The sequence below is a fragment of the Wyeomyia smithii genome, chromosome 3 (assembly GCF_029784165.1).
Source record: "Wyeomyia smithii strain HCP4-BCI-WySm-NY-G18 chromosome 3, ASM2978416v1, whole genome shotgun sequence".
NCBI classification, from domain to species: domain Eukaryota; kingdom Metazoa; phylum Arthropoda; class Insecta; order Diptera; family Culicidae; genus Wyeomyia; species Wyeomyia smithii.
Window position 1 is genome coordinate 182,060,291 of NC_073696.1, and position 133,424 is coordinate 182,193,714.

The window sequence follows — 133,424 nt, forward strand, 5'->3', positions numbered from 1 at the left end:
CTGGTTGCTGCAGTTGCAAATTTCATTCAATTATCACATAAATGCTTCATGGTCCAGATAGCGCGCGATATCCGCTCTGACAAAGATTTTTTTCGCACGTTGTGGAATGGGATAACTGAAAAAATAGGTATGACTAAAGTCGCATGGAAGCAGATCGTGCGTGTTTGATACTGCCGACGGTAGACATGAGTATGAAGGTGGAAATTTTGCTGTGATGTCGAACTATAACCGTTTTGTTTTAAGACGCAATAGCGTAAGTGCTGCATTTCTGTTATCTGCTGCCATCCAACACTAGAACAAGTATAAATTACAACCGGTCACCAACACATTCTTGAGGCAATGTTGAATTTTTCTTGTCTTGCGAATGCTGAAATTTGCGGTTTTCCGTCTATTACACATGACGAAAAATCTTAACTACCTCAATCACATAATTGTGGAGCACCAACAGATGCTATTATATTTGACAACAGTAACAAACTGGCAAGTTTGTTCAATTATCATCATCTCGGATAACCATTCGCCGATGATTTTAGTTCTCCCGTTTTTTTCAGTAGAATTGCCTGCCATTTCCAATAATTCTGCAGCTACCAAAACTCCAAAACAGCCGCCAGATAGTCAGGTGCTTAAGTATCAACGCGCCCAGCGCGATCAGCCTGAAATTGAAAACCGACTTTTCTTTCTTCTTCACGATCAGCAACCAACATCCGTGTGGTATCGGCACAATCATGGAATGAATTTTACATAAAACACAAAGCGCGCATTCTTAGTCAACTAGGTATACTCTGTCGACCCTGTTAGGGAAAGAAGCATTGTGCGACCAATCAGAGGTCGACATTTGTGTTTCGACAAGGCTTGACAATTTTCAATAGTACAATCGTTCGAACAATCAGTTTACAACTTTCCGCATTTGGACGGGTGCTTGGTTGATTTTCCAATCGATTACTGCAAAAATGACGTAAATCGGACTGAGCTTAAAACGATTGAAAATGGACAATTTTTGTGACGCTTTCGATGTTTTTGGTTTTTGAAATTGGATCCCTGTAATGAAATTGGTCCTCTGTGTATGTTGCCGTAAGACGTAACTCTACGTCAAAAATCCGGATATCCGGATATCCGACTATTCGATTATCCGTATCCGGATATCCGGACATCCGAATAGTATTCGTTTACACATCCGTGATTCGAGCTTCGGATAACCGGATCACAAATATATCCGGTTGAAAGTCCCAGCACTAATAAACATATACGCTTCCCAGCCATGACCGAGGTACGATGCTGCTCTAACAATCCAGTCGTTGCATGTTCGAACCTAGCGCTCAGCCCAACATTTACCCGAATGATTAAAGTAATGTGCGGTTTAAACTGTGGGCGAAAATTTTGTGTTCTAAATGACTCTGCTTTTAGTATGAAGCGCGCTCATCGAATTTGTACAAATGGAGTCGCATGGTTATCGAGCTCGCTACGATCGAACATACGACGAACATGTCTTAGCAATTGCTGAAATTTCTATCGCGACTACTTGCGCAGATATTACCTACCTATAGTTTTTAAAAGTTACGAAAATTAATACAAACAGTTAAAAACAAGTGGATAGTATTCGAAGCCGGGGATTGCTGTTTTCGGAATTGCCAAAATAGTACCATTCGTTTCGAAACTATGCTGTTTTCATGTCTCTGGTGGTTTTATTATTCGTTATTACAACTATACATGCATAATATTGAGCGTAATATTCTTTTGTTCATGTTTACTTTACTTTCGAAGGCGGCTTTGTCGGACCGGAGAGAATGTGTTTAATGTCGCAAACTAATCGGCAGCTAACTGCAAACGATCTTCGACGTTACTTGAATACGTATCAAAAATATCGGTGTTTTAACACTGTTTTGTGGATGAATTGAAGCTGGATTCGCTACCTTTCTGTACTGGCATTTGCTCTTCAATTTGTTACCACTAGTTTGTTCTTTCGTTCTTCTAGAGTAAATTGTGAACACGAATACTTTTTTGTTGTTGTTTTTTTCGTAATATTTTGCGAGCCGGTTTTTGTCGTCTTGTTTTCCTTCTTGTAGAGATTAAATATTGTAATGCGTTACGTCTATTGAATTATGTAAAGGGTTTTCTGAGTTCTGACTGTTTTTTTTCTAAGTTTTCTTTTAACATTTAGAAATTGCTTTTATTGTGTTCAGTTTTTTTTATCGATATAATTGTAAAAATATTGGACAGATAAATAAAATTTATACATATAAAACAATCCTTCTATGTACTTTTTACATGGAATAAGCTAGATATAAAATAAACTTTTTATACTCTGTTTCAAAAACGAAAATAACAACGTCGCTTATCGTATAGTTATCAATTGGAATTTATTTTTATGCTTCTAGAAGTATTTTGATTTTCATTAATCATGTTTTGTCGTACCAGCTGTATATATATATATATATATATATAATGGAATACAAAGGGACGTTCTCCTTTCATATATTGTGTTAGGGTTCTACTTACATAAATTACGATAATTACCTTTATGCTCACTAAATAGTATCAGACTTAACCGATAGTTTCTGTTTTTTCTTTTCTTTACAAAACAACAAAAGTTACAAATATATAGGTAGAAAACGCATCACTGACTTAAATTAGTTATGCAGCCAGCTACTTGGCACCCATTGTGGTTCTCGTTCTAGCGAATTGATCTCGGCTAGCAGCTGATGGTACGCCCGTTCCGTGTCATTGTTGATGATGATCATGTCGAACAGATGACCCCATCGGGCTTCCATGTCGCGAGCCGTAGCGATGATTTCCTTTAGCTCTTCTTCCTGCAAGAAAAACGAAAAATCGGTTACAAAAGCACTTTCAATATTGTTCAGCTTAAGCGGAAGTCGATGATTTACCTTGTAGGGTTCCCCAGTCCGTATTCGCTTTTGACGAAGCTTTTCCAAGCTGGGTGGTGCCACGAGCACCGTGTATGGCTTCAGATCCGAGGACCGAAGAAGCTTCAGGCTCTGCGGATGAAGGTTCAGCACACATATTTTACCGCTGGCCACCACCGCTCGGATCGCTTCCAATGATGTTCCTGTTTTGAAAAATAAAAAAAGGGTTTTTAATTTCGTCAAGCTTTTATTGGTAATTTTTGAGAAAATTTGGTTGAATTTTTAAAATTTGCAATGGCATGATACAGTTACGCTAGCAACACTTACCGTAATATGCCTTCTCGTATTCGCCGTGCTCAACGAACTTTCTTGCTAGTATATCCGATTCGAACTGCTGTCGCGAAATAAAGTGATAGTCTTGTCCAGGAATTTCCCCTTCCCGTTGGGGCCGAGATGTATCTGTGAATGTAGCAAAAAAATTGAAAATGTTCATAACTTTACCTTTCTGGCTTCGAAACTATCAAAAAAACTTACGAGGTATGGCAGCAGCGAACCGTTCCGAATCGGCCATCAGTCGTTGCCGAAGCTCATGACGTCCAATGTTGGGTGGGCCGATCAGAACGATTGGTCGTTTATGGGACGCTCTTGGATAGTAAAGTGCAACTTCCTCGTAGGTGAGAATTTCTTCTGGGTCTGGATCTTCGGCGGTTGCCGTAGCGTACAGTGGGTAACCATGTTCGCTACTTGCTTTCTTCTTTTTCTTTCGTCCCTTACGAGCACAAAGCAATGTAGAACCACCCGCTTTTCCGTTGGCATCCTTTCTGGTTCTTAAGCCTACTTCACCTGCTATAGCCAGCTTCATCGATTCGCGCTGATGCTGGAACGGTTGGCTAGGTATTAGTCCAGCGAGGGTTTGGTCTTCCTCACCTTCCCGATAGGCTTGCCACCAGTTGGAATCGTCGCGGGATATCACGTGCAATACGTCTCCTTTCTGGAAACTGATACCAAGCTCGCGACATGGAATGTACAGATCATCTTCTGGATCGTAATCGAAATGAGCCCGTACATGCAGAACCGGTGGATCTCGCATCCCTGGAACCATCGGCGACGCACCAGCAGGCACCACTAGGAACGTGAGGGTTCCAGTCATCGCACCGAGAAGAGCGCAGACATCATTCACCGACTTTCCACGCATTTCGATTCCATTCACCTCAAGAATCTCGTCATTCTGGTGCAACAGTCCAGATTTTTCGGCAGCGCCGCCTCGCACCACACGACCGATTATAACCGCTTCACCTTCATTGCGTATAGTAGCACCGAGGGGCTCCGACGATTTTTCGATCTGAATTATCCTGATGTGATCCTGACTACCATCGCGAAGCACTCCAAGTGGAACACTCATGGGTTCACGCTGTGGATTAAAAAATGTTGTTGAAAGGTTCATGAACAACACACCTCCGTCTTACCTTGGCTATGTTGTTGTTATTGTTATTTACTAAGCTAGTATTATTTGGAATTGATGGCAAAACTGACGTAGGTTTGACCGGTGTGGCGCTGGTCATCGCATTATTGTTCATTGGCAATGGCACCGCAGGATTCACGCTAGCAGCACTGACACCGTAGGCAGGTGTACGATCGGTAGTGGACGCAACACGATCGTGTGCTAGCAGCAGTCCTTCCATTTCGTATGTTGACAGCAGATCACATAGTTCTATTGCAGCCGGTGAACTGGACTGGGCTAATGATTCAACGCACTGTAAGGGATCAAAACATTCAATGGCAATTGTCGCTTCACTGCTGGAATTTAGGGAACTTACGTCCTTGGCGAGTGCCTGAGCATTTGAGCAAATGGGGTTCTGTACTTTAGGCCGTCGTCGTTCGAGTACGGCCGTCCGAGCGGCGAGAGCACGTGCGATTCCAGGACCAAGCAGCAGGGTTTGTGCCGCCGTTACTCTGCCAGCGAGTGCGGCTAACCCGTGCTTGTTGAGGTGACCCTGCAATCGGTGCAACGCTGATACTAGTTCTCCGTAGCCTAGAAATAGGAAGATCGGTTAGATCAAAGTTATGACTGCGGTCAGTGAGGATGATCACTTACCGATAATCTTTTCCGCTTCTTCGTCGTCCGCGTAGGCCTCGTTATCAACACCGATGGCGGGTTTGTCAACGACTGGGTTGTCTTGTAATGCCCGCAGCCGCTGCGAGCCTCGCAGACTGTTTCGTAGGAAATCATTCTGTGCTGCTATTCGCTCTTCCTCTTCTCGTCGTCTGCGCAATTGTTCCTGAAAATTTATAAGAATGGGAAAAGTTAAAATTCTGTTTAAAAGCGAGATTGGTTTTGCACAAAGGTTGATGGTTGAAGGGTCGGTGCAAACTCGCCTGTTTTTGCCTGTAGAAAGAGTTGGACTGTATGAGACTGTTGCCTCCGTTATCAGTGGCAATTTTCCCGTTGCCACCGTAGTCGGCCACAATCATGTTACACTTGGCTTAGGCTGTAAATTTTTCGTTTTATTTTAAGCACAGTAAACCAACCAGATTCTGATCCATCCACCTAAACAGGGAGTCAAAAAACGAATGTGTTGAAAGTAGCATGGAGCTTTAGCTTCCACAATGTCGATTGATTTTTAACAGTCGCTGGAGGCTATATTAGCGTTCGACAAGGTCGTACTTGAAACAGACGCGTGCTGCGCACACTTGCAACGTAATTATAAAACCAGAATCGACAGCAGTGCTTCGTCGTGTATTTACACAATTGATAAAACCGCCATTAATAATCGAGAGGGTGACAGTCAGAGGAGAACAGATGCGGTAAATTATGGTTTGTGATGATAAAAGACGCAGCAGAAATGAAATTGTGGAATCCATGAGTTGTTATTTGAATTCATTATGAGCTAGTGAGATGAATTATTCCCGTGAATCTTATACCACTTTGTTTACAATTAATGTAGTTTTTGCTTCGGCACACAAAGAACTTTTCTGAAGACCTAGAAGATTGCAATGAATGTCACCTAAACTTAAAAAAAATTTTAGGTATGTTTTGGCAAATAAAATGAATATTTATTTATAATTCCAATAGTCGGAGAAGATCCATGTACCTCGGAGCTCAAAATACCAATATAAATCTCAAAAGACACAAAAAATTTGTATAGAGATTAGCAAATAATGTCAGCCATTCCAGGAAATTAGCTTTTAAAACGCTATTTGGTACGTCCATATAATGTTCCAAATACAAAAGGAAAGCTTGTTTGAGAAAAACAACGGCCACCGACGATTGCATTATCACGCATGTTGACGATAACAATTCATTTATCACTTCCGCTGAAATACGTGATAGGATCCTCTTGCGAATACCGACGACAGAATGTATCAACTATTCACAGACGTATTTTTTAAGAACACTTGCCACTGACAAGGTCCTTTGATTAACATTCCGCTAAAATTTATTTTTTTATTTTTGCAATTATATAACTTTGTAAGCTGAAGCTGTTTGGGCACTGAACTAACATAATGTTTACCGGTGATAACATCGTTTCAAAAGTGTATAAGAATTGTAAAAATTACCAAGCCTGATTCAAGTTGTTTAATAGGCTACTCGAATAATCTTTGTGCTACGTTTTCCACACATTGTTTGTGAAAAACTAGGTCAGTCTTCTTACAGAAGATTTCACCGAACAAAATTTACCGTGACTCGAATCTGAAAAACCTAGGTCAACACTTGTCAGAAAAGCACAATAATTGATAAGGATTCGAATTTCTGCGTGTAGGTGCTATACTACAATTGATATCTACTAAGCCGGTATCCGAACATTCAACGACTGGCTCGTAAAATCAGCATCGTACTTCGAGGTCAACTGGAAAGTTATCCTCGATCAGACCAACTTCAATGGAAGCTCGGTTTACAACGTACCAAACTGAAACCAATCAACCCTCATACGACACCATCCACCGACAAGAGCTCTTGAAGCTCATAAAACTATGGATGACAAAGGCTTTCCGATGAATCTAACTGTTAACAAAATTCAATGTTGTCTTTTATCGGATCTATCCGAATGCGGGCAGCGGATGTCGCAGACGGTTTATCACTTTTAACTGCCTTTCAACCGCGTGCTAGAAGAAGGTGTTATGGCGCGTGTGGCTTTTGACACGTTACTATTTTGAACAAATTCAGTCGATTAAATTGCTTTGCTGATGATGTGGACAATGGCGGGAAAGCCCTCGAGGTGCCGATAGATCATCACATGAGAGCAAATCACGCAGTTGAGAAGATCGGATTAAAAATAAATATGCCCAAAGTGTGAAATAGAAAACGATGACCTGGTTTGGACTATTCGATTCGTTGGTTCGGTTTGTCACATATCATGTACATTCCAAATTTAAACTGAATTTACTCTTGAAACAATTGAAACACGCTTTAGCACAAATATGCTCCACAATTTTAGCTCTAATAAGGAAATTCTATAAAATCATGAGCTCAAAGCATTGCAAACTTGACCTCCTAATCTTATTGATTTCAACAGCCGTTTTCAACTAAGGTTCTAGAGTTGGGCGACAGGCCTATTAAATGGTATCCCACATCAAATTGCATCACGGGTTTAACGCTGTACAAAATCGACCATTGGGTATGTTGTTTTTAAAATCTGTGTAAAAGTAATTCGAAGTGCATTGTTTACACTGTAGTTTTTTCGCTATCAGTTTTTCGGAAAAAGGAACAAAAACCGTTATCCGAAAAGCACCGTGGCGGAATAATTTTGCATCGACGCTCTTATCGGGACATCGAAAAACATTTCGGTATCGTGCAGTCAATGGTGAGTCGTGTGAATAAACGTTACCACGAAACTCTCCGCATAGAAGGGAAGGAGAAATCGCGTTCTGTTAGTGATGAGGATCACAAGTGTGTTGTGAAAGCGTTTACGCGGAATTCCAATGTTTCGGTCATGGATGTGGCCAGAGAGCCTAGAACCGGGAGGGACTTTGTACGTATGCACATAGTGCAAAGTCATAAGCCCGGAAACTGTACACCCGAAAGTCATAAGTCCGGAAACTGTACACCCGGATGCTGAAGAAACCTCATTGTCTCATCATTAATGATGAGACTTCTAGCAGCTTTCGAGGCTACTGTTCTCTACTGCCCAGCATAAGTTCGATGTTGCAGAGAAGGTAAGGAAGCAGAAACTTTTCAAAGTTTGCCAAAAAATACCTGATTTGGCGAGCGACCTGCTCATGTGCAAAAAGAGTGCGCCGGTCATGATTACCGGGACTGTAGACGGGGAGGTCTACCTCAAGGAGTGTTTACAGAAGCGTCTGCTCTCACTGTTGAAGCAACACGAGGGACCTACGATCTTCTATCGCCTGTTTACAATACAGTGAGTCTGTTACTTTAGAACAAATTTCCAAATTTGTTTGCCTTGTTTGTTTACCGTTAACTATAAAAGAATGGATTCTTGCCATAAATGCTGTCAGTTTTTTTTTGAGTCTGATAGTATAATAAAACGATCTATCTACATTTTGCTAGTTGAGTCCCGATCGCGAATCACTCTGAAGGTAATAAACCAAAACATTTTTCATGGATCATGTATTTGTTTTGACAGCAATAATTTACAGCCAGTGCTGCAAAATTCAGAATCCGCGAAACGAAATAATACAACAGCATTTTCATTCTTTCAAATTGAAACTGATATTGAGTATCAACCGTAACAATTGTCAGTGAAAATCATTCCAGTGATAAAAATAAGATGGCCTAATTAAAGTCGATATTATTTGATCTGAGCAAATCCATTGCATGAAATCGATTAAGTACAGGGTGTCACCGTGAAAGTGATACGCACATTTGAGTGCCTCTTTTCGCATCGGGAGGCCTACCCTGTTAATCAGCTGTGTTTGCTGTGTTCATTTGTAAACGACAAAGAAGTGCTTCACTTTTGTCAGAGGAAATATGCGATGCATTTAAGTAGAGAACCAATATAGATTTTGTATCTTGCTGGAATGGGCTAAATTCAGATCAGAAGAAAGCTGTCGCATCTAAATTTTAGCAAACTATACAGGGCCATCGAACGATTTGAGAAAACTTGCACTGTTGTCCCCAACTGGGTGAAAACAGAGTGTAGCGGTGATCAAAGCGGTTAAAGAACGTATCCGGTGAAATCCAGCCTAGACCGCAAGAAAAATGGCTCGTGAAATGAATATGAGTCATAGCACTTAACATAAAATGATCAAAAATGACCTTATATACGGAGCTTTCTAGAAACAAAAGACTCATGGATTATCTCGCAGAAATATTGCCGACAGGGTTGCCAGATCTCGATTGCTACTGAAGACGCCGGCGGCATACAATAAAGTTTTTCAGATGAAAAATTATATACGTTGGAGGCTGTTTTGAACCAGCAGAATGATCGTGTATATGGAGCATGTCTTCGTGATATTCTAGCCAATAAAAGAGGAGTGGAACGATTTCAAAATGCTTCTGCTGTGATGGTTTTGGGAGCAATATCCAACACAGAAAAGTTGCCACTGCTATTAATCGACAGGGATGTAAAAATAATATCTGTTACACGTCATCAACGGACATTTGCTGTCTCGTGCCAAGGAATTATTTGGAGAAGGAAGTTTCTGCTTTCAACTTGATTCAGATCCAGCCCATAAGGCATTGATCCTTCTGAAGTGGTGCAACGCACATTTACCGTGTTTTATCACTACTTCTGAATGGCTCGCATCCCCTCCCGATTTGAATCCATTGAACTTCAACATCTGAGGGTACATGCTAGGGATGCTGGGTGAAGTAAAACACATGACTTTGGACACTTTGGAAAACCGTTTGGTAAAAATCTGGGATCAAATACCGATCGAAGTCGTGCCGCACGGCTCGTGATAATTTTGAGAAGCGTTTGCGGGTCGTAATCAAATGTAAAGGCGAAAGATTTGAATTGTACTGATTCAACTGTTACTTCACTACTTTACCAAGATAGTAAAAAAGAATCAGAGAAATTTCATGGCATAAAAAAAGTGTATCACTTTCACGGTGACACCCTGTAGATAAACATCTACAACCTCAACCGCACACACATCGTTAAAGTAATACAGAGTGTGGGTAAACACAGTAATGCTGCCAGTCACCATCATCACTGTCAACGGGTTGGAGGTGAGAGTATTTACCGTTTTTAGATTCGTCGCGCTGAATTTGATATTTACAGTTTTCTGATTCAACTGAAAGTCTATCGCTGACAGTGAAAATTTGTAACTTTGCTTACAGCAGAGGCGCCAACTTTATACACAGCTGAGAAATTCAGCGAAATGTTCTGAAAGTTTTCGGTAGAATTTTCAAGAACTTCGGCAAAAAAAATGTCAATACTTGCTGGTTTACGGTATATCGATATATTTACCGAATGTTTGTCGAAATATATTGCTGACTTTTGTTTAAAACTTCAGCGGGCTCGATCAGCTGTTGGGAAGTTTGCCGAGATAAATTAAGTGTGTAGAATTATTGGACTGCAAGATGTCTTAGAAAATATCTGTTCTCTTAATTGCTGTAGAACTTCTAGAAACGTATCGCTAGAATTTTTTTCGTGAAACGTCTTATACTTGATGTAAAGTGCTTGTAAAGGCAGTTTTGATAGTAATCAGCCTACACTCCATTTTTGCAAAACGGCGTGAGGATTGCGAAATTGAAATAAAGCTCTCCCAAATGGTCTCGAGGTACGATGCTGGCATAACAAACCAGTCTCTGTATGTTCGAATCCCGGCTCGGAAGAGACTGCTAGTGTCAGTAGGATCGTGTACCTCAAGGCAGTAATTTGGGAACACTGTTGTTTATTTTATTTTTCAATGACACTGCCGCTGCACTTGATGTTGGCCGTCGGCTGTTTTATGCTGACGATCTTAAAATATTTTTGACGATTCGTTTCATCGAGGATTGTCGACGTCAGCAGGATATGTCTATAGGCCTACATTATTCAGCTACCAAATAAAGTCCCTCTACAATTATGGGTCAGTCAACGAGTTGTCTGAATGTTCAAAAATAGATATAAAATCGGAAAAGTTATCAACTACGAATGTTTTACTATCTACCTCTGTGTTCTGATGTGTACTTTCGATCAACAATTAGTTTCACTGCAGCTGATGCGTGTAAATCGGATGGAAAGAAAAATATCACTTACATAGCAAAAGACACAATTATGGGTCACTTTTGGCATTCAAAATCATTTAGTCTATAAAATCGTCAAAAAAGATAACGCAAGTTATTTTATTGTTGTGAAAACTTGATAATAAGATATTTTATTAAGTCGTGATGCATTATCATGCAAAAGTAATAGAAATAGCCAAAATATGGCCTGACCCACAATTGTGCACCGCAAAATGTAACATTACTACAATTATGGGTCACTTCACTTATTGCACCGAGCAGAATTATAGTTTTTAGTGACATTTTCAACTTTGAATCATTTCAATCATATAAATAAGGTTACAAGTGAGTTAAAAAAAATACCACTGCCAATGAAAATTGTTCAGTTTGTAGAGGATAGACGCATTTGCGTAAAAATGACCCATAATTGTAGCTGACCCATAATTGTGGAGGCACTGTGCATGGTCAAACACTGAATAGATTTGAATACATGAAGGATCTTGGTGTGATTATCGATCATAAACTGACTTCATCGCGCGATAGCTATTTCAAAAGCTACCCGGTAGCTAGGATTCATATCGAAATTCGGACGCGACTTTAAAGACCCGTGCTGCCTAAAATCACTGTATTGTTTTCTTGTCCGCCCTGTCCTCGAACACGCAAACGCAAGATACAACAGGTGTTCTTTGTGCCAAAGTTGTTAAATGGTAATGTAGATTCTCCAAAACTCCTGTCGTTGTTGAATTTGCGTGCACCACATAGGGGAACTGCTCCATTATTCATCTCATTAAGCCGATATTCACGAAGAAAACAACAAATTTTCATGAAATCATTGAACAAACAAACAAAATACGCTTACGTGCTCTCATAGAATCGTTCAGTATTGTGTATTTAGTAAACTTAGCTAGATTTATCCTGAATTTTGTAAAACAAACCATTTTGCACAACGCTTCCATATCCATCTCAAAACTTAAATCACTGCTCAATTATTCATCTCACGACGCCCCCATATTCATCACACTGCAGTGCATTGTTAATCATGAATGAATCACATTATCATGAATGAACGTAGCCGCAGCCCGTCGTAGTAGGTTACCTAGATATCCGCTGTAGTTGTTTACGTGCAAATATGGTGACCTAGGTAACCACTACAGTGCTGTAGATTTATGTCAATTATGTCGGAATAATTCAACATTTGTAGTATGATTTGTTCGTATTAACAGAAACCAATTTGGCAACTTTTGATTTTCTTCAAGGCTGTGAAAACAGATGAAAATAAATACAGTTGAAATTTAGGAATTGTAGAAATCCATCTAATATATTTCTGCTAATTCAAGCGGTTTTTTGAAAATTTTTATGTGAACATTTCAAAGATTAAAGTATTCTCAGTGTAGTGAGTGATTTTGTTGAGTGATTAAAATAAAAAATGGTCCGCTAGTGATGAGAAAAACTTTGGTTGGCTGCTGAACGAGTCCCGTTGTAGCCGTACAGAACAATGCGCGGATTTTGTTTTCTGAGGTAGGTGATTGAATCAAATGAGTTTTCGAGTGCAGATGCCCGACTATAACATCAAATTTAGTGCTTTTAAGTGAGTTTTGAATATCAAACTTTACGAGGAATCTAAAGTGAAATAAGAAGAATCCATTTCATGGATTAGCAGATTGATTTAAGAAGAAAATATGCATTTTTTCCTAATTTCAATTGTGTTTTCATGTTTTATGAGATGAATATATGGGCTGAAATGAATAATGGAGCAGTTTCCCTACTGGATCCATATAGATTATCACTAGATCACAAATCAATCGATTTTTAAAATTCCCTATCTTCGTGAAATCATTTCATCGTTTAAAATGGTCGTAAAATAATTCCACGCGAAACGTCGCTTCTTCCGTTTTCACTTCACTCATATGACACTCATAATAACCCAGATTCCACGGAAGATGTCACTTTGCGACTTTTTTATCACTTAGATGAGTCCCGTAATAGGCCTTTATTCACTTCACTCTGATTTCACCGTGAAGTTATTCCCGTAATAAGCACCACTGTGTTTATTGAATATTTGATTCCATTATCACTGTTTGAAAACAAGGCATGATAGCAATCACAAGGTCGAATTGTGTTCGAAAAATCATATTTTTTTTTAAACTTTCTTCAAAATTTAATAAATCTGAATGAAACTTTCTGAAAACCATCAGAAGAAAATGCTTGAGATTGTTGGTAAATGTTTGAAGCAACTTTTCGTTAAATAGTGGAGCAATCTCGCATATGAAAAATTATTCCGATCATGGAACATTTTAGAACCGGTCTGATCGTGATAAAACGCGTCAATTTTATTTTAAAATGACTTTTTACCTACGTAAAATTCTTTGCAGCATAGTCTACTTTGTGAAAACTCATGCCAAATCCCCCGAAAAAATTATCAAGTCTATACAAATGACGACTAGTGTCCACTGATGTTGAGTTCGTTTCTGCGATGTATCTAGAACAAAATTACACTTTTTCTGTTTCATACGAAATAGTCTGGTTTACAGAAACAATGATTTTAGCGATGTCGTTTTATCTGATCATAGAATTTGATCGGAACAAAAAAATGTATCATAATCGGAACAGGCACTTTATTTCAGATCCATTTGAATTCATGTACAGTCGCCGTTCGATAACTGCAAGACTTTTAACTGCAACAACTATGCAGTTATCGGACCGCAATCCGTCAAATCTGATGTCAAAGTCATATTTGACATTGAAGTGACAGATCTCGCGGGGGGATTCTAAATGCATTCGAAAATGAAAATTGTTGAGCCTCTAGAAACATTTCAAAAGGATTACGGATTCTTTTCGAGGTGTAGCTACACTTTTTCTGGACTACACTTTGCGGCTTCAAATAAAACATTTTCAGTGTAGTTGCATTGGTATGCGTAATAATGAGATAGCTGTGAACTTATTTTGGTTTGGTCATATCGCCATCGTCATTTTGTATCGTTTCCATTTCATATGTCCATCTCGCAAATATGCTGAAAAAAAAAATTCCTGACACTTTGCCACGTGGAACGAGAACCAAAACAAACTAGTTTTGACACATACGTGTGAATGTGTTGGTAACTTCCTACAGTACACTCTGCTTCTTTCGGGTGTAGTCCGGGACAGAAAAAGGGTAGTCAGAGACAGAAAAAGTGTAGTCCGGAAAATGAAATAAAACATTTACGGTGTCAGTGTAGCTACACCGAGAAAACAAAAACGACATAAGGCGACATCCATAAATTCCGTAACGTAAAAAACCCGATTTTCGGACCCCCACCCCCCCATATGTAACGAAACGTAACGTCAACACCTACCCCCCCATAAAAATTACGTAACGCTGCAGAAGAATTTCCTTGATAAAAATGGACGTTTTTGGAGAATCTCTCCAGAAATTTTTCGTTACGTAACGTTTAACTCACCTCCCCCCCTCTCCTGTGTAACAAATCATAACGCTCAAGGATACCCCCCTCCCCCCTATGAGCGTTACGTAATTTATGGATGCCGCCTAAGTGACAGCAAGAAACTTTTTCGTGTTTGTTTTTGCATCCTTCCTCGCGAGGTGAATGGAAATCTTATGTCGTTTTCGTTTTCGCGGTGTACTACACTCAAATGACACTCAAATGACACTTTTGACACCGAAAATGTTTTATTCGGTTTTTCGTGTTACCCTTTTTCTGTCTCTCCCTACACTTTTTCTGTCACTGATGACACCCGAAAAAAGCAGAATGTGTGCTGTAGGAAGTTACCAACACATTCACACGTATGTGTCAAAACTGGTTTGTTTTGGTTTTCGTTCCACGTGGTAAAGTGTCAGGTAAATTTTTTCTCAGCACATTTGCGAGATGGACATATGAAATGGAAACGAGACAAAATGACGAATGCGATTATGACAAAAACAAAACGAATTGACAGCTATCCCATTATTACGCATACCAATGCAATGACACTGAAAATGTTTTATTTGAAGCTGCAAAGTATAGCACGGAAAAAGTGTAGTACACCGCGAAAACGAAAACGACATTAATTTTGTGTGTTTCAAACTGTGTAGGCTGCTTCTGGAATGGCTGAATATAGAAGGCAAGTAATGTAGCGTTGTCATATTTATAATTTATATCCATTGAAATCATGCATTTTTTAGGATATGATAATTGTTGTGCAGAGATTGTTTGCAAACAAATTCAATCCCTGCCAATTTTATTATTCAATATGGCTGATTTTGTTTTTTGACACATCGTTGCACCATAAAATGACACGTTGCACAGTAGAGAATGTAGTTCATCAAAAATAAAGAATAAATTTATTTTAGCACAGGGATGTGACGGAGACAATGGTTCGTCTCTGACAAAGTGTTTGCATAATTTTTCCATGGTTTTTCTTTAATTTCTATCGTATGTGGTTAAGTATTTTTAGTTGCAAAAATGTCTGAAACGCCATAGTTATTATTATACTGCCTCCTGCATGTCTTGCACATTTTCCATAATGCATAATTGACTCAAATGCATTTTAACAAGGAAACTACCAAAATATTCTATATATTTGTTCAATAATTGTATTGTTTAAATAAGAGAAAAATGAATGAATGATCACCTAAAGAACAATCAGCAATTCGGGTTATATTTTGGGGTTGAACTCGAAGTTCACTAATAGAAAAATGAAAACTTAACTAACAGTTCTGCTGACCAATTTATAGAGTTAAGCAGCTATTAGACGAAGCAAATATTTGCTATTTTTGGTACGATTTTTATTTGCACAAAATAAAATCTGTATTGAAAAATAGCAAATATTTGCTTCGTCTAATACCTGCTTTAGATCAAACCTTATTTCTTTAAACAAATGATATACATTTTTTTAACTTTTGACACGCAGCATTAAACTGTTACAAGCGTGATGGAAACATTACAAACTCAAGAATAATGTTCGACATCGGACCGGGTACGGTCCGGTCCGGTCCGAAGTCCGATCGGACCGGAACCTTCAAAGTCCGATTTTTTTCCGGACCGGACCGGAACGAAGCCATCCGGACTTCGGAACGGACCGGGTAATGCTTTCCGGACCCCGGACATTTTCGGTGAAAAAAAAATTATTCAATTTAGGTCATAGAACGCAGCAAGTTTTTCATCCTTTTTGATTTTCTTCACTGCTTTTATTAAAAATCAACCCAAATGGCCTTGCTCGCCTTTTCAACCTGTAATATATGCTTTAATTGATCACATGGTTCTTATAAAATTAGAAAGTCATTGATTGTTATATTAATTTTGCTATTTCAATTTTGCTCCTGCTAACACTTCGAAACTAGTGAACAACTGATAGACTCGCACAACTTGTTCTGAGTTTGTGCTTGATTCAAGGTGGTCAGCGAACCGGGAAATCCTTGAAAACCGGGAAAAGGCCGGGAATTCGGAACTGAACCGGGAAAACCGGGAAATTCATCATGTCCATTTTTAACATTATTTTTCATTCACACATGCTTGGGATCTGTTGTATTAGTTCAACGAACTATACATTTTCTGCCATCTCACAAACACTGGAAGGCTCATGGAACCATTTAGTTGGTTGGGGTAAGGTGCTGGAGTACGTTAGAATCTCGGCTAAGAGAGACGACCGTTAGAGTCAATAGGATCCTAGCGCTAGCCCCGCAATTGTTCTGTACACGAACAGTTGGCTGCGATTGTTTTTCTCTAATTTGTCTCCCTTTTCATTCGCACTGATTAGGGCTTCAACAGTAAGTGGCGATCAAACATCAAAACAACCACCACTTTACAGGATCAACGTCTAATGTTATTTATGGCTGAGTTTGTTTCAAAGTTATGTACCGAATTCTTCACAATTGATGTAAAAATATTCTTTAAAAAGAAACAAGATTTGAATCTTGGGTTACAAATCGCCAACAAAAACCTACAAAGCCCAGGGTAGGTAGAAACTTCAAATTACTTAAAAAATATTTTGAAGGCCAGAGAAGTCAAGAATGATTCCAATAAAAATTTATATGTTAACTTGAAATAGGCGAAAACTAAACTATGATAAAAAAATATTTTAAACCTGAAACAAGTAATGCCTCCACCAACCACGCTGGATCTGGGTTCGAATCCCAACACCAATGGTTGTGTGGTGACGTTATCAACTCACAATCAACCAAAACTGATCTAGATTCAATCTTCCGCAGATTTTCTGAGGCGAAAAATCTCTGGGTTCTTCTATCGCATGGTAAAGTGCAGCCGTTGGCACCGGTCCGTTAATCAACGGATCGTTAGTTAAGATTTTAGTTGAAGTCGCCTCCCCGGGTGTCGGTGATTGATATAATAGTGGCAGAAATAGACCATCAGAAAATTAGCAAAAATAAAAAAAATCGTAACCTAACCCATTCCCGGCGTATGATGCCATATGGCATTACCTGACATTCAAACTTTGATTTGAGTTCAACAATTATACTTGAAAATTTACACGAGGAAATTATTCAGCATCGTTAGAGAATAGATTGATGCTTAATATGCAATACAGTTTATATTAATTATGCATATAGTTGATTAGTAATAAGAGTTTAAGGTTCATAGTTTGAGGTAAAAACTGATTTTTCTCCACCGGTAATCGGTTAAGCTTAAATCCTCTTGAGAAAATGTCTTGAGGCCAGGAATTTCGGAAATTGATTTTAAAGAATTTGCGTTTCAAAATCCAGATGCAACGAAAATAATTTAAAATTCAGTTCAAAATTTATTAAATAGTATTCTAGAGGCTTAAAATGCAGAGCCTGTTTTTGTTTTTTCTCAAATTGCTTGCATACTCCTCTAAAATCAGAAAGACATATTTTTCAAATAAAAAAGGCAAAACAATAAGGGCCATTGCGGAAATTATTCGCCTAAAAACCTGGAAAAATACCACGTAAGGATAACAATGGTATCAAATTATAAAGGACTTCATTGTCAAGACAATAACTGAGCCTCAAGAGATCCTTAAGAAAACGGAAAAAATATTTTGAACGACAGAAATACACACAGTTGTTTATAACTCAGCTCACAATTGCCATGAAACGTTTACAGAGACTAGAAAAAGATAAAAGATATGTTCAAATGTTTCTAAAGTTCTCGATAAAAGTCAGTAATCAGATTTTAATTTAAAGCCAGAAATGCACCATAAATATGAAAAGAATTCGATGATATTATAAAAGTAATAAATTCAATTTTTTTAAATAGATATTTGTTGAAAATTCTGAAATCTAGAACGCGGAATCAGAAAACACAAACCAATCTTCTTATTTAGCTCAAAAAGGCAAAAAATATTTCTAAGTAGCAATAAAATTAAATTGATTTAAACTTAGAACTTCGAATAGATTTTTGTTGAAAATTTTGAAATTTAGAACGCGGATTCAGAAAAAACAAAACAATCTTCTTATTTAGCTCAAAAAGGCAAAAATTGTTTCTAAGTAGCAATAAAAGCCTGAAAAAAAATAATAATATCAATTTGAAATCAATTTCAAAACTGAAGTGTGTGAACACTAGGAAATGGGTAATAATTAGGTTAAAAATGCAAAAAAATATTCTTTATATTGATACTTATTCTTTAACAAATTTAAAATTGCCAGAAACGGCTATCATTGCAGATTCAGGCAAGGTGAAAAACTATCTCGATTCGGGGTCAAAAAAATATGTAGTTATTTGAAAAACTCTGAAAAATAAATCAACTGAAAATGACTATGAACAAGTTATCAGGAAACAAGAGAAAAATAATAAAAAAAATTAAAGTCAATTCAATAAAAAAATTTAAAGTCAATTCAATTTAAAATTAGGTTTTAAAAGAGAAAATGAACTCAGAATTGGGAATTTAGCTAAAAAAATGCTGAATTTTAGTCTGACGAGAAATCAGAAGAAGAAACTCTAGAAAAGATTCCAAATTGAATTTAAAAAAAAATCCACAATCATATTTGAAATTCAATTTAGAATTAGTGGAAAATGAATTTTCATATTTTATTTTTAAATAAGCACTTTGAATAAGGCCAACATCCGTAACAAAGCTTAAAAACAATCAATGAAATTTCACAAGGCTTGAAATGATAGAAAATGATTTCAAAGATTTGTCGATTCCGAAGCTCAACAGCAACCAAAACAACTTTGAATTAAATTCCAAATTTGTAAAAATATATACTTAAGGTTTGAAAAAGCAGAAACCAGTTCTACAAAACGCAGAAAATCTCAACCAGAGAGTGCAGAAAGTTACAAATATTGCTTTAGTTAAACAGTTTAATTAAACCAGCAATTATTTACGTAAGTCTAAAATGATAGAAAATTGTTCCAAAAAACGGTTCAAAATAAATTAAAAATTTATGTGAAAATATTCTGAAACATGAAGCACAAATCGATTGTAAATTATATCCTGATTTTAGCTGCGTGAAATAATGAAAATCTCAGTGGAAAGTGAGTTACAATATACATAATTTCAGTTTCATTTATGATGTTATTTATTTTCTTTTCATCATTTAGGACAATTCTTAAAAGATCTCCGAACCTGTCGTTAATGGCAAGAGACTTCCTGTGTGTTTCTGCGTCGAGTGTTCCACTCGAAAACAAATTTTCTTCGGAGCGGGTCCTCGTCACATCACGCAGAAACAGACTAAGTAGGAAAAGAATCCGGCAGCTACTTTTACTAAAATATTGGCTTAAATAAATGTTCAAAAACTAGGGAAATAGTAGAACCAGCCTTTTTTGTTACTACACTCCAAATTTTTCAATTAAAAAAAATATAATAAAAAAATAAAAGAAAAACAAATTGCAAAAATTAGTTTGTATTGCATTGATTTAGTCAAACTTTTTTCAACATGCATAAAAGTCTATATCAAATTTTTTTCACTAAAATGACGCTCTCGAAAAAACTGGCAACTTTTGTTCCCGGACTTCGGACCGGACTTCGGACCGGACTCCGGACCGGAACCGGAACGAAGCCAATCGGACCGGACCCAAATCGGACCGGAACGAGCTAGTTCCGATTTTTTACCGGACCGGACCGGACCGGAACGCGGACCCAACGTTTTCGTTCCGATGTCGAACACTACTCAAGAAAGAGTTCTGTTCTATCCCGATCTTTCGTGTGCTAGAGGACGACTTTGTTTGCACACGTAAAACAATTTGTGTTAGTTTTCCAAGGCTATTAATAATTGTTCTCACGCAAAAAAGCACGTATAAATAGTTCTGAGTACTTAGTATACCCGAATGGAATAATTGAAGAATCGATTTTTGCTTATAGTTCAACGCACTGTGTGTCGCTTTGTTAGTGCTAAGGGTGTCAAGCAAATGTTCACGTGAAAAGGGATAAAAAATCGAAGGTTATATTAATGTTCTAAGTAATTTTAAATATTTTTTCCAGCTTAATATCTTATATCTGATAAACTAAAGTTAGAAACGGTGTTAAAATGTTTCATTTTCCAGTATCAACTAAGTTGCAGCGCGTAGCAGTGTCAGAAGTAATGATAGAATGTTAGTGAATTCTGATAGTAGGTTTGATAAATGATCAAATGCAGGATATTTTTATTAAGATTTTATTTCGATTAGTACTCGAAAAATTTTAGGTGACAAATATCTCCTAGTATTGTTGTCTCTGATTTTGAACTACATTACTACATTTATCAGCCAATGTCTTCACTATTGATATGCATATCGTTTAAGTTTAATTTAACGGACGACGGGGTCCAGTATTACTAGCAAAAAACATGTTGAAAGCATGTTTAATTGACAAAATACTATTGTCTCGTGACATTTTGGTAAAAAATAAATCAGTGGTACACGATACTGCATTTTCTAAATATTTAATAAAAGTAAATAAAAAAAAATAATCTGTCCGACTCAAGTTGAACAGCCTTTTTTCAGAGTTCCCCAAAACACTGAACACACAGGCAAAATTCAAAAACCCGCTTGAACTGTGTGCCAAAATCGCCAGAAACACGATCGAACTGCCTTGTGGTCACGACGGTCGTTCGTGATTATTTGAATACATTAAAACCTGCTGCAAAAAGTCCCCTCAGATGACAAGCCGCGTAGTGGCGGCAGCAGGGTATTTTGATGAGGCGTGAATGTCGAACTACCCAGGTGACGTCAGTTATTAGCTTTTGTATAAAAGTCCCAATGCCGAATCTGGTTGGTAAATAGTTCCGCTGTTCTCGAAGCCATCAATGATCCATAAATACACAAGTCACATTGCAGTTTATGACTGCACGTAATTCAATTATTGTGCGATATTACGAACAGCAATGAAGCGTCGATACGTTTCTATCACTAGGCTGCACAAATGTAGCACACAAACGCCAGACAAAAGCACAACACTGATTCAAATCTTTTGCAGATTTCACAGCACTTCGCACGGCTTATCGATAATTTAAGCATTCATTTTCTCATCATTAATTTAATTACATTGGCCATGTATTCTAAACTCCGTGTAAAGTAGGTTTCACATTCCAGCTGTAGTGGGAGGATGAATTGATTTTGCGGTTCTTAACACAACCTGTAATTAAATTATGCTATTTTTCTTCTTCTGATAAGGAGTACGTGAACCGAACTAACACTGGTCACACATTACAAGCTGTTTTTACGAGTGTTACTTTATTGGCTCGACTCCCGACTTCGGAGGTCTATGCTGCACAGTCCGGAAGGAATCGAAAGCAAACAGAGCCCAGCAGTAATGGTCAGCACACTTTCTTCTTTTGCTGCTCGTGGCTCACACTGAAGTCACCAAACACACGCGTCCGAAACCGCGCTGTTGTATTGTGCTAGCGCAGATGAAAGGCGAAGAAAAGTTGCCAGACGACAATCGCGACGAGAACTGAAAACTGGACTTACTACTGCCGTTGGAATTGGCCAGCCAAACAAGATAGTGGCAGCGGCATCGAGTTTGGGACTGGTCTATGGAATGGAATGGAATGGATGCGGCTAGCTGTACAGCGCTTATGGGCGTAGGAAAACGAAATAAAAATGTAAATAAGTGAGTTCTCTAACGAAATATTTCAGCGCCTGCCTCGCAGGTCCCGCGGTTCGGCATGCGGCTAACTGAATAATTCTCCCCCATGCCACCAAACAGCACAATGTTAGTTCGGTCGGTCGGTCGGTCGGTCAGCTCTGGTCGGGTGGTGAGGTGCAGACGCAGGCAGGTAGGCCGACGGTTGATGGTTTGACGGGTAGTACCTACAACGAGCAAGCGCGGCAGAGCGGGGTGGAAACCAACACCTGATCATATTTGGTATAGGTGATAAAGAATGAAAAATGTGGCTGTCGGAGTGACGGGCGGGTAAGCTGCAAAGCGCCTCACCCGGGGCTCTACTTTACTCATAGACTTGCATTGTATGCGCGGTTAACTCAGCGAATCGTTTGATTGTGTTACAAACACATCTACACACTTATAATTCTGATAGCTTCGATACTGATGGATGGTGCGTAGAAGGTGGATTACTCATCATCGGGGATTAGATCTGTCAAAAAACGTTTTCTTGCCACTTTCCACCATTTCTAAAATTACGCAAATAATTTTATTATATGATAATAACTATCATAAGAAAATTACAATGGTGGATTACTCAATCTTTCTGGCACAGCGATGAATGATAAATTATGTATCAAAATAAGCTGCGACCGGTGTGGTAAAAAGTGCACTAGTATTAGTTTTCTACTTGACTTCCGTGCACAGGTGAGTTTGTTTTGTTTATCAATATCTGCCGAGAGAGAATTTACATTCTATGGGTACGGTTTTCAAATTGAGAGTGCGTTTAGTAGAGTATGTTAAATTCGAGATCAACTCTTATACGCCCAGCTTGTGTGTAGCTGGGTTCTCAAGCAGATGTGTAATATAAATCTTGGTAGAAAATTGAAAAATAGTTTCAGAGAAAAAAAATATTCTCGCACAAATTGCGGCAAGGTTGTTATTATATTAAAACCAGCGTTGTTTCAGTATATTTTTTACTTACATAGACAATTTTTTTTTAATAAATTGTAATAAGTTGATTTCGGCGCGTTTTAAATTGATGTGAAAGAATCATGTAAAATATAATACAGCCCAAAAAAATGTGAATGGTTATCAATAAACTGTAAAAAACTGAGACTGTTCAGGAAACGCACCGTAAATGTAACTAAGAACTCAAATTACGAAAAAATGTTAAGTGAGTAAGAAAAATGTTGTTAATCGATGCAAGGAACTTCATTCACTAGAGGTCAGTTTAGAAAAAGATCAGATGAACCACTACCTTTAGTGTAAGAGTAAATTAACCTATAATGGACCCCTTTCCCACAGTGGACAACTCGTTAGATTACCCTATTTTTTGTGAAAATTCGAGGAATTTTCAATGCTAGACGATATTCCTATGGACGAGCTTGTAGATCCACAAGATCTTAACTAGTAAATAGTTTTGGATAAAATAAATAATTTTTTCATAGCACTTTATATTCTACATGTTATAAATATGTACTGTAGAGCTATACAAACACCACAATTGCAACGTCAAGAAAGAAAAAAAATCAGTGAAACATGAAATTATAGCTGCAGATCTACATATTACCCCGATTTGTTCTCTTCCATATATTAAGCAGTTTTTATACTGTAAATCGTTCAATCATAAAAATCGTCCACGATTGGCGATTAAATAAATAGATTAACATAGCAAAAACTATGACCATGATCAGATACGTTAGCCAAGCGAATAAAGCCAATTTATCATTTACTTACTTATACTCTGAATAGACTAAGAAATTTATGCAAATGAGCAATAGACTAAGGTCAATTTGCATTATGGCGGAGAACAACTTGGATTTGGACATGGATCATATACATTTCATTACTTGAATGGAGTGATTTAATTTAGCTAATCTATTTGACTCGGAAGCGAAAGTGATGTAAAAGCTCAGCCATTAAGTAAGTATTCTAAAGGCAGTACTCATCGTCTGAGACATATTTTAGTGACGAGAAACATGGTAAAACTATTGCATAAAACAATGCCGCCAAATGTACGACCCTTAGAGTCATATCTACGCAATGAATTTTAAACTGAAACAGTTGAATTATTTATAAGGTTTAATAATAGTTTTAGTGGTATCATCAACAGCCATTTAGGAGTTACCTGCTGTTTGCAAGAGCAGTTCGGGGGATTGTTTTGTTTTGTTTAAATTTGGGTGCTTTAACAGTCCAGTCAAAATGGGTGCAACATACATCATGCAACAAAGACTTAATCTACGGGGCAGGGATGTAATGAAGTGTGGAGGTAATAGTTGTAATTGTCTTTTTTGTGTTTTGCAACCTTTACCTAAGATGGCAAACAAAACATCCAACAAAAAAAAAAAATACCTTCCTGAACCAACTTTAGCACGTCAGATGACGGCACAAGTTTTAAAACAGAATCAATTGAACCCTTCGCCGTATGATGGTGCTTTGGATGAGTAACAAAATGGGGATAATCCTTCCCGGAATCTCCCACAATCCACACTGTTCATTCAGCACACTGCACTAGTACATGCCAGACAATAAAGCACATTAAGTTCTACTGACCTGAAACTTTTTGATGCTATCCAGCTGATCCGGAGTCGGTTCCACGACCTGACCGATGTGCTGATGATGTTGCTGCGGAGTCGTCGGCACTGCTTTGCGGTCCGGTACTTGCGGTGCGGGAACCGGGGCGCGGTTCGTCAGGCGACCATCCTTCTCTATCCGGAGGTGATCGCGCGGGGGTGGAATGGGCTTCACGGAACCATTAAGCTGTAATTACACATGCAAAAAGGAGGCACGGTACAGGTTGGGAAATAGGCGCTGCAGCATATTGCTTGACGAATCGACAGGTAAAGGATTGATTCATTCAGTATCTATTGAAGGCTACAGAGAGAATAGGACACTAAAAGGATTATCCAGCTGGCACAACTAGATGCGGATACTATGTCTGCGGGAAACTATTGTCTAGTAAGCTAGAGGCCTACTTGAGGACAACCAAGAGATCACCGGGATATTATCCTGCTTGGTGCACATGGGAAGAGAAAGATTGTTTATTGTTTCACACCTAAACAGCAGATCAAACTATCCGTCAAATTTTACTTCTGCTAAGTTTGGAGATTATCACACTTATCTAAGCTGATGTACCATACGTGAGATGATACTTACTGACGGTACATTTTTGCAAATATCTTCATTCTCCCCGAAAAAAGTCTTTACACATCAAAAAAATGTGAAAACATTCTTATGGAAAAAATACCAGTAAACTGAGCTAAAAAGTTATTCTCATAAAGTCATGTCTTTACATCTAAATAATTTGTTAAATCAGGGTCGCATTAAAACACGAATTGTACAAAATTTGGTTGTGGTAATGGGTACGTTCGAAATATTTCTTTTCAATGTAAGTACTTCTTATTTATATAATTTAGAATATTACATAATTCTTCTAGGTGTAGACAATACACTAGAAATAGTGTGACTCTCATATATAAATTTCAATCAGTGTCACAGGAACAGCAAATCAGTATTACGTAATGTGTTGAAGAAATAAATTGCTTTCTAGGTATTCTATTTATTTTTCAAATGTCAGGTGCAAAAAATGAAAACTCGCCACTTTTCGTCGGTAGTACCTGCATTTACAGTTAGCAAAACAATGTCACATCAGGAACGTAAGCTAAGGCATTGTTGACAAATGTAAACCAGCACACTTGTCAATTTTTTCTTTGGTATTTCTTGTTTTGCTGCGTGAAAATGTCGAAATTGCGTCAATTGCGGTAACTTGGCTCTTCGTTTTCATTCGAAAAAATCTGTAGCCGATGATGATTATTAAAATCTCTGGTGAAGACTACATGAGTAAAAAAAGCTTGTGAATGGTTTCAGCGCAACAAAAATGGCGAATTCGATGTAGAAAACATGGACGAGGAATTGCAGGTAAAACCTTCACAAGAGTTCTTAAAAGAGAAACGGTCACAATATAAGAAAAGACACAACAAAGTGATTCTTTTGCAAGACAACGCTTGGCCAGATTTCCTCCTGACATCGCTTCTTCCGATTACCATCTTTTCTAATTAATAATGTATCGTCTGGCTGACTAGAACTTCTGCTCTTTGGAAGTGACCAAAAATTGGGTGGATTTATGGCTATTGTCAAGAAACGAGAAATTTTATGCTGTCAGAAGAATAGGGAAACGTTGTGTCTGGTGATGGATAATGTATTCACGAATAAAAACGTTACTATGCTTGAAATACTGAAATTTCTGAATTTGATACAAGCCTGATAGAAGAAAGTTGTAACCTTGCGGCCTTTTGATGCATTTCTGCATTTACTAGGTGCAACAAAATTTCCTGGAATGGTTAGAAGTTATAATTTTTCATTTCTTCCAGTTTTGTCGCTTCCATTGACCAATGTAATTGATTATGAAGATTTTATTACATAACACTTCCTAAAGTTAAGGCCAGAGAGTATATGTATGATTAGCTACGCAACTATCTCGTGCATCAACAACTGACAGCGAAATCTTAAACTAAGTTCGAGCTTTGAGAAAACACAATACTCGGTGAAAAAACCTTTTAGATGTTTCACAAAGAGCGCTTACTCAGGAACATCGTTGATTTTGTTGAAATTACAACTAAATCTAGAAAAACATTTCAAAAGGTCCTATCTGCTTTTACCGATTTTTTGATCGATCACTTTCATTCAATTACCACATCTTAATAAACACCATTTCCGGCACGTTATTTGCACAAGTTGATAGCGGAGGGATCACTCTAGCCTTCTGAACGAAAACCACATTTGGGAGAGTTACTAAAGCTGAGCCATTACCAAAATGAAATTACGCTTCGGAAAAACGATGAAAGCAGATAGGACCTTTTGAAATGTTTGTCGAGAAATACTAATAGATTGAACGTATACGTGATAGTTAAAATTGCTATGAAACTACATAGTCAAATGTTCGATTCTTTTCGTATTTCTAGACTTTATTATTTTCCAGTTGTCATGACATCGAAATCGAAATTGCATGATAGTTTCCGTTATCGTTGCGTACAAGTTGGCGAGAAAATAACTGATCGTAGCGGCATAACGTGTGTACCTATTTGTTATTGATAAGCCGTTGTCAACATGAACAGCTTCAAAAAAAGTAATAAGAAATCTCATACCGAATCAACGCACAAATTTTATATTTTATTTCAATTACCTAATTATTATTGTAATTGCTAAAATTCAACTGGTAATAATATTTATAGGAAATTATTAATAAATAAATTTTCATAGAATTCTCACACTTAACTCATTTCTGTAAATACCAGTGCTAGAGAAATTTTTAAAAGTTTTTCTATCAAGATAGAAAGTCTAGCCAATTGAGTTAAGTAGATGTCTCAATTAAAACTTATTTCGAAATGTTAAAATAAAGCAAATTGAAAGGCAACTTTTTAAACTCAAATGTTGAAAATTTCCGGAGTAAATCGATTGATTTGACTTAGGCTCAACATTCTGTCGTGACCTATCATTTCTTAACTCGTCGTCTTATTGTCACTGTTTGTAAAACAGCGATTATATTTAATTTAAAACAAGAAGGTATGAAACCTAATGAGAAATATGTTGCGTAACCGTGATGTTTATTTTCTCTATGTGGGCTCATCACTGTGACCAGAGACATTTGATTTATTGTGATATTGCCCAGGTGTTTTCTGTACTCCGCACTTAATATTATAATTGGCAGTATCACTATCGAAGTAAATGATACGCTTGTTATTCTTATCCGTGCTTGTGTGTAAATATTATTACCCTTTTCATTTCAAGCTTACTGCTCTAGTATACCCTCTGGATATAGTATAGCCTCTGGACATCCTACCAATGTCGCCTAATTCCAACACCCTCGAGTGAGACTACACGTAACGTTCCTCCCTGTTTAGGTGATTTCTAAGATTTCTATATAAATTTTTCTAATAGGAACTTTATTATGTCAAGAGGAAGGAATCTTATCGAAACCTCGTTCCCGGTGCCAATATCGCCAATTACAATTCCCTGGAGAGGATAAATATTCCTGAGATCAGTTTTATTACAAGACGGACTTATTTTGTCAAGAGGAAGGAGTCTTATCGAAACATCGTTCCTCTTACCGCGTCACAATCACAATTCTCTGAAGAGGCACTCAATGCTTCACCTCTGGTCAGTTTTGTTATAAGTAGGACTTATATTTTGTCAAGAGGACGGAATCTTATCGAAACCTCGTTCCTCCAGCCAAGACCGCGCCATAATTACAACTCCCTGACGAGAGCTATTATAAGTTACTCAGACCAGTTTTATTATAAGAGGGACTTATTTTTGTTAGGATTAAAGTCAGCAGGGGTACTATAGAATTCAGCTTGAGGGAAGGGTATATGTAGTGGAGAGCCTGAGAATAAACCCATGTTTAAGTCTTTTAGCAACCAAATGGCCTGATTCTACTAAGATTCGAACCCCCGATCACCCGCTTATCAAAGCGGACTCTGTAACCTTGCAGCTATGAAACTCACCAACTGTAATATTAAACATGTATTACTCGGTCCACATTGATCTTAAATATATGCAGATTAATTAATTTTATGTAACACGAATTCAACATTTTTTAAATTTCCGTGCCTGTAAATAGTCCAAAAGGACGCTTAAGCAAAACCTATTGTCTAAAAGGCGCGCTCGAAAGTTGTACGAGAAGGTTCTGACGAAGTACAAAGGATGCTTGGTTATGGACGTACGTGAAGATGGATTTTGGACAGCTTCCGAAACGAAATTTTATTTCACCACAGCAGAAAGTGATGTCCCCACCAGGTTCATTTATTAAAATATTATTGGTGGTTTCTCTTTTTTTATTTATTTTACTAAATTGAGCCCTAGGCAAAATTTTTTCGAACTTTGCCATATTTTTTTATTACAATATTATATTAATATAAAATTTTTCCTTTAACTTCGACAGCTAGGCCAAAAACATCGTTAGCAAACATTAAAAAACATTCGGCAACTCAAATTAAAAGAAAAGAAATTAAATTGAATTTCAATCGAAAATTGACAAATTTTAACATTACAAATGCTTGTTACGAGGAAGATTATTGGAAGAATTACACATCAGCTTACACACAGGCACTATCATTCACACACGGACACACATATCCACAAATGTTACACATTTACAAACGCACATACACATACATACACACATACAACACATATTCAACAGACAAAAACACATGTTTCTGATAAAGTGGTGTCGAATTGCTAGCAAAAAAGCAATCTGCCGTTTTGGCCAACTGTATGGGTCAAATATTCCCATACGAAAGATCTGCAGAGTAATAAAATTCGTACGTATGGCCAATTCTTACTCACAAATATACATTCTGCGAGTCCAAAATGTTTAAAAATAATACTCCGAGGAAGATTTCTGTACTGTATTCAATATTAGATGTAGCGCTTGAACGCTGCATAATTGACAACATTGTAAATATAAACATATCGTTTTACAATGTAAATAAAGCATAATTTTGAACGTAAGATCCTATACATTGATTTTGCCTTGCGCAATCCAGTACCGGGTGTTGCGTGAATTCTCATGAAATGACAATAGCGGATGTAATGTGGGTGTCAAATTGAGTCAACGTGTAACACGGTCGCGAAATAAAAAACAATAACGATGATTATGAAGATACAGTGGTTGAATTTAACTACACTTATTGGCGAGTCTACTATCGCCAGATTGAACCCTTGATATAAGATGTTAATGGCCGTGATTTTCATTTTAATAGCAGCGTCATTTAACATGAGTGGTGCGTGTAACATGTAGGTGGTAACAACATTGCAAAACGAAAAAAAAACTGTACGATACGACGATCCTGGTGTACACGGAAACTAATCAAAATGTTATCAGCAAAATGTTAACATAATAGAATCAATTTGGTTATATGGAGGAATGTGTGACAGCGGGAAACGACAGAAATACATAAACATGAAAGGAAACAACTAAATAATCATACAAAACTAAAGAAACAATGATACATAATAATGATGCATGGATGATGAAAAACAAAAATACCTCGTTTCGCATTGGTGCTTGTGGTTGCGGTTTTGGTTTATCGATAGATTCGTCGGATGAGGATGATTCTTTCTTTTTGACAACTTCTTTTAAGATCAATGATTTTGGCGGTGGATAGCGGGGCGGTGCTTTAATTACTTCAACAAAACTATCCGGAACGTCTACTGGAAGCTCGCGATGCGGACCGATATCGTACTCGGGTGGGCCCAGGTCACCCGACGAGGAGCTCCTTGTACTGAGTGAACCTCTTGAGTGTTTCAGATAGTTGATCGAGTCGAAGCCGATCGATTCGCTGGCAGAACCGAGCGAGGACGGTCCTTTGCTGGAATTTTTCTTACAAAATTCATTGCTACTATCCAGCGATGACGAATTTTTGTCGCTATAGCCATCAAGAGGTTCCAGCTCCAAGGAGACACCTCCGTTTACATGTTTCGGTACTTGTGGCATTGCATTGGACACATGATTTACCTGTGTTGTGCTGCGCGGTGGTGGGTATCGTGGTGGTGTTTTGTTGCGAGCTATAAATGATTCAGGTACATCAACTGCCATCTCCCGATGTGGTCCTAAAATAGAGGTTGAAAAATTTTAATGAGCACACGACATTTTTTGTTAACGTATTGAATTGCTATTCACCATTATCTTGATTAGCTGAAATCATATTGTACATCTCGAAGTCCTCCTGATAGTCATCAATAGGCAGGCTAGGTTTCAGTGTATCATCCCCACCCAACACAACGATGCTGGAGCCAGACCGTCGGAGGGACCTGCGGGTAAAACAACGGACAAAAGAGCGGTGTTAATTGCTTGCATTCCTGTAACTAACTGCAGCGGAAAACAAACGCCGCAGTATGATTTACATTTTTCATCTAAAGTTTTGTTGTGTATGCAAATACAGATCGCTAGAGCCGACACAGTTGTGCGAGAGCTTGTACGTGTAGTTGCAGCGGGTTGGGTGTCTAGTCGAGCCAGTGTTCGCTGATTTGTACGGTTAGTACATGGCTGATAAGTCTCTGTTTAGCTGAGCCCGACAGAGTAACAAATATCTACGACAGATCTCAATTACACGCGAAACATAAATAATATCAGCCGAGCTGGGCGTTTTATGCTGTCATCGTCACGTCATTCAGTTGTGTTGCATACATTTCGTATGTCTTGTGCTGCGAGTGAGGATAATGAATGGGTTTACAGCAATGTTATGGTCAATATGATTTGGATGAGTTTGAGTTTCAAAGTGTTGACGTAATAATACTAGTATTTTTGAAATTTAATGTTTTGTTAATCCCAAACTGTCCCCTGTTACATATAGAAAACCCAAATGTTGTTTCTATTGTAGGTACTAAATATATTTTCCCGTGGTTTCTAGAGATACCGGCAGGTTCTACGTGTCCCTTATCAAAGATACACAATCTGTGCTGTGTGATACTCGGCATTCGCAAAACAGGTGTTCCGAGGTTTCGCTTTCAATACCGCAAAGGCGACATGTATCACCATCAAGTTTGTCTAGTTTCTTGAGATGATACTTAGGCGGGTGGTGCCCTGTGAGTAGACCTGTGAATGTCTTCTCGCGATTTGGGTCTAAAAATTTATTCGATTTTAATAATCTACTTATGATATCGCGTCGCTCCTTACTATTCTCCGAGTTCAGCGCACTGAGACTCTTCTGGGCCAAAAAAGTTAGTGGATGACCCTTGTCTAGCTGGTAAACCTTTCTTCTCGTTTCATTCGATTTCACAGTGACCCAGTACAAATTAACCTGTTTTTTCTTAACCAGCTGTCGGAGCGATAGGAATGAAAGGATACATTCCCATCCTGGTTTAGATTGGCCACAAACAGGAGAATTCAGGGCTTGAATTGCTGCCTGACTACCACAAAAATGCAAATAGTTGCGTGTCGGTAATTTTTGGTCTAGATAGATTATTCGCGCACTCTATTATCGCTTGTATTTTCGTCTGTAATGCTTCCTAAATTCTAGGCCCACCTTGTTCCCAACTTTCTTGTTCTGTCTATAATATTTTGCAGGAAATTTCGAAGCGTGGTTTCATTTCCACCCAATTTTTTTTTGTCCTTTATAAAAATATTCATTTGGAAATCTTTCAACATTCTTAGATTTTTTTTTCATTCTCGCTTATTTTCTGTCGGTCTAGTTCCGCCACAGACGTCCAGGAGGCGACTCCACCCAGGGCCCTAACATACGACCCGTTGATTAACGGACGGGCGCCAACGGCTTTACTTTCCTATGCGCTGAAAGGCGAGGTCAGAGATTTTTCGCCTCAGAAAATCTCGCGGGGTCGGCTAGGGTTGAATCTAGACCAGTTGGGTTGGTTGTGAGTGGATCACGCCACCCCACGATGACGATTCAGCCTGAGAGCGCTTTTTCCTTTTTTAGTCAAATCACCTGATGGGAGGAAGATGTCCACAAAGCGATGCCTAGGCCAATTTTTTGATTCACTAAGTTTAGCTGAGTGGCTATTTCAGTCTTTGTTATGTAATTGGATGTACATTAGGGTGTCCCAAAAAAATCGATGTTGAAAAAGTCAAGTAGCTCAACCCTAAATTGAAAGATAATGTTATTTATAGCATTTGTGTAGGGCATTTCGACTTTCTAAAAAATTGTTTTCAGGTTGCCCAAACGTGATTTATAAAAAAATGACTTTTTAAAGCTGCAAACCCACTCTTTTGCACTTTTTTCTATTCTGTTCGATTCCTAAATTTTTCCATATATTTTTTTATTTTTGTGGGGTTGTTTTTTACCATTTTGCATGGTTCAGTTCAACATTGCATTCAGTTTTTTGACTCCCAGAGCCCATTAAACATCACAAAAAAAAATTAATTTTTCTAATAATTTTTTGATAAAACTTGAAGTGTTATACATACAAAAAAATTTTGGATCAAGAACTGAAATTTTCATTGCAAAGCGGGATTCACGACGAAAATTACATGAAAGAAAATACTTGATATCGGGATTATCTTGGAGCTGAGATATCGGCATTTTTCTATGTGATGAAAAACTTTGCATTTTAAAAAATATGTTAAATAACTGTTTTATTTTGAAAGATAAACTAGGAGAAAGGCAAAAATAACAATGTTCAGAAAACAAATGCATTTTTGAATGGGTGATAACTTAGTAGAAGGTTTAAAAGTTCGGAAAAATCTGCGAAAAAAGTTAGAACGAAAATTGTGATTTATAGTGCCTTCTAATAGAAAACTCAATGTTGCTCGTAAAATCAGAACCCCCTTCCTTCGAATTATGATCAATTGTAATAAAGGTGTATAAAATTCATTTTTGCGATACGCTTCATTATTCCTCGGGACTTCTTTCGTCACCACCGTCAAGTCGAATGACAATGTTAGTAAATATTGCATGCACTTTGAAAAGAGATCTGCCACCTGTGACATATGAAACCCATGGCTTCTTATCCTTCTCTCTCTCTCTCTCTCTGAGTTTCTATAGTGAATAGATCATTGTGAAAAAAATAACCTTACTTTTTGGGCTGTTCTGGGAGATTTGTTTAGAAGGTGTTAGATTTTATTCCATTCATCGTTTAGTCAGTTTATCCCGTTGGAAGTGAAAACAATTAATTAAAAACCCCAATTTTTTTTTTATATGTACACAAACCATCCTGAACTATCAAATCCATTATCTTCGTTTTTTATGTCGTCATCGTGCAATGATCTATGAAATAGGTACTTTGTGTTTGCAGGTGTAATTATCTCACGTAGAATGTTGTAAATGTATACAATGTTTCCAGATTTTGCGAGGGTATATTATATTAAGTGACAGTTCATAGAATTTTGTTAACAAAATGTTAGATTTTTTTATTTATCGATTAGTCTCCTAGCTGGTCTCGAGGTACGATGCTGACTTAACAAGCCAGTCGTCGTAGGTACGAGTCGCGCCTCGGGAGAGACTGTTAGTGTCAGTGGGATCGTAGCGCTAGCCCCGCAATTATCCTGTACATTTAACAGTTGGCTGCAAAGTCTGTGTTAAATGAACAGAAGGTCGAGTTCCGAATCAGCGGAAGGAGTTGCTGCAGAGTACACTCGGAAAGTTGATAGACGGATCGGTGAACCAACTGAAGTGGACCTGAACGAGCAGTGGAAGCACATCCATGATGCGGTCAGCGAAACAGCGCGAGAAGTGATAGGCATGACAACGGGAACCACGCGTAGTGGGTGGTTCAATGCTGAGTGCTTAGAGCTGACGGAGGAGAAGAACCGAGCCTACGCCAACACGTTAGTAGCAGCTAATCGTGTAACGCGTCAGATGCGGGAGAAATACCGGGAGGCAAGAGCTGCCGAAAAGAGGCTTCATCGCCGTATGAAACGTGAGCACTACGATCGCGTCCTCGCGGAGGCGGAGAATTGCTTCACAAGGCACGACACGAGGAGCTTCTATGGAACGATCAACGGAATCAGGAACCGGACTGTGCCAGTACCTGCCATGTGCAATGACAGGGAGGGGAACCTGATTACCGATAAATCGCAGGTGGCCAGGCGTTGGAAGCAACATTTTGAAGTGGTGTTGAACGGTGAGGAAGGTAGGAGAGTCGTCGAAGGGAACAGGATAGAAATTGGGGAGAACGGACAAGCTGTGGACCCACCAACATTGGACGAGGTGAAGAATGCTTGCAAAGAGCTAAAGAACCACAAAACCGCTGGGAAGGACGGCTAAGTGGCCGAGCTTTTCAAAGTTGGGAGCGAGCGGCTGTGTAGTGCAATTCACCAAATTATCCCAAGGGTATGGTCTGAGGAACAACTACCTACGGACTGGTTGGAAGGACTCATATGCCCTATCTACAAGAAGGGACATAGGCTCGACTGTAGTAATTATAGAGGCATAACCCTCCTCAATTCCGCTTAGAAAATTCTCTCCGTATCCTGTTCCAGCGACTGAGGCCGCTGTAGGAAGCCTTTGTTGGAGAATACCAATGCGGTTTTCGAGTGGGGCGATCTACAACGTACCAGATGTTCACCTTGAGACAGGTTCTCGACAAGTTTCGAGAACACAACTTGCAGACGCATCATCTGTTTATTGACTTTAAGGCTGCGTACGAGACAGTGAAACGCAACGAGCTTTGACGAATAATGCTAGAACATGGTTTCCCAACAAAACTAATTAAACTGTTACGTGAGACGCTTGACGGTTTCACATCATGCGTCAGGACAGCGAGCGAATTTTCGGACGCGTTTGTGACGTTGGATGGTCTGAAGCAAGGTGACGGGCTCTCGAGCTTGCTGTTCAACATATCTTTGGAAGGTGCAATACGAAGGGCAGGTGTGCAGAGGAGCGACACCATAATCACTAAGTCTCACATGCTTCTGGGCTTTGCGGACGACATTGATTTAATTGGTGTTAACCGTAGAGCAGTTGAGGAGGCCTTTACGGCTCTCAAAAGGGAAGCTGCGAAAATTGGACTCACCATAAACACTGCCAAAACGAAGTACATGGTGGCTGGCAGAGAGCGTGGTAGTTCTACGGGTGTTGGTTCTGCGGAGGAGATGGATGGGGATACATTCGTAGTGGTCGACGAATTGGTTTATCTTGGTACTCCCGTGACATGTGACAACGAGGTGAAGAGGCGGATTGCGGCAGCAAATAGGGCTTATTACGGATTGCGTAGCCAGTTTAGGTCCCGTAGCCTACAGATCCGTACGAAATTTGCGCTCTATAGGACTCTGATCCTCCCGGTGGCGCTCTACGGACATGAATCGTGGACGTGGAAGGAGGCCGATCGACGAGCGCTTGGGGTCTTCGAGCGTAGAATCCTGCGATCAATTCTCGGAGGCGAACTAGAGAACGTGTTGTGGTGCAGGCGCATGAATCACGAGCTGTACGAAGTACACAAACACGCTGATATTGTCAAGCTGATGAAACACGGCAGGTTACAGTGGGCTGGCCATGTAGCACGGATGGCGGATGAGCGACCGGCAAAGATAATATCTAGTAGAGAACCGGATAGAGGCCGACGCCTTCGAGGAAAACCGCGCACGCGCTGGGTGTGTGCTGTCGACGAGGATGCCAGAGCAGCGGGTGTAAGGGGAGACTGGAGAGTAGCAGCCCAAGACCGAGTTCTGTGGAGACGTATTCTGGATTCGGCATAGGATCTTAATGATCTGTCGCCATAACAGTAAGTAAGTAAGTAGATATCTTATTTTAAAGAAAATTTACGAGATCATTAGATTTACACAAACTCTTCAATTTTGAGAAAAAAATACATTTTGATAATATTTGCTGGATTTATTTTTCACTATAAATAAAACATTTTTGGCAGCCAACAGTGACTATACCGAACATTTTGAACATAACATTCAAACACATACGAACATACATTAAGACAAATATATGACGCAAAATTTTTTCTTAGATTTGATTGTTCGATTTTCTATTTCAAATGTGACTTTTTTTCACAACTTTCAAACCGTGTTCAATCATTATAGTTCATCAGTTAACCTCCGTTCATCTGATAACAATATTGTTCAAATCGGTTGTGTAGTTTCTGAGATAATGAAGTTTCGTGACTTTTACATTTTGATACATTACAGACGAAGTTAGAGTCCGATTACAAAGAAATTCAAAAGGGTATTATGAGGCAGGTAGACCTTTCATTTGACACTTAATTAGTGTAAATCGGTTCAACTATCTCTGAGAAAAGTGAGTGAGTTTAAGTAGTCTTCGGAAAATGTTTCTTTTCATAGCTGGATTTCACGTTTTCAAACATAACAGGCAAAGTAATAGTCCGATTGCAAAAAAAAAAATAATAGGGTCTTATGGGAACCATGAGTGAGATTAAATAGTCTCCAAAACAGGTTTCTTTCCATAAATTTTGAACCACATGTCAAATCTTTATAAAATTCGAAAGTTAAGGGTTTTTAGGTAGCCCGTTCATTTAAAACCAATTTTGTTAAAATTGGTTGTGTAGTTTCCGAGATAATGATCCTTCGTGACTTTAACATGTTGTTAAATAACATGCAAACTGAAAATCCGATTACAATAAAATTTAATAGGGTTTTATGGGGCAGCTAGACTTTTCATTTGAGAATAATAAATCGCGTGAGATTGATATGTTGCACATACAAACATACACACACATACAGAAAATACTCAGCTCGTTGAGCTGAGTCGAGTGATATATGCCATTCGGCCCTTTGGAGCACTTTGATACCTTCAGTTTTGCCAGTGATTGCTACACCTTTCTAGGAGAAAGTGGTGTATTCAAAAAGTTATTTGAAGAAGTAAACACAGATATTGCCTTAGAGCCGAAACTGAAGAAATGAAAATAATAGCTCTTCGACGATTCCTGTAAATTTTAATTCGCCAGCAGTGATACTTTTCCAGAAACTCAAATGAATTTTCCCGTAAGCCAACGTAGAAACGACGAACCCGGCGAGAAACTACTTTGGAGTCTCTTGACGTATTTCTACATTTACTAGGGGCATCATAATTCACAGGAATGGTTAAAAAGCTGTAATCTTTTAATTTTGTCCAGACTTTTAAATGCTTCGTTTCGCTTTTATCGACCAGTGTAATCAGTCATAGAACTATTGAATGAAAAATGATCATCTTCTTAGTAACTTTTGGGTATTATTTCGCTTGTTCATAAAGATATCTCGGCATGACAACATGACAACAACAGAAGCCGGGGCGAACATAGAGATAGACCAGAACATATTTCTATCATTTCTATTCTGAAACAGTTAGTTAAAATAAAACCAGTACAAAGTCATCGCCGGTTCCAAGAATCAACTTTTCCGAGCCATAGAATTGTTAATACGAAGAGTAACACACAGAGGATCTCGAGAAAACGGTTAATCATGCAGATTTTATAATGAATTTTTCTCGTGCTGAGCTCATAGAGAAAATATTCAGCCGATTATTACTCCAGCAGACACAGACATACTCCCGAATACGATATGCATGGAAACAAAACTAAGAAGCCTCAGGTTGATCGTTGAATGAAACAGTTGTATAATATACTGCATGTATAAATTTCGAGCGACCTGCCAGCCGTTAGAACCCAAGAGGGAGCCATCCTCAGTGCTATTCTTGTTCTTGCACACCGGCAGGCGCAAACCACGAAGAGGCCAATGAAGAAAACCTTATTTTTTCTTCGGCAAAATTTACACCTCGCATACGTTGCCCATCTACACACATACACACACAAACACAAAATAGTGGGTGTTAGGGTGGTACACGAAGTGCTGACAACAAAAACCATTTTTTCTGACGATCAGCTGCGACCTCAACGGACTTTGATTAATGGTCCACTAAACAAAGCATTTACACAATTATACTAGCATCATAGGAAACCAGAAGTCGACCCACCCTACGTCGAAGTACATATACGATACAAAACAAGAACAAACAGAAAGACAGAAGCAACACTCCGGCACTTTGTCGTAGAAACTCAACCGACCGATTGACGGTGGAAGGAAGAAGGCAAATAATACATGGTTGGAATACCAAATCAACCTGTATTCTTACCTGCCTTTGGATTCCCATCTTGAGTTACTTCGTCATTCTCGTGCTTATTACCTTTTGTGTTACCTCCGAGGGTATGCCTGTCTTCCTTATATCACGGAATGCATTTATGGTCAACGCAATACAGTATGGCGGGTGAGTGAAGTTATATGCCACTGCTCGTTGACGTAGACTGTCTCCGAGCTCTGATGCTCTCCGTGCTGTCCGGGAACACGGAACAGACGGCCGAAACCGAGAAGGAAAACGAATATTTCAACGTCTTTTACGCCTGCTGTTCCCAGCTGAGTCGACACCGGGTTCTCTCGGTTTAGATGTGAGGCCTATTCTAAAAGTTTTGTTAGCAAGATTTTTCAGCGACGAACCGTGGCGAGCACTCAGCAGAAATCGAGTGTAAGGCTTCTTTATCTGTAGTAATTAATTTTACCTTGACTGCAAGTTATGAACACGTTGAGGTAAACATTTGTGCTTGGTAAGAGTTAGGATATTCTGATTGTGATATTCTGAATTGTGCTTAGATTTCACCTTTGACAGCCTATTATATCATACAATTATGATGATGGTCTCTCTTAATCGAAAACAGTTACACTGGTAAACCAAAACGACCGAGCAGTAAAAACAACTCCCTACGTGCAATTAACACAATTGCTTTTAAACCCCTAAAAGGAAAACATGACTAAAAATTAAACCCACGTAAAAATCCCATCCGTTACAACCACTTCACACCCATCTCCAACCAACATCATGTTGACATTTTGTGTTCCGTGTCGAGATGAAACCTTTTGGAGCGCAAATGTGGGTGTGACAGTGTCACTCAAATTCCAAAGTTACTTACTTTGGCCTGGTTCGAACAAAGCTAGATAGTCATATCCGGCCGTTCTAAGCCTGTTATGTTTGGATGTACAGCGGAAACCATGCTCACGCACTTGTTTGATTATTTTCCGTTCAACAGAGAGCAAATGAAATGAACGAAAATTAGGCCACTCCCAGCAGAGCGATTGAAAACGATGCTCGTAATTGTGGGTCACCGTGAATGGCGCCGGAGGTTTGTTGATAGTGTACGCTAATGGAATTTTGCTTTGCACGTAAACGAAAACGTTCTGGGTGGAACTCGTTGTACAAAAGTCGTGCGATTTTGACGAACGTCCTTCGTTTGTAACAGTTCTGATGTGTTAGTCTTTTATTATTTTCCCACGGAACTATGTCCTGAAAGACATTCTTTTCTTATTGTCCTCACAGCCGTTGCAACGTATACAGCAGGCGCTGAATATACCGTCTTTGTTCCTTCTGACGATCGCATTTTCCGGTTTTATCCTTCCTCTCAGCAGTGCTTCCTTTCGTCTTCGGATGAATGTTTGTTTATTCTAGTGATTTTCAATTCTTAAATCCTAACAAAATACTGAAACCTTCATTTTTTTCCCTTCGAAATGAAGGATGATATAAAGTTACACAGATATTGAAATCATTGCCTTTGTTCGCCCGGCTTTGAGCTTCAGGCATCATGAAAAGGATAACGAGTACGAGTGAAATGCTTCAGGTATTACCTACCTGTTCTGTTCTGCGTTTTTCGAAAGTTTTTTTGAACGCTTGCTAGGTATCATTCTCATTATGCATGAAGAGAAATGAAAAATTGAATGAATGATGCAATTGTTTGTTCCCAAAGCCATAACTACAAAAAATCTCAGATCAATTTAAACCTGATTCCAACTTTAGTTTTTATTTTCGTGTGATTCTATGTTATCTTGTATCCCATATACATAAATATTATGAAACAGGTTGCGTGTTTTTCAGTACTATAGAAATGGAATTAAATAAGTTGTAAACAATTAAATTTTGACCTAATTATAAAATGACATGTATTGAATTGTAGTTCGGCTATACGCGCACATCGAAAAAAAATTAGTTGTCCATAAATGTCTAGCAAATCACGTAGGAGTTCAGCTAGTTAGCAACGAAGAAACGAGGATGATGTAGTCTAATTTATCTACTAGATAGCTTTTTCGTTGATAATGGCATGCATAATAAACAATTTTCAGTGATACAGGATTTGGCAATCAAGAGAACTCAAATAAATTTTACCAGAAGATACAAACACGCTGTTGTTTTGAGGTTAATTTTATACGGCGGATATATATTGCGAAGATTAAACAAGATTTAACGAACTAGGATTTACCAACCGTCCAAGAATGTGTTTGCATTAGTTTTTTAGGGTGCAATTATAGCTAGACTGATGAAATAATTTCAGATGTTTATTATAAAGCATCAACTTGCATTAACGTAACTCAACCTCGCACACAGCCTTAAGAAAAATTACGAAATGCTGTTACTAGAATCATTGGCGTAATTAAGGAAAAATCCTAGTGGGGCTAATTCGGGGATCCGATTTCGGCGCTGCAGCAGTAGCTGGAGGAAGTCGCCTAAAAAATGACCCGAGTATCTGCTTTACTGTTCTCATTCTTTTTCATTCCTGGGAAATATTTTATATGTGGTGATATGAATCGAAGTACATAGTTGGAATCACTCACCGGAATTGCTATTAGGAGAACTAAATTTCAAACGATTCGGGAAAATGTCCACTTTTGGACTTTGACAGCTGTTTGTTGATGAAATCAAAACGCGCGTCAATGAAGGCAGAAGAAGAGAAAGAGAGGTATGACTAAAAAGAGTAAATACGTATCCAATGACGTCGTTATTCTTATTGAATTGTTGTCTTGTTGAAGTAGATTCACAAATATTTTGGTGTGGTCGATAGAAGAAATTATTATTATTTACAAATTCCCAGTCCTCTAGATCCAACTGTAGAATTTTGAGAAGTGAAATTAGTAATGGTATGATCAAATCTAGAAAGGGCTACAGAAATCCTAGAGGGGGCTATAGTCCCCCCCTAGCCTTCCCGTAGCTACGCCAATGATTAAAATTATGAATTATAGCAACATACGTCGTACTCGCCAGCGCAAGTTCTCTACTTTCTACTAATAGGGGTTCCTAAGGTAAAACGTACTAGTTAACAACATCAGGTGCTAAAACATTATAGAAAATGCATAACACACTTTGTTTTAAGTGAGTGGAATAATTTGGAAAAGTCACCAATCGAGACAAGATACACCCTTCCTGGGATAAAATGCACCGCAACAAAGGGGCAAAAAGCACCAAATGAGGTAAAGTGCACACCATCAAAAAGGCAGAATGCACTACAATATTGGGGTGATACGGCTAATTTTGTCAACTAACACAATGGTCAGTAATGCGGACAAAACAATTTTTCTTTACAATACTTTATTTGTTGTTAAAACCTGCTCTTAAAACATGATTGTGGTAATCATAATCATGTGTGGATAGTGTTCTTTGGAATTCCATACACTCGGGCGGGATGGTTTTTGGAAATGCCGTTTTTGATTGCCTCTAGCACCGATCGTAGCTGTCCAACGGTCCATGACCGCCGGTTGAACTTCCTGGAAATGAGATGAAATGTAAGCAAACAATTTGTTTACAAAAAGTCCTTCCGCCCCGAGCTACAGGAAGCGTTTTGCCTCGAACGTAACTGGTTCTGGTTACATGACGGTAATGCTCGTTGAAACTTACCAATATTTCATCAGAAATATAGTACTTGACGTTTATTCAATGCAAGAACACTGGTGGAAAACAACAATTGAGAAAGCTAAATTACACATAGTTCAGATGAGAAAAAGTTAGACTATAATTGCAACGAATTTTTTTTCTTGCATTTATTTACATTTTTTGACATTGCAGTGCTGCCAAATTGACTGGGTGACTAAAGAAAACATAGATTCAAACAGTAGAATTATTATTATGTTTTTGAAATGTGTTTTACATCCTAAGTCGGAGGAGATGAATCTTGCCTCAACGGTGCTTATTACCCCAGGTACCCCGAATAATGAAAGCATCTTTTCAGATTCTTCCAATTCTTGAGGCAGGGATGGAATTCAAAAATTAGAAGATGACTGCAACAACCATAAAAACTTTCTAGTATGTCGGTTTTCATGTATTCGAATGTTCGTTGCGAAAAACTGTTAGATTACACTGGCGACAAAAGCGAAAAAATATCTTAGAACTCAGCTGGAAAATAAATGAAAGAATATAACTTTTGAACCGTTTCTTTGAATTTTGGTGCCTTTCGCCAGCTCGGAAAAGCGTTAAAAGGCTACACAGTAATTACTAGCCGACAAAACTTGTGTCCTAATAGTCAAACTGAAGACCCGGCGCACTTCCGAGGCGACCAGAGGCATCCGAATTTTGTTGCCCCTTGCAAGCTCGGAACTACGTCAAAAGACCGCAGAGTATTTACTCGCCGGGCTCGTCGCTTCTACGCTTGTGTACGAGAGAACTTCATTTATATTTCCGAAGACTCGACATACTTTTGAAGTGGCTAGTGCACCAAAATTCACAGGAAAGATTAAAAAGGCATAAAATTTCATTTTTTGAGTTTAAGCTCTAGGGCGAATCCTGTGTGGAGTATATGCTGACAGTTTCGATGCCGAACCTGCCTCGGAAGTGCGTTCAGCCGCAAGAGATTTTAATGAAGTTTTCCCCTAAGCAAACGTACAAGCGACGAACTCGGCGAGCAATTACTCTGTGATCTTTTGACGCACTTTTGAGAGCTGGCTAGGGGCACCAAAATTCACAGTACTGGGTAAAAAGCTATAATCAATATTATTTTTCTAGTTTGAGCTATAGGGAAATTTTTCTCATTGCTTTTATCGACCAGTGCACTGTGGTCCAAAAGGGCGAAAAGTGGAACCTAATTCCTCAGCGACTTGCGTGCAAAAGCCGCTAAGGAATTATCTCTAGTTAAATGGTGTCTTTTAAATTATTATTTGTATGATTGACCCGCAATTAATGCTTTCTACGACAAAAATAAAAGAAAACAACTTTTTTGTGTTAAGAGATAGAGGAATTGTGTATTCGGCAAAGTTTTAGAAAACATAAAAATATGAAACTTTGCCAAATAAACAAAATATATATCAGAGTCATAAAGTATTTCATTTGGAAGTTACTTAAAATTGTGTTTTTTTTCGTACTTAACTTTTGTTTTGTTTTCGTTTTCAAAGCATGAAATGCTCTGAAATTTTTTATGAAAGTAACATTTTTTGGGTAAAAAAAAAACTTCTAGGGCATTATATGCTTTAAAAACGAAAACAAGAATAAATCATGAAAATCTTCAAAACCTGTGAACATGGGGCAAGACACTATTGATATATTGCGAAATATTTCCAATATTCAATATCGAAACAAATCAATAACCACGTGACGACACTTTTCGACGATGCTATAACTTCCGCTAAAGTTAACATGACTGAGTCGCTTGGGATACTTAGCAACTCGATTACAAATAAGCTGACCAGTCATATTGATGAAATAACTAATAAAGTCGACGAACAGCTTGAAGCTGTTAATGAAAATTTGATCGATGTGGCCACTTCTAAGACTCAATGTAGTGTTCCTGAAATCTTGGAAGAATTTCGAATAATTAGCAGCAGAATTTCTGAGTACACGCCAAGAATGATGCCCATCGAAAACAGCATTGGCTATCCAAGTGTGGCAGAGGAAATAGCTATGGCCGTCCAGCCTTCAAATGATCTTCCAAACAGTGGATGGCGTTTCCTTGGCTCGAGAAAAGTTTGGAAACAGGACTGGACAGCGTACGATACAAAATTACACCGTATTATGCAGCAGCAAAAACAAGCTGACAAAGCAAGAAAACGGAGGGCCAGAAGACGAAATCATTATAGGCGAAATAATTACAACAGAAACAACAACCGTAGGCATAACCATATCATTCACAACAACAACAACGATAATAACAACAACTTTGTCAATAACAATAGAAATAACTACAACAGCAATTACTACAATAATAATAACATTTCCAACAACAACCGCAACAATAAGAACTACTTCAACAATAACAACAACAATCAGAACCAGAATCGCAACCTCAACTTTAACAGAAATCTCGATAATAACCATCAAAGTACCAATCGAAACAACTACAACTTCAACACCAATAGTAACCGTAGATATACCAACCACAACCGTCACGTCAACAACAGGCAACAGGCCAACAGGCAACAGAATAACGTCACCAACTCCTACAATAATCAACAACACATCAACTCTAATCGTTTCCATGCAAATCAACTTACCACCACCACCTGACAGAGTGCTTCTTGCAGCAGCGAAAGACCAATTCTCCAGACCTCAATCTAACTTCATTCCTACGATTCAATTTCAAAGAGGCGAAACTCTTAACCCATACCCGGCGAACGACGAGTTTTCACTTTCTCAACCCCAGATGATCAGCGATCCTGCACACCTTCCTACTTCACAATGCATTGCGTGCTCATCTAGGCACTCGTGTCTTCAACGCAATTGACTCACTCATCAGAGGACCGTTGCTGGTGATAATTTTGTTCAACCTAGAGATGTAGGAAATGACGCGACCTGCTCTGCTCTAGTAAACACTTCTGTTAATAATGACTCTCATTCTTTAGCTTCTACACTCGAACACCCCACCACTACCGAGATCTCTGTATATTGCCAAAATTTTAACCGCATGCGAGGCGCTCACAAAATTAACGAAATTCAAAAAAATGTACTATCCTGTTCATTTTCTGTTATTTTAGCAACCGAAACCAGCTGGGATGAGGGTGTTCGCAGCGAAGAAGTCTTCGGTTGCCGATATAATGTCTATAGAAATGACCGTAACTATCAATTATCTGAAATGAAATCCGGTGGTGGTGTGTTGATTGCGGTGTCAGTAGACTTTAATTCAGCGCTTATCGACACCATTCAGTTTAAAGAGTTCGAACATGTTTGGGTGAAAGCAGAACTAGCAGGAGAGACACACGTATTTGTCTCTGTCTATTTCCCTCCAAATAATGCGCGGAATGAAATCTTTGAAAAGTTTCTTCATGTTGTTGAAAATATTGCATCTAAGCTGTTACCTGAAGTAAAACTCCACATATACGGTGATTTCAACCAACGCAACATTGATTTTATTCCGGACATCGATAACCATAGCATTTTACTTCCTATTATTGGCGAAAATGAAACGCTGCAACTTCTTTTTGATAAAACCTCTAGTCTTGGTCTTAATCAAATAAATCATGTGAAAAATGGACAAAATTGTTATCTAGATCTGTTAATGTCCAACATTAGTGAAGACTTTTGTGTGACGAATTCATTACAACCATTATGGAAGAACGAAGTTTATCATACAGCAATAGAGTTTTCTTTATTTGTGCATGTGAATAAAAGACCTAACGAATATGAATTCGAAGATGTTTTTGACTTTCAGTCAGCAAACTATGATGAATTAAAACATAAACTAAATAGTATCAACTGGCAAGATGTATTGTTTGAAGACGGAAACGTCGATTCGGATATAGAAAGCACATAAAAAATACAAAACTCATAAAAATCGTGATGCTTCAACAACTTATCTTAACATTTGCGGCGAATTAAACGATGCCATTGGTAACGCGTTTGAAGAGTTCACATTAAAGACTGAGCTTGAAATCAAATCCTGTCCAAAAAATTTTTTCAAATATGTTAAATTAAAGTTAAAATCTGAAAATTTTCCTTCAAAAATGCAACTGCATGACAAAGTTGAAGAGAACCCGGCATACATCTCTGATCTATTTGCTGATTTTTTTCAACAAAATTATACAACTTTCTCCGAATCTGATCGTGACTATACATTTTTCACCAACTTTCCTGAGTTTCCCAACTATTTCAATATTGAACATGTCAGCGCACGCGAAATTGAAGATACTTTAAAAGCTCTGGATGCGTCTAAAGGTCCGGGACCAGACGGAATTCCGCCAGCATTCATGAAACATTTAGCTAGAGAGCTAACTTCCCCACTGTTCTTAATTTTCAATATGTCGCTGGAATCCGATTGCTTCCCGAAATTCTGGAAAAACTCATATCTAGTGCCTGTGTTCGAATCTGGTAAAAAAACCGACATTAGCAACTATCGAGGCATAGCCATTCTTTCCTGTATACCTGAGCTTTTTGAAGCAATAATAAACAAAAAGTTATTCCACCAAATAAAAAATAGAATTACCCCAACGCAACACGGTTTTTTCAAAGGGCGCTCAACAACAACTAACTTACTCGAGTTTATTAACTTCTCTTTGAACGCAATGGATAAAGGTAATTATGTTGAAACCTTATATACTGACTTCAGTAAAGCTTTCGATCGCATTGATATACCCCTGCTTCTCTTCAAGTTACGAAAAATTGGAATTCATCCACAATTACTCAAATGGATTGAATCGTATTTGACAGATCGTCAACAAACAGTCAAATTTAAAGGTAGAATATCGAAACCTATTCAGGTAACCTCAGGAGTTCCTCAAGGCTCTCACTTGGGCCCTCTACTATTTATATTATTTGTAAACGACATTTCCTTTATTCTAAAACATGTAAAAATTCTTATTTATGCCGACGATATTAAACTTTTCATTGAAATTAAAAACGCTGATGATGTAAATATTTTTCGTAACGAGATAAAATATTTTTACATTTGGTGTAAAATAAGCCTTCTTCAGCTAAACGTTAAAAAATGTAGTTCGATGGCTTTTGGCAGAAAAAGAAACATGCCAAGCAATATGATTTCCTTAGGAGATCAGGTAGTAGAGAAAAGTGAACGAGTTAGGGACCTAGGAGTCATACTCGACTCAAAATTAACATTCACTGATCACTACAATACAATTATTAATAAGGCTAGTAACATGCTCAGTTTTATAAAACGTTTCTGCTATAATTTCCAAGATCCATACACAATAAAAACACTTTATAATTCCTATGTCAGGTCACTTTTAGAATACTGTAGCATTGTATGGTCTCCGTTTTCTGCAACACAAGTAAACAGAATAGAATCAGTGCAAAAACAATACCTGTTATATGCACTTCGTAATCTACGATGGACGTCATTTCCCCTACCATCATATGACGAACGCTGCAGACTTATTGACATCCAATCATTAAAAGCCCGTCGTGAATTCGCAATGATGTCATTTGTTAACGATATCGTATCTCAACGTGTCGATTCACCCGAAATATTATCAAAACTCAATCTTTATGTACCTTCTAGAAATTTACGAACTCGGACTTTGTTTTCTTTAAATCATCAACGAAACAATTATGCTTAATACGGGCCAATTAATCAAATGATGTTAGTGTATAACCAACACTGTGAAACAATTGACTTTTCTATGTCGAGAACTAAATTAAAACAATATTTCAACTCAACGCGCAATTTTAGTCGATAGAAAACATTCATTGTAATAATCCGTCAAGTGAAGAAATTATTATTCAATTATGTATAAACTCTTTTTTTTTGCTCCCACTAGTATAAATAGCATATAGCATGTAAGTTAGTTTTAAACATATGTAGTCTACTTTTGTTTGACGAAATGAATAAATAAATAAATAAATAAATAAATAAATAAGTAATATTATCGAAATATTTTTCATGAAAATAAAGGTGTCTAGCCCTTAGCTCGTGAATCAAGAATATGACAAACTTCTGTAACCTATGCTTGCCGTACTCTAATATGGGTGGCTTGGCCCAAATGGAACCTATAACAGTTTGTAGTACATGAGATAAACTTTAGGGAAAAGTTTTGCCTTCACTTACCCTTTTTTCCCTAATCGTTCTTAAAAATATCGAGAAAAAGCTAAAATATGCTATAACTTTGTAAGGAAAAGTTCTGGAGATGTGCGGTCCTGGGTAAAAACGATTGTTTTGTATACCACAACAATACCTCAGTACAATATTGTCTTGTAAAATGCAAGTGATAAAAGACAAAAGTGGTCGACAAAATGAACAAAAAACTGCATTTCAAAAGCTCAAAACGGAAAAAATTAAAGATTGGAGCTATTTCAACCGTTGCTATGTATTTTTGTGCCCCTAGCCATTACCAGAACGCGTCAACTTACGTGAGAGTGTCGCATAGTAATTGCTCGCCGGGTTCGTCGTTATGTTTACGAGAAAACTCATTTAAGTCTGAAAAAAAGTTAGTGGCTCGGGACACCAAAATTCACAGGAATGGTCGAATAGCTATAATCTTTAATTTTTTTCCAGTTTGAGCGTTTGGAGTGCACCTCTGCTGACCAGTGTTATCTATATTTCTGTAATCGATGATAATTTATGTTTTCTAAAATTTTGCTTGGTAAATTATTCCTCTATAAACAGCTTTTTTAAAATTTTTGTCATAGAAAGCTTTAGTGTTGTAGTGTGTAGAAGCCACCACATGGTCGACTACGAAATTTCTTTGCACAAGACTCGGAAATATTTAAAGCGTTACCTATGAAAACACTGTCTTATGTTATCATCACCATAACAAACATGAGGATATGTTTTCAGAGGCTCAAAATCAGCCATTTGTTGCTTCACACTTCCACCTTAATTACTTTTGGACGTTCGAGACTATACGGGTTATTCATACAAGCAGAGCCGGCGGTTGATGTGGGTAGTAGTATGGGTACTTACTGTTAAGCCTGAACGTTTTCTTTGAAAAAATGCACAAAAATTGTCGATTTTTCATCGATTTACCCTTACACGCACAAACGGAACAACCCATGCAGCACAAATCATAGTAACCCATAAGTCAGCCGAACAAATTTATCTCGAACTCTAACCTTGATGGCGAAAACAGTGAAACTACTTTATATACTATTTGCATATGAGTTCCTAGATTCAAACGTTTTTTATGATATTTTGAACTGTCAAATAAGATAACTCAAAATACCGCTTTTGGAATCTGTCTTCTCGTATTCTTATCAAGTGTGAGGTCTTGAACTGTTCGGTAGCTGAAATTTTTAATGGATAATCGAACTTTATTGCAAACCCCTTTCATGGCAGTGTAAAGGGTGTTACGGTCGTAAATTGGTCAAATTTAATTTGCCGTATTATTTTTATCGTGTATCAAAAAAAAGTGAACACCCCTTGGTTTTGACATTTGCTGTTCAGTGATGAAAATGGCGTTGAAGCAAGAGAATCAATGCATCTAAATTTTACTCGTGCATCGCAATAATCCCAATAATTCGCATGCCAAGTTGGCAGAATTGTTGAATGTGGCCAAATCAACCATTACCGACGTGATAAACAACGTAACGTGTTTGGAGAACAGCCAGGAAGACAGGAACAGGGGAAAATCGGAATCCGATGGTCGCAAAAACGACGAAAAGAGTGGCTAGCAGTTTCAAGCGGAATCCAAACCTTTCTCTCCGTGACGTCGCATGCAAGTTGGGAGTGTCAAGAACAACTGTAAATCGAACTAAAAAACGAACTGGACGGTTGAATTACAAAAAGGTGGTGATTCCAAATAATCAAAACAAGCCGGCTACACAACGATCGCGAAATCTGTACGTAAAGTTACTGATAAAGTTTGAGTGAGTGGTACAGGATGATGAAACTTACGCCAAGGCAGACTTTAAACAGTTTCCTGGTCAGGAACATTATACGACAACTGGAAGAGTAGGTTAAGCTGTCAAAGTTTGCAAAGAAAAATCTCGTGTGGCAGGCGATCTGTTCAACATTTCATCGACATCATCGCGAAAGGTTCCGTCAACCAGGAAACTTATGTGCCGGAGTACACGAAAAAAAAACGTCCTCAGGCTTTTTCTCAGGCAACACAGTTGTTGCGTTTTGTTCTGGCCGGATTTGGCATCTTGCCATTACGGAAAAAAGACAATGGAGTGATATGCCGCGAACAACGTTCAGGTTGTACCGAAGGACATGAATCCTCCCAACATATCAGAGCTCAACTCTACAGAATGATACTGGGCTATTATAAAGCGGAACCTCAAGACATGAAAGACAGTTGTCCACGAGATGCAGTTCAAGGCTAACTGGCGTTCTGCGACGATGGCAATTCAATGCTAACTGGCGGCGAAGTGATTGGTCACTTGGCTGTGGAAAGCCTGTACAAAACTTGATGAAAGAAGTCAAGAGAAAGGTCCGGCAATTCGCATTCGCTGAAAAGGAAGCTTGAGTCAATAATTTTTCGTTTATTCTGTACGAATTTAACTGGATGATTTGCTTTTTTTTTTTCAATAGAAAATGACCGATTTGAACACATTTTTGTTCAACAATTTGTCAACCGAGGAAAAACACAATGATTTTGCAAGTTTTAGGTTACATTTATGATAGAAGCGACTCGTGGAATCCCGGATTATTTGCGCGTGCAGCAAAACCCCTTTCTTGTAAATATCGCTTTCCGTTGGAGGCTTCGGTATATTCAAAAACAGTTCAACAGTCTCTTAGAAAGGCGTACCATTTATGAGGGGAGAGCAGGTATTAGCGTTTTGTGACAAAGTATGACAAGGAGGGAGTAGGTGTTGGTTTTTGAAACGATCGAATAATTTTGTGCTGAAGAAGTATATACTTAAACATGGCACAAAGCTTTGCAGCGAGATCTGTCAAAATCTGGTTATCCCTGGCATTCTGTAATATTCTGAAACAACCGTTTGCACTCCCGAACACACATAATAATCCTGTGTTTTTTACAGAGACATGAATGTTTTTATACGTAACAGTTTGTGTTTTTGTATATTTTTGTCCGGGGGGTTGAGATTTTCTAAAAAAATGCCACGAGAGAATGGGAATATGGTTAATAAGTCAGACTCTTCGGTCGATGAAAGGTACTATTTTTTGGAGGAAATATGGGAGATTGTCTTAGTGTGGTCCCTTCTCACTGCTCGATTCCAACCCTAGTCTCATTCCCACATTTAAATCTAGCATACGTGCAGTAAAAATTGTCTCAATCTATTACTAAGCATAGTATATAAGCAACAATTGGATTATATGATCATCCCACATGTACGAATTCGGTCAAGTAGACGTCACCTAAAAACAAGTAAACAGACACAACGTTCATTCACTCCCCCAGCGTACCCTCGCAAGTTTCATAGCGATGTCTTCTTATGGCAACATCAATTACTCAGCAGAGATGTCATAATTTATGTCCAAATCAATAAATAACCAAATAAGGAACACTGTAAATTACCAATTCTTTAAAATCCTCATATTGGATCGCCGATTTCTCGCCTGATCCGATGGCCAGCTTGCAGCGGGGTAATGAGTTTCAACGAGATGAGATTCCCTTTTATGTACCTTTCTGCCTGCGTCCTCGTTGTGGATTTTTTTTGTTCAGCTTGTGCAACTACAGTGTAATGCTCTTATCGGGTTTCTTCTTTTCCACGGTTAGGCACAAATGATATCACATTCTCCACCACCACCAGCGCGCAGCACCAGGCACCACTACCATTTGGTGCACGAAAATTGCAATTTTTCTTCGAGTAACTGCTTCCACACGGTGTCTTCCCCATCGACGGTCACTGCTTCCTTATGCACAGTTTGAAATTTGCATTCACTTATGAGCTATTCTTCGCTTGGGCAGCAGCTTGCAAAGGCATTTATTTACACACGTCGAGTTGTTTAATTTTTCATCATTATCATTAATTGCACCTAACAGTTTCACTTGTGTTCAGAGATTGTTGATTGTCAAACACCTTCGGAATAAAATTCAATAATACTAACACATGGTCTCATTTAAATCTTCCTACTTGTGTCGTCGGCAGCGTTTTGGAACTGAATATATGCACTCAACCGATGACCTGAACGTTCTGATAGCATAGGTGGAAAAAGGAAATTCCATCATTTGCAGATACTAGGTATTATCTGCTTCGTATGTTGAAAAGTAACGTTTGGTACTCGTATCACTTCGCGCTTCTCCCGAGCAGGAAATTGAACAGTGAACGCGGTGGCCGGAGATGATGTGGGCTCACGGTTCACTGGCACGTCGGATGGCAGCGGAAGCACACGTAAACAACTGCCCTATTACACCGGTGCCGATCCCATAATCAGACCGACCGAGCAACCGTTCGACCGGTTGCAAAGCAGCCCATCGATCAAACATAATTCCGGACAGAAGTTCCTGCACCTCTTTACCGGACAACCAAGCGAGTAAATTATGCTATTACGCGCATGTCTTTGCGGAAAAGCGCACCTTGCCGTCCTGCCAGGTGTGTAACCTATAATAGACTAGATGGACAATCAGCAAGCGCTTCGTAGGCCCTACGGTTTCACCGCGATGCTAGTATGTATACATACAACTATAGAACAACTGTACATTGATTGAACGCATGCTACCGGGAGTCAAATCATTTTGAAGATCACGAAGAAGTAAGCCGATAGTTGGTTATGTTTCGCAGCTGTGAGATGATTATCTCGCAGATTAACCATTCACTTGCAGACCAAATTACATTTGAGGGACGAATTAGCTCGTGCTATTGGAACCGGTTCAACTAATTTCGTCTGCCAGCACCGCTGTGCATGAGAAGCACAGTTCCTGCGCTGGCACTGAATACCTTGTAGCATCTCCGGAAGATGTCATCAGCCATTGAAAGCTGTATGTGTTGTTGAAATGTTATCCAGAACCAGTTACGGTTAGGAGGTTGAACACCCGTTGCAATTACCTCCGATGGCTTACTCGAAGGTTATTAAGTTTGAATCTACATTGTACCATATTGCTAATTTATGGTTTAGTATCGTGCATTTGTGATTTGGACCAATGGATTGGTCGGTTGTCTTGATTCAAAAACAGAAATTTGGTGTAATATTCGCTAGGTATGCAGGGTTGGAAAAAGGCATTTTAAGGAATGAGACAAAAAGTTAGTAACCTCGATCTTCGTCTGTTCCAATGCATCGTAAATTCTTCTTGATTTAGGCTTCACACACAAAGCACTGTAAAAAGGGATTTACAGTTTTGTAAAATTTGGCAAATCCTGGGATTTATTTTTTGGAGTATTGTCTGTAAAAAAACAAATTGTTTTATTGCGATTGATGGGTTTTGAAATATTTTGGAGAATTATCAGTTCCCAGCTAGATTTATCCTGATACTAAGACTGCTTGTCTACTGGGAAAATTAAAACCTTGAAACGAATTTACCTATGCATAATTATATTGATAGCAGTTTCCTTGGCTTTGACGAGACAATGTCAAGCTCAAGACTTTTCCCAAAAAACAGTCAGTCCAACAGTCATTCGGTGCTGCAAACATTGTCGATTTCCTGCCCACAAGTGAAAACCAGGTGCGGGTCGAGTCGATGCGTTCAATGATATTCGCATCGAGTTGGAATGCACGAATCGTGCGCACGCAACCTGAGGGGCCCGGGCATGGATTCGGAAAATTGTAAGCGATAACACGCTACCAGCCATTAATTGGAGCTAACTGGCCAGTGTGGGTAAAATCGATTCCGCAAAATGTAGCCCAGTTTTTTGTGTGTTCTGTTTCGCTAATTCCATAATCAATTTTTGTGTACATACATATACTCGAGCAAGCCGCCCGCCATATCATATTACACCATCATCGCGCGCGCAAAGCCATTTGCTGCACTTGGTAGATTCACTGCTTCACGGTTAGCTTAGCGTTTGTCCGCAGCAGTAGAGCGGTCGGCATAATGGTCGCTGTGCAGTTATGCTTTTATGGTGCTACTTTTTTCGCTGCCCACAGCATGACTAAATTTCTCTATGCTGAAACCGCAGTTTTATTTCACGTGGTTGTGATATCCATAGAATGTATACGTTTGAATGCAATCGAATTTTCGCAGTTTAACGTTGTGTAACGCTGCGACTACCACTGTCTAATGCTACACGGTGCATTCTAAATCCTTTTTTTTGCTTGAGACAGCCACAACAAACTCATACGCATATGACACCAGAAAGCCGACTTTTTTGAAAACAAAATACGAGTGAAACACAATACTATTGTTGACAACATCTCCTTTCTCATACATTCAATCGTTCACGTGCACTGAAAGAAAGCCTGCAGTATTTAGCCTGAAGCTGAATACTGCAGGAATTTGTTGAATACTAACAATTTTCATAATTCAAACAAATCAACGTATATGTATGCACTTAGCACTGAAAAAAAAATTGTGAAGTAACCGACAACTCGCAACTAGGTGTTTATGAGTAAATCCGACCGTTCACTTTCATTCTTCTTCCAAGACTGACGGGCTAAGCGGACGGAAAAAATGTACCTGCCTTAGCCACTGACCGTGGCGAGGAAGACGCACAGTGAAGCATAAAAGAAACCTTAAACCATCCGACCGAATAGTACGTTTTTTAGCTGTTTGCGTTTCAAGCCACACTATACCACCACGCCGCCGTCGAGCGGCGTATCTGTGTGTGACTGTTGGTTCAAAGTAATAAGGATACAGTGATGAACATACGACATAATCCCGGGGGAAGCACCTGGGGAAGGGGGTGGTAAGAACTGGCATTCTGTGCGCACCTTGTCCTATTAAGAAAACAGACTTTAGAAAGAATTGAGCAATGAAGGAGGATTCAAAGGTAGAAGAAGCCAAAAGGTACGTTAGTCAGAGCGTAACATTGAACCTAATATGTTGGGGTACACTTGAAATAAAAGTAACGCGCGAACTGGTGATAATTTGAAATGGTTTGCTTTGCTATAGTTACTACTCTGTCTGTTTCTCTGTGATCAGTCAACGATCAAACGTCTGCCTACGAAACTCAGCAGGTTTTTTTCCCCAATTTTGGCTGAGAATCATTTGAGCTCTCTTATATATTGCTTAGGTAATATTTTGGACTGCAAAAACAGAGTAATGCAGATGAATTTCTGCCTTATGCTATCGAGCATGTTCTTCTCGAAAGTTTTGTAATAAATTAGCACTTAGACTGATTTGGTGAGAAAAACTATTATGGGAATTTTTCATGGGGCATGATACTACTACAATTTTGTATCAGTAGGTATTGTTTTCATTTCTCCCTAAGACTGAGCAGGTTTTTCTATAAATTTTGCGTTCTTCCCGAGTATCTTTGGATGAAAAATTGTCGATCCATGGCGAATGGTATACCCATACACACCACACAATCTGGAACAGCTCGGATATAAACAACCGGAATGAGCACCTTCTTGAAACACTTGACTTCTAACACAATAATGTAGATAACTAGCATCTGGTTGGCTTGCGGACTTCTGGGCATCATAACACCCGTACTCCAGCTCAGCTAGACGTTGCAGCAAGTAACCTTCAACACAGGATACTGAAGCTTTCAATGTTGTGTCAATACGGAAATACTTAGCAAATTTTGTCGCGTTTTGACGAAATCGCATCTAACTGGGACAGTTGTTGTCAAGCCCGAAATCCGAAAGAAAAATCCGAGTCAAACTCTGCGAACACATTCGTACCTAGCCAGTGGTAATGCAATTGCATCGAGTGTCGTTCAAAAACCACACCAATGACCTTGAGAAATTGATTAAAGAAAATGGACGCTTCACTGTCACTACCAATGAAACAAAATATTATTGTTCGACCATGACAACTGAACTAAATTTCGACGAGCAACGGATTATCGAATGGCGATGAACGTTTTTGTTCTGCTTGCTCGTCGTTAGTTCGTAGCTGCGAACAATTCAGCACTAGAAACCTCTGGTTTCTAAGCTGTTGGTTCCTCGCTTCACACAACTGTATTCTCGTCAAACAATTTGCTCGAATGCAATGCTAATCAACACTCATTGAATTGGAATCGTTTAATTTACCTGCTTGTGGCTGCCTTAAGAAAATGAACCAGTAGCTTATTAAAGCTAGCTTGTAAAAATGGACATATCAACCAATTCTGTTTTCATCACGTGATAAAAATGATAGTGATAATGATCGTATCATAAAAATCCTCCAGCAATGCAGCTCATTTCAACATTATGTTATGTTATTATGAGATGTGACTTAAAATTTAATTTTTTGTTATGTTATTATGAGATGTGACTTAAAATATTTGGAAAACATAATATAAAAAAAATGATTTTTCCGAAAATAATTGTTATGTCACTAGTGTATGCAAATGCCAAGTTTTTTTTAACAAAATTAGCAACATTCTTTGACGTTTTTCCAATGCTTGAATTCTGAAAAGGAAATGTCAGCTCAGAAACAGATACCCTTTTTTATTTTTTTTAATTAGGACATACGGAGGTATTTTGGTATGGATTAGGTACTTCCGTATGGACAAAATTAAAAAAAAAACAAGGATATCTATCTCTGAGCTGACATTATCTTTTCAGAATCCAAGCATTGGAAAAACGTCAAAGAATGTTGCTTATTTTGTTAAAAAAAAACTTGGCATTTGCATACACTAGTGACATAACAACTATTTTCGGAAAAAAAAACAATTTTTTGAGAAAAAAAAACATGATAAAACGCCGAAAAACAAAAAAAAACTAATTTTTTCACCCACGCCCAAGTCTTTAAGAGACTGCAAGAACCTAGTGAAACCACCTGGGGAAGCTAGTACTAATCTCCGTCTTCCAAGTGAAGACTGTTGTTTTTGCAGCTTTTTGAAGCTTTTCGAGAAATTTTATTTTGAAAAAGTGCATTTTTTTATCTAAAATGTCCTAAACCCTATGAAAAAGTCGAAAATTTTCCCAAGGTATGTTCGGCCGAATGATGTATTTTTCAAATATGCAAAAATGTTTAGAACATAGTTGGCCTCTAAAATCACTTCGGAAATAGTTATTTCAGGATGTCTGTGTATAAAACTACCTGTATGTGGTCGATTTTCAAGAGATAGAACCAAAGTGTCTTCAGCAAAGTTTTTCTACATAAGATTGTCTACAACTTTGCTGAAGACTTCGTTTTGATTTGATAAGTAAATAAAAAAATAAAATTTTTATCTCACTTTTAGGTGAATTAATCGAAAATTCATTTACATCAAAAGATGCCCCTTAACATCTACAAAAACTTTGTCGAATACACTGTAGCATTTAAATGTCATTTTTATAGACAAAAGGCTGACGATCACGTTTTTCGCGTTTTAAACCACTGTGCAGTGGTCTAGGCTCAAAAAATCATAATCGTTTAGATGTGACTGTGAAAAATTTATTTCAGATACTCAATGTCTTCAGCAAAATTGTTTCATAGAACAAGGCCTTACTGTTGGCATTTTTGCTTTTCGATCAATCCACCTAACAGTTAGAAAACATATTTTTTTTCTAATTTTTAATATAACAGTTTGCTTGCTTTTCAGCGAAATTGTGGAAAAATTTAAAAGAAAAGCAATTGCTGAATACTGCGATGTCCTATCTGTACATTCGGCACGACAAAATAGCGTTTTTTGTGGAACACTCCTTAAAATCAGTTGTTTCTTTATAATTTTGTCTGAAATGGTTGAAACAGTTCAAAAAGCTCTAAGATTTTATTCATTCAACTAAGCTTCTCTCACGACTTTGTGAAACTTATTGTTTTGAAAATCACAGAAAAAACAGTTAGAGACGAAAAATTGATTTTAAGGTGGAGTGTTCAACAAATAACTCTGTTTTGTAGTGTCCATCGTTCCACCAATTGTAAATGTCATGAAATATAATGCTTATGAATGTGTAGAAACTATTTTGGCAGTTTTTCATTAAATGTTGGTTGAGAAACGTGCTTTACAATAAGTATTCCGTCATTTTATATCACTTTTTTTGTAATTTACGACCTTCAAAAGGGCATTACACTAAGGTCGCTTTCTACGCGGTTTTTTTAGGCGGGTTTTTTACGCGGCTTTTTCTACGCGGATTCCGGAATTTACGCGTTTTTTTTACGCGGATTCCGGAATTTACGCGTTTTGTTTTACGCGGCACGTATCCCCCGCGTAAAAAGCAACTTTAGTGTACTTAAAAATGTACCGTACAACGATTTTGAAAATTTTGACCAGAGATTCTGTGCGTCATAACGAATCGAATGGTGTACTCAGATCCTTTGGTGCATTTTTTATAATAACGATCTGTGGAAGCACCGTGCAAATGCTTATAGGCCGGTTACCCTCATTCCTACGACAATCTATTGGGAAATTGTCTAGGGGCCGCCCACATTCCACATGGACAGATTGTTATTTTAGACCCCCCGTCCCCCTCCGTGGACAACCGTGGACATTATTAAAACCACTTCCCTCCCCCTTTTACAAAGATAAATGTAAAAGCGTGTGGTTCCGTGGTTTATTTACTATTCATTCTCAAATGGAAACCGATTATCCTTTCAAAAATATAGATGCATGATCTGATGTTTTGCTGAAAATAATCGGAAGCGTTAAAAAACAGAACATTTTTATTCAACTGAAGCTTTCCTAAAAGCTAGAAAAACCAGGAGCAGAATAATCCAAAAATGCGCCCTTAAATAAAAAGCATAAAAGGACAGAGCAAAAATTTATTCCGAATTTAGCTGAAAGTGGCTCTATACATGGATGAAACTGGTTCTAAATTCAGCTACGGCTTAGTTGACAGTATTTCAAAGATTAACAACAAAGTTTATGATAAATGATTACAAATTATTCTAGAAAATCTAAAAGTACCTCTGCTAACGAGAGCAAACAAAACAAACCTGAATTAATCCACCCAGCCCAGCCTTTCTTATTCGAATTTATTGTCTTTTAAAATAGATTTACACGAACTCTTCGATTATTAGACAAAAAAATACACCTTGATGATATCTGCTGGGTTTGTTTTCCACTCTAAATAACAAATTTTTGGTAGCCAACAGCACAACCATACCGAACATTTGAAACATAACATTCACACACAAATGAGCATACATTAACACATACACATGAAAATGATATGACATAAATATGTTTCAAATACATGACGCGATTTTTTTTGTTACTTGTGAGTTTGTTATTTGTAAGATTGAGAGACAGCCCGTAGTTATGTTCAAATAATATAATAATTGTGGTTTTCACAATAACGGTTGTCATAAAAGTTCGATTATAATCAAATGAAAGGGCAGCCAAGCCTTTCATTTGACAGTAAGATTGTTGAAATTAGTTCAGCATTAGTTCTTTGGGAAAACGAGTGAATTTGAATAGTCATCGGAACACGTTTCTTTTCACAACTTTCGAACCACATGTTTAATCATTATGAAGTTTATTAGTTGATTCTTAAATAGCCCTTTAATTTGGAACCTATTTTGAGCAATTGGGTTGCGTAACTTCTGAGAAAATAAAGTTTTGTGGATTTTGACATTTTGATACATTACAGACAAAGTTACAGTCCGATTACAATTGAACTCAATAGGGCATTCTAAGGCAGCTAGACCTTTCATTATCAACTAGTTTTGTGGAAATCGGTTCAGCCATTTCTGAGAAAAGTGAGTGAGTATAGGTGGTCTTCGGAATATGTTTCTTTTCATAGCTGGATTCCGCAGTTTTAAACAAAACAGGCAAAGTAAGAGTCCGATTGCAAGAAAAAAAACAATAGGGTCTTATGAAGCAAAAAGACCTTCCATGAGACACTAATTTTGTGAAAATTGGTCTAGTCATCTCTGAGAAACTTGAATGAGATCAAATAGTCTCCAGAACATGTTTCTTTCCATAACTTTTGAACCACATGTTCAATCATTTTAAAATTTAAAACTTAAAGGTTTTTTAGGCAGCCCGTTCATTTGAAACCATTTTGTTCAAATAGGTTCAGTAGTTTAATTTGCAATCAATTATATGAAAATCTGTGCAGCCATATCTGAGGAAATCGAGTGAGATTGAAAGAGCGTTACACACACACATACCCACAGACACATACACACACACGCACACACACGCATACACACATGCATACACACACGCATACACGCACGTACACACACACACACACACGCAAACACACAGACACACAGACACACACGCAAACACACAGACACACATACATACACACATACACACACACACACTCAGAAAATGCTCAGCTCGTCGAACTGAAACGAATGATATACGACATTCGGCCTTTTGGAGCACTTTTATACCTTTGGCAGTGATTGCTATACCTTTCTAGGAGAAAGGCGGAAAGGCAAAAGCATTTATTTTTATATTATTGAACCACATGTCATTAAAAAACTCATCAGTTGATAGTTTCGAAGACAGCCCGTTCATTTGTTACAGGTTTTTTTCCAATCGGTTGTGTAGTTTCTGAGATAACGAAATTTAGTGATTTTCACATTTTGGTACATAACAGACAACGTTACAGTCCGATTACGATAAAATTAAATAGAGTTATATGAGCCAATTAGACTTTTCATTTGCAACTACAGTTATGATTTTAATCGACAGCTAAAACATTGCCCAAAACTTTCCTTTAACAACGATCATTATAATATTAAACTTGTTAAAACTGTGAACGTTCAACCAATAACAATCTTGCTTCTTCTTTGTAGCTGCAACGAGCAGCTAGAGCGTTGCGGTGTATATTTCCGACTAGCATCACATCAAATGCTTTTTATCTTATTGCCACTGAACGGTTTTTGAACACTAATTTTTTGAAATATACACAGTTTTACCGAGTTGTGATGAACATTCCTATTGCGCATCTGTAGCGAAATCTGATTACAGTTTCAATTTGATAAACCGTTAGCTTCGTTACGTGGCGTGATGAATTTCTATTCTTAATGAAATGTTTTCTAGAACGGATTCAGCATTTTTATAACTGAAGAGTTTGATGAATAATAATCTACGTAGTCCCACATTTACCATGCGGTCGTGTCGTGAATACCACCCTCTATTTTTTAAATAGTTTTTAGTAAAATTTACGTTTAATTCCAATTTGATAAAACAAACGCAAGGTTGCGGAAAAGTTGTATTGAGTATTAAAAAAAAATTGCAGTCGTGACTTAACACACAACTGTTTTAATTTTTTTAATATATCATAATTAAACAAGTTGGTTAATCAAATTGAAACAATTATTGAATGGTCTATCTCATAGATATCATATCATATTAAAGTAGTCGTATGGATTGGAAAAGTCATGAGCTCAAGTGTGTAAGCTCCAGTAGCGAAATATTAATGCAGTATTTGTAGCCTACTCCTGATTATACTTTCAATATTGAAGTTCATAAAATTGATTGTTTTATACCATATGACTCACGCAAATTAACAAAGCTTAGCTCAGGTACTAACATTTCGCTGTCTAAACTTAACCTTTCTGTTCATTGGACACATACTTTGCATCCAATTATTAGTACACCGGATGATTGCGAGGATAGCGCTACGATCCTTTTGATAATGACAGTCTCCCCAAGCAGGGATTCGAACATACGACAACTAGTTTGTTAGAACAGCATCGTACCTTGAGGTCAGCTAGGAGGCGATCAGAAGGGCTCCACAACTGAAACTGGCCATTTTCACAAAACAGAAAATCAAAAAGTAGAAATATTAGCCGTCCCTTATTTCAATTACAAAAATTTGTCCGTAAAAAGACCGACAGTAAAAAGTATATTACCAAAAAAAGCACATTCCAATGAACGTAATCATAAATTGTAATCATATTTATTCTATATAGATTGATTACATCAATAATTAGGATTTAAAGTTCGAAGTTTAAATTGTTCGAAGTTTTATTCAAGACATTACAGATTTATCATACTATATACGAAAGTCAATAGCATGAGTAAAAACACAAAAGAATTCCATAATTCAATGTTACCTCAATTTTTTGTCATTTCGCACGTGTGGATACACTTTGATGCGCAAATTATGCTACAGAAATTAACAAACTGATAATGAGATTTTTATATATGCAGTAACGTATAAAACGTGAGCAAAATGTTGGTCTAACTGACTTAACAACCCAGGTTAAATGAATGTTGGTAACCGGTAAAATAAACACTTATCTCTCTCGCATCACCGAAACGTGAAAGAGTACCAGCGGGGCCGGATACCTAACAATCATGAGAGTTTCTTACTGGGCCGGAAATCATGTGTTACTCAATTAGCACGTTTGCTTGGGTAATCTCTGTTTAATGCGCTGCAATTTGCCTCTATCTAGGGACCACGATGGGCTGGACGCCCATCGATTGCTCCGTCGATCTAATTATCCAATTGAGGTTCAATTTCTATTGTCAGTTAGGTGACTCAAAGCATGAGCAAAATTGAATGCCTTAGCAAAAGCACCAGGAATGCCGGTTCTAATTTTTGCTTAACAACTATTTCTTGACGTCAATTTAATTACTATCGAAACGAGGCACTGGTTTGAATCTAAGTATTTTTTTTGCATTGTACCGAAATCATCAGCACCCTGATAATTAAATTTTGGCCAGCCACTTGTTGGTTATGCCCTTTTTTGCACAGATGAACTAACCAACAAATTTCCATGCGTTTTGTGTCATCTAATGGAGCATCAAACATAAGTTCATTGGCCCAGTCACAAAACAACCAGGGCAATATCGTTGCATCAAGTATAAAAGAAAAGCTCTAGGTTCTCTTATAATTAAACGGTTGGTTGGAAGAAGAAAATCGTTTTTTCGCTTCATCTTCCCAGAGCGTTTATAACCTCAAATAACCACAACACCAAGCCGCTATTGAGCAGATTGACATGCTCCCACTTGCTGGTGCCGTTTTCTCTGTCTTGCTCTTCCTCTCGCTCTCTCTCTATCACACATACTCTTCGGCTGGCTTTGTAAGGTTAAATTGCTGTAAAATATTTGCTATTCGTTTTCAAAGCAAATCGAGGGCATGCAAAAATGTAAAATGCATGATATTTGAGCAACGGCGTTCCGAGTTACGTGGCTCTGCGACAAAATGTTGTAGGCGATTATACTTAGCGTCAATCTTTCACCTTGTCAGTTGGCTTTCGTGTTGTGCGATGTCATTGACTTGCTGTGGGCGTAGAAATTGTTACGTCACTGGTGGAGGTTCCATCTTTGGTGATCGGTCCATCGTAACAAGTATAATGGGTATGTTTGAGATATATTATTATACTGGTTATGAATATTTTTATTACTTAGATGTAAGTCTCTTGAATTTTAAAATCCACCATAGTTTCCTGCATAATCGTGGACACAGGCATAACGTTAGTTCTGACAATCTTAGATATCTTAATCTTGAAGATGAAATATCAACACAGTGGAAGTTAAAGTTTACAAAAATAATCGACGTTATTTATCGAGTGCTAACAATCAAAAACTTGAAAAATGTCAAGAAGCTTAGAAATACTAAGAACCGGAAAATAATTATTGGCGGCCGCTGTAAATTATGCAATTAGAATAAAACTGGAGGTTGAAGTGCTTCAATAGTTAAAAAATATCAAATCTATTAACAGGACTTGTTCGCGATACGGTAAATATTAGTCTACCGTAAATGATAAACTATTGATATGAAAAAATATTTTTTCTGATCAGTTTGTGACAACTTGTTTGTTGAACAAACTGTTTGTATGCGAAATAGTCTTCAGGTCATAATCTGTTCCCATCCCAAACGAATATCCTGCATCCGGCTATGGTGTTCTGTATCTAATAAATGAAACTTCACTTTAGATTCACTCAACTTGCAGTTTTACATTCCATTCTATACGAAACAATTTGGTTTACGTTATATTTAGTTCCCATTTCATTACCGCTCGCATGCTCGCATGCTACTAGCCTATGGTCATTCGAACGCATAAATTTGTCATGAAGCTTTTAGTTGACGATAAATCATATTACAGTCTCTACGCAACGGAACGTCTGGGCACACGAACATGTGCCATGTGTGGACCACTTTGGTAATAACAAATTTCATCTACTATGTTTGGTGCTGCTTCGCTGCCATTCACCAGCTGCTGACCCACAGTAAAATAAAAATAGTACACTCGCTTTTAGCCGTCATGATGACAGATCCCCCCTGTCTCCCTCCCACACAGCTGGCAGTACCGGTCGAGAAGGTATTCGATGGCATTCTAAGCAACACGAACGAAAAAAAGATTCAGAACGCCATCAACGGGAGAGACAGGAAATGGACATCACCGAGCCGGAAACTGTATATCTGGTGTGCACTTGCTATGACACACGGCGTGTCTGCATGCATACATTCATTTTATACATGCTTCACTGATCCGCCTCTCGTTTTGGCGGTCTGAACAGATCGGAGAAAGTTGTTCAAACAGCGTTGGTTAATAGATTTTACTCTGGCATGTCTTCTCAATCATAGTTAGGCAATTCAAACTATGATGATGACAGGTACATGTAGCATATTTCAGGACATTTATGTGACAAAGAGCCTAGCGATGGCCTAGTTTACGCTGCTCGAGCACGAACTGAGTAAACTGGGAACGAGCTCCAGTGACTTACCGGATATCCTGTCGCAAACTCTGGTCACCTAGCAGTACTTCTGTGCCACCCCTTGATATGTTGCTGTTCGTCTCATATGGTTCGTCTTGCAGCTCAAGTTCACCTTCCGAGAGCGTGGCCAGCTGTGAGTAGGAAATCAGAAAAGTATCCGTTAAATGGAGAAGATCTTTTCCCAAAGAGGCTGATGATTAGAAACATGCAAATTGAAACAATAGTTTTACCTCTCGCTTGGGACCATGACCGTTTGCGATAATCGGATTTGTTAGATTACTGTAATAACTACCACAAGAACTATTACCAGCACCAGTTTTACTAATATTGCTATTGATGTTGTTATTAATAAGACTATGATTCACATTCACAATGTTACTGCTGTTGATGGGATAATAGTTGTTATTGTTAAGATTGAACTGTTGCTGTTCGCTAGGTTTAGTGTTGACCCCCGAGAACGTTGACCCCGGGGTGCCCCGCAAGGCAGATGACGATACGACGTTGGATGTCACAACGTTCGATATAGTCGGTACGTTCTGCTGGCGAGATGTCGACGGTGGGACATTTGTGCTGGCGTTAAAGGACTGAGACGTACTGGACTGAACTTGATTAGAAGCTGGCTTGGAGTTGATCACATTTTGAGAAGCGGTTTTTGTTGCTGCGGACCCAGTCACCGAATTAGTACCAGTAATTACAGTCGAAGTGACTGCCGACGTTACGTTACCTATCTGTTTTGCCGTGTTATTGTTATTGGTTGCTGCTTGTTGTAAATTGGACCCAGCTGAGTAGTTGGTTTTTGTTCCTGCCGTCACCGTGGTGCTAGTGTTGGTTACGGAGACGGTGTTATTCGAAAGCGATGTTACGTATATCGGCGAGGCTTCTTTGAGAAAGCTTAGATCCTGCGTGGTGCCGCCCTTCGCTTGGCTTTGCTGGTTAAGCTGTAATCACAGAAAAAAAAAAGTTTCTGTAAAATGGAGTCCATCTTTTCATAAATGTGAGTGTAATACAGGCCATGTGCGAAGATACGTATATGTTTGCCTTTACCGTTATCTGAATTAGTCAAATCATCTTGGCATAAGAAATCATACAAACAGGACTACCAAAGGGAAACTATAATTAGGGTTCACGAAATTGGTAACAATAAAAACAGCTAAAGTTAGTTAAATAATACACTAAAGTTGCTTTTTATGAGTCCCGTAGGTTTTTATTGTGGATTTCCCACAAAAGAAGGCTCTTACGCGGGATGGTTGTAATGATTTTTGTTTTTTCCAAATTTCCGAAACAAACTCTCGAATATATTTCTGGTTGCTGGAAAGAAGCATGAAATGGCAGAGACCAGAAGGTATTTTGAGATTCAAGATGGCGTTTTTGGTTGACGGAAAACAGCCCAAAGTTACCGATTCCACTTGTATGAGTGTTTTCGAGATCGGAACAATGCCCAGAGACCTGAAATCGACCCCAGGCGCGATTTTGAATTTTCTGGAAGATGACCAAATATCATCCAATATGAGTATTTCCTGAGCTGGAATAGTGATTATATGCCACTCTGGCTTTTGTTATTCAAGATGGCTAAATGAACCGAGCAACGTAAGCAAAGGTACATTGAACTAGTAATGCATAGACATTCTAATGATCAAGAAGAAATTAAAACTACACAAGGTAAAATTTTCTACCATTTACAGTCCCTCTACATTTACAGGTTAGCCAACGTGTTGTCTGAATGTTTAAAAATAAATATAAAAACGGAAAAGTTATCAACTACCAATGTTTTACTATCTATCTCTGGAGGAGCTGCGTAGCCGCAAGGTTACAGAGTCCGCTTTGTCAAGCGGATGGTCATGGGTTAGAATCTTAGTAGAATCAGGCCATTCGATGACAAAGAAGGACTTCAAGCATGGGTTTATTCTCAGGCTCCCCACCAGTTTAACCTTCCTCTACGCTGAAATCTGCAATAACCTTGCGTGACTTCCTCTTAACAAAAATTTCCCTCTTATCAATAAAACTGGCCAGAAGGACGCACAACAAAACTTCTCCAGGGAATTATAATTGGCGATATTTGGCACGAGGAACGAGGCTCGGTATACAAAAACAGTAAGCGTGTAAAAAGGAAGGGTAGCACATTACACACAAGCACTGAAAAAATAATAATAACAATGCCACTTTTCAATAGCGGTATTGCTAATAATAGAAGTGCGGGATACAGCAGACACCCGGGCATATCTCACAATTGATCAACGATTCTGGTCGCAGTGGGAAGTCCATACAGAAAAAAAATCTATCTCTGTGCTCTGATGTGTACTTTCGATCAACAATTAACAATATAAATCTTTGGGAAGAAAAATATCACTTACATAGCAAAAGACATGATTATGTGTCACTTTGGGTTTTAAGAATCATTTATTCTATAAAATCGTCAAAATATATCACAAAAGTTATTTTATTGTTGTAAAAGCTTGATAATAAGTTATAGTTAGAGAGTTAAGAAGAAAGAGAAAGAGAAAGAGCCAAAGAGTGAGAGAAAGGATGTAAGAGAGAGAAGAAATAGATAGAAAGGAAAGAGAACGATATAAAAGAAAGAGTTAAAAATAAGAGGTAAGAGTGATGCGTTAGTATTAGCGTCCCATACATATAGAAAACATACATACACACAAATACATACACACAAGCGGAACTCGTTGCTCGAGTGGAGGCGGCCGAGAAGGAGATCAGGGCCAGGAGGGTGCCTGTATCTGAAGAGGTGTAGACAGATGCTCTCTCGTGCGCAGGGTCTGCTTTACGGAACAGGTTGCTAAGAGAATGAGGCAGTCCCCGGGGGGAGCGGCTCCCGGGAACACAAAGGAACGGTTGGTTGTGCCACTCCCGTGGCAAAACACACCAACTGATGCAAGGTCCACCGTAAAACCGGCTGAAGAAGAGGATAAGGGTAACCGTGGTAAGCGTCAAAAAGGTACAACGCGCCAAGATGGCGAAGCGGCAAAACGATCAAGGAGGGTCAGGAAGGTACGGAGTCGGGAGACGTCTTCATACTCAAAACGGACGGGTCAAAGTACTCAGAAGTCTTGAAGAAAATGGGAGGCGAAACCCAGCTCAAGCATCTAGAAGCGGATGTGCAAAGCATCCATCGATCTCATACCGGCGAGATGATACTTGAGCTCCGGAAGGAAGTCAAGAATTAGGAAGTTTCCTACAAGACGGTAGCTAAGTAGGTTCTGGGGAAACAGGTACAAGTTCAGGCACTCACCTCAGAGGTGACTCTCCAGTTCAAAAACCTGGACGAAATCATCGAGGAGTACGACGTTGCACAAGCTCTCTAGGAGAAATGCGGGGTGGAAGGGATCAATGAGTCAATCCGCCTCCGAAAGGACTCGGCGGGAACCCAGGTGGCCACTTTCCGACTAGCATCGGAAGATGCAAACCTGGCCCTGAAGACAGCTAAACTTAAGGTTGGCTGGTCAATATGTCCTCTGGGCATACTCATGTAACAGCACGTTTTCTTCAGGTGCTTCAAGGTGAGGCAGAAGTCCTGGGCCTGTAAGGGGCCCTTACAGTAGCCAATAGTGTAGGCGTTGCGGTGGTGCAGGCCATAAAATGAAAGACTGCGAGGTGACTCCCAAGTTCTGGCCTGTTCCGCAAAACAGGACGCCAAGCACTTTATGGGAGGCCCGAGGTGTACAGCCGGTAAACCGGTTGCTAAGCCACGGGCGAAGGGGTGACACAACTGAACCTGAACCACTGCTACGCGGTTCAGCAGCTGCTATACCAAGCAGCCTCTGAGTCGTTGTCGGACATCGTCATCGTATTGGACCTTCACCGTATCTTTTCCGGAAACGATAACTGGATCGCGGATAGGTCTAGCAAGGCAGCCATATGAACGACTTTGGCAATGCTCCACCTAAATCTGTTAGGACCAAATCTTAGAACGTTAGAACCAAAAGTATATTCAGTGGAAATACAGGGTCGACCATCGACGTTACGTTCTCCAGCCCATGACTGATCACCATCTGCGGGTAGACGATACCTACACGGCCAACCTGCCGACCATCTCTGTCTGTGTGAAAGAAGTAGGAGTTACGAATGAGGAACTCATCGTGATCATCGACTTCTTAAAGGTGAGTAAGGCACCGGGACTGGATGGAAACCCGAACCTGACAATCAAGATAGTTACAAAAGTAGCCCCGGGGTGTTCCGGGCAGTCATACAGAGGTGCCTGGATGACTGCCTCTTCCCGGAGATGAGAAAGCGACAGATATTGGTCCTACTACCGAAGGCTGGGGAACCACCAAGGGAACCATCAGTTTATAGACCTATCTGTCTACTGGACACTACAGGCAAGGTGCTTGAGAGGATTATCCTCAACATATACGAAGGGTGTACGAGGATCAATCAGACCACCCATAAACCTGTAAACAATTCTCTCCCGAAAAAAGAGCTACTAGCAGCTGCGAAAACAACATTTTCAAAGCACAAACACAGCATGGTATTAGGTTCCAACGTGGTGAAGTACTGAATCCATATCCAGCAGATTGTCAACTTCCACAAGTAAACCTGGTTTCTGCGATAGAGCGTTCCGATTTGACGAGCAGTACAGCATCTACTTCAGCTTCATACTTATCATCTACGTCGGCATCTTCCGTTTCATCACACTTACCCCGGAGCCTCTCGTTTGCGTGCACATGTAGGCATTCGTGTTTTGCCAGAAACTGACGAACCCCTTGGAGGACAACATAGATACAGAATTGACGACATCCTCGCAAGGAGAGGTAATTAGTGTTAGTGAAACAGTAGTGTATTGTCAAATTTTTAATCGAATGAAAGGTGCAAGCAAAATGCAGCAAATCTTCAAAAAGTAAATGGCTGTTATTATGATGTCATTCTTGCTACTGAAACAAACTGGACAGAAGATATCAAAAGTGAAGAAGTCTTTGGTAGTAGGTTTAATGTTTTTCGAAGTGATCGAGATTTGAAACTAACAGTAAAAGAATCTGGTGGTGGAGTACTTATTGCTGTTAATGCTACTTTACCATCAGAGCTACTTCCTACTGATAAACACGCTGAATTTGAAGACGTTTGGGTAAAAGTTTTAATGAAAAATGAAAAACATCTGTTTGTTTCCGTTTACTTTCCTCCCGACATGGCAAAAAAAGCTTCGTATGAAAAGTTTTTCGAGACAGCACAACTTATTATTGATTGTTTAGAACCTGAAACTAAAATTCATATTTATGGTGATTTTAATCAAAACACCATTGATTTTACTCAGGATGTCGATAACGAATATCTTCTGCAGCCTGTCTTAGGTGAAAATGATACACTACACTTTATTTTCGATAAAATCAGCGAACTTGGACTTTATCAAATCAACCATGTTCGTAACCAACTTAACTGCTATTTGGATCTTTTATTCACCAACTGCACTGAAGACTTTTGTATTGATGCCGCCGTAGATCCATTATGGAGAAACGAAGCATGTCATACTGCCATCGAGTATTCACTGTTCACTGACTCTCGTAGACAGCGCCCTGGCGATACCGACTATGAGCTTGTTCACAATTTTTAAAACCTTAATTATCAAGAATTTGATAGCAGACTAAACGATGTAAACTGGCAAAATTTACTGAAAAATGAAAAAGATATAAACAAAGCTGTCAGCATATTTAGTAACAGCCTTTATTCAATTATCAATGAACTCGTGCCCAAGAGAAAAAAAATGATACAGGCAAACTATAAATATCCGGTATGGTACACACGAGAAATTAGAAATCTCAAAAACAGAAAACAAAAGGCACATAAAGCTTATAAGAAAGACAAAAGTTCTCAGATCTTAAATAATTATATAGAAATTTGCAGAGCACTTGACGTAGAAATATCCTTAGCATATGAGAGTTTTAATGCAAAAGTAGAAGCCAACATTAAATCCGATCCGAAAGCATTTTTTAGCTTCGCGAACGAAAAAATGAAAACTTCTAATTATCCATCCCGCATGCAATTTGAAGACTTTGATGGAACTAATAGTGGTGATATTTGTAACCAGTTTGCGCGATTTTTTTCAAAACAATTATAAAACATCAGAGGATACTCCAGACATAAACTATTTTTCCTACCTAAAAGAACAAGAAAATGACGTATCAGTTGACAATATTACTGTTCAAGAAATCCTAATGTCGCTTGAAGGCCTTGATGCCAATAAAGGACCGGGTCCCGATCAGATACCGCCATCATTATTTAAAACATTTGCAACTTCATTTGTTAAACCCCTTTTTTGGCTTTTCAACCTGTCTCTTAAGTCAGGCGTTTTTCCGCTAGCCTGGAAAGAATCATTTTTGATCCCAATATTTAAGTCTGGTAAGCGGTCAGATATCAAGAACTATCGGGGCATTGCAATCATCTCGTCGATCCCCAAGATGTTTGAGGCAATCGTAAATCAAAAAATGTTCAGTCAAGTCAAAAATAGTATTTCCAATAACCAACACGGGTTTTTCAAAGGTAGATCTACCTCTACAAACCTATTAGAATTTGTGAACTTTTCTTTAGGGGCGATGGACAGGAATAACTTCATTGAAACTTTATACACTGACTTTAGTAAGGCGTTCGATAGAGTTGATATTCGGCTGTTGCTTTTTAAGCTTAAACGTATGGGATTAAGAGCGACACTGCTAACATGGATCGAATCGTACCTGACGAATAGAACGCAGTTTGTTCGTTTTAAAGGTAAAACTTCGACAGCAATTAAAGTCACTTCTGGTGTTCCACAGGGTTCCCACTTGGGTCCTTTATTATTTATTATGTTTGTCGACGATGTCAATCTTGTATTGAAATGCGCCAAAGTACTCATCTATGCAGACGACATGAAATTGTACATGGATATACGTAACAGCGTAGATCTGCAACATTTTCAGGATGAAATCAACGTTTTCTGCAATTGGTGTACCAAAAGCCTACTGGATCTTAATAATAAAAAATGCAACATTATATCCTACTCGAAAAAACACACCAATCATGATTTCAGTTACACTTTAGGAAACCAGTTGATTTAAAGGAGTTACAAGTTTAGAGACCTAGGCGTAATACTTGACTCAAAACTAACATTTGTGGAACACTATAATACAATGATCAATAAAGCTTTCAGTATGTTAGGATTCATCAAAAGGTTCAGCTACAATTTTAAAGACCCCTATACCATTAAAACTTTATGTTTCGTATGTAAGATCTGTTCTCGAAAATTGTAGTATAGTTTGGAGCCCATATCTACCCACACATGTAGCAAGAATAGAATCAGTTCAAAAACAGTTTTTGTTGTATGCACTCAGGAAGCTAGGTTGGAGCTCTCTGATCCTCCCATCATATGAATCACGGTGCATGCTAATTTACATCGAAACGCTTGTAAAACGAAGAGAAATCGCTAATGTCTCTTTTATCAACGATATAATCTCTCATCGTGTCAAATCAGAAAACCTACTAGAAAACTTAAACTTTTATGTACCCTCACGCATACTTAGAACCAGAAGTTTGTTTCAAGTGGCTCCTCAACGAACAATGTATGCAACTAATAGACCTATGAACCAAATGATGAACACATATAATCAATACTGTGTACACATTGACGTAACTATGTCCAGGACAGCAATAAGAAAAACTTTGAACAGAAGACAAAATTAACAATTTTATCATATATGTAAGTAAACTGTATGTAGTCTACCATGATTGACGAAATAAATAAATAAACGGTCTGGAAGTAACCAGTTCAGTTTCCGGAACGGCAGGTCCACTCTGGATGTTATTCTTCCCGTCTTTTTTTCCTATATGGACTTCCTCACTGCGACCAGAATCGTTGATCTATTGTGTGATATGCCCGGTTGTCTGCTTTATCCCGCACCTTTATTATTAGCAACACTGCTATTGAGAAGTGGCATGCATGCAAACATGCATGAAGTTTCGTCGTGCGTCCTGCTGACCAGTTTTATTCATGAGAGGGACTTGTTTTTGTATTTGTATTTATTTGTTTTGAAGTCACGCAAAGGTATATTATAGTTTTCAGCATTAAGGAAGGGTAGGTGGTGGGGGAGCCTGAGAAAAAGCAATGCTTGAGTCCTTTTTGACTTCGAATGGTCTTATTCTACTAAGATTCGAACCCACAACCATCCGGTTGACAAAGCGGACTCTGTAACCTCGCGGCTACGCAGCTCCCCATTCTATCTGTCACCAAGTTGGCTGAGGTAGCACTCCAGCGTAAGAGAAGAGGCATCCGCTATTGCGCGATCGTCACGCTCGACGTGAAGACTGCGTTCAATAGCCCCAACTGGGACAGAATCGAGTACTAGCATACAACACGGAGAAGGTTGAAAGTGCGTTCCAACCATCGTAGGAGTATCGCAAGGTTCTATCCTGGGTCCGGTGTTGTGGAATGTCATGCACAACGGCGTGTTGAAGCTGAATTTCTCTGCTGGGGTTGTTATCGTCGGCTTCGCGAACGACATAAAGCTGGAGGTGTACGGCGAGTCGATCAGAGAGGTCGAGTTGACGGCCGTGCACTGCATACGCACGGTCGAACATTGATGCACTCCAGGAAACTGGAGTTAGCACACCATAAGACCACCAAGGGCCTCAACGGCTATTGCAGCATTATCACGGATCTCGTAATGGACGCACCAACATTATTCCACCTGACACATGTCCTATCAGGCCATGGCTGCTTCAAGTAGTATCTACACACTGTTCGGGCACGCGGAGTTCACCATGTATCCCAAGTGCGTAAATGTGGAGAAGACCGCTGAGTATGTCTTTTTCGTATGCCCTCGCTTTGCGCGATAGAGGAGAGACATGATAATAGTGAGCAAGGCAGACACTACTCCGGACCAATTAGTTCGGAAAACATGCGAAGACCCGGACATCTGGAGTGCGGTTTGTGCAGCCGCCTCTCAGATAGCCCTGGAGCTACTGAGTGTGTGGTGTGTGGTAAACCACCAACACGCCAGTGATAGCTAACTGCCAGTCTGCAGGTGGTTAACTATGAGCTATAAGAGTAAAGAGGGTGCATGAAGCACGAAAAGCCACTTTTCAACGTAATACTAAACCGTGGCTCTGAGACGATAAAAACTAGAGACTAAGGCCGGGTTTGGTTAGATTCAATCCCACTCCCTGAGCTCTGGTGTACGTTTGCAGATTTCCCTGTCACCTTGTAAAAAAAATATACATACACATACATTAGGGTGTCCCAAAAAAATCGATGTTGAAAAAGTCAAGGTGCTCAGCCCTAAATTGAAAGATAATGTTATTTATAGCATTTTTGTAGAACATTTCGACTTTCTAAAAAATTGTTTTCAGGTTGCCCAAACGTGATTTATGAAAAAATTACTTTTTTAAGTTACAAACCCACACTTTTGCACTTTTTTCAATTCTGTTCGATTCCTAAATTTTTCCATATATTTTTTTATTTTTGTGGGGTTGTTTTTGAATATTTTGCATGGTTCAGTTCAGCATTGCATTCAGTTTTGTGACTTCACCTTTGACTTTTTCAAAATGAATTTTTTTTGGGACAGCCTAATATACATACATACATTTTTTTGCGCTTTTCGACCGATTTATAACCTTTGTTTTTTTGTATAACAAAGGTGAGAAATAAAACCTTCCATGCGAAATGAGGAATATTCCTGAGAAAATTATAATTTTATACTATTGTACATTGAATTTGGCGTTTGAGACACTTTTACGATTACGTTTATAGCATTCAAAATTTATTCAAATAGTACCTCTCATCAGTACCTACCAAAAATATTTCGTGCTAAACCGTTCTCAAATAATTACTTGAACGGCTGTTTGGATGTTGTATAACGAAATACGTTTAAATTTTCTTGCAATTATATTCACTTAACTGCGAAAGTAATTACAGTCTTTTAATGATACAAAAATAAAAATATTTGTAATAGTATTGATATGGCACCGTTTGTGGCAGAACACACAATAAAAATTCTGAATATATATTAGTAAATAATTAATTCATCACAAAACATCTTCCCTAGATTTAAAAAAAATAACGAAATACGCGTCGGGATTGTGCAAAGATTGATGAGAAAGAATTCAACACATAATTGTTAAAAAATATGAGCAGTTAAAACATCGCATTGCGACGGCCAAACAACCATTGATGAACGACGACGATGCACCGATCAACTCAATTCTCTTCAACTTGACAACGGGGAGAAAGTAATCTCCAGCTCACTCTCTTCGACGCGTGCGATATAACGTACGAGAATTTTAACCAGTTGGACATGGGATCTCGTCCTGTCGATGGGCAATATGTAGCCCGAAACCGGTAGACGAAAGGTAATTATTATATTATCCTTTTATATCTGTAAGAGCAATAAGTGTCTTGTCTGATCACTCGTCGTGTTCCGTCTGTGTTCGCGATTATTAAAACATCGCGTCGCCAAAATTTAATAACCTTTAGTGATGTTATATTTACTAGATTCTTTCAATACAACTAAATGATAAAGTGTTCAGCAATATATTAGGGGTCTTCCACAAATTACGTAAGGGTTCAGGGAGAGAGGGGGGTATCCGAATTTCTTACGATTGCTTACGAAGGGGGAGAGGGGGAATCAAGAGAATCTTACGTAAGATTGAAAAATTTAAAAAAAACTGAAAAAAAGTTCACAAAACTAAAGTAAATAAAGTTAGTTGAATTATTTATCGCTGCGATCTTAACAGTTGAACCTTGGGAAAGCAGTGAATTCGCCGTCGCTGGGTGATTGCGTGCTTCACTCCATTTCTACTTAATTTTGAATTTTGTTTACTTTAACATAGTATTAACTGTATTAACTTATTTTGTTTTATCCTCTACGAATGTGCTTTGTGTAAAAAAAAAAGTTTTACCTTCGAAAATATTTTTTTCCCTGAAAGACAATCTTACGTAAGATTCGTGGGGGGGAGGAGAGGGGTAATGCAAAATCTTACTTAGCCTTATCATGGGGGGAGGGGGGGTTGAAAATTTCGAAAAAGTCCTTACATAATTAATGGATGACGCCTTATCAAACATCGATTCCATGCATTATTTTCAACTAATCTTTGTTTGTGATTTTCATAGGCAAGTAGGCAGCAGTCTCGGTAGGATTTGTTAGATCTTTAGCTAACACTAGATTCTCAAAAGTTGTTAACTATTTTTTTAGTATATCCGTCAATATCATCAGAATTGAATAAAAGCATAATTAAATTTTATGCTTGTACTACAGGATCATTATGTACAAATGTTCATATGCCAGAAAATCACTAGCGTCCAGTAACATTGCATTGTTTGTCATCAGATTCGAAAATGAATCGTTCGCGGTATGATCACTAAACCGAAACTTCCTATTTCATTCGGCGAATGTCGGTTTTCTAACGATAAAGGTTGGCGAAGTCTGCAGAGTTGTCAGACCGGTACCGGTAGAATCGCCACACCACTATGACCACCTGTATGGAACTGTATGCCAGAACATCAAAGAGATCGGTCCGAAACTAAATCAACATTTATCTCGAAAGCAATCAGCTGCTTAGCATTCTAGTTCATTTAGATCTCCTTGCGCTTTCTGCCAGATTTTTTGTTATTTACAGATATAAAAACATCAGTGTCGTCGCTTTAACAACAATCAAACTAGGCATAAAACCGTGCGATGAGATTTTTTTGTTAAATATATTTTGTTAAAAAAATGTTCCATTTCGAGGGAATCCAATAACCAATACTCTGGTCATGGGAAAATTAGTTCATCTTTGTGACAATTTTAATTTGAGCAATTTTAAATAATGCGTCTGATAAACTGTTTAAATCAGTATTAATTGTATCAGGTATCAAATTCAACTTGAAATGAGACACTAAAACTACTCAGTGCAGTCGATAAAATTTTTTCTCCGATAAGATAAGGTACAGTGAGGGATGGTTTTGATAGCTGGTACACCGACAACGATCAATATTTTCCGTCAAATCTTTATTTTTAGCTCAAACGCTTCCTTTATGCCATTGGAACGTATTCTCCTACACACATCTATTCGACATTAGATATTATACAGCTAATTGATTGTATCTAATGTACTGTGTGAAGAAAAAAATAGGTATACTTTACCCTATCGGACATCAGATTGTTTTTTGAAATTTGAATGAAAGAAAGAAGAAGGATAAATAGCCAAGACGCGCTTCTGATTCTGTAGTCGTATTTCTGAATTAACTGAATTAGCCGGTATAGCCGTAATATAAATCATACACTATAAGATAAGTCAATCTTTATCTAGCGTTGAGATGATATAATTCATATGTTGGCAAACATTTCCGCAAACGAAAAAAAGTGCCCCTCATGCATATTAATCTCAGTTCATAATGTACAACACAATTATTTACTTCAGTGCTAGCCTGTATTTGATTTGATGTCACAATCATTCATTTATTATGAGAAGACAAAAAGTAGTCAATCACCAGCAGCCTTTAATTTCACGCGGGCATGTTCTGTTTTTTTTTGCGTTTACTAACATGCGTTCTATAGGCCGATGACATTATTCTGGCTTGCGGTGGGTGCTTGCAGGTACTGCCACCTACTCAACGCGTCTAGATTGGAAGAGGCGAATGACTCTCGTGTTGATGTATTCATAAACAGCGTTCTTCAATTGTCTAGACATAATAAGAGGTTACGAGCATGTTCATTGTTGACACACTAACAACACCCAAGATAATAAGAATGTAGAGTGAACGATAAAATGAACGAACGATTTTGCTCATAGCTACATATTCTTCTAAATTAGGATATGGGAGCGAAAATTGAAAATTTTATAGAGTAAAATATGTGATAAAAATTTATAACAGCTTTGTCATAACTATAACTTGAACCAATATGGTAGCGGCGATTGATTCGAATGAGAGCCGGTTTGTTGTGCGTTCAGGTTGTGCATAAAATATTTTACAGTACTCATAATTGCTACCTTTAGCAGTAGGAACGAAATTCAGTGGAGAGAATAGTTGTGAGGTTGTCCACCGAAGGCGAAATGCTTTCACCGATCATGGGTAAATTTACTGTTACTGAGGAACGTCCTATCACTTACCTTTATAGACAGCTGGGACATGTCAACCGGAGTGATCCGTTTGAGTGCGGACAGACGTTGCAGTCTTTCTCTTGCCTGTTGTTCAACTGCGATGACGAATGCATCTTGAACTGCATTTCCCAGCTCACCAGCTGCGAAAAAAGTGCGAGAAAGAAAAAAAGAGTTTATACTGAGATGAAATACCATAAGAGGAAATTAACTTTCACAATGGACTAGATAAGTTATGTGCGACACATACAGCTTTATCTCGTAAGAGATATTGAAAAACAGGCTGAAAATTTTGCTCGTTGTAATAAATCCCAACAAATATTATTGAATGGATTCGGATTTCACATCGCCTTCATTCAAGTTCAGTTCACACGAGAAAAAAGAATCACTACTGGTTTTTTTTTTGCAGCGCTAGAAACTGTGACTATTTTTCGTCCGAACTGGAAACTGACTACCCATATGCAATGAGAAACTACTAGACCGGAAAAGAAATATGTCTTGCCCGAACGGTATCTCCCATCTTACAAACTTGTCCGGTCAGTGTGAAATCTAGCTCTACACTTGCTGCTCTGACGTCTGAACTGAGGTACAGTAGCTAATAGCTTCAACGTACGGCGATGAGATATCGCTTTAAGCGCGTAATCGAAAACAAAGCATAAAAGAACATTTCATCCGGACTGTCACTTCGGTAAACATAGTGGACTGAGAATAGCGCTGAAGATGTATTTTTCTATTTGACATTGTAACAGATTTCGCATTTGTGTTAAAGGGTTTAAGGTATTCACAAAAATTACTCCCGGTTTCTTGTTTCGAAATGTTATATTATGATATATAAAACAGTTCCATGAATATCACGCATGCATTCAATTTTTTAAAAAGGTAAATTGTTCTTGAATCTCTTTCGAATTCTAGCATCCAAACTCAAATATTCTTTCGTTTTCAACTGTGTCAGAAAGTAGGATTAAGCCGTCCTCTATCCTGCTTTTTAACACGTGTATTTTAAGCAGTGGTGCCTTCTAACTGGTCCCGAGGTTCGATGCTGGCCTAACAATCCAGTCATCGTATGTTCGAATTCCGGCTCGGAAGAGATTGTTGGTTGCAGTAGGATCGTTCCTGTACACTAACAGTTGGCTGCGAAGTCTGTGTATAGTAAACAGTAGGTCGAGTTCCGAATCGGAATGTAGCACCAAAGCTTGGCTTCTCTTTTGCCTATTTAAGGGGTTATATACTTTCTTGGTCTAGAAAAATGAGGAAAGTTTGAATCTATTATAAGGTGCATAGCACCATTTTTATTGCATCAAAGGGGTATTTTTCTGAAAGTACAGTTTATCAACAAAAAACAAGTACGTTTGATTTTGAGATATACCAATTATTACTCGAGTGATGGCCGTTTCCCCGATACGCTATTTTTTGCAGAGGCTTGCGGTGATCCTGATAGAGACTCAGCGGGTCAACCGAAATAAAAAAACTCATATGTTTTCATTAGTTTAGAAGTGTGCCGGGTCCTTGAACGATCGCTTTTATGAGTATTTTGTTTTCAGTGAAAATTGCATTGAAAATTTTTTTGCGGCAAAATGTAACTGTATGTTTCAAAAAGCGATCGTTCAAGGACCGGCGAATTTTATAACGAAAATTTAAAAAAAAAGATGAAAGAAATCGGTTCAGTAATTTTCCCGCGATCAAGATCACGGTAAAGTCATTTTGCGGAAAACACTATTCCGAGATAAAGGCGTGTAAAGTTTCAAGTTTAGTTTATGCGGCCGTGGCGAGGCGCGCTGCAAATCGCTCTAACTTTCTTCCTATTGCTCAGATCTTTATGAAAATTTGTGAAAATGTTCTCAAGATGTTGTATTTGAAGATAATACAATAAATTTTTTTTCGGTTTATTGAAAACTAAAAAGGTATATAACCCCTTAAGGCAGTCGAAAAAACCGTGCCTCAAACTCCTGAATGTTGATCAGTATCGACAATTCTAATAACGGAAACGAAAACTCTGATTAGCTGTCGTAAGAGTGTATAAAATATCGTTCAACACAGAGAAATCTTCCAATTAATGCCAATTGAAAAAATCAACCAAAAATGCAGCCATTCAGGAATCATTTGTGGACTGAAGAAAATCCCCTGCAAAACAGATGCAAAATGTCTGAAACAGGTTCGGGGAGGTTGAAATGGCGACCCTCGGTTGGGAACTTTAATTGATTATTGTTAAAGTTTGCTAAATCAGTTCTATAATATACAAATAAGTACTGATAGAGAATAAGATTACGAACACATTGATATAATTATGCTTGTATTACGGCTTATACATTTTGAGTATTTCGTCTCAATACATAGGAGACTACATAAGCTGCTTAAAATAGGTTCCCTACTCTACGTCCATTTATACTGCACCGTAAACAAGCTTTCCTTGTCCATTATCGGGGGTTCAATAAGAGCAGCCATGGTTGAAGGAGCTTAAAATTTAATATATTAAAAATGACGGAGAAAACATCGGAAAATTTAATCGTCGTATTGACAAGAGGCTGATAGAGAGACAGTCGTAAAATGTCACAAAACAAAAATGTTGGAGAGAGAAGTTTGTTATTTCGTCAATTGAAAAAGTAGATGAAAAACTCATGTTAATATCTAGAAATAATTGTACTGAAAATTTGATAATTTAACTTAGTTTATCTTTCGAGGATAATTTAAATCCAAAATTTGAATTTAAATGATTTTAATGATGGGAGCGGTGAATTTTATTCCTGCTCAGAGAATACTAATATTGTCTTAGGGAAAAAATCAGTACTTAGTGTACACTAAAGATGCTTGTTATGCGGGGATTATGCAGCGCGTAGAAGAACTCAAAAAAACACGTCAATTCCGAAATCTACGTGGATACACATAAAAACTTGAAACTTTCGAAAAAGACTTAAACGTAATTTTATTTCCATCTGAAAATAATATGGAAATCAGATAAAAATGAAAAGATCTGGTCAAATCAGTGACTATTCCGTAATTGGATTAAGGAAACTCATCCAATACTCTGAAAAAACGATATTGAAAAACAAGTTTAAAAAATAACGCATAAAGATCGACTTTTCTGCGAAATTCGGGCAGAAAACGCGTAAATTCCATAGGGGCCATCCACATATCACGTGGACAGATTTTTAACGATTTTGACCCCCCCTCTCCTTCCGTGACACCTGCCCATATAAATTCTATAAAAATTGTATGGACCGTGGACATTAGCCAAACCAACCCCCCCCCCCCCCAGCTGTCCACGTGGTATGTGGATGGCCCCATAGTGAGAAAATAAACCTACAAAGCATAATCAAAATAAAGAAAAGTAGACATGAGGAACGAAAGTTTTCAACATACTTGAAAACACGTGCATATTAATTACGTAGATGCATCTTTTTCTACATAAGTCAGAAAAAAAACAAAAAAAACCTTTTCTGTGCTACGATTTTTTTTTCGGTTAGGGATTAGCGAGCGGCTTACGAGCCATTTATATGAGTTGGTTAACAAAAAAAAGAACGTCTTTCGAAAATGAGCCACGGTTCGTTAAGCGTAACAAAAGTGTTGGTTTAGAACCTAAAGTTTACCGAAACATCAAATCACTGTGTTTTTGTTTATATTTATATGAATCGGTTCGTAGTGGTTCAGAGTAAAGACACAAAATGGTTGCTCTTAAAAGATTGTTGCTTTTTAATCATTCCTGTGTATTGGTGCCCCTAGTGTATGCAGAAGTGCGTCAAAATGTCGCGATTAATTGCTCGCCGGGTTCGTCGCTTCTACCTTGGCTTATGGGAAAACTCATTTAAGTCTCTGAAAAAGCTATCTTCACTAGAGGCACCAAAATTCACAAGAATGGTTAAAAAGCTATAACCTCTCATTTATTTTTCTAGTTTGAGCTTTAGGGTAAATCCTGTGTTTACTAGTGTTATTGGAATAAGCTTTTGGGATTCTTGTCGGGTATCGGTAAAAAAGCGTATTTGCATAAAAGGGGCCATCCACATACCACGTGGACAGGGGGGGGGGAGTTGGCTAATGTCCACGGTCCATACAATTTTTTTAGAATTCATATGGGTAGTTGTCCACGGAGGTGGAGGGGGGGGTCAAAATCGTTGAAAATCTGTCCACGTGGTATGTGGATGACCCCTAACCTAGTTGTGAAATATTTCAAAAACAGATGCATTTAGAATGTTGATCACTAATTCATAATTTAGTGTTAATTATTATCCCTATGTCTTGTTTTCAGAGAGTTGAAAGGCTTCTGAGCTACAATACTTTAAATCAAGTGTATGCTTGAATACTTCTAGCAATACTTAGACACTTTTATGACCTCATGTTTGCTGCGAGGGATTCACATATATTTTAAGGAAAGGCGTATTTGCTATATATGTTAATTGAAAATTTTCAAATGTAAACTAAAAATATACTAGAGTCGCTTTTACGCGGCTACTTCTACGCTTATAAGCAACGCATATAATACTCATTACTGGGGTTTAAAATCTAGATTTTCGGCGTTACTTAATTTATGTACGTTACGTTATAACGAGGAATACGGGGTGGCCGCTCAAAACCCGAAATTGAATTCCCGGTTTTTCTCGGTTCATTCAAATATTTTTCCCGGTTAATTGTACTTTTGAATTATGTAGTTTTCCACATACCTAATTAAGGATTAAAAAGCGTGACTTCTATTTACATCCTGATATGCTAAACGTATTCAGCCTTAACCAAGAGATATTGTCGCAGAAATTGGAAAAATATGATGGATGTCATCTTTCATGAGAGGAGATCTTGTTTACAAGTGTCTTATAAGCAACGCATATAATACTCATTACTGGAGACTCTTAGGCCAAATTAAGTTTGCAGAAACCGTTCTTATCTCAACCATATAAAAATCCATATATAAACGAATTATGTTACACATTTGTTGCAAAACAAACTTTATTGTAATCAGGCCAATCAGATTTTCACAACATTTCAAACACATTTCTACAGCATCGCATGCATCTCCTCATTCTGCTGCCTCTTTCGGGGTGTCCGCGAGGAGTTTGCCTTTTTGGTTTCTATCGCTTCATTAGCATTTGCCGTGGTTTTTTTCTTCCGGGCTTCTTCATCTTGATCTGACTTCTTCTTTCTTCAACGATTCAGCATATCGGTCATGTAAATTGCGAGCGTAATGGATATTTGGTGATATCAATTAAGTCTACTACACAGGCATCCTGTACTGCATCGTACGCCAAGCGCTACGCTACAAGGCTTTCCTCTTCCGGACTCACGACACGACTAGGCACTCCTTGTTCACGAAGAAACCTCATCCCAACGTGGCATTTCCATGCGATAAAATCAAAATCTTCTTGATGAACACGGTCAGGAAAGGAAGGTTCCTGCCTGAATCGGATACCAGATCTCTACAAAAAATATCAAAGCGCTCCGCGCTACGGTGGTAGGAAGTCAGCAATGTCTTCGTCGAATGCATACTCAATAGTTGTGAGTATTCTAAGCGATATTCAGTGAAATTCCAGGGTTTTTCCCGGTTCTAAAAAATTCCCGTTTTTGCCGGTTTTCCCGGTTGGGTGTCTACCCTGCGAATATCTGTATGATGACTTTTGGACCTTTTTTAACGTGGATTTCGGAATTTATGCAGTCTTTTACGCGGAATTCACGCACCATCTCTGCCCGCGTGAAAAACCACTTTGGTGTAACTCGGAAACAAATGCGTTTAGAACGTTAATAACCATAAGCTTTCCAACTGAAAAAATTTAGAATCATGTAACATCATTCAAATACTGTGTAGATATCATGGGAGAAAAAAGTCATCGAAGTAGGCCAGCGGTCCTCAATCCTACCCTCGCTTGTACTCCTTGATGATATGTTCCAAATTAATTGTAATTGTATTGGAAGTCTGGTTTAAGTTTCAAATCAACTATTGCTAGTTTTAATTGTTGCAGTCATGTTTAAAGAGCAAACTTAAAAAATAAATGAAGTATTTCAAAGAAAAATTGCTTTGTCCGCCATTACTGATTTATTTTTCGTTGGCGAATACCAGGCTGGTTTTCGACAAGGGCGTTCCACGAAGGATCAAATCTACAACCTGCGACAGATCCTCGATAAGTTCCAGGAGTACAACTTACCGACACCATCTGTTTGTGGATTTCAGGGCGGCATACGACTCAGTGAAAAAAAACGAGCTGTGGCAGATCATGTTGGTTTCCCTACGAAACTAATTAAGCTGAGTCGTATGACACTGGAGGGATCGAAATCGTGCGTGCGGATAGCTGGCGAGACATCAGCCGCGTTCGTAACGTTAGATGGACTGAAACAGGAGGATGCGCTCTCCAACTTACTGTTCAACATCGTTCTTAAGGGTGCAGTACGCAGAGCAAACGTGGAAAGAAACAGTACGATCATCACGAAATCTCACATGCTTCTTGGTTTTGCGGACGATATCGATATCATCGGTATCAACCGTAAGGCCGTGGAGGAGGCATTCGTACCTTTTAAGAAGGAAGCAGCGAGTTTGGGACTTGTCATTAACTCTGCCAAAACGAAGTACATGGTAGTTGGCAGAGAGCGTGGGAGTCCCCGTGGTGTTGGTGCTGAGGTGGAGATAGACGGGAAACGATTAGAAGTGGTTTATGAATTTGTTTATCTTGGTACGCTCGTGACATGTGACAACGATATAAGCCGTGAAGTGGAACGACGAATTGCAGCTGCGAACAGGGCCTTCTACGGACTACGTAACCAGCTGAGGTCCCGTAGTTTGCAAACTCGCACAAAACTAGCGCTGTATAGGACGCTGATTCTCCCGGTGGCCCTTCACGGACATGAAGCATGGACACTGAAGGAAGCTGATCGACGAGTGCTCGGAGTTCTTGAGCGTAAAGTTCTGCGATCGATACTTGGCGGTAAACTAGAAGATGGAGTGTGGCGCAGACGCATGAACCACGAGTTGTACCAGGTATAAAAACATGCTGATATAGTGAAGGTAATACAGAGGGGTAGGCTTCAGTGGGCTGGACATGTGGCCAGAATGCCTGACGAGAGAGCCGCCAAAACTATCTTCAGTAGAGAACCAGGAAGAGGCTGTCGACTCCGTGGTAGGCCTCGCACGCGGTGGAAGAAGATACACTATCTGCTGGTGTACGAGGAGACTGGAAAACGGCTGCCCAAGACAGAAGAAGCTGGACATCTCTAATTCGTTCGGCCCTAGACCGGTGAACGGTCCGTTAGCCAACAAAGTGAATGTAAAGTAAGTATTAGTTCTACGCCAAGCCATCAAAACTTCAAACTGCATATTCGACCCAGAACTGTTGTGTATGTGAAAGAGGATAAATTGAACTTCACGGAAAACGTTTGTTTCATTGGAAAATGCATACAAAATCTGACTAAATGATTGAATAAAACACTCATAAAAGATTAATAAAATCATAGTTTTGACACTATTTTTTAAAAATATGCCTAAATGATACTATTTTTAAGCTATGGGCATTAGATACATCAGAAAGTGAAGGGTTTTAATGGACGTATTCATGGCCTAAACGCAGTTGTTGCTGATGTTTTGTAGATTCAATTGGTAGGTCATTGAAAAACAGGTCCTTTATTATGGTGTCGCGTTACAAAAATAGTAGTTTTTCCGTATTGTGCAAATGTTACAAACTGTAGAAAAGTAGTATTCAGGATTTTCTTAGTACTCAATGAGACCTTTCTCAGCATATGCTGTTATGTGAAATTGGTACATTCTACTCAAAATTACAATAGGGTCAAAGTTATGGTGTCGCCTTACGAGAATTTTATGTGTTTTTATAAAGTTACCAAAAACGAGTTTTTGAGCTTTTGGCAGTGTATATTGATAATACAACACGGAATCATGATGAATAAGAGTCATCTGCATCAAATTATATCCATCTAGAAGTGAGGAGTTTGCTTTCCACTGGAATTAGATCATTACATATTCAATGCCAATGGAAACCCATGGGAAATTACTATGGTATTACTAATGGTTTTCAGACAACATTAAAAATGTAAAAATATATTTGTGCTTGAAAATTAAAATAAATTATGGAAACGCGAATATATTATAATTTCAAAGATAGTGTGAAACAGTGTAATTGACTATTTTAACCTCAAATAGACTTATGCTGTTTCTTAAGCCATTGATGCTAGGTTTAGCGTCTAGTTTTTATTTGCTTTTTGGCGTAAATACTGCTTTAACCAACCATGTTTTTTACGAAAAACACATCAACAATAATCATTGCTACATCACAGATAATTAAACAGAAACCTCACGTACACTACACATACTCTGGTAATGCTTTTGCTTCTAGTCAAAAAATGAAAACGTATCAAACCCAAACGATATACTAAATATTAAACGATGGGAGCTCGTTGGTCTTCAATGCTAAAACCTCCGAAACACGAAAACAACCAGGCCAGTTACACTTCCCTTCGTTACTTGGGGAGTTGCTGGAAAATACCTTTTCAACACACGGTGGCGAACTAGCCTGTGGCTGACAGCCACCTTGATAAAGCAATAAAAAAAACTTTTCAACATTTATTCAAACTCATCAAACTCTAGGTATATTATAAATTAACAATACTCCTACCAAACTCACTCAATATCTGATGGTTACGTCACTACCTAATATTCCAACACACAAGCCACAACAATCCCCAAAAAAACGGATTCATTCGTGTTTTTCACATATTTTTTCTTACTTCAAGTACATCTTGATATTTTTGTTTCTTGAAAACCTCAACAAGTTTGCAATTTGAGTGCAATTTTGAGTAAGATTGTAGCAGAAAAATCCAAACGAGACGAGTTGCTCGCCGAGGCTTCAGTGAAAGGGCCCAATGTTTCATAAAGATACAGCTATTTTTGTTTGCCAGTCGAAAAGTGGAGGGTGCGGAGTGATAGCTTTGCATAAACTACTTGTTTCCCCTTGACTTCAAGGAAAAGTGTATCAAAAAAGGTTAAAATCTGAATGAGATGTAGATATATTAGTGGTAAAATAATATAAATCAGAAACGCCCCCATCGGCGTAACTTTGAACTAAATGTCATAGCATAAACTTATTGATATTAACCTAAACAACAACTTTGCCGAATATAGTATGACTAAAAACTAATCATAATGCCCACATTTACAAAGCTCGCATTTTCGTAACGCGACACCATTTGCAGGAGACCGTTTTGCGTAACGCGACACCATTGACACACCGAAATCATTTTGGGCACATTTCGCTAAAAATTCAGTGTTTCTATGTTTTAATATGTCAATTTGTTGGATTTTGTCTCCGGAACAAATGTCTAGAAGAAACCACGGTTCAAGAACTTACAGCAGAGCAGATATCTGAAATCGAAGGTTGAAAAGCGTTATTCAGTGATGGTGTCGCGTTACAAAATGTATCGGGTTGCAGTGCATGATACAACTATCTAAATTGCTTAACCAACCCGTCATAAGAAAGTACATTTAGTTGGCATTATTCACGACCTGGTCAATCATATGCTCTTTAAGCTAATTTCTAATATCCAGCCTAAAATGTGCACCAAAGTCGGTTCCTCATGGTGTCGCGTTACGCTGGAATGTGTCATTAGCTTATACCTAATTATGTGATTTTCAATTATTTGATGTCAACATTGCCAATGATTAACTTAGTTTTTATATGTTGAAAATGGCTGATTTAAGCTGGTATCACTTTTCGTAAGCCCTGCGTAATCCAAATTCAGGTTGTAGACACTGAGCATTCGAAATACTGGCTACAATGCGTTCCGAATGCTAATATAATGCAAGACATGTAAAATGTCAGTATATAGAAGTAATATCGCCTATTTTAATCTAGTTTAATTATGGTTTCGTATGTTCGCATGTTTAGCCTTCATATCAATACGACATTACTTATATGAAAAACGGAAAGACTTTCGTCGTTTTTGCCAATACATTACAAATAGTTGAAAGGCAATTACTGGTTGTGGGTGGAATAAATACAATTTATTGTTACAAACTGCTCCTCATTAGAAACTATTATCTATGCCTATTTGAAATTAGGCTTCGTTTAACCGAATGAAATCAGATTCGAAAGGAGATGGCGAATAAGAGGTATTTTCGAAATTGAACGAATATTTGGTTCGATGATAAAAGAGGAAAATCTTTTGCTATTACAGTTGGCCATGGGTGGAGAAATTTTTAAGATTTTAGTTGTTTATCAAATCTGTCTACGAATAAATGTGAAAAAGAATATACACTAAAAGCCGATTTTGAGCAAAAAAAATCGAGATAAAAGCTAGCTTTCAAATTGGAATTGAAAAGGTATGAATTGTTTCTCTAACTGAAAACTTGAAGTTATAACAAAACTTTTACTTTTTTTGCTAAGTGTATTTTTTACGCATTCTTTTTTCCTTAAAATTTAATCTCATACCTTGTTCACTCTATTGCGGATATAATGTGATATCTTAATATCAGAATCCATACATTTGGTTCTTACGGGAAATTTGGTGTATGGTATTTGATATTAAGATAGGCGATATCGCATGATATCCGCTGTGGTGTGAACGGGTTATTTGGTAGTTTTTCTATCAAAATCAAAGATTTGAGCTACGAAACTTTAAATAGAGTGTATGTCAAAATACATACGTTAAAAAAATATACTCTGGCATCGAAACTAGTTCTCTTTCTCCGGCGACATACTCAACTCGCAGCAACGTGAACAAATCTTACTTTAAATCGGCGTCACTCAAAATTAGCTGAGAGGTCATTTGGTGTGGAAACTGTCTTATAACGGTCACGTTTACCAATTATGTTTATTTTTTCTTCCTCGTTACGCTATAAAAAGTGAAAGCAGATATGTTACCTCATAATGTTATCTTTTTATAGGACTCGCGATATGTTAAAACATTTTCTCTCAACGTCCAATCCAACACAAAAATTGAAAAATAAGGCCAACGTACTGGTCTTAAAGTTTAGTAACCTCTGTTTTGTGTCAACGAATGAGATAATAATATTCAGGTGCAAAAATTCTGCTCAATTCGTTACCATGTCAGAGACTCTCAAACGACTTGAATGGAAATGTATGTATTTTCTGGCATATAAGTTGGGCATCGCATTGATGATAATAGATCAAAACCATTTTCTAAAATTTCTAATAGGAAAACTAATTCTGACCAAAATTGCTGTAAACTATGAGAAACTTTAACTTGAAAAAATAGAATGAATAAAAACTGTCCGTTTTAGCAGCAGACACATAACGTAACGTTATTTATCGTCACAAAATAGTAAGGGTGGTGGCTGTTAGTATCCAAGTTTAATTTTTCGAGAAGCACTTACACATAAAGATTGTCCTGGTGTGAAGTATCGCAGTATTATACATAAAATGTTTGTTTCGTTCTAACTTTTCTAGCGCTCAAATGACAATGGAAAATGAAATACAAGTTACAAACCGATAAATTTCCAAACAGGACATAAAGGCTTTAAGGGTAATAATATCCCATAGTTTATTACCAGAGTACTCGAATATCAAGCTTTTTCATTGCTCACTGCCGTTTCAACTATAAGAGCGCATAGTGCCAAAAGGGTTTACGATGATGTAGTTCATAACAATTGATACTTGACTTATTGTGAAATGTTCATCAACAATCTGTGTTCATCATACGCACAGAACGAACCTTCAGTTTTTGGGAAACTATATCAATATTATATTTTTTCCAAGATTTAAGCTATTATAATACTAAACAGCCAGAACACCAGTGATGCTCCGACTCTGATATGTATTCGACAATTATTTAGATTGAACAAGTCCCCTAAAACAGAAACTTTTTCAGAACCCTGCTGCATCGAATAAGTAAGCTTCCCATGTGCACGACAAAACGATATACAATGCATTCACACCGTGGTTTTCCGTGCCGAACCAACGGGCATTGATTGAGTGGTGTCATTGAAAGTGAAGTAACATTATTGAGTGTAGAGATAGGCACCTACCTTTGTATGAGGTTAGGTCCACACATCAATTACCGTTCAATTTGTTTCGATTATATTCGCGGACTGCTGGCACTAAAATTAACTCTCCGCTCACGTAGCCTTCGCGTATGTACACGCAAGTAAAGCACTAACACTGCGATGATTCTTTCGAAAACAAAAACATAACTCTATTTGCAGTGGAACAACCCCGCGTAACTGAAGAATTGATTGCCTACCGATGATGTTTCATAACATTTGGGTTTCCTTTCGTTAACTTTGAACGATTCACGCGAAATCAACAAGCGAATGAGCGTAAAACAAACGATTTTGCTCGGCACTGCGAAACTAAACTAAGCCTTGGCTTGCACTTCACTTCGGAAGACACGTTCTCACCTCAGCAGATTTCCGATTAATCATCAGTAAAATATTTTTTCTTGCACACGTAGATCATTTCTTGTTAGCAAAAAAGCCTATGTTTGTCTTTGTACACTGATTGGTGGGGCTTAAAATGTGATCGAAGCTTTCAGGTAATCATCTTAACGATTGACGATTCAATGCGCAATGTGAAGTGAGTCATGGGTTGCACATCAGGAATGCATTTGTCACTGCTCCGTCGTATTTGGTTCTCAAGTAAACTTACGATCGAGTTGCACTCTTTCACTCGCTTTTTTCGCGCAAAACCATTTTCAGCACTTTTCCCAGCGTGGCACTTTTTCTCTAGTAGTCATAGTGGTATTTAGATTAAAGTGACGTCGACAAATTTTACAAAAATGGCCCGTTTTCTCTCGCGCACTCACTCAATGAAGATCATACCGCTCTGATGCTGCTATGATGTTGCGAGGTCTAAGCACAGGTATTGCGGTGTGTGTGTACTAGCATTTCTTGCTATTCATGTTTCTGCTTTGGGGGGCCATTCCAGTGTTTAGGTTTACTCCGCGTTCGCCACAACCTGATGTCTTCCTTGTTGATTAAACACGCTCTAATGCGAAGCAGAACAGAAGAGCGGAAGATGGACGAAAAGGAGGAAGAAGCTTAGTTTATGGGCTAGACAAAACTAGCTACATTCTTACAGAGATCTCCGTGACCCGCGAGATCGACTACGAACCCTATACACTCGTACACGACGAAGATGTTGGAACCACCACTTATTTTTTCACGTTGTTCTTCTCCACGAAGTTTTAAAAGCTTACTATCGACGGTACTACACTACACTCACATACAAGGGCCCACCTGGCAGTGACCCACGTAAGATTGCACCTCGAATTTTCCTCTGCACAGCGCTTCATGTGATGCACTTTTTCGCCACAGGTAAAAGCTATGCTGTTTACCTTAAATTCAAAACAAATAGCAAATTGTTCTAGCGGAACTTTTGCTTGAAAGCACTTTTTAGAACATCCAAAAACTTATCGACGATCAACCGAACACTCGGTACTTCCAACGTGCTATCTCCAGTCCGGATCACGGCCTCGATTCACTCGACAAACTTATCTTACTGACTCCACTTCACATGCAGCACACTGCCAGCAAGCACATCCAGCCACTTGCGAAGCGAGATTTGTTTGTAGGCCACCGTTTTCATATACACACTGCGAGTGCTTCGGGCTTCGGCGGAAAACATGATATATCGTACAATAACGCTACGGTTCTTGTTGGAGCGGGTAGAAAGGGTGTCTGATTCGTGGATAAATTCATGCGAGTGATATCGTAGTCTAGAAAAATATTTTTTCAGGTTAAGGTGGCTTAACCTGTTATAAACAAAGCATATTCGGAGGCGACGATTATGGTTTACTCTAATGTACATAAGACCTTTCACATTGCACAATGATCCAGAATCCAAATTTAGGGGGAAATTACAGCAATATTTTAAAGAAAAAATTTCTTCTACAAAACTGTTACATATGATGAAGCGCTTATTGAAAAAATATCAAAATTGCTTCAATTGTGCTCAAAATCGCAGGGATGAATCTATGTTGAAAATAATCAAACCCGTATTATTTCGTTGGGTTGTTAGGGGGACTAGCTCCGAAATAGGGTGACCATGAAAAAGTGTGTTCGATGTATTCAATTTAAAAAAAAAACATAACTTTTGAACCAGTTGATCGATTTTTAATTTTTTTGGATCAAATTAAAGGTATTTATTTCTAGTTATAAGAAAAAATACAAGGAAAAATAAATCTACGTGCTTTTGCGAGCATAACATATAAAATTATTGGAATGTTTGTCATGTTTTTAAATTGAATTTCCTCAAATTTAAAAAATAAAATATTTTTCAAAATTCTTTCATTTATAGAGTCAAGTTCAAAATGAGACCAAGAGATATTTTTTTATATTTGCCCCAAAAAGAATGACAAACAAATGAAAAACGCATATTTTTTTATGAAAAACATTAATAGTAGAATTGAGATATTTACGATATCAACATTGCAAAATGTTTCTCTCAAAAAGCTCTAAAAGTCGTTCAAAAACAGTTTTAAGATGAAACTTGAAATATAAAAGTTAGAGCGCAAAATGTGTTTTTTCAATATAAATCGGTTGTTTTCAAAAATAGAGAAAAGCATTGTTTACAAAGTTACTTAAAATTAATGGAGCTATTTTGGTTACCCTAATTTTTGATAACTTTTCAATAAACGCTTTATCATATGTAACAACTTTGTAGAAGAAAGTTTTTCTCTAAAATATTGCTATAGAGCTCTAGACCCAAATTTCCCCCTAAATTTGTTTTCTGGACCATTGTGCATTGATAAGATAAATCATCCTAGTAGTAGAGCATTGTGTTTCATCATAGTAAACAGATAGATAGAAGCCAGTTTTGTATCTTGGTGGCCGGGTGTCTAGAAAAATATATAGTTTTTTTTATATAATTACACCACCAGGGTTTATCTGAGCTGCTTTTGTCATTGTTATGGAACAAATGTTCATCGTTCCTTCTTGATAAAAGAAATCTAAAAACGTGCACTGTATACTAACTAGCCAGAGTACACTTGTAAAAATCATTACTATTTTTGCTTTAGCGCTAAGTATTTTGTGTAAAATTGGCGTTGCATCTCAAAATTTTATTTTGCTCGTTCATAACTTGCTCCAAATATTTATAACGCATAAGCCTTGCCTAGAGGGTATTGAGGGAAGCTAAAAATGTCCTATTGTGTATATTCACATATTTTATAAATAAGAAATAAAAAGTATTATGAATCATGATTATCGATAGAGCATTTTTTACTTTATGTCTCAAGTCAAGTAAACTATGTAACGTACATACCTGAGCAATGCGTATTACCAAACTAATATATTTACGAGTTTTTGTGGGGGTTAAGTCTACCAGAAGTGAGTGTCTGCAACACAAATTTATCGAAAACAGTAAATCATAAAAAAATGCAATACTTTCAGAGTGCCATGAGAATGGTTAAATTAATTATGTTCAACACTTGCTTCGCCATAACTAAATAAATCTCGCCCTCTGTGTGGAAAATAAATAAATAAAGAAATAGAGCTGCTGAAGCTAAATTAGTAATAAAATGTGAAAAGAATATTTTAAACATATTTTACCTCAGGCAAATCATCGATAAATTATGCGGTAACTTCTCAACACTATCTGGCTGTTTAGTTAAAATTGTTGAGATTTGTTTACTTTCGCAATTAAGGTTTATCATTCGTAGGAACTTAAAGCTACTTGTCACGAAAAGGGAAATAACCTTACAATTAGCTCAGTCACTAACTTATGTACTATAACAAGAGCTGAGAAATTCAGGATTGCAACGATTTTTGTCAAAAGTTGGTAATAACTTTATGTGACATACCTTCTACACGCAAAAGTTGGAGTGTGCGTAACCAGATCATTTATGAGCGAAATTAGCGCATTTACTGATTGAAACCAACCAGCAACCAGCAACCAATACTGATAAGTTGAGTACTGACGAAATAAAGAAATTATTGTCTGATCGATTCACTTTCATGTACAGGTCATTTGAAAACATCATTCAATCATCATTCAATCATCGTTCGCCCGAAACCGAAGTTTACCGAAACATTACGATTTTTGTGTATATGATACATATTTTTATTTTGACTTGTACAACTTTTGCGTTATGCGTTTCGCGCATCCATTGTGCGAAGTCAGAGCAAATTCTGTGCAAATTGAAGAAAACATTGAATGATTAAAACTTGTACTTTTGCGTGTAATATTTTGACAACAGTATAGTCTATAAATTTCTTGTGTGCCAAACCAAGAAGAGCGCAATGAAATCAAAAGTTCATTCTTTCAACAATGTTTAGAATTTCTGCCAGCGAAAGAAAATAAACATCTCATAAATTTGCTTTTTGAAAGTACAGTCCAACCTGTTTGTGACCGCACAAAATAAATCGCATAAAAAAAATCTTCTGAAACTTCACGTGTAGCTACAAAACAATGTTTCCACAACATTATTGAAAAAAAAACTTTTTGTATGCGGTGGATAGGGACCGCATAAAAAAATTCTCAGTTGAAATTAACTCGTAAGTTGATGATTCTGATTTAGAATACCTATGAGAAAAATTTTAAAACATCTGATTGATAAACGTAGCTTTTTTAAACATATTAATTTTTCCAACCGCTATCCTTCGTAGGCTAGCAATACGTGACTTTTCCTTCGTTAAACTGACTCAAATAGTAATTCTTTGACGCAACACTAATGTAATGCATTGAAATTCATTCAAAGGATCGGAAAAACTAAATGGCTGGAAATCTTGTCGGATATGGTCCTTTTTTATATACCGCACAAAAAAAGTCGCACAAATAAAATAAACGCATAAAAAAAGTCGCATAAAAAACGTCGCATAAAAAACGTCGCATAAAAACAGGTTTGACTGTAAGTTTTTTATCGTCAATTTGCTTGATGTACTTAATCTGTTCAGAACAATTTAAAATAACCCCTTTCAGCTTGGATAACGGGACTATTATTTCGCTTGAGAGTAGAAGCTCTTGACATAAGAGAAAAGATAATCAATCGAGTTTTAGAAGTATTTTCCACTTTTGCGAATAGGAAATCTTTAAGTTTTCCTGCAACTGAGAGAATGTTACACGTTATCCTTTTATGACAGGGCTTGTATTTTCACAGAACTCTGGCAATGTGCATCCTACAGGTACAACAGGTAGATCTAAAGTGAATATGTAGTACAGTACCGGTTGTAATAAACGGCTTGCTGGTACTTCTTCGCGAACTTGATCGTCTTTTTCTTCCAGAACTTTTCCGAAACCTCCATGCGGGACGCGCCGACAAAAAACTCGAGGTTGGGGATTTATTTGGTGTCCGCTTTGATGTGGCAATCCGGTTTGGCGCCTTCCTGACCTTAAAAACACGTAGCCCAGCCCACCTCATTGTCTGCTGGACGGTTCGGTTTTCGGCCGCTTCCAGCGCGCCGCTTGATGGTCTTCGTCTCCCGGAACATCTTCACTACGCAGAACACGGTGGAATGGTGAATTCCAAGCCTTTTGCCGATCCATCTGTGTGACTGACCAGGATTATCGATCACCGCGTCCAAGATATGCTGGCTCAGCTCTTCTTGTTTTGAATGTATCTCGAAAACTACTTGAAAGATCGGGATAAAATTTGCACACATAAACATAATACTCTAAACTGGTATTACCCAAAATTTCAATAATTTTTACCGATAGAAAGTTACACCAAAAATGAAGTGTCGCATTTTCTCCGAGTCCAATCTTTATATCTCCTGTAATAGGTCTCACAGCCTCAATGTTAGCATTCCGCTATTCGCATTCCAGACTTGACCTTTTGTTCATTGTACACAAACTTCGCGGCCAACTTTCAGTGTACAAGATAATAAGGGCCATTCCTAAACCACATGGTCATAAAGAGGGGGACGGGAGGGTTTGTCAAAAGACCACGAATGACCACGCACGGGGGTGGGGGGGCCTAACGAAATGACCACGTGGTCTTTTTTCCTGACTTATAATTTATTGTTCGGGGCCATCCATTTACCACGTGGAGAAGCTTTGGGAGGGGGGGGGGTTGGTTAATGTCCACGGTCCATACAGTTTTTGGGAGGGGGGGTCAAAAACGTTAAAAATCTGTCCACGTGGTATGTGGATAGCCCCTTACCACCAAGTCAAGAACAAAAGCTTTTGCATTTTAGAAATATAGAAAGTACTGAATGTTCAATAATAAAAACTTAAAAAATTTAAGCGAATTTTTGGCTCTTGACAAATGAAAAGACCACGTGGGTAAAGTCGCAAGGGGGAGGGGTACGGTGGTATCAAAAGGGATCAAAATATGACCACGTGGTTTAGGAACGGCCGCCACACACGCCCCGGAAATCCGTATTCAAGCAAACCCCATTCGGATTGGAGAAGCGACCACGCCGAAGTACTACGCACAAATCCGCCGCTAAACCGCATCCACTTAACCTGCACAGCCCACCTGATCCACCATCGTGTACTTATCCAAACTCAGGATACACCACGCTCAGGATACACGGTGCTCTTCTTTGTCTATTTTCCCCCATAAAGTAGGTACCCGCTTCGCATTTCTAGCCCATTTATAAATTCATCATTTCTACCCTTGTTTGATCTATCACTATTACAAAGTTAACAGAAACTTAAGCCCAACGAGTCGGTGGCCGACTTGCACGCGTGTTGCTTTGGTATTTTCTTTGTTTCCCCCACACTAAAACAACACCTGGCTCAAATTCCATTTTAAAGAGCGATTCCGATGTCCACCCTCACGAATCATGAGTTGGCCCAAACAGTACTAGATACATTTGTTGTAAAACTATTGATTATTCAACCTTATTCAGCTATAAGTTGGAAACAGTAGTGAAATATACACGCTCCTGGATGCATCCCCGCAACAAGAATACTCTCCAAAACTACAATATTTTGTCCCTGGCACACACAGCATCAACCAGTTGTTGGACATAAGTGAAGCATGTTCACAAGGCTCTATTAAACCCCCGGACATTCAAATTTCTGCATATTCTCACTCCCAAAGAAACCACTATTATATAATTCTCCTTGCGTCTCCGTCTTTTGTTTAATGTATAACACAGATTCGCAAGTGATCATTAAATTAACAATTGATTATATTAGTATTGATTTCAATTTGATCACTGCGATGAACAAAACTTGGGGAAGAGGAATGGGCCGAAATTGATAAAATCATCATCATATTCGACCCATCATAACTCTGCAACTATTGCACTAGCAACGAGATACTAACAAAAGAGAAAAAATGCCCAGACACTTCAGATCTGAATTTTCCTGCGAAAAGCATTGCTTCAGAAAGTGGTTTTAAAACAATTTCTATCCGCCTAGGTACACCAAACTGATGATGGCTGGAGAGGCACAGTGGACGATTAGTCCAAATCATCGAATTTCAGCTAAAATAGCTTTGCACGCGGCGCAATGGACTTTTCCTGTTAATCTAATTATGATTAGCTAGTAATTATTACCGTGTTTGTGGGGGAAGAAACTCTCCATCAGCGGCTCGCACAAATTTTCAATTGCATCAAACGCATGTTTGCATTCACCAATCAATCCGGTGGAAAGGACGCATTTCACGCTCATAAATTTATTACACTTACACCATTCATACCTGCTCGTGGTGAAGAATTATTTCGATCTCTCTTATCTTCATACAAAACCAAAAAGCAAAAACAAAACTGTGCGACCTTTCGCCGCTCTTTCGTTGAGAGAATTCTTTGTTCTCTCCGGTACTGTACTCGGAATGTTAGGTCTAATAAACGGTACGAGAAAAAAATTATTGCCGTTAGTCGAGAAATTCGGATCCCAACCCCACCGAAAATATTTAAGTAATTCAACTAAGTGGTTAAAATGGTTTCAACAGTCGCGGGGTGTACGATCCAAGACAATTTGTTAAGTAATGTTTGAATGGTTGAGAGGCTTGGATTTGCAGCAGAGTTTTGTTCGAAGTTGCATATCTGTTATGTGGTTCAAGACAAGCGTGCTTGAACAGAAATAGAAAATGTAAGTGGTTCAATTGGGTGAGAAGTAATTGATTTAGAATTTGAATGTTTTTCACACTGTCATGCCTTAGCAATAGCTAAACGAACAGTGTAACATTGGTAAACCTTCTCAATAATATTTTCTTGGTTTTTTTGGTAGGTATTCTACAAAAACAAAATGAAAAAAAAAATCTGAGAGTTTTTCGAAAAAAATCAGTTTTTTGAGGCAGGCTAAAAACGTTCTCAAAATAATCTGGGTTTGATTAAGAGTTAACTTTTTTAAGAGCGTTAGCCTATTACATTAGGTTCAAATAACTGTCTAGAATTACAAGAAAGATACTGCGGTTCCAAGGTCCTTGATAACAAGGTATCGGTTGAAGTTCCACAGACAAATCTAAGGCTTTTTGATTTTTGCTCCAACTCTTAAACCTGAATCGTAAAACAGGTGAAAAACAAGTACCTTGAATACTCAGGAAATATTCTTTCACCCAATCTGTTAGCAGAGCCGGTGTCACACTATTTTCCCGAGTGGGTAGTAAAAAGTAGGGAAGGTTCATGGGTGTCTTTCCGGCAGTTTACCAGAACAATCGCCATGGCGGACGAAAACCTGCGTTTAGGCATGTACTCTCTGCGTTTTAATTAGCTATTTCCGCGACAAAATTGCTGGAATAGATTTGACGCTTCAGTTTTACTCAAAAACTCTCGATGAGGCGCAGTTGGGGTACGCTCCATCTCCTCCAATGATTGCTTCGAGTAGTGGGCCAACGGCAGATCCAGCCAGAACACCGCGTTTTCGCCCTTGTGGTTTTTCTTGATGAACGATTTCCTCGGCCAGTCCGGAGTGAAAGAAGAGCGGCTTTGACATCCTCTTCTCGCTGATTGTCAGTCACAGCAGCACCTTCTTGGGAACTTGGTGCATCAAATGAACTTCACCTCGGAGCTCACTTCCTTCGTGGAGGACGTAAAATACGAAGTGCCCTGCCAGTCGTTGACATCCATGTTCGCCAGGTAATTTTCCCAGTTCAGCCGGTGGCACCAACCTTCCAACCAAGCGCACGCAGCGATGTAGTACCAAGATATTGTAAATGCCAAAATGGGCGCATCCGGCGTCCGCAAAGTGTCGCACGATATCTGTTTTTGATGCGGCGGGGTACCGTTCTTCGTTCCATTTTAAGTTTCGAACACAGAAAACATTACATTTTTTATTGTTTTGTCCGATAATTCCGTGTGGGTAAGTACCCACAGGGATATTTTCCGAGGGGGTACTACTACCCATACTACCCACATCAACCGCCGGCCCTGTCTGTTAGCCAGTAATCCTGGCCAAAATACTCAATTTCATTCATGCGATTAATTGTTCTACGGCTAATTCGAAAAATCTATGTCTTGTTTAGAGTAAACTGCAGAAATTACGAATGTTTACTTTAGTTACATCATGCAGATGCTTAGCTGCAAAACTCGCCTCACCTCATTGTATTAAAATACATAAATAGGGTAAATTAACCAATAGTGGATCCCTTAGCATTTTCAAAATATAGTCGTCAGATTAACTCATTTTCTTTTAACATAAATCGAAATTCATAAATGTTTGTGATGCAGATAGGTCGGATAAGATGTTTTCCGATGAAAGTTTTTCCTCAAATTTTAATATAAATTGAGTTAATCTGGCGGGTGGTACACTATAGGAGTAGGGTCTACTGTAGTTCAATTTACCCTAGTCTCTACGATACCACAGCGCTGAAGAATGCCTCTTTTTTAATTTTATGTTTAATGATTTTCGCTAACCAACATCGAAACTTGTTTCAACAAATCCAAGCGATGAACCTTGCTAGGTTTAGACTATTGGTTAATCACCGAAAATCTACGTTTTCCCGTTATCTAACATCTTACAAAATGTAAGAGGAAAACAGGTGGATTAATCAGAAAATGTTCATTTTCCTGATCGCCGCTGTCGTATGCCGAAGCTGTGCATGGTTGACTCAATATCATATTGAGATGTTATATGTTTTTTACGTGCAACTCTTTTTTTTGTTGCTGTTGTCTGCTCTCTGTGTGCTTTTGGGAATGGCGCGCACGCCAGTTTCGTCGAATTCGTGCCATTTCAGATTACGTACTGTAGTACACAGTCGGCCACCGCTCGCTGGCTAGTGTGCTGGAACACGGTTACCATGCACTTGTGTAAGTCTCGGGAACGCTTTTTGTACCGTCCAGACACACTCGAGTTAATTACAACACAAGCAAAGGGGAGGTGAAAAACTTGTTTCTGGTGGCAAACACACTTTCAGTTTACAACGTGGGTAAAAGCTTTACACTCACATTACCTCGGTGTGACCAGAACTGCTAGAAGCTGTAAAAGTTTTCAGCGATCTTTTATTTGTTTTGCAGAGCGTTCGTCATGATCCGCCATCTGGATGTCGTGTAAACGAACTATACTAGAGACATTGCGACTAGGCAACGTGCTATTTTTTTTTATTAGAAATCGTAGTCTCTCTCTATCTATTAGCTGAATCTCGTTCGCAAAATTTGAATCTACGTTAGTTGAATTTGTGTTATCATAAATTAGAACTAAAAAACGTTTTTTGCCACTGATGGCGAATCTGTGGTCCATTATATTATTGAACAGAAAGAAATAGTCATATGTTGCAAAAACTACTCACCCAGTCTTGAGTCACTCCGCCTTTTAACGCGAAGTTTTATCATACATGATTGAATACACTGTAAAGGATAAAAAATAAACTGTTAGGATGACTCCAGCTATGCACTTTATCGCAGTCACATCCTACCTCATGTATGTGTTTGATCACCTCTGCTCGCGGTGAGTCCTCCAGTTTGCGCTCGTTGACATCCAGAATTTCATCGGCGACTTCGAGGTTGTCCTTATCCGCAGGACTTCCGTATAGTTTAATTTTGCCATCGCGACTCTCCACCAGGATTATCACGTAACCGTTTAGCTCCACTACTTGCTGCAAAGACAGATAGTACAAAGAATCTAGATAAGCGACGGTACAACGAAACGCTATAGCAAATTACATAATTGATTACGATTTTTCATTTGTGTAGGTGATCCTTTGCCAAAGTTTATAAAGTTTAAAAATATGATTAATTTGAACAGCCTTATCAACAACAATATCAGTAACAAAGATCCAAAAGAACATCAAAAATGCTTGTTTTTATGCATGTGAAATACATTGTTAAGCACGTTTCTGACTCCTAAACTGCCTATAATCGCATATCAGTCCCATCTTAATTTTCATCAAGTTGAGAAAACCTTCACGCGTTAAAGGTATCTTTCTTGCTTAGGTTATTTTAGCTGTTGAGCGTGGTTTATTTCCATATTTTCGACATAACATAATGCAATAGACATTTACCATAACTTCTCTATGAAAACGATAAGAATGCAGGTGGGACTGGTATGCGATTATAGGCAGTGAAGTGAGCCTCCGATCACAACTATGCTCAACATTAAATCATCTACTTAAGATACCATACCATAAATATTGTGTCTATGATTTCGTTGTTCGGAAACACTGATTGTCTGACACATTTGCGCTGAGTTTCTGTTTATACATTCAATTACAAAATTTGCGTACATATTTAATTACATCTTAGTTTTGCGAGGTTAAAAAATAGATAACTTTTGTTCTTTATAAAATCGATCCTTTTACTTCTTGTAGTTAAACGAAAATATGAAAACGGTTGAGACCTTTATTTAAGCTTCATTCAAAGAGAACATAAAATAAAAAATCATCAATCCAGGCTCCATGGCTGTACAACAGCTTGTCTAGATTAGGACTGCATATAACATTGCTGGTCTATATATTTGTTTGAAAATTAACAGTTCATTCTTGGGACAAAGTCTATAATTGCTGTTGATAAGAGGCTATAAACATTTTATTGATTATTGCACTTTGATTGGGTGTTCTCAATGTGCTCCTTGAAAGTGAAGGATGACTCAAAGTGAAAACATTTTATAAGATTGGGCCCAAGATACTTCTTTGAGGTACATCAGCTTTAACAGACAATCTATCAGATTTACCATTTACTTTAATTTTGCACCATTTTTGTGATGTATACAGGAAAACGGAAATTTGTCATTATAACTATTAATCCTTTATGCCAAAAACTCTTCTATGTCTAGAAGAGCAAATCCAGTAAAATAGCCTTCGGTTTAATCAATTCGAGCCATATAAGATACCATATTAGATACTCTAGATAAAGATTACTGATGAGTAGTCGAAGACTTATGGCGAAAACCAAACAGTTCATTTGAAAAAATTGAATCTTCATTAAGTTGTGTTATCATTCTACAAAGAAATAAAAAGTTTGCCGACAACTTGCAGGATTCTTTTCAGGTTTTAAAATTGCAGTGACTTTGGCATTTTTCCCTTTTGTAGGAACTCAAATCATCTCTTAAAAATTCTCACCAAGAAATTTAAAGAGCTTTCAAGGAGACATTTGATGAGGATAATGACAATTCTATCTTCTCTTGGCGCTTTCATGTTCATAAACTTGTTGATAATCGGTCGTACTTCATTTAAGTTTGCTGCCAGTACTGCCCATAAAAGCATAAGAGTCCCATATGGAAATGCTCACAATTCTAAAGAAACATTCCAAAAGGTCCTATCTGTTTTGATCGATTTTTTAATCGATCACTTTCATTCAATCACCGTTTACACGTTTACACGTTTTATGACACGTTATTTGCACAAGTTGATAGCGGAGGGATCACTCTAGCCTTCTGAACGAAAACCACGCTTGGGAGAGCTACTAAAACTGAACCATTTCCAAAATGAAAAGACGCTCCGGAAAAACGATGACAGCAGATAGGACCTTTTGAAATGCTTATCTAGAATTGAAAAAATTGCAAATGAAGTTCTAATTTTGGATTTGAGGTAAATCAAAGGATTTAACTAAAAGTATGTATTATTCAACTGTATGTTCATGAGGTGGAACATTGTATATTCCCTTGAGTTCTAAGAACTTTTGCATGAGTACCAGGTTTGGAAATAAATGATAAGACTCTTTTGCTTCTCTATACACAAAAAATAAAAGCATATCAGTTTCCACGCATGCTAAGACGGTCAAGGTATTTAACATTATTCCTTATTGTGGTTGTCATGTGAACAGTTTATTTCACTCCAACATTTTCGAATCATACGAATTGCAATATAGCAATTTGGTTTCAACGGATTGCAACATGAATCAGTGCATGTTTTTATCACTGAGCAACCACAGCTGATAGACGAAAGCTCGTTCTACATAGAGTCTACGATGAAATTCCTAAAAAGCCCACGAGAAATTGATGCAGACTGTGAGGTCACACTCCTGAACACTTCAATTCCACCCATCCTAGATGCTAAGAAGAATTTCTGGTAAGTTTCCAGAAAAAAATCACTATGGGACAGGCAAGGTTTGAAATTTTTCCAGTAATTTTCAGAACAAACTTTAAAATTTAATCAAGCCATATGGAAATTTGAATAAAATTAGATACATTGAAAGCATAAACTTAAATTTGCCTAAAAGTCATATGGGACTCTCATGATTTTATGGGCAGAGTACCTCTTCAAAGTTGTTGAACGGTGATCAGGAGCGGATTAAGGCGAAGGCAAAGTAGGCGGTCGCCTGCTCGTCAATCATCTGAACGTAATAATATTTGAATGTTCGGTATTTTTAGTTGAGCATCTAATTTTTAGACTGCTAGGGGAACTGCTCCATTATTTATCTCATTAAGCTGATATTCACGAAGAATGCACGGATTAAACACCAAATTTTCACGAAGTCATTGAACAAATAAACTAAATATGCTTACGTACTCTTATGGAATCGTTTAGCATTGTATATTTAGTAAAATTAGCTAGAATTATCCTGAATTTTGTAAAACAAACCATTTTTCACAATGCTTCCATATCCATCTCAAAACTTGAATCACTGCTCAATTATTCATCTCACGACGTCCCCATATTCATCACACTGTTGATCATGAATGAAACACATTATCATGAATGAACGCAGCCGCAGCCCGTCGTAGTAGGTTACCTAGATATCCGCTGCAGTTGTTTACGAGCAAAACTGGTAACCTAGGTAATCACCACAGTGCTGTAGATTTATGTCAATTATGTCGGAATAGCTCAATATTGTCAGTATGATTTTTTCGTATTAACAGGAACTGATTTGGCAACTCTTGATTTTCTTCAAGGCAGTGAAAACAGATGAAAATACATACAGTTGAAATTTAGGAATTGTAGAAATTCATCTCATATATTTCTGCTAATTGAAGCTTGTTTTTGGAAATTGAGGTGAACATTTCAAAGATTGAAGTATTCTTAGTGTAGTGAGTGATTTTGTTTAGTGATTGAAATAAAAAGTGGTCCGCTAGTGATAAAAAAAACTTTGGTTGGCTGCAAAAACTTTGGCTTAGTGCAGATGCCCGACTATAATATCAAATTTAGTAAAAGCACTGCAGTGAGTTTTTGGGGATTATACTTTATGAGGAATCTAAAGTGAACTATGGAGAATCCATTCCATGGATTAGCAGATTGGTTTAAGAAGAAAATATGCGTTTTTTCTGTTTTCAATTGTGTTTACATGTTGAATGAGATGAATATACGGGCTGAGATGAATAATGGAGCAGTTCCCATAGGTACTCAGACAAGCGTTAACGAATGAGAAACAGTTTATTGAAAAACAATTCTAACAATTGCACGTCTTAATTGGGAATGACTGAATACCTTGTCCATCAGCGCTTGTCAACTGCTCCAGGCCTGCCTACTTCGCCACTTCCTTTTGACTAGGGAGTCCAACTGTTCGTCGCAGGTCTTCGAATCATCCAACGTCCAGCGCCTTCGTGAAGATGTCCGCCAACTGCTTGTCGGCACAAATACGTTCCACTTGTATGCAGCTGAACTGCGATGAGGTCGCGTATAAAATGGTGTTTGATGTCAGGTTTTAGGCCATCACCAACATCATGCAGAAAACCGGCTAGCAAAATCACTTCAGCTACATCAGCACTCAATGCCACGTGCTTCTTGCTTGACCACGAGACTGTGACCGTAAACTTCGAATATTTTTCTCGGCAATTTGTCCCAAAGCTGGTATCCATTCGAAGCGTAGCCAATCGTTACCATTTCTCAGCTCTTGAGGTCAAATTCCTCAAGGTGATTCATTCCTTGACAGCGATCCGAGTAAATACTCTCCAACGGACGTGTGGCTTGTTCTCTAACACATCTTGTTTTGTAGGCTTCTTAACCAAGAACATGTTTTGCCGAAGATACGGCAGTAGTACTACATTCTGGAAGGTAAATTCAACTCCTTTGTTAGACATACCTTTAATTACTCTATCGCAATTGCTGACCAGTGTCACGGCACTCTTGGCCTCATCAATAATGAAAGCATTTTTTATTTTCCGCATAGACCGCAGATGATTTGCATCCTTCACGACATTAACACTGCATCCTGTGTCTAGGCAGAATTGGATCTTCCCAGTTTCATATTGTTTATGGTCACCATTCATCATGAACGCGACTGCTTTCTTATCGACTGCCGCTATGGGATTTCCTTCTGGTTCTTCGAACGACAGTTTTTCTGCACGTTCTCGAACTTGCCAGAGCGGTGGCACTTGCCAGTGAACTGCTGCTTCTCCTTACCTCCGACGAGTCCCACACCACTTAAGTCATCCTGGCGATCTGTCCTTTTTCTCTTTTTGGTCAACAGCTGCTCTTTGACCGTTCTTCTTCTCTAGATTAGCGAGTGCCATCACACGAGCATCATGGGTATCGCGTTAGGTTGAGAATAGTTGAACAGACTATGATAAAACAGACATAACACCTCGAACAAGTTAATAGCAGTACTTTACGATAGTAGCAATTCGACATCTAGCGTACATGCCTGTGTCATATTGACAACTAAAAAGATTGCAAAACCGTGCCCAGACAGTGTTTTCGAGCGATGACTGTTATTCGATTGGAAATTTGGAATGATCGTTTTTATGTGGCAATTGAGCTAGGTTCCAGTGTTACGTCTGTTAGTCTGGGGTTGAGCTGTCAAGTTACATTAGAAATTTTCACTACTGCGGTCTTGAATTGGCGGACAAGATTATCAAAAGCAACGAAATAAGCTCGCATGGAGATTCCTTCCTTGTCCCTCAATCTCACCAACTGCTTAGCAACGTTTAACTTGGTACGGACTTTTTCCCAAAGGTTCCTTTTAGAGCCTTCCTCATTTCAGCTGCCATTTGCTTTCGATTGACAAATTCAGAGATTTCATTCGTTGTGAGTTCTGTCGGTTTGGTTCCACTTCGTGAGAGCATCGTCTAGAGCCAAAGCTGGTGCTGTTAGCACAGATGGAACTTCGACTGCATTCAAGTGAAACTTGACTCGGAAACACAAATTTTCGAAATTCGGTCCGGTCAGCCGCGGGATGCGTTCCATTGAGCTACCCAGAACTTCTAGGATAACGTCGGACTGTGACTAGGACAGACAAAGACGAACTCAGACAAATGTTAACGAACAAGAAAAATTTTATTGAAAAACGTCTTTACGGCTTTTCTATGAGCACTTAATAACTTCTAAAGGACTGCTTGGCAATGTCTCCTTCTTTGAAAACGCTTATAATATAAAGTTATTGATGTTGAGCGGGGTCAGCCAAATCGAAATTTTTAATAAGACTTAACTACATTCGAATTGAAATTATGCGCAATATTATTGAAATATTATTGAAATTTGAGCTATATGTTCATTCGTTATAAAAGGAGGATAGGAATACTGCCGTTCCAATCATAGTAGTCCCATGTTCTACACAAACCTTATGCACGCTGGGACAACTATGCTTGGAACGGCAAAATAGGCTTTGAAGGTTTCTTGAGAACCTTCGAATGCTTCCAGAAGAGTTTCGAGTACGTTTTTAGTTGTTCAGCTTCCCTCATGAAGTTATTATTTCGCAAGAGAGTGAATCAATATATGTAAATCTTTGAAAATAGCTTTCGAAGCAGTATCACGAGATCTTTGGTACTGACGTCTCCGTATGTTCTTCAGACGTATAAAGAAGGGAAGGTTCTAGGTTACGTTTCAAGATGTTCAAGATGTTCAAGTTATCTTGTCCATTGCACAACGGTCCAGAAACCGAATTTAGGGGGAAATTTGGGTCTAGAGCTCTATAGCAATATTTTAGAGAAAAACTTTCTTCTACAAAGTTGTTACATATGATAAAGCGCTCATTTCGATGCAATCAAGTATCTAACTTTTTTATCTTTGTAGATAGTATAAAAATTTGTTCTACAATGTTACAGCTCCATTAATTTTAAGGAACTTTGTAAAATAAAGTTTTTCTCTATCTTTGAAAACAACCGATTTATATTGAAAAAACATATTTTACGCTCTAATTTTTTTATTTCAAGTTTCATCTCAAACTGTCTTTGAAAGACTTTTAGAGCTTTTCAAGAGAAACAGTTTGCATTGCTGACATCGTAAATATCTCAATTTTACTCAAAGTTATTAATATTTTACATCAAAAAATATGCGTTTTTCATTTGTATGTCATTCATTTTGGGGCAAACATAAAAAATATCTCTTGGTCTCATTTTGAAGGGCATACTTGACTTTATAAATGGAGGAACTTTGAGAGATATGTTATTTTTTAAATTTGACTAAATTCAATTTAAAAACAAGACGAAAATTTCAATAATTTTCTACATTATGCATATAAAAGCCCCCAGATTTATTTTTTGGTATTTTTTCTTATAACTAGACGTAATTACCTTTAATTTGACCCAAAAAGATCGAAAATCGATCAACTGGTTCAAAAGTTATGAATTTTTTTTAAATAAAATACATCGAATATAGCCGTTTTTTATGGTCACCCTATTTCGGAGCTGGTCCCCTTAACAACCCAACGAAACAATACGGGTTTGATTATTTTCAACATAGATGCATCCCTGCGATTTTGAGCACAACTGAAGCACTTTGCGTGACCAACTTCGAAATAGGGTGACCATAAAAAACGTTTGTGTTCGATGTATTTAATTTTAAAAAAAAATCATAACTTTTGAACCAGTTGATCGATTTTCGATCTCTTTGGGTCAAATTAAAGGTAATTACGTCTAGTTATAAGAAAAAATACCAAAAAATAAATCTGGGTGCTTCTATATGCATAATGTAGAAAATTATTGAAATTTTCGTCTTGTTTTCAAATTGAATTTACTCAAATTTAAAAAATAACATATCTCTAAAAGCTCCTCCATTTATATAGTCAAGTATGCCCTTCAAAATGAGACTAAGAGATATTTTTTATGTTTGCCCCAAAATGAATGACATACAAATGAAAAACGCATATTTTTTGATGAAAAATATTAATAACTTTGAGTAAAATTGAGATATTTACGATGTCAGCATTGCAAATTGTTTCTCTTTAAAAGCTCCAAAAGTCGTTCAAAGACAGTTTTGGGATGAAACTTTAAATAAAAAAGTTAGAGCGTAAAATATGTTTTTTCAATATAAATCGGTTGTTTTGAAAGATAGAGAAAAACTTTATTTTACAAAGTTACTTAAAATTAATGGAGCTATAACATTGTAGAACAAATTTTTCTTCTATCTACAAAGATAAAAAAGTTAGATACTTGATTGCATCGAAAATGTTGGTCACCCCAAATTTTTGATAATTTTTTAATAAGCGCTTTATCATATGTAACAATTTTGTAGAAGAAAGTTTTTCTCTTAAATGTTGATATAGAGCTCTAGACCCAAATTTCCCCCTAAATTTGATTTCTGGACCATTGTGCATTGTCGAATCGATGAACTCCATGATTCACGTTCCAAAAGCAGTCATTGTACAATACAGCAGCTAACTACTGGTTTACTGTGGAAACCAAATGCTGAACCTGGAGATCTGTATCTGGTTTTCTCCACATCACTTGTCTTCCATCTGATCCGAAGAGGTTGATTTTAGTTTCATCCGTATATAGAACCTTCTTCCAGAACTTCTTCGGTTTGTTTAATGCCTTAGCAAACTTCAGTCATGTTTCCACATCCATATTTGAGATGAAAGGCTGCTGACGGGTTCCTGTATGCTACCCTCCGAACGATATCCGCACTGGCCGGCCACTTCGATAGGAAGTTTCCGAGTTGTTTCTCCATATAACTCGGAATGTTTGCACAAATACCCGCTCATCACCAGGAGACAGAATCCTTTTGCGTTCTGGGAGATCTTGAATAATTCCTTGGTATTTTCATTTGTTAACAATTTTCTGCCTAGTAGAGTGAGTTCTTCCGCAGCCGGTGCTATTGCCCGCAACGACCTTCCGCGACAACACATATTAATTATCGCTATACGCGTAGAAATATTCATTTCTTCCCTTTTGCTGGCCTTTACTATTAAAACTCTTTCAAAAGTTAACCAGAAACAGCAACAAACATTGTACAAGCAGCTGTTAAATATTGACATTACACACTGACAGAAATGAGTACGCTCATTCACAATAATCTTCCTTACAAGATAAATTTATTTGGAAAAACTAAAAGTGTACACTCAGTGTGTAGGCTCAAAATTTCATTTTTAAGGATTAAATATTCAGCAACACACTTTTCGGAAAATTTACCTGCAAGCATATTTCATTCCAAACAAACTTTGTCAAGTTGCACTTGTACGCTCAACTTTGCGATTGACTGTATAATAAAGATTTTATTGGTTGTAATTCTCAGTTATTTGTTAATGTCGTATTTACTAACCAGCTAAAATTTTCTGTTTTCACATCAACACAGTTCTTGTCATTGATCAACTTTTGTATGCCGTCAGCCTTTACAGAAAATCAAAATTGAAGTGCCGACTGTATAGATATTTCATTGATAATCAAATCCAGTGGTTATTATCATATTATTTGTGATATTAAAAACGATGTTATCATGGCAGCGAGCATTTGAGAACTAATTTCCATTAGCAAATAAAACTAAAATTAGCGGACCTTCAGTTTCATTTAGTTGTTTATGATTGCGATGACAGCTTTATGGTACAACTAACCATGGTTATTTCAACCATGTATGTTTGATTTTACTATTTGTATTTAGGGCTTGCTGTGTAACTAAGGAATTATTATCTAAACCAGATTCAGTCTGTCGGCTGATGGTAGAAACTGATATGATATTTTTTTATATTTGAAAAAAAAAGTAGGAGGTTGTATCCAAGACACGACCGCATAAATGACGTAGAACTACGTACGATATTAACAAATGCATTGAGTGTTTCATTACCCTAGTAACACAACTGTTTTTATCAAAGTTTTATAGCGCATTTTTGGCTGTATTGAGCGCTATAAGACTTTGATAAAACCAATATTTTTACTTGGGTAATGAGTTATAATGTCTATTAATGAAGGGTTGTGAATTTCGTGAACCGGTTTCAGCAGTTAGCAGATCGTGCCGAGTTAAAAACCATACACAGCACACACACACAAATCATACCATATCATAGACACACACACATCATACCATATCATTATACCATACACACATCATACCATATCATACACACATACACACATACACGCATGATACTATATCATATACACACAGCAAGCAAGCGACCAATCAGAGGACGTTATTTTTATTTCAACAAGGCTTGACAATTTTCAATAGTGCAATAGTTCGTAGATTCAAACAACATTTTCCTGCATTTGGGCAGATGCGTGTATAATTTTCCAATTGATTGCTGCAAGAATGAAGAAAATCGGTTGAAAACCAACCGACCTATAAGCATTTGAAAAGGGACAAATTTCGTCCCTGTTTTTCAGTTTGAATCCCTGTGTGGTATGCTAAAGTAAAACATAGTTCTACGCCAAAAATGCATTTTGTTGTTCAAAATCGGTTGCTGATCGCAACCTTTGTGCTGCCCCAACAGTGGGGGAGTTAAGATACACGGACAACATGCACTGTGGAATTCACCTTCTGTAAATTAGACGGCCGCGACAGATGTAACTGCTAGAATCCGCACAGAATACTTGCTTACGTTGTCAAAAATTATTAACTTTCAATGACTTGTTTATTTGCCTTGGAAAAAGGCATTTTGCTGTTCAAATTGGATTTGGTGATGACGATCTTTATGCTGCCCCAACAGTGGGGGAATGATGGCAGTCTGGCGAGGCACGCTGAGAAGCACCGCGCTGCTACTGAGACGTGATGACCAACCACAACGCAAGTGATTTATTTAATTTGAATGCAAACACAGGCGCAACCCGCTGTTACTTCTGACTGCTGTATCTGCTTCTACTGCTGTCAACGTTGTGGACGGTCCATCCAGCTCGCCTTCCGAATAATGAATGTAGCTAGTTTTCCCAGAAACACTCTTTTATAGCCGAAGGGTGCTACGTAGTAGGCCACGCCTTTCAGTTCAGTTGTCTAATTCTCTAATATTCTTTAGACGAATTATTCCACAATTCGCGTTTGATTTTTGTACCCAGCTAGTAAACACCGATGGTGCTCTCACACACGCAACGATATTACCCCTATCGTATTACGTCTTGTAATATCAAGCAAGCGATTTCGTTTGTCGCTGTCGCGTGTTGCATCATGTTGCAACTGAGCAGTTGAGAGACGACGCTTCTGTTCATGCTGATTGATAGAATCGACTTTATTACAGTACTGCATATTCGAATTAACTGCCTTTGTGAATGCGTTCTAACAGGGCAGTTTGTTATTCAAAATCGGTTATGTTGATCGCAGCCTTTGTGCTGTCCCAACAGTGGGAATATTAACTAAATAAACTACAACATAATTTGATTGCTAGGATCCCGCGAAGAATGTTTGCTTGTGTTGATGCTAGGAAATTTTCACCCTTCAATTACTTGTTTATTTGCCTTGAAAAAAGGCATTTTGCTGTTCAAAATCGGTTGCTGATCGCAACCTTTGTGCTGCCCCAACAGTGGGAGAGTTAAGATACATGGACAACATGCACTGTGGAGGCTATTTCACATTCAGTAAATTAGACGGGTGCGACAAATTTAAATTGCTAGGATGCAACACAGAATGCTTGCTTACGTTGTCAAAAATTATTAACTTTCAATGACTTGTTTATTTGCCTTGAAAAAAGGCATTTTGCTGTTCAAAATTGGATTTGGTGATGACGATCTTCATGCTGCCCTAACACGGGGGAATAATGGCAGTCTGGCGACACACGCTGAGAAGAACCGCGCTGCTCCTGAGACGTGGTGACCAACCACAGGGCTAGTGCTGCTGCTAAGGAAGGACGACTGCTGTTGACAACTTGTCGCTGTCCAGAACTATTATGAGCGGCTTCGGCTGAAACAGGCTCTTATATAGGCCAAACAGCATGTTTTCAATTGCAAGGTATATGATTCTGTCGACCGTGCTTGGGAAGCAATCATATAACGACCAATCAGAGGACGTAATTCTCGTTTAAACAAGGCTTGACAATTATCAATAGTACAATAGTTTGCATAATCAATCAACAATTTTCTACATTTGGGTGGATGCGTGTATAATTTTCCAAACAATTACTGCAAAAATGAAGGAAATCGGTTGAAAACAAACCGATTTATAAGCATTTAAAAAGGGACATATTTCGTCCCCTTTTCGTTAATAGTTTTCCTATTTACATCCCTATGTGGTAGGCTAAAGAAAAACGTAGTTCTACGTCAAAAAACCTTTCGAGTATAGGAAACGCCTTTATGTACGCAAAGTAAGCAAGACGAAATGTTATGCAGGAATTCCTTGGAAACGTTTGCCTGCATGCCTGTCTTGATCGATGATATTTCGATACTTGACATTTGATTTGGTGTTTCCGTGATAAAGCCGATATTTTGGCTAACGAAAAGCAATTATCGTTATTTTCAGATACCCGTGCAAAGTAAGAAAATTTATATGAGAATACAGGGTTTTAAGGATGCAGGGTTCAACGCAAATTGAGATAACGTAATTTCTTCCTCTATCAAACGTAGTTTTTAAAATTTCAAAATTTAAATGAAATTCGTGTGTACTACTTGGAGTATGAAATCACAGGTTATCAAAAAGAAACATTAAGTAGCAGATAAAACATTAAGTATCAGTTTTAACTAAAATTCTAAGTTAACTATTTTTGATGGCAAATCAAAAACCGTTCATGCAGTTCTAATACAAATAACCACAACTCATCTCATAATAGGTACATATAACACGATTTAGTAACACACCATGCTTTCAATTCAATTCTTGCCAAAAATATTTTCTATATAAGAATGGTTTGCTGCTGAACGAAGTTTTTATTACAGCACATAATAAAATGCATTCTAATCCGGCTGACATTTAAGATGGATGCACATCACTCTGTGCCAAATCTGGGCATATGAATTTGATTCTTTTCTCAGCATATTACTCCATTTGATAAGACTACTGCGTATACGTGTATGTCTGGTTATGTTTAACACACTAAATTTTCATGGAGCTGACTGAAACATTTTGAATGAATGAAAAAGAATTTGGATTATTTTTGTTTATTTAAGATCAAAATAAAACAGGATAAGAAATAATGAAACAAAAAACTAAACATACAGTAAAATTGTGAAAAAAAAACAATCATGTTGCTATTGTCATGAGTAGTTTTATCTATTCAGCTCGTGATTGATCATTTACTGTCTAATCGATCGTTTTATCCAATTCATCAATATTAGTTGCAAATGAGAAACTTTGCTACTTCAGAGGTGTTTATTAGGTAAATTAATTTATTGCAAAAATAATGTACCCTAATTTCCTTAGAGTTCTCTTCACCAATTTGAACGGCAATTGCTGTTATATATCAGGCGTCTCCTTTGAAATTACCTATTCCTTTGTAAACGTAAATTTCAAGCTAAAACATTAAAATCATTATCTAGATAACAGAATCAGCTGCTACTGAAAGCGTCGAGTAAGTTTGCTGGCTATAATATACAGGAAATCACAGTATTTTCTAGCTTTTGGACTAAACTTTCTATTTAAAAATAAATACTATACTCGTAGAAACAGTGCTCTCTTTGAACTCACTATTCAATACTTCTCAATAAAAAGAATTTTCGCTATTATAGAACAATAGAACAAACCTAGTTCAACGGTTATCGTATTATCTCTCTACCAAAAAACGAACAAGTGAATAGCAAAATGCTTTTTTCATGGTTTGGAATCCAATTATCCTATTCGCTGCGAACTGCTGACAACTGGCTGTTGGTCAAACAGAGATAAAGCATCAAGTTGGTCTCAACTTTCTAGAAACCAACTTTTTAAGCGTCATTTCAAACAGTTGTCCAATGATATAATTGTTCTCGCTCTCTTGAAGGTCCTTACTCAAGACCAGTTCTCGTCATCAGCTGTTGGTGTACTCTTTGGCAACCGATAAAAAGGAAACAATGGAGAAAATTTTTCAACTGGAAACTGCCACGGTTTTTTCAAACACAGTGATGCACACACTTGCAGAATGAGTATTTTGACCTTATCGTTTCGCTTGGAAGTTTGATTGCTGCAACTATACAAGTGATATACGCACCTTTCCTGAAGATGACGAGGTCTGGGGACCTGCCAGAGCTGTCCTTTGTTGCATCCTTATGATGGCAAACGCGAGACAATCCGTGTCTTCGTTTCACCTCATAGGTATGAATATTCTATTGATTTTTTCTTTTTCTTAGATGAACACTTGGCCTCCCGCATACAGCAGCAATGCGAACCACGGGTAGACCATCACCGCCATACCTTCCAAGCTGAGACAATAATATAAGATAAAACTAAGCACATACACCGAGCTCCGATTTCTTATCACAAAATCTGGGATATCAATTTCATTGCAGATTTCACACTCTTTGGCATTTGAAAATATAGCACTTTCGTAATACACCCACGACTGGAGCCATTCACACAAATCAGCAGTATTTGCTATTACATCGTGACCACATTTTTATTTTCACAGGGGTGTAAACTAGCAATTGGCAAAATTTGCCTTGCTTTTCAATAAAGTGATTTTCCGTTTTATAACGCGACCAGCGAAAAATTATCACTGAAAGGAACAATGGCAAACACGGTTTGAACAGAAATTTTCTCGACACTTAATACCGATCGCGACGACCAACGAATGCAGTTTTGTTTAACGCAGTAAAATAGTTACTCTCGGACACAGATAATTCGAAAAACAATGCATTTTTCATCACTTTCCCAATTCTGATGGTAAGAAAAATTCGTGGCGACGTTCCTCAAAAGCTTTCCAGATCAATACTCTGGCCCTCTCAGCGGATGGACCTGACCAGTCAGCGTAGAAGGTAATACGTACACAGAGCACTTGATAAAAGGATGCTTATAGATGCTGGTATGTTCAGTTTCACTGTCATCGACTCTCACTCTCTGATTGCTCTCATTCATGCTCTCGTTGAACTTGTTTATCCTTTCGCAAAAATGGATCCCTTGCAAATATGTAGGTAAATATTCACAGCAGCATGGAGCGGCTGATTTTCCGCGGTCGCGGATGCTGAATGACACGCAAGTGTGGGTTTGTTCTTTGTGATTTTTGAAGTAAAGTGTAGCAGTGTTTGTTCGGCAAGGACAACTGAGCAAACTGAAGCCGCGATAAACTGGGAGACATAGATTTTCATGTAACCGCGTGTTTTCGGCGATTTTCTGTCGAGGGAGAGTGTTCGTTATAGCACAAAACTAGAACAGTTGAAATTATAGCAGCATCATGTCCTTTATTATTTACAAATCACTCATACAGGCTAACGTGCGAAATCTTATCGGAAGCTTTCGACGATTGAAAACCATTCACTTTCTTGTGTCATTCGGGTTATTCGCGTTGAAAGAGATTTCGAAGGCTGTTCGCACCTACGTGAACTCTCATATGCAATTGTCAAAATGTGCGTGATGACAAAAGCAAAAATATTTCCGTCCTTCTTTTTCGCATGCAAAAACCAAACAAATATCAGCAACACCGTCAACGCGAATAAGGTGACAGCCTTTTAAGTACATTACAGTATCGCTCTGATGATTGGCTAATCAGATAGTAAATATCAATATAAATTGAAAAAAAAGTAGCTTATAGTCTGCCATAAGAAGGGCAAATGAACAGGGAAGGCTATTCATCAACAAACTAAATAGATCAGTTAGTTTGAACACATATACTGCCGTTCAAAGCATAGTTTTCACAGCGTGCATAAGGTTTGTGTAGAACGTGGCACAAGTTGTTGCCAATGTTCCAGTTTAAACTGGATTCCTCCAGTTTTTTTCAAGTGATCCAGTCAAACATTTTATTCCCAAAATCTTCCAGTTTTTTCAGATTTTTGCCAGTTTTATCCAGTTTTTTATTCACTCAAGCCCCGGTTGTTTTTCGGAAATATTTTTAAAACGAAAATTTTGTAGATTGATAAATTATTTTGACAATTCTCAACAGCATTTTCAGTATACTATCTTCTCGCACTAGACACGGTCAAATAAAAGACGGCATGACATGGTTAAGATAAAACCAAACAAATATATTTTACCAGACCATTAAAAAATCTTCTATTTATTTTCTGTTGCGTAGCAGTTAAAAAATTGTTAGAAGAATTACATACCAAAAGATAGCGAAGTCAGAAATAATTGGAATTTAAACTTCACTGATGTAACGGAAGGAAATGTTGCGTTAATACTTTTGTTAAATAAATATAAAAAATTAAATAGTAAAGCTCTATTTTCTTAATTTTGAGATAGATTGATTGCGTAATTTCAAATTTTGCTGCTGTTAGAGGAAATTTTTCAGTCCGCAATTTTACCAAAATGTAAGCCGAACACAAAACAGTTCTGATTAAAATGAGTATTTGTTTTGCGAAGAGTTATCTCTCCAGTTGGACCCTAAGGAAATTATCCCAGTCCCTCCACCCTAAGGAAATCATTCATTATTCTGCTCAAAACACAACATTTCAACCAACGATATTCATAATACTCGACATTGACTAGTGCTTTTCATAAAATAATGCCAACTCTTCCGTTTTAGAGTGATTTTATATTAGTTTTCACTAAAACAAACACAGTCTCGAAAAACCACTATTTCACAACGTGCATATGAAACGGACCGGCTGTGCTGGTAAGACAGACCTATGAAAGACTATAGCAAATTTCTTTTCTATACGGGACGACGCGCTGCGCAAAAAAGCACGTGTTTGAAGCTTACCGTCGGCTGCGCCGATGGAATCATTCACATCATTTACATGTAGTATATTTACAGCTTTTAACAATGTTTTTAATGATGATTTTTGTTTCAAATGAGAGTTAATGGATTTAGGTCTCATATCGCATGCTAAGAATGCTGACAAATGAATAATAAATAGTGCTATTGTCGTTTTCTCAGACTGCCCATTTTGCTAACACAACATCTGACCGTCTTGCCCAAGAGGCAAACATTTTTTGGATCGATGTGATTTCCAAAAAAATAATATTTTCACTAAACTACCTTCCCCCACGTGCCTCAAATATGCTCAATTATTCCAATGTCATTGAAAACTATATTTTTCTGAAGTTTTACCGAAGCAGAAGCTTAAATTCGACACGGCCAAAACTACATCACATTGCTTTGCTGTTGAGGGTGAGCTTATTTTGATTATTTTTTTAAATAACTCACTAATATTTCAATCTACATAACATCTCGAAACCCTCCCAGCTGGTCTCGTGGTACGATGCTGGCCTAACAAGTCAGTCGTCGTAGATTCGAGTCTCGGCTCGGGAGAGACTGTTAGTATCAGTAGGATCGTAGCGCTAGCCCCGCAATTGTCCTGTATACTTAACAGTTGGCTGCGAAGTCTGTGTATAATAAACAGGAGGTCGAGTTCCGAATTGGAATGTAGCACCCAAGGAAGAACATCTCGAAACTCCCAGGATCCTGTTGGTATGTAACTGGCATAACTGATTTGTGTTAATTTCAATGGTTTATATAGAAATGAGCAACGGTCCATCTTGCTCGCCCTGTCCGTGTTGCCCGTTGTTCCCCTATCCAAAACTGACACTGTATTCAATCCCCATAACAGAAAAGCTCTCTCACAATCTTTGTTTTTTGCTTTTTATTTTAATTTATTTTGGATCCAGTTTTTTCCAGTTTTTTCTTCAGCTTTTTTCCAGTTAAATCGAAAATTTTATTGGCAACTCTGGGCACAACTATACTTGGAACTAGACCTGTGCGCCGACGATATCATTGGCGGCGGCGCCGTAAAAAACATTTTACCTCGGCGGCGATTGGCGCGCCGGCGTGACGCCATTGGCTTTTATCGGCGGCGGCGTGTATTGGCGTGACACTAATTACCGCTTATAAAAAATATTGCGCATAATGTGGGCTTTTGTACTCTCATGTTCAGATTTTTTTTTTAATTCAACGTTCATAAATAAAAATGTATGCGTAAGGATGTCAAGAATAGAGATAAAAATTATGAGAAATCAAACAATTGAACAACCGGAAAATAATAAATCAAGCAGAGAAAGTACAAACGAGTGTAAATCCTAAACAAAAATCATCAACGACCACACATTGAAAAATTACAAGGAATACTGTTCCCAGAGACGTTCAGTTTCGGAAAAAATGATAGATAATTTTTCGATATGTTCCTTTTTTAATAACCGTAGACCTACTTTGGGAAAATTCGATAAATCTTACGTTAGAGGATTGTTTTCAACCTTTATATATTTCGTTAGATTACGTATGGAAATACTGAAAAAAAATGGGAAACTTTTTTCATTCGAATGAAGTTCTTCGTTAAACTCCACAGATTCTTCATTTTCTATTGCGATTTTTGGAACATTTTCATAACTATTATCATCTGGAAAATTTTGGTATGTTTGAAATAGCGTTCAACGCAACTAAATCACATGTACTATGTAATGTTATTTCCACGAAAGTCGCGCTTGAATATGACGGGTCGAAAGCGACCCATTCTGACCGAAAAGTTCGCAAATATCACCATGATAGTGGAAAATAGTTAAAAGTGTTCTTTTCGATGCCTTAACGTTCGAGCAAATAAGTAACGAGCATTCATCGTGAATTTTTACAAAAAGCTTATAATCGATGTTGAAAAACAAAACTATCTACAAAAAATCTCTCTCAGCGCAATATGATCAAATATGTTGCAGCGCAATATGATCAAATATATTGCGCAAAATTTTCAGTGAATTCCCGCATATTGATCTCCAGAAAAATCTTAATATTCTAAAAAAAACTAAAGTCTCTACCTGAAAAATTAATGGAAAACCACTATTTTCCATAAATTTTTTCAACCTTTTCAGCTCATACGTTTGCATAAAAATGAAAAATAATGATATATTTATAAACTTATGTTATGATAACTGAAACAATAGGCCGTATGAATAAAAGAGTTTCCTCTGCTCCTCCCATATGATTTGCACGGGATGAGTGAAGCAAACGCTTTTATTCATACGGCTTAATACTCTCGAAGCAAATTGGCTCCGTGCAAATCATTGATGGTGACAATGATATTTTTGATTTTATTCGATAAAAAAGACTAAAGTCTAAATATTAAATGTCAAATATTGTATCAAATTTCCAGAAATTGAAATTATTTACACTTAGGGAACATTCGTAAATACACGCTCAGGAGAGGGGAGGTACACGCAAAAGTTCAAGCTTACATCATCCGATGTGTCCTCTCAAAACGCACATTAAATGCTCTGGCTTTGCACAACAAATGCGTCGAAAGGATAACACAACAGTTGCGTAATGAATAAATTGACAGAGATCGAAATCAGAATATGTATATTATACACAAAATCGTGGTGTTTCGGTAGACTTCGGTTTTGGGCTAACGATTAGTTTTGGGGCGCTCAGAAAAACCGCTGGTAACTTTCGCGAGTCGGTGCGTATCAGAGGCTCGTGCATCCCTAATTAGCGTCAGTAACCGAAACAGCTTTGTTGCAACAGAATTTACTGACGCTGGTGCCAGTAACGTGGAACCGAATGCATATGAATAAAACCAGAATCGTCGTTAGATACAAAATGTTTTAAACAAATCCAATGTCTTTTTAATTGTTTTTGATTCGATGATGTTTTTGAATGACCGGATTCATGATAGTGAATCGATCAGTTCATATTTGCATTAACCTAGTCAGTACCAAGATCATCAGTATTAATTACTGCTTGCACTGCTTTAACGATAGCAGCATTCTGAAAAACATTACCAATACCAGTACAAATCAATACTTCAAAAGTGTTTTGATTTTGAGCCGTCCAATACATTGGACATTCGCTAGAGCACCAAATGCGTTATGAACAACACACATTCGTTGCACTGGTTCCGAGACAGTACATAAAATGCGCTATAAAGACGCAATATTGACGTGGCTACGCACAGTCCAACTTTTGTGTGTACTTAACGAAGGGGGTATTGAGAATTGCCAAATACCGCATTACTTAATATACAAGCGTTCCCTTATCGGCTGTGATTTGCGGTATTTTTATAATCAGGAAAAAATCCAGCATACACAATCACTATCGGCGCGGTAGAACTTTCCTCAGCGGCGCATTAAAAATTTTCTCGGCGGCGCGCCGAGTCAAAATCATCGGCGACGGCGGCGTGCGTAAAAGTGTCATCATTATGAATTGCATATATTGTTAAACGTAAATGAAAAAAAATTTGATTATATACTAAGGCTGTGCGAGATTTCGAATGATTTCGTATAATTTCGCAAAACTCGAAATTTCCCGAAATTTCGCGAAATTTCGGTTTCGCGAAATTGCCGAAAAATTTCGTTGAATTTCGCTAAATTCCGCCTAAAATTTCGCGAAATTAAACTTCCAATTTCGACGATTACGAAATTTCGCGTAATTTCGGACCAAATTTCCGATGCACATTATTACATTTATTTGGTTTGTGCTCATTGCGACTATAAATTAAATTGAATATATCTCAACAGATATCTGGTATACTAAGTCAGTCATAGAAGAATAAACTCTCAGCCGGTAATTTTTGTTTTTAAAGACAAAACCGTAACATCATGCGGTATTTTTTATTCACGCAGAGCATAAAATTCATGTCATCACTGAAGTCATATTCGAGGAATATGAAGACGTCCAAATGCGCTACAAGGTATCTAGTAATTTGTTTGTAGGAATAAATTTTACGCATCTTTTACGTGCATCAAAATGTGGTTATATTTGCAGCCCACAAGGTTAAAGAGATCACTTTTTGTCTTTCGTTTAGGAGGGCATAGCAATTTCTGTCAAAACTAAAGCTCTGAAGCTCTATCTTACAGGCCAAATGTTCTATGCTACTCGACTTGTAAAAATTTTCAAGCGTTTTTTCGGATTTCTCTGTGTTAGAGAACTCCTCTTCGCACACCGTAGTGTATTTAAATGTGTTTTTTCAGATAGTTCATTGACATCACTAGGCTGACGGGATATCATGCCTTATAGTGTGCAGACTTAGTGATGTGTCAAGCAGAAAAAGTTGTAATTGCCTGAATTTTTAGGTTTGTTTCAAAACACTCTGACTTCAAAGTCAGCATAGGTTTCAAATTGCCAGGTACCTTATCATAAATATTTTAAACGTGTTACCAAAAAGTATACTTTATCAATGAATGAATAAAAAGTACATGGTTCGCACTCGTTGAACACATAACTGAGAAATGTTACTCTTGTTTTATGGGACACAAAATTTTACAATGTCAAAAACAAGTTCAGATTATAGCATAAAAGTGATTCTGACTTTGCACTTGACGGATATACAAGGTAGAAGAAAAGAGAGGTTAGAAAGAACGAGAAATAAGAGAACGAAGATGATTACGAATCACTTAATTGAGTAAAGAGAAAACTATTTGTTTGTTGCATTACAACATTCCATCCTAACTGTTGATTGGTTAAAAGAAAAATAATTTTTGGTTTGTTTCAAAGAGGCCGTTCCCAAACCACGTAGTCATATATAGGGAGACGGGGGGGTTATTAAAAGACCACGAAAAATCACGTGGGGGGTGTGGGGGTTTACGAATAGACCACGTAGTCTTTTTTCTGACTTATAATTTTTTATTGCCACTAAGTCAAGACGAAGCTTTCGCAATTTTTTAATTAATAAATTTATTTGACACGACTAATTAATAAGTGTCACGGAAAGTTTGAGAGTTGTCAGCAATTAACTGTAATCAAATTTTTGAAACATATTTCAAATTTATCCGAACGAAGAAATATTTTTTTGTTTTAAACAGGCTTTGCCTTATATGGCATTTACTTCTTTAGAATAATAGTTCTATTTTGCTTTGCGTCGGGATTTATGTTATTTTTCCTGGAAGTATATTTCAATACTCAACGACCGGTAAAACAAATCAACGTTTTGGTCTTAAAAACAATATATAAGACCTGGATGTTCGTGAACTGAAGGAAGAAAGAAAGATGTTTATATTTTGTTCGACATTCAAAAACTTTGTAATTTATTAAAAAAAAACTAAGTTACAAATCCGATATCCGAAAATCACTAAAAGTAAGGTTTCACTTATTATCAACTAAATATTTTTCTAGATGATTTCTAGATGAGTATACAATTTACCATAACTATAAGCGATAGTTATAGGCTAGCCACTTTCAAATGCATTTTAAACTATTAAAAGTTGGTATTTAATCTAAGATGAATTTTTATTTTTGAAAAATCGAGTTGAAGCTCAAGATGTAACTATGACGCTATCGACAATTCGATGCAGATGACCAGCGCTGATTTAAAACTAAATTAATTATTTAAACTACGATAAATCCTTCGTTCAGTAGATCGTGGATTGATTGCTTACTCGAAAACGACTCTGAATCTCGCTTCTTATACGGATCCACTGCACAGCTGTTTTATCCAATATCTAAAGACTTTTTCTCCATTATTTGATTATTTTCGAAAAACGATTTAAAATTATTTTTAAATTTCATAACTTGAATAATAGTCTCAATTTTTTTTTCTCATTGTTTGATGTTTCATATGTTATATTCAAACTAAACTTACAAAATAACTGAAAATGAAAGTGATTGAAAAAAAAAGGAAAAAAAAACCATTGCTCATGAAAAAATACTGGATTGCTCAAAAAAATATTCACACAAGCAACATTCATGCAACATGCAACATTTACACATTTGTCTCTGCAATTTGTTATTAACAATAGCAAAGCTTGGAATGACGAAGTACTGTCCTCTTTTAATCTTTGATGGGTAGTTCAAATCCCTCTCTAATACTTCGAGATAACTGCACACATGATAAATGACGCGCATGAAACATCTGACATTTGCGTTCCATCACAGAAACCTTTTATAGTGTTGCGAAACAACATAACAATCCTCATTCCATCACCACCACCTTTGTCTACTTCCCAAGTAACACACAAAACATGTTAGAAAAGACTTCACAATGACAGTAGTCATATAAGAGTACTATAAACGCAATTGAAAACTTGTGTTGTTATATTGTTATTCTCGAGTTGTTCTTTTATAGCATAATTGTATTATATAAATTATTGAATATAAACTACCGCTGCTCGTCTGTAACTTGTGTTTATGATGTTATCAAAACTGCACAGAAAACAACTTAAAATACAACATTTGTGAGAAGTTATTTTTCATCAGTGATTCACCCACATTTCGAAAACAAGCTCGGTTTTTCCTGGTTTTGGAGATGTTTTTCAACAGCATGGGTTAAGCGAACAATAACTATTACATGAATGGCACTTGTTTTCTAAATGTCTACCAGATGTTTACATTATTAGAAAAACTGTGTTTGAAATGCCCAGCCGGAGCAGCCGCACCAATTCAATATTACACGCTTAATAACGATACTACGTACCTGCAAAGTGCTTTGCTTGGTCTTAGTATTCAGCAGCCAACGCTAAATTGCTTGATCAAATTGTTATTGAAATTATTTAAACGATTTCAATAAAACTATTCGAGGTGGGTCAAAATGTGCCATGAAAAGATAAACAAAACGCTTGCAGTGCAACCAATATCATTTCACTCTATGTTACCATATATCTAACAATGTTTTCTAGCTTAACAATACATTTACAATACATTTGCGCATGCGCTGGGTAAATGTTGTCATGGCAACGCATTTGCGCATGCGTTTTGTTATAACGAATTCTGACCCACGAATGCGCAAATTTCTTTATTGCACTGAGTCAGTGCAGATCTACCCAAGAAAAAAAACGACATTGCGATTTACTACGCATGTAAAAAAGAGATGCCAGATAATTGTTTACGAACTAAGCCCATGCGGTGGTGGGGTAAATTGCCATGCAAAATCTGTTTTCCACTGATTGACAAATAGAAAACGGTATCCAATGAATGGCGCATGATTTTTTTTCAGAAGTAACAAACAATGTTTCACCATGAAATTTGACGCGTACGTAGAACTTTTTATTACAAATATCGAAAGGATGATCTAATATTGTTTCTTATTTTTCGGTGATTATTCGAAACGCCATAATCACTATTTTTTCTTGTTCCTACTATAAATCAGCGCCGTTCGGCAAGTTTTTCACTTTGAAGTTTTATGCTTGCGTCAACGATGTTTTGATTAGTTAGCAATTACAACTTGAAAATAACCTGGAGATGTATTTTGCAGCTTCAGTCTAACAAGTTGGCTTGCTTTCATGGAGTTATATAATACTTCATATAGCACCAGTACTTGTTATAGTAGCCTTCAATTTTTGCGCTTTTCTGGTGATAGAGATGTCATGGAAAAGGTAATGTCAACTAAAATCTATAATTGAAGGTTGTATTAGAGAAGTTATCCCAACTGTTCTATAACAACGTGTGTTACTTGGGTTCTTTGTTTTCGTCTTCTTCTACATAAGTAAACAAATACTATTTGATAAAAAATTAAAAAAGTTGGCTTACTGTAGCGCATTTGCAGGATAGTAGATAAACCTATGTTTAATTTTAAAAAAATTTAAAAATTTAAGGTCGATATACCAAAATATCTTAAATCAAAACTTTTGATCAGATTTTACATAATGTTCAAAAATAATGGCCAATAGCTTAACCCGATCCCGGCGGAGAGAAATCAGTTATTACCTCAAAAAAATGAAAAAAAAAAACTCTTATTACTCATCAAATATAAACATAATTAACACAAACTGTATTGCAAATTAAAGATCAATCTGTACCTTACTGAATAATTTCATCGTGAAAATTTTCAAGTATAATTGTTGAACTTGAATCAAAGTTTGAATGTCACTCGTCGGGAATGGGTTTATCTTATACTCTAAGTTTTTTTGAAACAGCTAAAATTTTCACGTATCAGCAAAATAATTATCCCTTTCTCCGTACATCTTGAACGTCGTAGTACACTTGAAGAATTAATTTGGGGTACAATATGTGCAGCATGTCATGTGAAGGTTAAATGTCTTTGCTATTTTTAAAAATATCGAAAAAAAATTATATTGCTCTATCTTTAAGTACAACTTCTTGAGAACATTTTTGTAAATTTTGTTAGAGCCTTGAGTAATAGGAAGAAAGTTAGATAGACTTCAAGTGCGGCTCGTCACGGCGCTATAAGCTAAACTTGAAACTCGATATGTTGTTTGCATAAAATGGCTTTGCCGAGTTACAGCCGGTTATCTTCAATTTTTTTTTATAAATGTTAACGTCTTCGGTCGTAATTGATTTTCTAATAAACAAACAACTTCATGCAATCGAATAACTGTACTATTGAAAAATTACAATTTCAATCATATAAAAATTGCTACACACTTGAAGAAAATCCAAACTGCTTATTTTCTCGAGCAAAAAGGTTTATAATCCCCATCATGTTCGTGACATTTTCATAGTCTATCATCAATGAATTACAACATGTACTGCCTTATTCCATCACTTGACAACCTAATTTTGATGTCAATTCCATGACATTACAGAACTCATTGGACATGTAACTATAAAATAACGTTCATAATCGACCTACAGTGGTTTGGTTAACTTTAGATTTCATTTACATGCTTGATATCTTTGATACTATGTCTTTCTTACATCTTAAAATTGCCTTCCGCCCTTTATTACGTTTTTGGCGGTTTTTGTCGATGCACCTGAATCAGAACCTATAGCCATGTGCCAATTTAACACGTGTGCCGAATATTAGTTTTAGACGCAATTAGCTTTGATTTCCTTACGACTGGCTTCATACCAGGCGAGAGGAGGTGAGTGGAGGACTAAAAGCAAAGGTAACTTGTAGTCAGAACAGGAGTGTTTGCGTTGCTACCCACAAAAAAAAAACAAACTTTAGTGTACCTCAGCTTCAGAGTTTGCTTGGGAAAAAGGCAATTTGAGTAACTTTCGTTTGTCGTGCACGTGACTGAAAGACAAGCAAACTATATATATTCCGATATTTTTCTAGATGATTTCTAGATGAGTATACAATTTACCATAACTATAAGCGAAAATTTTATCGTAGATGATCAAACTACTTAAACAAATTTTACTAATTTTGATACTCAACAACAAATTAAAAATCATTTTGAATATACTCAACAGAAAAACATATTTTAAAATACTTTCAGGTAAGGAAATTATTATATTTGTTAAAGACAGAAATATTATCAAAAATTAAACAACTATATCTATTTGTTATTTTGGTTGTGAGAAAATGATAATACTGAAAATTCTATTTACAATTTGCGCAATAACTAATAATCAGTTTTCTTGAACCTTAATTTTTTTTATAAATTTTTCATACTTTATTGTACATATATTTGCAGAATAAGATCACAAAACAAAAGACCACGAAAGACCACGGGGGAGTAGGGGGGTATAAAAGGGATCAAAATATGACCACGTAGTTTAGGAATGGTCCCAAATGCATTTTATTATTTTTGGTCTCGCAGAAACTCACAGGGCATATTTTTTTAGGACAAAATTATTTTCTACAACCTTACCAGAGACACTAGTTATGCCAGTCAAACAAACCGATTTAGCTGGAAAAATAATTTTAATCTCGGATTGGACACTCTGTGGGTAATTAAAGTATTTTTATAATCAAAACAGTTGGTTTGATTGGCATAGTGCCTTTGGCAAAGTTGTAGATAACAATATTGTCCCTTCAAAAATAAACATGTTGTAATTTTTTTTTTAAATATAACTTTTTTTCGACTCCTTCATCGCTTCGGTAATTTTTTTGTAATTTTTATACAAAAAAAAAAGATTTTTGAAAAATAAGCTTTAATCTTAATGTTTCTTTTACATTAAAAAATTAATTTTTTAGAGTTTTTTTTATCGGAAAGATAAAATTACTGTCTAAAACTTTTCCAGAGACGTCACACTGATCAAAAAACTTTTGGCTCTGGAAATATTTATAATCACAATAACCCTCCCAAAATAGCATTTTCAATAGCTTCTCAGCCTATAGAAACGTTTTTGCAAAGTTTAGGCCAAATCTAAAATGTCAAAAAATATTGAAACTGGGACATTTTTTGTGGAACTGCTCAGTTAAAAAGTTATTTCAAGTTATATTAAAAAATGTGCAAAAATATTGAAAACTTCAAAGTTTACAGAATAGTTAACTTAAATTTTGTTTTCCTCGAATTGATAAAGATGTCACTTAGTCTAGTCTGACTAAACAGTGTTAAAAAAAATTCAATAACACTGGTCGACAAAAGCGACAAAAAAGTTGCCCTCCAAAGGTTTTACAGCTTTTAACCATTCCTGTGAATTTTGCTGCTTTTAGAATGCAGAAATGCATCAGAAGGCCGCCGAGGAATTGCTTATCGGATTCGTCGCTTTTACGTTTGCATAGGGCCCATGTCTCATGTTTTCCAGTTCGAGCTCTAGGACAAAACTTGGATTTTGAATGATGAAAGTGCTATGGAAGAAGGATGACTATTTTAAACATAGTTGCATTCAAACCAAAAGAATCAGTTCAGAAGTTCATTAAATTATTATTTACAAAAACATTTCGAGTTTGACCTTTATATAATTTGTATCTATCGAGGTGCTATTACCTGCAATATAATCTGTATAAATGAATGCATCAAGATTTTAGTTTTTAACATTTTTGATTTTCTTGTCATTATCAGTTTATCGATATATGAATACCTACGGTACTCTTCGTACTTCGTTAGCGTACGCTCCAACGTTACAAATCATTGTAATGCTATGTTTCAGAAACATTTATTTTATTTTTAGAAATTTCGCGAAATTTCGCGAAATTTAGAGCCCAATATCGTTTCGTCTCGAGAACTCGAAATCCACCTTGATTTCGTTTCGACTAATTTGGCGAAATCGAAATTAAGGGTTAATTTCGTTTCGTTTCGTTTCGACACCAGAAAAGCCAGTTTCGCACACCCCTATTATATACTCGTTTTAACCAAATATTATAGAAAGATTTATTTTCACATTTATAAAGATTTTACAATATTACTGTTGAAGTAGGTATTTGAGAAACTTCATGTCATTAACCATACATTTTTGGTGGTACGGATATAATTATGTACCAACTGTTCTTCCTGTGGAACCCTGGAATGTTCAGCATTATAAAAGCAAAGCCAAAAGCAAAGCCTTGGTGCAACATTCAGTATCGGAACTCGACTTTCTGTTTATTATACACAGACTTCGCAGCCAACTGTTGAGTGTACAGGACAATTGCGGGGCTAGCGCTACGATCCTACTGACACTAACAGTCTCTCCCGAGCCGAGACTCGAATCTACGACGACTAGCTTGTTAAGCCAGCATCGTACCTCGAGACCAGCTGGGAGAAGCATTATATGCATGCTAATTTTACTGTCGGAATGTTTTGGTATTTTGTTGACACCAATTTAAATTGCAAATGTTTATAAAGTGTTATGTGGTGTTATTGTCATTTTATAGAATTGTATCTTTTAATTTTTTTTCCATGATTAGGCAATATTTGAACATTCAAAAATAGCTACGATTTATAACGAGCACGAATTATAGAAAATATATGTTTTATACGTTATTTCATCATAATATCCCAACAAAAATTTTGTTATTGTACAGCTCATTAAGCTATTATTAAGGTGATTTTGACCGAATTAATGCTTAATAGGCTGTTACTTAACCAAATTGTATGTTGGGGTAAAGGATTATTTAACTGCCATGGCACTTTTAACGTAAGTTTACATTTGAGCCATCCTATACAGTGTAACAGTGATGAATCAGTCAGGTTATGGGCCCAAATTAATTTGTGCCCGCTGTCAGCTAACAAATAAGAATAACAGCAATATCAGAACAAAATGCAATGCAAAACTTTGGCAGCTGAGCTTGCTGAGATGTTGACTACGCTAGTAGGCGGCTGATGTTATGAGCATAATGTATGGGCATGATGTTTGGGCATGGTTATGGGCTGATGTTATGGGCATGGTCTAACGGTATGTCAAATGCAGAATCGGCCATATCGGAAACAGGTTTGATTGCAAAGAAGTTTGTTTATAAACCGCCTCTGGAAAAATTTTTTTCGCATCGTTGAATATATCATTTTAAAGCATTAATTTGAATTTGTGCTTCTTGAAAGCAACTTACATGTTAAACTCTGCAAACTGGAGGGTTTCTTTTTTAAGTGAGCAAGGAAACATAAATAAACAGGAAATTTTTTTTTCCTGTTGCATAGTAATACTTCGTCTCCAATCTCCCTAAGCAACCCGAAAAAAAATTACGATGTATTTTGCGGTGAGAACAGCACACGGACAACGTTATTTATTGTAACGATAAAAAACACGGTATTTTTACTGTAAGCATTACCATGTTTTAACAACGTTTTTTGTTGTTGAATCTACCACCGACAATGATTTTACCATGATAAATATTGTCAGTGACTTCTAAATGTATGGGAAAACTGCCTGAAAAAATTCTGTTAAGATACATAAAGACCCCGTTTTTTCATGGTAAAAAAGGCAAAAACGATGATTTTTATTCTTCTGGACAATGATATTCAATGTAAAATTGATTTATCTACAATGAAAACATAGTTAAATTATGGTATAACTATGTACAGTCGCCGTTCGATAACTGCAAGACTTTTAACTGCAACGCTTTTTAACTTCAAGACCGATAACTGCAACAACTTTGCAGTTATCGGACCGCAATCCGTCAAATTCGATGTCAAAGTCATATTTGACATTTAAGCGACAGATCTCGCGGGGGGATTCTAAATGCACTCGAAAATGAAAATTGTTGAATCCGAGAAATTGTTGAAAATGAAAATTGTGACCTAGAAACATTTCAAAAAGACTTTTTAATTTCTCTAGATTTTTTTTTTCAATTTCGTTTCTTGTTGTCTCTTCATTCTAGATGGGAGATTATAGATCTTCACTAATAATCAATAAAGCAAAATCACCATGAACCACAGTTCACTTTCCGTAATTATTATAAGAAAAAAAAATCCTTTGGCCATTGTTTGGCTAGCTTTCACTACTCAGCGCGGCAGTGCATAGTAGATCACAAACAATATTTTGTGACCTAGCGTTGAAAAGATCATTTTACGAACTGACAGGTGTCACGGATCCCCTGCTGACTTTGATGTTGCTTCTATTTGCGTTATGTCAGCGATTCCGAGCTTTCTGTCAAAATTTCATTTTCATTGAGTTTCAGAAACGTCTCGTTAAATGGTCAATTGTAGTGATGAACTTTATCTTCACCCGAGTCTTCGCCTACATATTGGATATATAAAGTAGTTACTCAAACGCAATAAATTATGATGCGGAAATATGAATGTCAAATTGATTAATCGACAAGCTTGCCTATTTTAGTTTCCAGCTATTTGTTGCCACTATTCCATAAAAAAATACATATCGACATCATTGAAAACAAAAATGGTAGTGACGGACCCCCCTCTAAATTTTGGCATGTGTCAAGTGTTGCAGTTATCGAACGGCATTCGATAACTGCAATGTAAATATGTTGCAGTTATCGAACGGCGACTGTACAATTACAGCAACTTTTAAGTTTTTTTAATGTTATTTTTTTTTTCGGGAAAACACGCTATCCCACCCCGCGCCTACTTTTTGATCAAACCGTTATACCATGTTCTACTCATCATGGTTGGGGTCGTTTACAATTACAGTGTAGGGATGGGAAATATCGACTAAAATGGCTATCGATAATTATCGATAAATTCCTTAATACCATCGATAACTATCGATAATTATCGATAGTTTGACAACTAGAACCAGATGAAGAAAAACAACAAAATGTTGCTCCCGTTGTGGACAGGAACAATATTTAAAAGTTTATTCGCACACATAATTCACACTTAGGCGAAATCTTGTCGTTGTCCGTATAAGGTAGAGTGAGCGGAAATGAGTATCCCTCAATTTTCTAACAATTTTAAAGAGGATTTCATGTGAAAGCAAACAATCATCGAATTCTCTTTAAACAAAGTCTAGGCCAATATATTTTTTCAGTTCTGGCATCATTGTGGAGTATAAATGCCAATGCGAGGAAAATATCAATAACTATCGATAACGCGGAAAGCTTAACGATTCTATCGATAGCCGGCAACTATCGATACTATCGATAATTATCGATAGGTTTCCCATCCCTATTACAGTGATGATTCGCTCGTTGGGTGTTCGCTAGTTGGGCTATCATCCAACTAAAAAGCACTCTAATGTCAAAATTCAACGTCATTCAAATGCATTTCAGGGGTCCGAAAAGTGAAAAAATATTACTAAAATAATTTTGTTTAAAGAAAATTGTAAACATGTTGTTGGATTATTAATCCACTCAGCATTGATAAGTTTGTTTCTCAGTGCTATTAGCTGGACACTTCTGGAATAATCAATCGTGTAATTTTGAAAGTACATGTTATACATTTACAACATTTTGTGTGTAATTTAGAGGTTTATTGTTCGGTTGTTTGTTCTATTATTTCTTCAACGCCTTCACCGGAAATATCCAGCGTAGCGATCCTCCATTTTTTAAGCAAGAAGTGCGCTTTATCATTTGGCTTTTCGTTTCGTTCGTTTTGTATGAAAAAGTAATGACCAAATACATAAAATATTTACTACAGTAGCAAGATGGATGAGCAAAGTTCATTATCTTTGACATAGTTTTACCGCAATAAAATTATAAAAACTTTTCAAAGCAGGAAGAACATAAACAATCGGCGCTCCCTGTTGAAAAAATTGTCCAGTTGTCAGTTCATCTAACTAACGAACACGATTCGCTAGTTGGGTGGCAGTCGTATTCCAACCAACGAATTTTGGCTGTATATTGATCTGAAAGCTTGCTACATTTAGAATCCGGAGATACTGTCAGTTGTAGAACAATGTTTTGTCAGCTATTTGTTTGTTTCGCCTTTTAGAAAACTCCATCTCGATACGTGAAGTTCATAAAAAGTTTTGCTGAATTCGCGTTGACGGTGTTGCTGATATTTGTTTGGTTTTTGCATGCGAAAAAGAAGGAAGGAAATATTTTTGCTTTTGTCATCACGCACATTTTGACAATTGCATATGAGAGTTCACGTAGGTGCGAACAGCCTTCAAAATCTCTTTCAACGCGAATAACCCGAATGGAAGACGAGAGAAGAAAAATAGATCTGCACACTCACATCATGAACCCGACGTCTACGTGGCAACATTTTTTTTTTCACTACACTTTTCACTTTATATTCACTTTCACTATTTAATTCTATCACTTTTCACTTTTCACTTGCAAATACGTATTTCGGCACTGACATAGTGCCTTCGTCAGTGCTTATTTGGACTCTGGAGAAAATAGCGAAACCCCAAGAATTTTATACCTAATTAGGTAAACGACTGGGGCAAATTTTAACATAGAAAACGTAAACAACTTGAGTTAGGTAGATAAATGTGCGGCCTGGTGATCCATGCCTTGTCGGGGAGTTTTCGGTAGAAATTTAAAAAGCCAAGAGAAATGATTACCCTGATCTCTGTTAAGGAGGGTAGCTGGGTTTTGTTTGAAAATTTCTAAACTTTCTGCGACATCTAATTTCCAAGGGGATGTTACTGATCGAACTAGACTAATGTTGTCGGTAATCATAGCGTGATCTTCATGAAATATTTGTTCGGCTATTTTGGATCTGAAATGGTGAGTTATTCCTTTTTCTGAGTCTTTCTTAGCCTTTACAAGTTCTGAAGTATGTTCCTTAAACCGGATGTCTAAATTTGCCTTTTGAGCCAAATAAGTTTTTGGGGTTGAGGAAGAAAATAGCAAGAATTCATAAAGACATAGCTTTTCAAAAGCAATGTGTCAAATATCGACTGACTCCCAAAAGTCATGAGATTAAAATTAGAACTTTAACTCCTCCTTTTCTCATTAAGAAGATGGAATTGGAATGGATAAAAAATAGTATAAAACTTCTTTATAGTAAATTAAATTCAGTCACTTTAGAGTGCTACTCCCTTCATTTAAAACTGGCCAAAGAGTTTCCCTTTGGGTTCCCAGAATTCCTAACCAAAGTAAAAGTGGCAGAACAGTGTGAGGGGGAAAGAAAACGAAAATTGGGTGCAAAAAAGATTAACCAGTTGTTTTTACGAAATAAGAGTAGTAAAATGACAACTAAGATAAAATATATAGAAAATTTTGTGGTCAATCGATCTTCGTGTGAATTCTCACAATCAAAGAATTATGTAATAAACCTGTCTTTTATTTAAAAGCTGATAAGGGGAATAAAATTGTTATTTGAACAAAAATGATTACGATCAACAAATGTTGGAGAAAATTAATAATGGCCCATACAGGCAACAGAGAGTCAACCCTCTTACCGACATGGTGAAAAACTTTGAAAAAACTATCAAAGAATGCCAACCTATTTTTGGTGACGCTTTGAAAAATCTTCGTGTTTCGAACCCTACTCTTCCTAGAATAAAGGGTCTCCCTAAAGTACATAAACCTGGTAATGAAATGAGAGAAATCGTTTCTGCGGTGGGGGCACCAACAGAAATATTGGCAAAATGGTTAATCAAGGAATTTCAATCAATGCCGAAAAAATTTCCTAGTCGATCTGTTAAGAGCACAGGAG

General features: G+C 37.6%; 1 protein-coding gene across 6 annotated transcripts; it reads right to left on the reverse strand.

Annotated features, from left to right (window-relative positions):
* Positions 1–1,642: 1,642 nt before the first annotated feature.
* Positions 1,643–114,782, reverse strand: LOC129733182 (protein PALS1). 6 transcript variants are annotated; one of them, XM_055694808.1, is made up of 17 exons: positions 114,007–114,782; positions 100,299–100,478; positions 100,173–100,230; positions 77,634–77,764; positions 65,302–65,515; positions 64,808–65,235; positions 64,587–64,708; positions 30,629–30,759; positions 29,996–30,558; positions 24,499–24,705; positions 4,957–5,140; positions 4,679–4,893; positions 4,328–4,615; positions 3,396–4,272; positions 3,189–3,320; positions 2,883–3,064; positions 1,643–2,807 (listed from the first exon to the last, which is right to left on the reverse strand). In XM_055694808.1, the coding sequence occupies exons 1-17, from the start codon at positions 114,058–114,060 to the stop codon at positions 2,628–2,630; spliced, it is 4,146 nt and encodes a 1,381-aa protein (XP_055550783.1). In that variant the 5' UTR covers positions 114,061–114,782; the 3' UTR covers positions 1,643–2,627. The 6 variants fall into 6 exon arrangements, with proteins under 6 accessions (XP_055550783.1, XP_055550782.1, XP_055550785.1 ...); XM_055694807.1 differs by having other exon boundaries at positions 64,808–65,515; XM_055694810.1 differs by having other exon boundaries at positions 30,464–30,558; positions 64,808–65,515; positions 114,007–114,779.
* Positions 114,783–133,424: the final 18,642 nt, after the last annotated feature.

Excerpts from the sequence above, each read along its gene's own strand:
- LOC129733182 (XM_055694807.1), bottom strand. The coding sequence starts at position 114,060 with ATGCAACAAAGGACAGCTCTGGCAGGTCCCCAGACCTCGTCATCTTCA. Across the intron at positions 65,516-77,633 it reads TGTCCCAGCTGTCTATAAAG|CTTAACCAGCAAAGCCAAGC; the intron begins GTAAGTGATAGG and ends CTGTGATTACAG. Across the intron at positions 5,141-24,498 it reads ATAGCATCAAAAAGTTTCAG|GAACAATTGCGCAGACGACG; the intron begins GTCAGTAGAACT and ends ATAAATTTTCAG.